Source organism: Sphaeramia orbicularis, chromosome 11 (assembly GCF_902148855.1).
Source record: "Sphaeramia orbicularis chromosome 11, fSphaOr1.1, whole genome shotgun sequence".
Classification (NCBI taxonomy): domain Eukaryota; kingdom Metazoa; phylum Chordata; class Actinopteri; order Kurtiformes; family Apogonidae; genus Sphaeramia; species Sphaeramia orbicularis.
Window position 1 is genome coordinate 25,872,882 of NC_043967.1, and position 136,278 is coordinate 26,009,159.

The 136,278-nt window shown below is 38.4% G+C and overlaps 2 protein-coding genes across 6 annotated transcripts; one reads left to right on the top strand and one right to left on the bottom strand.

Annotated features, from left to right (window-relative positions):
- The first annotated feature begins 327 nt into the window (after positions 1 to 327).
- Positions 328 to 56,529, top strand: trit1 (tRNA isopentenyltransferase 1). Of its 2 annotated transcripts, XM_030148125.1 has the most exons (11): positions 328 to 502; positions 21,801 to 21,941; positions 26,942 to 27,040; positions 27,128 to 27,282; positions 30,254 to 30,396; positions 31,123 to 31,234; positions 40,680 to 40,792; positions 40,944 to 41,021; positions 52,578 to 52,687; positions 53,291 to 53,408; positions 54,487 to 56,529. In XM_030148125.1, exons 1-11 carry the CDS (start codon positions 344 to 346, stop codon positions 54,696 to 54,698), a joined length of 1,440 nt encoding a protein of 479 aa, XP_030003985.1. In that variant the 5' UTR covers positions 328 to 343; the 3' UTR covers positions 54,699 to 56,529. The 2 variants fall into 2 exon arrangements, with proteins under 2 accessions (XP_030003985.1, XP_030003986.1); XM_030148126.1 differs by lacking the exons at positions 53,291 to 53,408; positions 54,487 to 56,529 and adding an exon at positions 52,960 to 53,230.
- Positions 56,530 to 75,313: 18,784 nt separating this feature from the next.
- On the bottom strand, positions 75,314 to 119,930 carry fam49al (family with sequence similarity 49 member A, like). 4 transcript variants are annotated; one of them, XM_030148128.1, is made up of 13 exons: positions 119,582 to 119,930; positions 97,223 to 97,313; positions 91,826 to 91,905; positions 90,069 to 90,148; positions 85,151 to 85,272; positions 83,834 to 83,939; positions 81,188 to 81,324; positions 81,024 to 81,101; positions 80,648 to 80,764; positions 79,480 to 79,559; positions 79,003 to 79,129; positions 77,391 to 77,461; positions 75,314 to 76,828 (listed from the first exon to the last, which is right to left on the bottom strand). In XM_030148128.1, exons 4-13 carry the CDS (start codon positions 90,139 to 90,141, stop codon positions 76,765 to 76,767), a joined length of 975 nt encoding a protein of 324 aa, XP_030003988.1. In that variant the 5' UTR covers positions 90,142 to 90,148; positions 91,826 to 91,905; positions 97,223 to 97,313; positions 119,582 to 119,930; the 3' UTR covers positions 75,314 to 76,764. The 4 variants fall into 4 exon arrangements, with proteins under 4 accessions (XP_030003988.1, XP_030003987.1, XP_030003991.1 ...); XM_030148127.1 differs by lacking the exon at positions 91,826 to 91,905; XM_030148131.1 differs by lacking the exon at positions 90,069 to 90,148.
- Between the last annotated feature and the right edge of the window lie 16,348 nt (positions 119,931 to 136,278).

A 136,278-nucleotide genomic window follows, 5' to 3' on the forward strand; every position in this document is an offset into this window, starting at 1 on the left:
CCTAACAGGCATTATAAATGTTCAGAGCAGCCTGATCCATCCTTGAGTCTGCTGGAGTGTTACTGGCAAATGGTTTTATCATGTGACCTGGATTAACAGTAATTGGTTTGGTGGTAAAGCAGCAGGTTCCGTTCCGAGTCACTGGGATGGTGACGACACTGAAATCGTTACATTTATAAGCTCATGAGATAACAGATCTTTCCAGACAGCGCCACATAATGCTCCGTCAATCAGTGTTGCCACAGTAACAGCTGCGTGTTGCCTGGCAACAGAACCCACCTCTCCTCTCATCGCCCACTGCGCATGCGCTCCTCGTCAGCTGGGCGCCTTTGAGAGTAACATCATGGCGGCGTCCACTCGTAGCGTGCGGTGCGCCTTGCGGAAAGCTATGGTCCCGTCTTTGGTTGTAATTTTGGGAGCTACCGGCACTGGCAAGTCCAAACTGGCGATCGAGATCGGAAAACAGCTTCAGGGAGAAATAATCAGCGCTGATTCTATGCAGGTAGGAAAAATGTCAAGAGGGGAAAACGCAGATGGAGTCCTTGGTATGGCAGCCATAATGCATTTGAAGACGCTCCGATTATATAAAAGAAAGCGAATAAAGCAGCATCAAACATCTGTTATTTTAATTTACATTTGATATCCCAACGCGAGAAAGTAGTCTGTCACACAACTTTTCAGAAAACTAAATGCGGCTGCGCCATAAAGTGTGCGTTAGCAAATCGGAGGTCCGAATGGAAAAATAGAGAAACAGGCGATTGTATAATGAGGCGATCCCTTTACCACCAGCAGTCAGAGGTCCAAATAACCTCTATTTAGCCTCAAAGCATCTTGGATCTCAGTGTTTCCCCAAGAAGTCTGCTAAGCCTGCAGCTGCATTAGCATCAGTGTGTGCGGCCTGTCATGAGTCTGCAGGACTGCAGCCTGGGACACAACACTCAGCATACCCCGAGAACAGGCCACGGATTAAAGCCCCTCAGACTCACTCAGAAATACACACAGCACGATTTGGCTTTCCTAGGATGTCAACTCAACTTTGCTGTGTTTTCTATTTTGTATTGGAAATATGCAGTATTGTATTTTTGAGGAATCTTTAAGAACTTACATAAAAGCTAAAATGGTTTCTTCATCCAACAGCTTCTGTTATTTTACTTTTACCCTCATTGCTAAGATACTCTGACAAAAAAAAGAAGCTAATTTAATTAATTATTTACTCCATAAGCTAAAATGTCAGAAAGAACACCAGATCCATGATCCCAAAATATCAACTCTTATCTCAGATCAACATTTACAAAGTTATCAGAAGTGGGAAATTGCACTTTTCGATGTTGTGCATAAATTTTTTTGCATTGTAAACAACCTAAATAATGACTTATTTTTCAAGTCGCATGTTTCTGATGGCAGAGAGATCAGATCATAAATGACTCTGATCATAAAATGTAAAGGTTGTGCTAAAATTATGCCATTAAACTTCCTGTGTTGCCTCAAACGTCTTTTTATTTCTACTGTGGTACCCATAAAACAAGCTTTATGTTGTGTAAAGTTCAACAGGAGATAGTTAAAGCTTTATATGACAAATAATAAAATCTCAGGGCTGGATGTATATATGTGCGAGTCCACAGTAGTAAAATGACAGGATACAGAGATACAGTGCCACTGCCAAACAGAAACACATTGTGCTATATTGCCATTAGGAAGAGCTTTGATTTTGTGAGTTTTGTGTATTTACACTGAATGAAACAATACTAGCAGAGACTGGAGGTGTGACACAACAGCTTCTGTGTGTAGTATGATGTATAATTAGTGTCAGAAATAACAGTGCACTGGTGTCTCTTTCAAAACAGTAATGATAGGTGATTCAGTCTTCTGCTCAGAGGGTAAAGAACTTCTGCACATTGCTGTCTTCCCAGTTTCCAGGCATTTTTGGCAGTAACATCATGGCTACCATTAGCTGTTAACTGTTACTTCAGTGACAAGGCACCAATAAGATGTCACTACAATGTTGCACCTGTCTTATGGTTCTCCCTTTAAAACTGGCATTGTTTCAGGTCAGTGTCTACCTCCACTGCTGGCTTAGTTCCTTAACTGCACCCATCATTTAAAGTGGAAAGAAGGTGGAACTAGAAAAGCACTCGGGGAGCGCAGACCTCCACCAAGGCAGATCAGTGCCCCCCACCACCACAACCACCAAAATTTAATCATTTGTTTCTTGTGCCAGTATCAACATTTCCTGAAATTTTCATCCAAATCCATCCATAACTTTTTGAGTTATCTTGCATATGGACAGACAGACAAACCAACACCGGCAAAAACATAACCTCCTTGGCGGAGGTCATAAAGGTACTGCATTTCAGCATCAAACAGTCTTTTAGGCTTAAATCTAAAGGTGACTGTGCTTTCTCTATCAGGGCCCCTCGACTTTGGAACAGCCTGCCTGAGGAGATAAGGGTGGCAGAATCAGTGACATCTTTTAAATCACTTCTTAAGACATTTTATAGACTTGCCTTTATGTGATGTTGTCTCTTTTTAATATCTAGATATTTGATTTTACCCTTTTTTTAGGGATACTCATTCATATTAACATCATGTCTTATTCCATTCCTTCATTTTTATATTTTTGACAGAATCATATTATGTCTCCGTAATCTCTGCCCTCTCTACTTCAATATATTTAAATTTATTCAGAGTATCATGTTTTTCTAGTTTGCTGTACTTATCTCTTTTACTTTGTTGTGTTATTTTTCTATGTTTTAGTGTCTTTGCATGCATCTTGTTTTACTTCAATTTCAGCGTAATTCTGTCAAAGTACTTTGTAAAGTCAGTTTTAAAAGGTGTTATATAAATAAAAGTTATTATTATTAATATTATTATGTTATTATTGTAAAAGGACCCATACTGTACAAGGACTCACCAATATTGCTAATGCTACTGCTAACTCACTGAAAACAAAGACCACACTGAAACTTTTATTCAATGCCACCAATTAATTTCAGCTACTTCATACATATGTTGTATTTCATAATGGTAATGTTAACTTTTGATTAACTATAAAAACAGTATTGTGTACATTAGCTGACAGATCATGTAATGAACTACTGGATTCATGCTAACATGAGCCAATGTGGCTAAGTTATGCTAACAGGCTTGGTATTGTAATAAAGTTGCGGCTGTTGAAATTTTTTAGAAAATATCCACAAAGTGGCCTGAATACCTTTCAGTAGGGCTGCAACTAATGATGATTTTATTAATAGATTAATCTGTAGATTATTTTAATAACTAATCAATTCATCAAATAAACACAAAAGAAAAGAAGGGGGGCAGAAGGTATATATGTGGGAGTGCCGCAGCTACCGTAACTGGCGTGAAACCGAAAATGACTCCTGGCTCCTATGCCTCTCTTTTACTCTGGAGCTTACACGAAATTTTCACAAGTTCTAGCCTATATCCACCTAGGGCCCAGTGGAGCCCTGGGTGGCCTGATAAATGGAAATGGATGAAAATGTTATAATTTATGATGATAGTGTCGAACTAGCTAGTGGGCTAAAGTAATCACGACACATAGGCTATCTTAAGCTAGGTTTACATTATATTCCCAGTGGCCACAGCAGCCCTGTTTTTCCAAAACGTACTGCGCTGTAGGATTTTGGCCATTTTTTTCTCCATGTTCAAGTTTTTTTTTTTTTTTTTTTTTTTTACATAAACGGCGCTCTACATTTTGGCCAAATGGGGCTGACTAGCATCTGAAGCCTCAGCCATGCTCCTCTGTGTTTTACTCTGTTTCATGCACAAGACTCAACGAATCGACTGCCGAATTCATTACCAACTCTTTTAAGAATCGATTTGGATCGATTGAATCAATTCGTTGCAGCAGCACTACCTTTCAGTTTATTGTAATCCAAGTGCTCTTAGGCGACATAAGACTACTGCATCTACATCTTTCCTGCATTTTCAGGTTGTAGACAGCTACTTTACTGTGTCCAGGTTTTGGCTAATCACAGTTAGGAAGGTTAATACATGATTGACAGTTGTAATGACCAATTGCTGATCAGATTTTGTCATATGAGATGTGATATTTACTGCTCTAGACAGTGCTGGAACACAGAAGTTTGGAAAAGTGGACTTCTGACATCCATAATGGTGTGGAACAGCATCAGGTTCATCTAAATTGAGTTTTCTGATTTGGACTGAGAGGAGAGAGCTGCAGTGGGATGTTCAAATTCTGGCTTTTCTTAACCCCCAAATTACAGTTGATATGTTTGTAAAAATTATTTTTATTTGATAAACAGTTGTTCAGAGAATCCAACTCCACAGAGGAACAAGCTGTCAATCAGAATCAAAGTCTTCTATTGGCCCTAAATGTTAATCAATGGAGCGATAATTCAGACCAGTTTACTTGAGCGTCTAAATAAAGCAAATGAGGCCAAAATTACCCCAGGGAAAAAAATCTCTGTCTAGACTCTAGAGGGATTTCAAAGTTTTTTTCAAAGTAGGAGTCAGTTGGAAAACAGCATCTAATGGCCGTTAGTGTTATTACACTTTAAGATACTTCAGCGTCTGCTTTAATTCTCCCTTTGGTTTCACCTCTGTATGTGTGAGAAACAACACAGCAACAATTAAAAACTCTCACACTTGCATCTCTCCTCACTCTCAGTCCCACCCTTCCTTTTGGTTCTCAGGCTCCGTTGCCGTAGCAACCAGAGGGCGTGCACACAAAAGAAAAGGTTGGATACCGATTCAAGTCAGGGTCACGTCAGACCATAGCATGGACACACACATTCACCAGCTCCTGTTTATCTCCACCTTGCAGCATCCAAATGTGTCGGTAAAACTCAGTACCTAATCAGCGCTCCTCAATGTTTTTCATCACCTTTCTTCTACTTCAGCACCACCTCTCTGTCCCTCCCTTCCCGCCTTCTCGCTGTTCATTGTCCTTGAGAGTGTGCATCCCTACGGGGAGCGACTCTTCCAGCAGTCACCTGGTACTGGGTAAAATGGGTTACGCTAATAATTTCAGCCCAGAATATCTCAACAGCTAACAGCTCTTGTGGTGAGAAACAGTGGCCTAGTTACACACCCAGCCTATCTCCACAATCTCTGGCCTTGTTGCTACCCTCCTGTCGGCGTGTGTGACGGCGAGAGAAAACGAGAGAGACGGGGGAAACGTGGAGTTAGTGAGAAAGAGACTGCTCATGTGAGAATGAGGCTGTGTATAGGCTAGAGCTGGGCTGTGTTGTCTTTGGGATAGGAAACAGTCTGGTCTTGTTTGGGAGAAAGCAGCATTGTGCTGAGCTGGTGCATAGTCAAAGCCGTGCTACGCCGGCCCAGCAGCTGATAGTGAATGGGCACGCTGTGGCCACTGGGAAGTGTCTATTGTCCAAGGGAGAATTGGTTCCCACACTCCCTAACACTCCTATTGTGTTATCATCACCCCCTCCTCCTGCCTCTGGCCCATGCCCCTAGCCCACAGTTCATTGGACATGCAGGGGGATATTATTCACTCATTAAATGAACATGCTATCCATGGCACACCACACACACACACACACACACACACACACACACACACACACACACACACACACACACACACATACACACACACACAAGAGTTTAGCTGTACTGTCACTGAATGAACCATCGGCAAATAGTGTAACCCAGTAGTTCCCGAAGTGGGGTCCAGGGAGCGGCAGGGGTCCTCTACAGCCTCCCAGAAAGAATGTCACTGTTGTTTCATTCCATAGAGGTTTGGATTGTTACAAACATGTCAGAAAATGGCTGGGATTTTAGATTTTACAACCCTCATCACCTCACCTATAAATAGTCTATCTGTAAGCCTGAAAAGCCTTAAAATAGCTGTTTAAAGTGGCTCCGAATTGGATAACTTCAGAACTGGGTTACTAGTACAGTACATCATATTACATCAGTATAACTGTACTCAGTGCCCTTTCCATTTAATTCCCTGTTTTTTTTTTAATAGATTACCTTCCCACCTTTTTGGGTTATTATGCTGGAGATTAAATGGGTTTTTAATGCAAACGACATGTAACAGGAAGAGGTCTTGATATGCTGAATGTTTTCATTGTAGAATCTGTTCCAAAGAACCCATTTTATGTCCTTTCAATACAATGGTGGTGATAACACTCTGCATGGGAAAAATGAATCAGATGTGTATGATATGGATACTTTGAACAACAAAACACTTTAAAACTCTGCTAAAACTTTAACAACCAAAGTGGACAAGTTGATTGGTTTTATTTATTTATTTATGTCCTGATTATTCAAAGGGACAGTTAGGTCAATCAGAGGGTGTAATTATTGAATTAACATTTGATGAGCTGTAATGGACAGACATTTGTTAATCAGGTTTCACCTCAGGGGAGAGGATGATTTATCAAGGCAAAGCCACCTGACAATGTTTTACAGGGTTGACATGGGTAGTGACAGTAAATGGATCAACTGAGTGCGCTTAAAAGGTGATTCATAAGTGGTGTCCTCACACTGAAACATTAGACAGTATCATCCCTCACACACTGCCTTGGGTATGTTCTGCTATGCAACGTCTCAATGCTTTATTTCAGACTGTTGGTTTAGACATTAGAAAAACATTTGTCATTTGATGTCATTGTCTCTTTTATTTCATTGTATTGTAAAACAAACTTTATACGGTACTAGGGATGTAACGGTATGAAAATTTCATATCACGGTTATTGTGACCAAAATTATCACGGTTATCATTATTATCGCGGCATTGTTGTAATGTGTTCAAAATGTTCAAAAACTACTTATATACACACTGAAATAATGTAACCAAGTTGTATTTTTTTAAAAAACCCAAAAACAAATAAACAACACACACAATGTATTTTCTGTGGCAGAAACATTAAAATATTAACATGTCAACATCAAACATACAAATGTGCATTACAGATAGCACCTTATGGCCATAAGAGATATCTGCACCAGGGGTGGAAATTAATTGGATTTTATCAATATTAATGTTATGGTGGATTCTGTTTACCAGTTCAAGTCCTTATCAAGTCTCCTATCGATTCCTGAGTGTTTTTTTGAGTAGGAAAAAAGGAGTTGGACAGGTCTCTCTGCTGGATGAGGATCTGATGCAGCAGGGGCCGGGGAGGGTTTTACAGTAGTGCGGACCCGGTCCGTGCGCGTGCGCTTGAACGAACCGGGTCCGTGCGCTTGCTCATTGGGATGGACAGGGTCCGCGCACGTAATCGGACGGACCGGGTCCTTGCGGGAGTCCATTATCCTCAAACTCTGGAGCTCTGTCCGTGCAGGTGCCTTCCACCATGTTTTCAGAGGCCAAACATTACTAACTGCATACGCACGCCTGGGGTGCCACTGCTTGACCAGGAAACGAAGAGCATCACTGTGATTTTCAAAGTGCGGTAATCAAACACGGTTATCATAATAATTAGAATTTAAACGGTAATACTAACCGTCGAAAATTTTGCCGCGGTTTACCGGTAATTGTTACATCCCTATATGGTACTATGGTGTGTAGTATGGTACACAGGCCTCACACAAATGTGGTTTGGGCATGAATAGTCTAACCTAGAGCTACACAATATATCATTTGAACATCGTCATCATAATGTACGTGTGCGCAATAGTTACATCACAGGTCCTGCAATGTAGGAGGCAAATTAACTTGACATGTTCTCATCTAATTTCAACCTGGGTACCTGACACACACTGTGTTCAGCGATCCACCAATCACAATCGTTCTTAATCAGTTTGCCAAAGCAGACCACACCCCCTGCACATGGAGTGAGTTGTTGGTAACAACACTGAAAAATGAGCAACAAACAAGAGAAAATCACAGAAAATGAAGACTTGGTGCCAAAAAGAAAAGCAACGTCAGTTATCTGGAATTATTTCAGCTACAAGAAGGACGATATTGAAACATGTGTTCTGTGTTGATAAGTGCCTTGCACCTGTTGCCACAACGAGAGGAAGCACAACTAATTTGTTTGACCATTTACGCCAGCACCACACAGCTATTATATCCTCCTGAGTAGTTTTTCATATCTCAATATATATCGCAGGGTTAAAAAAAATCGCAATGTCAGTTTTTTTCCCAATATCGAGCAGCCCTAGTCTAACTTCAACCAAAAAACTGTACTTTTGCCACAAATTGTGCCAGATTGATCTCTTCTTCACCTCAGTCATAGCATTAAATCAAAACTCGTAGTTGATGTAAGTAATGTGGACTGTCATTTATATCTGATATGATGGAAGTGAGAAGCTAATTTAGTCGAATTTGTGTGATTGTTCAGAGTTTGTTTTTGTTGCAAACAATGTGAAAAAACTGGCAGTAGGGCAGTTGTCATGTACAGTAATTCAAGATGTTGTAAGAAACAAGCTTTTCCTTGTGTAATATGAATCATTTAAGAGCGGCGCGGCGGTGCAGTGGTTAGTCCTGTCATCTTAAAGCAAGAAGGTCTTGATCCCAGCATTGTGGGCTTTTCTGTGTGGAGTTTTCATGTTCTTCTGTGTCTGTGTGGGTTCCCTCTGGGTACTCCGGCTTCCTCCCACTATCCAAAGACATACACTCAGGTGAAGTGAGCACTCTAAGTCACCTATAGGTGTGAAAGTGAATGGTTGTTTGTCTGTATATGTCAGCCCTGTGATGGCAGCATGTCTATGGTGTACTGTTCATGTACTGCCTTTGCCTGATGGTAGCTGGAATAGGCTCCATCACCCATGTGACCCTCTTGAGGATTAAGTGGTTTGGAAAATGAATGATATGCTATGAGATTCAGTTTACTGAGTTGCTCTGTGTAAAAGATCGTTATTATGGTTTTATGCCTCAGTGGGATGTCCTACCACATGCAGAGATGAGTATGTACATTTGCATCTGTCTGATTAGGTTTTTGAATAGTGAGTTAATAATAATAAAAAAAAAGTACGCAAGAATGATTACTGCTCACTAAAATCAAATGTAGACAAAAGGAACTTCATTATTAAAAACGCCTCTCAAATTATAAAGTAAATGTTCAGGTCTGGAAATGCATGAAGGCTGGAATTCCCTTTGCACTTTCCATGTAGGCTATGCATTCTCACATGTTACTCAATAACATATTGCTACCATAAAATAAATTGTTTTACTGCAAGTTGTAAAAAGGGGAGGCTTTAAGTGTGTGTGTGTGTCTGTGGGCTATCATAGAAAACTGCCCTTTGAGGTCCTCGGGGCTAATTTAACAGGTCATGTGCAAGCACGCAGCATTCTCCCCGAGTGTGTGTTTGCCTGTGGGCGTATTGGCAGTATCAGTGACGGGTGACCCTTCGCTTTATGCACACTTTAAAAAAAAAAAAAAAAAAAAGGAGCAGCCGTTTTTCTGTTGAAGACAACATGAGCGGTGAAAATTGCAACAAAGGAGGATGATTTGTCAGGCTTATTCATTTTCCTGTTGAATGTGAGAAATGAGCCTCGGCAGCATGGGGGAGCTGTCATGTGTCATCTTGGCTCTTACAGGCTTGTAAATGTGGAATGAAAAGCGGTCTTTCTTCATAAAAACCTTCAGCATTGGTTTAGCCTCTAAATCATTTGAAAGTGTCCAGTGATTTATGCTTCACTAAAAGGGGCCTTTTCTCTTAGAGCTCCTAAAAACCTAAACACACAACAGCCTTCTGTGAAATTTGGGTTCTAATTTTTTAACAGAGTAAGTGTCAAAATGTATTAAATTAGTTTTAATTCAAAGTCAAAGTACTGTTAAATTTGTAATGTGTGTGATATCTGTAGGGCTGGATAATCTGGTCTTTTAAGATAAAATCATAATCACAAGTTTTCACCTTAGAATTTTCTCTGGTTTCAAGGCTTTTTGTTGCTATCTGAATAGAAACTTGCATAATTTTGGACTGACTTGACAATATTTTCACAAAATCTAAATGAAGTAAACATATGTAGCTGCAGCATTTCCGTCAATTTCCTAGATTATGGTGAACTAATTTGTCACTCTGGAGTTATGAGTTTAATGAATGAATTAATGAATTAAAAATGTTATCACACTGCTATTTCCGTAAAGTGTTTGTGTGAATCAGACTCACAGCTGATGGAGGTACACTGACTCTTTGTCATTCTTCAGCATAGATTCACGCAATATGGCCAAAAAGTTATTTTGTTATTTTCCCCCCAATATTACAGACAATTTACAATTTTAATTGTTTTCTGGCCACATGAACTGAAGATGAAATGGGATTCCAAAATACTTTCTCTTTACTAGACTATATGCTGGAGATGTAACGATTAAGAGATTTTGGTGCTACGATTATTGTCAGAGAAATAATCGCGATCATTTTGCGCAAATTCATTTCACAACAGTACTTATTGGGGCTGTCACTTTATATTCAAACTTATAGCATTTGTTTGAGCATGAGGTGAAAAGTTCTAATTCGAAACTGTAATTACATGTTAGAATGTCAGCTGTAGTCTCTACTGGCGCATCGGACTATTTTATGCGGTTTGCCTTGTGATCAAACAGAGTGTGTTTACTATATCATTTCACAAGTTAACCCTCCTGAAGCTTGTATGACAGTGTGAACTGGAGAAGAACGACCTTACTTTATCAAAGCTATGCAGACAGATTGTTGTGAATGGAATGCACAATGGTAGCCTGTAGCTGCACAGGTAATGGTAGTGAACACAAACTCTATGGAAACGAAAGTTAGCCCGCATCGAAAATATATTTATGGTCAAGACAATTCAGAATTGCGTCCATAAAAGCGGATAGAGACAGACGGTCAGCTTGGTCTTTCTGTGCCATTTTCACTCGTGGAATATTGAATGCAGTGCTTGTGTAACGTTGCTTTCGTCCCGTGCAGGAAGCACATATTGGCGTGTCTTTTGTTCCACTCTTAATCTACTGTACTTGTACTGTATGAGACAGTTTTTGGTAGCCTTGACGATTAATTAACCATGACGTTTAAAATCGCGATTAATCGTAACACCATGACATTGTTACAACCCTACTATATGCCATATATGACTAGAGAAGTGCATTCACAATCATATACGGTATATAGTACAAATATATTATAGTACTCACAGTGCTGCATTACAAGATGTAAACAGATTACATTTTTAATTCATGTTAAGCAAGAAACGTCTCCAGAGGAATAATCTCAATATTCTGTTTTAGGCCTTTTATAACATGATTTTCAGAAAGCAAAACCTTGATTAATTGAATGAATTCAATCTGTTGCCCAGCCGTACTTCAGCAGCAGCAGAAAAACACGCTACCTAAACACTGCAAATAAACTCTGATCACTTTAGTGCTGATGGATGCTAAAGTACTGCTATAAACAGAGTGAAATACACTGACTTGCCTAGTGATCTATGCTAGTGACATTAACGCCTTAATCCATAGGTTAATGCAATGCAAATGTGCAACACTGAAAAATACTGTAGTTACGCTGATAAACGGGGAATTTACTATGAACATTAGCTGAATAGGAAAGTTTTGACGGTGCTGTTTTTAATTGCTTTAATGATATGTGTTGGTGTCTTGTGTGTAGAATTAAGATCGATCATATCTAAGATCATGATATCACCCAGCCCTGAGTATTGGTTACATCGGAGTCACTCTACTGTGATATGCATTTTTACCATTCAAGCCAAATTTCCAGTGAGTCTAAAGGTCAAACTTCATTGTAGGCCTTTGGTTCAGTGGCTGGTAGACGCACAACAACGCAAATACTCACACAAACAGCTTATCTGCGTATTAAACACATCCTACACTGAGAAATGATGCAGCTATGTGTTATAGTACATCCATCTTATCGGTTCTGTCCCTGCTCTCTCTCTCTCTCTCTCTCTGTGTCATTATTTGCGCATGTCTCTCTATCCCTCTCCCACTCCCACTGTCTCTTCTATCTGTCTGCTGTGGCTATGACCTGTCTGGTCTTTGACGTATCTGTTTGTATTGCTACTCAGCCGATGCTGCCTCCCACACCCGATTTATGATGCATCTTTTTAAGTAACCTAAGCCCATGTAGGAGTCAGCCAAAAACAAAAAAAAAACAAACAAAAAAAAAAACAGAGCTGATTATCACCTCTTACTTTGTGCTCTTGTGTGCACATGTTCACACAAACTGCAATCTGCCGAGTGTGGAGATGCGGTCACCGCTACAGTAAAGTGACGAGGAGGAAGGAGGAGAGAGGAGGAGGGATGATGGTGGAGGGGGGCAGTGCCATGAATGATTTATTAGTCTGGCATTACTGGGCCATTCCCCACAGAGAGGAAGAGAGGGAGAGGAGAGGAAGATGGAGGGATAAATTGTTGAAGGATGGTATCCTGAGGGGGAAAGGATGGGGAAAATCGGATAAAAACAGAAAATAAGCACATACTAGGTATTCTGTTGGAGATGTAACAGAGGAAAGGTTTGAGCAAGAAGGATGGAAACCAAGTGAAGCAGCTCACTGATTGGCTGTTGAACGTGTAGAGTGGAGTCCAGAGGTCAGAGTAAGGACGAAATGCACTGTCTGCATCAATTGACCCTGCTCTTCCATTGATTAAGGCTTTTCTTCTCTAAATGAAATGCAGTGTATTATGAAAGAGTTCCTCAGATTTTTCTTTTACTCCTGCAATTTGAGAATAAAAATTATCTTTGAAACGCAAACCACTAATTACATAATATATTTTAGCTGTTTTTTTCTTTAATTAGGTCTTGCAGTCATATTATTAGACACATTTGCAGTGCGCTGTCATCCTTTGGTACCACTTCCAATATTCAAACTGATACTGAATACTGACAATGATACGAGTAATCATGTTTTTCTTTATGGAACTGATTAAAATAATCTGTGTCTGTAATTACACACATCAGTTCTTATTCATTACATGGGACATTTATATCAACATCTAACTCTATAAAAGCTTCTTCTTAACAGTCAGAAATGCAGGTGTGAAACCTCATCCGGACCAAGAAACCTGATTAAAAATTGTCTGTTTGTTTGATCAAACTGTACCATGTTTTGGTTTGTTTCTACACTTTCATTTAGACTTTTGGACCTCACTTTTCAGAGTATGAAGTTTTATGGTCCAACAAAGTAATAAGACTCACAAATATGCACAAACTTCAAATATGCTATTAGAGCAGGGGTCACCAACCCTGGCCCTCAAGAGCTACTATCCTGCATGTTTTGGATGTATCCCTCTTCCAACACACCTGATTCAAATGATAAGCCTGTCATCAAGTTCTGCAGAAGCCTGATAACGACTGTAAGGTGTGCTGGAAGAGGGAAACATCTAAAACATGCAAGTTAGTAGCTCTCGAGGACCAGGGTTGGTGACCCCTGTATTAAGAGGATACATGGATGGAGCAGCAATATCAGCTGAAGATAAACTAGGAAAAACAAAATAATGATCATCATATAAATTTTTTTCATTTAAAACTGAGAAGTTTGCATGTTGAATTGGTAGCACATTAGGGACCAAGCAATAAGAAACTAGTGCAAGAAGACTCATACCACAAAGGTGATAACTTCTTTAGTTTGCTTGCAAAATTGCAGTGAGGCATCTTAAAAAACCAAAACTAATCATACTGCAGTGCATATGAAACTGTGTATAAAGATGAACGCTGTGACAGCTCCCCAAATAACCTCTGAACACCTTGATTTGAAACAGGTCAGCTGGAGAAAGGTTTCCGTCCTTTCAACCTTTATCGGTCATTTCTGAGAAGCGAGACCATGTTCGGGAACTTTTCTTGTTATGTTCAACTTTCACATAGAGGGAGGAAGCCCTCAGTCATCAATCTTTACATACAGTTACATATATTTTAACAACACATGAAGTTTAGTTTAACCTTTCAGGTGGTTTTTGTGTGTTTTGAATTTAATGTAATCTTATAAATAAATGTAATTGTTTAAGGCTGAAGAAAAAGTAATTAACAAATGACACACTTTCACAGTAAAAGCATACAACTGCTTTCACATTCATTCAGTGACGCAGATACAGCAGCTTTGCTTTGCTGTGAATTAATATTAGGAGGAGCTTCACACTCAAAAATTATTTCATATGGATCAGTGAAGGCTGGACAACACAGACTAAAATGATTGTGCCTATACAATAATTATGTCTTTGTACACTAAAATGAGGAAAAATGTGCAACAGGTTTTCATAATATACCAGTAGTGGCAGAGATATGTTTCTTTGAACAGTCTCTCTCTCTCTCTCTCTCTCTCTCTCTCTCTTTTTGCTCTCTTTTCTATTGGCTTTCTCTGAGTCTTCTTTTATGTTTCAATGAGTGTTTGTTCACTCTGAATCTTTCTTTCTTTCCTCACCCTTTCTGTCTTTTTTGCCCTCTTTCTTTCTTTTGCCTGTGCCTCCCCCCCTTATTTATGTGGCAGAGGAACAGCTGTCTCGTGCAGGGCATAAGGTTGGCCAGGCCGGCCGGCTGCAGGCTCCGCGGAGCTCGAACACTGAGCTCATTGTCTCACACACATGCTCGTGCACACACATTCCTCGAACTCGCACGCAAGCCACACGGTCACATCCATTCACATCCATTTTAAAGTGAAACAGGAAGGAGTAGGCAGCTGAACCCACATTAGCATGGTTTCCATTGAAATGTATCATTATGTACTTCAGTACAAGCCATTATACAGTATTCCCACAAATATTTTTTAAACGTTTTTTTTTTTCATTAACAAAGAAACGACACAACTCAAATGTTTGAGGTTATGCTATCACATGTTTTTTCTAATTGACTGAAGCCTGTGCATACAGTTTATACTTATGTATGTAGGTGTCACATTAAAGATTCAATTTGTAATGTGTTCCTGTTTAGCTTTGTGCTAGAGGCTGGTCTTTGTTAACACTAACCCTGTTTCTAAGCTAATGACTGTCTTGGTTGTGTACATCCACGATAACAGCATGTACCTTATTGTCTCAATGTGGAGGACTTGTGGCTTTTTCTGCTCTTCTACAGCACCCACAGTGTACAACACTTGCTAACTTTAGCTAGAAAGGAAGTTGGCTACAGTCAACAAACAACCGACTCTCAGCACAAAACAGACTCAACACAAACTTCAAATGAGCACATGAGCATGAATATTGAACTGTAAATACATTACTACAAAGGATTTTGTTGTTTGGTCTTTATATAGCATGAAATATCACCAACATTAGCTGAAAGCTAAGAGCAACCTCTCAGTACAAATAAGTAATTTTTCATAGTTTTTCCACTTGCAAATAGCCATATCACGTGTCATTCATTCAGCACAGCAGTTGCAGACAGAGGCAGACGCTTCATTTCAGAGAGTTTTCTTATCATATGCCTGACAATTAGTCATTTAAACCCCACTTTTTGCTGCTTCTCATCTTCATTTTATGTCCTCTCAAAGAGACGTGTAAACACGGTTAGCTCTGATGATTTTTATCTTTAATTCCTTTATGACTCGGTGCTCGAACAGCACTGCAATTTGTAGCTCATTTTCACCCGCCTCTACTGGAAGTCTTAATTTCTTTCTCATTTTCTCTCTCATTTGCAGCTTCCCCTCAAAGCATTTTCTCTTTATATCCTCCACTGAAATGGCTCTTTTCATTCTTCTGGTTTACACTCCAGTCTTTTTCTTCCTACTATTACTCTTGGGTCTCATCGTCCACATTAAGCAAAATCAACACAATCTGCATGCTTTTTTTTTTCCACTTCAACTCTCTTACAAGGACAGATATAAATGCACATCTCAGACATGTTATGTAACAATTAGCTGTGTCCTTTGAGTTGCAAGTAGGTATAGGCACCATGAGGGTAAGAGAACTGAAATTCTGCTAATTAAGCGTCTAACTAGATGAATCAGACAATTACGTGACCTTTAAAAATAGCTGCCATTTTTCTCTTTTCCTCAACTTTTTGATTGTTCAAGTATCATTGTGGCTCTGAAGAGTTACAAAAGCTGTTGGGAAGCACTTCAGAAATGTAGTTATTAACACAGCGTAATATATGAAAATACTCCTGGTAAGAACAAGATTTCAGTCATGTCTGAGTGCTTTGAGGATCTGTGTATATTTGGGTTTAGAAGTGAAGATTTCACCACAACTGGGCAAACTGGACATTTTTTCCTTCTTCATGGTGTGTGTGTTCAGCACACTTTGAGCAAAAGCTACATAATCCGAGAGGAACGTGGCCCAAAATGAGAGACCCGTGACCCATTCATCTTATATTTTCTTTCTCTGTCACACATTAACACATGTCTTATCTCTCAGTGCCTATTTATCTGGGTTTCTCTCACCATCTCTCTGCCATCCTTCTGCTACCTGTCATCTTGTCATCTCTATTCATATGAAAGTGTACATGTGAGAGGGAGAGATGGCAGAGAAACAAAGGAGGGGCAGTGGGGGATAATGTGCGCAAATTTGTCAAGGACCATCCTGTTCTCTGTCATGAGTACACGCCACTCTTATGTCGTCTCTTGTCTGTGTCCCCTCCCGCCTCCTTGTCGACGGTCTTTCCAAAACCCTCTTCAAACCAACGCTGTTCATCATTTGCTCTCCACCATCTCCTTCATCAATCCTTCCATCCATCCTCTCTTCCATCCATCGCTCCCTCAGCTGACAGTGGTGTCGTGCAGAGAAACGGTGAATAATTTATCAGGCTGGGTTGCTCTGCCCTGCCCTGTTCCCCACTTTTGGCTCACCACGGTGCTGAAGAACATTTGGTGTACACGCAACCCACACACTGTCACCAAGGATATGATCAATGACCTTTATACCTCTATTGACAACCCAAAGTGTTTATGTTAATGTAATAATGTTGTTTCTTGGCAATTGAAAGTTGCTTGAGGAGAGTGACATGCACCTAGTAGTCCAGGCAGCTAGGAGCCAAACTGGCAAATCGGGAGCCCATGCTGTTGGACTGCTTTAAACTATTCATTATTCAGAACACTTAACACAGGAACATTTCACAATTCTAAGTCCACACTCTATGGATGATGCTAACTCAGAGTTTAACATCATCCCGGTTCCTGATCAATGGGAAGAAAATTGATAAAAAAAATAACCTCCATGGCGACATTTCTACATTTTCTTCAGTATGATTATGTTCACAAATTAAAACTACTTCTAGTGATTTGGAGGTGCGAATGCCATTGCCAAAATTAAAACTTTAGCATTAGACTTTCAACAACAGTCACATTATTTAAGGGTAACCACCATGCACTTCCATTTTGTGAATAGGTTTCCATATTGGATATTATTATAGAATGATTCCACTGAGGGGTGTGCTTTGGGTCAGTACAGTACCATATGGTTTTGGAATGGTAAGACTTGGCCAAACGTATCCTCACGTTGTTGGTGGGGTTTAGGCCAAATGCGTACCATGATGTCATACTGGTGCAACAATGTACCAAGAAATGGTATGGTACAGGTTAGTTGTTTGGACCCCTTTTATTAAGAAAACATACACAATAGCATACCATACTACAACAACCTGAACAGTACCACTCAGAGGATATATGCTGTTAGATAGGTTTTTGCTTTATTCAGTGTTGTGGTGTTTAATGTCCCCAACAAGTGATGATTATGGTGAGAATCAGTAATACTAAAGTTGCAGTGCTTGGTATTTTTTAAGCATCACTGGACAAAAATTCCATGATTACCTTGAGACTTAAGCTCTGCATCTAGCCATTGTATTTGTTTCAGGCTTAAGAAAATCTGGACCAGGGGTATCCAATCCTGGTCCTCGAGGGCTGGTATCTTGCATGTTTTAGATATTTCCTTCTTCCAGCACACCTGACGGTCGTTATCAGGCTTCTGCAGAGCTTGATGATAGGCTTATCATTTGAATCAGGTGTGTTGGAAGAAGGATACATCAAAAACATGCAGGATACTGGTCCTCTAGGACCAGGATTGGACACCTCTGATCTAGACCATTATGCAGAGTTTGACTCATCACAGGTGCTTTCAGACAGGTATGAGGGTTGAATACGTGATTGACATCCGTAATCACCAATCACTGATCAGATTCCGTCAGATGGGACATAGACACTACTTAGTCTCGGAAAAGTGACTTCATCTTTCCATATTAGAATTAAATGACATCAGACTTGTGTATCTTTATATTTTGTCTTTTGATTTGGACTGAGAGGAGAGAGCTGCAGAGGGAAGCTGCAAATTAGGTCAACTTTTTTTCCCCAACTTCATCTCTTACCATTTTAATCCTTTTTAAACATCAAAATACAACTATGAGGCCATTACTTTAGTTTATTTTAGCTACTTGAAAGGATGAAAAAGCTCAAAATGTATCTTTCTAATCTTGCATTAGCATTATATATCTTTGTAGTTTTAGGCATACAAAAGTGGAAGTATACACGTGATTTGTGAGTTTTTATTTGATGCTAAACTAGCTTTTATCTTGGCTCTAATGTCACATTTTAGGGGCAGATGTGTAGCGTAGATGAGTTTAATAGGCTTGTCAGACATGGCTCTTACTAATAGAAGAAGCCAAACTCCTCCGTATTTCTCAAAGCTTTCAGTTCAAAAGAAAACAAAGTTAAGTTAGCCTAAATTTCCACAATGCAGGGTTTGTTTTGAAACTCTTGTGGAGGGAAAAATCAGCTCATGAGTTAAAAGTGACTTCATCTATTCTTTTCTTTCATGCTGTAAAAATAATACTTGTGTGTCCATTTGGGAGTGTGCTTCAATAGCCCAAAAGCCGCCTGACTGCGTATGATTAAAGGCTGGTAGTTTCCTAGTCTGAATTATTGAACAATAGACTACTTCACCAGTGCTCTTTTTTTCTATTCAAATCAAGGCTGAATCCATCTTGAAGGTTCGGCCTATACTGGTGAATGTGTTTGGGACATTTTTGACTCAAAGGGCTTCATAAAGTTTTCCTGGCAAACGCTGGGTGATTGACTCTGTTGTAACACGCACGAACTGAATGGTTGATAGTAGACTACACACAGATGCTGTACGGAGACGGAGCCATAGAGGTGCATTAAAGTTTTTAATACTTTGGCGTATCAGATGAAATGTATGACATGACTGAATGGTATGTACAAACTGCTGTCCACCTTGATACAAATTCAGGTTCTCACTAGCTCGAAGCACCTGCAGCTCAACATGTCTTCATTCACCGGGGCTGCTTTTTAGTTTCTGAAAATCAAAACTGATCATCAACACAAACACAAAAAAAATGTCAAACACAATTTGAGTTGTATAAAATTGGTTTTCATGAACTAGGTCAAGGCCATTGGGTTTTATTAACAACACAAAATCACAACCATCTATGAGTAATGCATGAGGAACTAGAAGCACTCGGAGAGCGCAGACCTCCGCCAAGGCTGATCAGTGCCCCCCCCCCCCCCCCGTGGGCCCCCCCCCCCCCGATCACCACCAAAATTTAATCATTTCTTCCTTATCCCATTTCCAACAAACCCTGACAATTTCATCAAAATCTGTCCATAACTTTTTGAGTTATGTTGCACACTAACGGACAGACAAACAGACAGACAGACAGACAAACAAACCCTGGCAAAAACATAACCTCCTTGGCGGAGGTAACAAATGAACTGAAATCGTAACAGAGTGAGTAAACCTTCATATTGTATGTGAAGCCACAAAAGACTTAATGCAGCATATTGTACACACTAAGTAGTAATCTTAATTGGAGGTGCAACAACCGAGCGATTAGTTTCTTAGAACAATAAAGAACATGGCTGATGTTGAACAACAAAATTTGGCCAATGTTCTGCAGTTTTTTTGCCTTTCATGTAAATAATGGTAGTTTGTCTGTATATATCAGCTTTGTGATGGACTTGCTACATTTCCAGAGTGCAGAGTGTACCCCACCTGGTAGCCACCATGGGCTCCGACAGCCCCGTTACCCCCTCGAGGACTAAGCACTTCAGAAAATGAACTGGTGAAAAACATTCTCTGAAGCTGTCTTAATCAGTAAAAAAAATAACCTATGATTAAGAATATAATGTCAATGACCGTTATTTGCGGCCCTGCTCCATTTGGTGATAAAGTAATTTTGATTATTGTTGAAAATAGTGTGACTGCAGTTTCGTTTTTAGTCTCATAGAAATTTAAACTATTAACAAAGCAGTTTAATACAAACTGAAAATGTAGCATGTTTTACATCATGCCCCTCACTAATCAGTGTAGTAAATCCAAACTATCATCAATAAACAAAGGACTTTTAAAATGTGTTTTTCTTATCTCATTCTAAATCTTTAACTTTTAAGTTTGCAGTTGTGTTATTTCTCAAGGTGATATTGTATGGTTCAGCTTAGATTAATTGTGCACCCCTGCTTTGTTCCTAACTTGTGTGGCTTGGACATGGACTTTTTGTTTACAGCAGATTTGCAGGACAGAGCCACGATTCTGTTTGTTTTTAGAGTGATTTGTTTTGGATGGTTCAGACTTCAAGACCATACGCAGAAAGTTACAGCAGACCCTCATGAGTCATTTAACAAATGATGGTAAAGAGTCACTTTTTAGTTTAACAAAATTTATATCTTTTATTCAATTTTTTTCCACCAAGTTGACAGGATGCTAACATCAGATACACAGATGTCCACAAATCAATCCATTGGTGCATTTCCATGAACACTATTTAATGTTATTCATTGAAGAATATTGAAACAGCAAAGTAAAAAAATAAATAAATAAATAAAATGCCAGTAGTGTTTTATTTTCTTGTGGTGGTTTTAGGCTTTTTACACAAAGGAGTAAATGGTTATCAGTGAAGTGGAAACACCATCATTTGAATAATTTTTGACCAAACATTAAACTCATGATCAATCAGCGGACAGATCAGTAGTTTGCGTCTTTCCAAATAAAGTGTGAAAATCTGTCTGGTACAACAGGTAGTGTGAGCTGATGAGGAGGCCAGATTATTACTCCATCTTACCTGTGAAAAGACGTCACAATCATTTTAAGAAAATGATTATAGACCGTTCTACTTCCTCTCTGTTGATTACTGCTGTGTGTAATGTAGCCTACAGCATCCCCTGCAGAAGACCCAAGGCACCCCGGTTTATATACTCCACACCAGTTTATTGGAATGCATATAATTCACATTTCTACTCTTGCAACTCAAAGGTTTGCCTCAAATTCACTGGACGTTTAATGGAAACAGCTACTAACAAGTGCAACATGAAACCAAAACTATCTGGATCAAATGTATATAACAAAAACCTGAATCTTAGCTTTGACTTTAAGGTGTAAAAATGCCCAAAATCTTATTTGTAAAATTAGGAGTGTTCTCTTGCCACTAAAACTGCACACATGCCCACATGTTGAGCTGTCAGGATCCAGAACAAGCAGCGGTGCAGGTTTATTCAATGTTCAACAACCTCTAAAAAGAGATGGCCCAGCGCACCCACTTTGAAAATCATGACACATTATGACACATGGCTGTCACATTCCATGAGGGAGCCCCACTCGCTGGGTGATGTAAAATGGACAGAGGAGGTGTGTAAAGCCCTCTTCATGTGGACACCACTCAGGAACCATCTTTTTTTTTTTCTTCCAGTCTTGCTTCCAGCTGCACAATATGGCTTTGACTTTGATAAACAAGCTTATGCTGGCATAGATTTCACTCTCCTGCCCTATTTCTTATATGGGAACTTTATCAGTGTTGCCTAGGTGTTAAAGAACCTTCAATTCTCCAGTGTATTGTTATTCATTTGCAGGACAATACTGTTTTGTGTTCTTGTATAATTGAAGTATGTGTTGTATGTATTCACTCACTCTGATTTTCTGATTTACTTTTCATATGATCATTTTCCTTTTGCTATTCTCTGCTGATTGCTTCATCGGTTTCCCCCTCAGGTGTACCACGGTCTAGACGTCATCACCAATAAAGTGACAGCTGAGGAGCGCGCCCAGTGCAGACATCACATGATCAGCTTCGTGGACCCTTTAGTTAGTGGCTACACCGTCGTGGACTTCAGGAACAAAGCCCTGCCTCTGATATCCTTTTCCCTGAAACACCTCCTTTCACTCTTCACCACATGTCACATCTTCTCCCTGGGTCGTTTAGTAGTAACTACATGAAAAGAATTCAGCAGTGATTAATTAGTCTGGAGGTGTGTAGGTATATATATATATATATATATATATATATATATATATATATATATATATATATATATATATATATATATATATATATATATATATATATGTGTGTGTGTGTGTGCGTGCGTGTGTGTGTGTCTGCTGTGTCCTTATTTGGTCAGCATGTCTCTGGCTGCAGATGTTGCAGTAAGAGAGAGATCACTAGAGATGATATTTATAAAGTAGTCTGTGTCTGTGGCGCTCACACACACACACACACACACACACACACATCCACAGCCTGTAGCAGTCACACCCTCCCGCAGACACCGGCCGTCACACAGATGTGGGGAGAGGAGGCGATAACTAGAGATGGTATTAATAGATCAGGAAGGCATACACACACACACACACACATACACACATTTTTTCTCTTTCACACACACCCACCAGTGCGGCGAGGGGATGCGGTACAGCTCCAAGAATAGGCTCAGTGCAGCGCGAGCCTGCTGGTGGGAAGAGGGAAGAAATGGAAAGAGATGAATACAGATTAGTGGGGATGGAAGCAGTGTGGAGGACTTCAAAATGTAAATCAAGAAAGAGACGTCGGAGGGGAAAGAGGAGGGGTGGCGTCACGGTTGAGGGAAACTGACAGGCTTGAGAAGCTGAAAGACGCAAATGACGGACCTAATGACACATCATCAGCAGCTATCAATTCTTCACTCAACACGACATTTCCATAAACTCTCTCCCCTCTAGTTCTCCTCCTCTGTCTTCCATCTCTCCTTTTATTTTCCCTTCACTTTTTTTTCCCATGCAGCTTTTGCAGCAATCATCCTCACTCTTTCCAATCTAATGCACCTTCCCTCTGCAAACACGACGATGCAGCCCTCACTGGTTTGTTGCGTTCATGTGTGTGTGAAAATGAGGGAGGGGGCGAGCGACGACGGCTCATCGGCCTTTATCTTGTTTGAGTGGTTATTTAATTATCCCTGAGTAGAGAAGGTGGGAGAGTACAGGGAGGGAGGAGGAAGGAGAAAGGAAAGGTGCAAGATAGGAGAAGATGCGACAGAAAAAGAAAGGTGTGGCAACTACATAGGTTGATATTTTTACATGGAATTATGGAGGTGAGCCATATTGAGTGGCTCATGTAAACTCTGGCTACTGTAAAAACTGTTTTTATTAGTGCAAATTTTCCAGTTATGTTTCTCAATTAGTTAATAAATCTGCACACTGTGAAAGATGCCAGTCTGATTTTCCCTGGGTAAAGCTGGCGTATTCAGAATGATTAAGGGGCAAGGACCTCAGCTCCAAAATTAACCCAGTGAGAAAGAATTCTAAAGTTGTAATACTACTGATGACTGGCGGGTTTGGCCCCAAAAAGCTCCGACTCCCATAGACTCACATTGAAATTCTCTTTAAAAATACAAAGTCATTATTTTTTTAGGAGTCATTCCAGTCTCATGACTTTCCTTTAGAACCTCTAGTAAGTGCTCTGGTCCATTTTTAAGTTTTTCCTTCAATCTTATCTTAGGTCGGATAGAAGCTTTGATATCCGCCATGTCAGATTTTGATTGACAGGTCTATTTGACAACTTGCTCATTTATTAGTAAGCAGGTGTTAAGCATTAGCATCACAGACAGCCTTTAGCCCATGTGCTTTTACAGCTCTGTCCCTTTTGTCCAAATATGGTAACTTCTGTCTCCAAAAAACCTACATGGCAACAGTCAAAATCACAAAGTAATGCCTTCAAAATGGCAGTTTTGGCAACATGGCTCCACTAATTATATACAGTGTGTGGTCATAATACAATAACGATGGTGCCATGATAATCATATCTGTAATATTTGATGCACTCCAAGAGAGATATCATAATATCTGTGTCACATAAGAAAACAATGTGTGCACACTTGAAAACCCTCAACGTTCAGTCCACACCAGAGTTTTTGCACATACAGACAGACAGGCATGATCTGATGAAGTGCCCCCCCCCAGCTCATGGACCTCAATCTGGTGGATCTCAGTACATAATTGAACAAGTAATGTCACAGACTTGTAGCCTATGTGGAGGACGGGTTGGTAAAGCTGTGAGAAAGTGAAAGTGAGCTCCATTGACTTGCTGTTCCCCGAAAACAATTTGCAACAGGGGGGAGATCGTTGTGACGGACACCCCCCCGCTCACGAACGTCAATCTGTCCTCAATCCGGACCTCAATACATAATTCTACAAGCAAAGTGATGGACCTGTATGTGGAGGACTTGTCGATAAAGGTGTGAGACAGTGAAAGTGAGCTCCCCTCACCTTGTTATTGTTGTTGACTATCTGCTGCCCATCACGGTTGAGAACCACTGGTGTATGACAAAGGTTTTGCACATACATGGACAGACAGATGGCCGGACGGCCAACTGATGACAACACCCTTCAGTTAGTGTGGCTGAGGGTAAAAACTACCATTAAAGAGGTCAAAGTAGAAATATATTTGTTCACTGTTGTGTTAGTGTCACAGAATTTGATAAAAGAGTTGAAAAATGCTTCAAAGTGGACAGTCTAATGCTAGGCTAGGTTTTTGTTTTAAAAGGCATACCTTTTGCTACATTTACACTACTCAGTTTTTGGAAATAGGTCTCACTTTATAATCTCTAGAGTTGCATTTTAGTCTGGGCGGACAGAAACTGTGGGAAATGGATGGTACAGACTCCAATGTTTGCTTCTTGGTTAGGGCCCATTAGTCACCACATATCCTCATATCATATGACCCTGTCCAGACGCGTAATTCAACACTGATCCCAATTTACACCTGTTTTTGTAGTCTACGTTGCTGTGCAGTCAAATTTTGCATGATATCAGGCTACACACATATGCCCTGTAGGTAATGGTCATGTGATATGCTTCAGGTGGGTTAGAATGGATGGAGGTAATGCTGAAACTTACTCAGTAGTTAGTACTCATCTGAAAGGTGATCTTGATCTTCTTTAAAACGTTAATGATAGTTTTGGTATGCATGTGGATGTGGCTTTGTCTCATTGCCTCTTTAACTCATATACACTGACTGCATGTCCATGCCTAATTGGGCCATCATTCCAAGAAATGGTGGCTCTAGTTAATCAGGGGAGTCCTTTCATAGCGCCTGCCCATAAAAATATTGATATTTGGTGCCAGTGCATTACACTCTATATAGTATATTGTAGTACACAATATGTTCCTGTGTTCTGGTTTTGTCCCACCCATATTCAGATTGGACCAAAACTTAAATAAAAGACATCTCTGGTATCAGTGCTTAAAATTTGTACAGTTCGTCATTTGTGTTGAAAGGTAATGCATTACATTAAAAGTGTTGCAGTGGGAAATTTATCTTCTGTTCATTTTGTTCTATTAATCATGGTTCCAGCTTTACTTTGCCTAATATAGCAGTTAAATGTTTACATTCAAAGTACTATTAGACTAGAAACACAATCTGAGAGAGCATGCCTCTGTCAATGCCTTACAGTCCTATAATTCATTCAAAGGCCCTATTTTTCAGTGTTTTAGGGGGGACTTCACCTTGGCACATGTTCCTTTCTTCAACCAAATTTCATGAAAATTGGTGCAGTATATTTTTGTGTAACTGTGCAGACAGACAGACAAACTGTAATGATAACATAAGCCCTTAGTGGACGAATAAGTGACTATGAAGATAATTTTGTGTCTTCATTATGCAAGCAAAGGGAATAAAAAGCAAACAAAAAATCAAAATTACAAAACAAAAATGAAGGTTTTAGAATTTTTAAGCTTAACAAAATCAATTGTGTTCTCGTTTTCTTTCATTTCAAATCTGAAACTTCTGCTTCCAGGCCAAAAGTTTTTGTCATTTTAAAAGTTTTTTTTTTTTTTTTGCAAGTCCGTAGGTTTTGCATCTCTAAATCTTTTGCAAATCAAAAGGTTTTGCTTGCAAGTTCAAGTGGTACTTACTTCCAGGGTCAAAATCGTTCGTGAGTAGAAAAGTTCTGCATGTCAAAATCTTTTGTGAAGCAAAAACTTTTGCTTGTAAATTCAATTGGACATGATGGATGGGATCTACATGGGCAGAAGGGGTGGATTTCTATTGGTATCTTGCTTTGGTTTAACAGTGTGCCTGGTGCCTGGTCCTCCGGCCTACTTGAACACAGTGGGAACTGGGGCGGCTTCTCACGGCATGATCTTGCAAAGCAAAACTTTTTGATTAGCAAAAGATTTAGAGGTGCCAAACCTTTGGACTTGCAAACAAAACCTTTAAAATGACAAACCATTTTGGCCTGCAAGCAGAACTTATAGATTTGAACTGAAGGAAAATGAGAACACAATTGATTTTGTTAAGCTTAAAAATTTTGAAACCATTTTTGTTTACAAATCTTGATTTTTTTTTTTTGTCTTTTATTCCCTTTGCTTGCTTAATAAAGACACAAAATTATATTTGTAAGTGATCACAATGTAGTAGCTGATTCATTCACTCAGTCTTACTGCAGAGTAAAGGCTGAAAATACTAAGAAATCTGCTGAGGGCCAGTAGTGAGCTCAGCAGTGCTGTTGAAGTCCTCTTTATAATCTTACATTCAATAATTGACCTTAAGTGCGACTGTTCCTGTTTATCTGCTAAGGCTTGTACTTTTACGAGCAACATGCTGTGTTAATGCATTGAGTCATATGAACACAGCTTTAGTCTGATTCCTGACATTAGCCTGGGTTTGAAGTACTACACACTACTTTGCAGCATTTTTCATGAAACGTGTACATTTTCCTTTTTTTACTCTAAATGTTGTATCAGTCAACTTCTTTTTAAGATGTGTAGGCCATATAATACACTCTGCAAGTTATTTCACCATTCACTCCATCACAATGGGATTGTTCATATTTATATGAAGTGTGTGGATGTGTTTCTTCCTTAACCCAGACTCCAACATAGAGGACATGCACAGTAGGAACACACTACCGATCGTTGTAGGAGGAACAAACTACTACATAGAGTCACTGCTGTGGAAAGTCCTGCTGAGCTCAGGGGTGAGTAAGGATTTGGATTTTAAAAGGAGCATTTGGAAGCAGTGTTGTTCTTGCCCAGATTTTACAATGATACGTCACAAACTGCAGGAGAACGAGGACTCCGGTGATGGCGGAGATGCAAATCCCAACAGGAAGCTGGAGCTAGAGAAACTGGGAGGAGCTGAGCTACATAAACGACTGATGGAGGTAGACCCCAAAATGGCCGCCATGTTGCACCCCAATGACAAACGCAAGATTGCCAGGTGATCCAGCCGTAATATTTTTGTTAGTTGCAGCGGATTTGCACTATACCTATTTTTGATACTTAACACTAAAATAAGTACTTTAAGCTGTAAACAGAATCATATGATCCAATTGTGGGTAAATGCATCAATTCTGGTGATAATGCACCAGAAATTGTGGCAAAAATATTCTAAATGTTGCCTACATTCAAATTAATATTGACTTTCAGAGCCTAATTTGGCTATGCACAGGTGTTTGGTAATTCTTTATCATACAGATGTCCCTGAACTACTCCTGTCACACATCCACACTTGGACGTTGAGACCCCTGTCACCTCTGTCTCAGCCCTTTTCTAACTTTGAAGTAGTTTTTAGTAATTTTGTCATAATTTTCTCAGGGGTGAAGTTTGACTCAGAATGGGGTAAAGTTACATTTTAAAGTAACACCTTATTAACTTGTTGTGAAGTGAAGTTCTAGAAAATTCTATCTTAAACACACTAACAAATTTTGTAGTTTTCTATGGATGAGTGTTACTAAAATTAGCCATAAAGAAACATAAGCCTACTGCTTTTTCACTTGTTCCTTGTAAGATAAACCAGCTGGTTAGATATCCCCATAGAACAAACTAAAACAACTGCTAGTAGAATTGGTTTGTAACATATTTTTACCCCCACCCCCTGAAGGGGAGGAAAGGGGTGTTGTTGTTGGTTCGGTTTGTTTGTTTGTTTCTTTGATTGTTAACACTCTAGCAGCAAAACTACTGGTTAAATTCATACCATATTGAGTTTATAGATTGCCAGTGACCCAGAATAGATGTGGTTACATTTTGGGAAAAGTAGGTCAAAGTTCTCATTTTTCATGAATTTTAAAAATATTTTTTTGTCTCCCACTTACTTATACTGGGTGAAATTTTAAATGTCTATAAAAACATTAATTTTGTTTCAATTTACTTCAAACTTGGCACATATAGAGGCAGTTGATATGCTGATGTCACCACATGCATAGACATGATGACATCAGCTGGATCGATGCCAAAATAAGCTACAATACATGTGAGGGGCAGGGTTTGTTGTGCCTGGCACCACTTATTATTCAATAAATTAAAGCTAAAATATAAAATTGTAAGCTTACTAACAGAAATAATTCAGGCACCACTGTGGAAGTATAATCTTTTGTAAATAAAATATTTATAGTTAACTACACATTTACAATCTGTTTTGCAGTAATGTCATTTATACACAGAGTTTTTGGGTACATCTACTCAAACTAATTTGAGCATCACATTATTTTACGATTTTCTCAGATTTTTTATGTCCTTGACGGCATCACACTTAGTCTTACACTGATGGTTTAGAGCTCATAGCCAACAACTACCATCCTCCATCCATTTTATTACCGACTCTCACACACATTCAGCTGATGGGGACCAGTCTTTTGTGTGAGCAGGTTAGGTTACCCTGTTCCTCTAGATGACAAGAGACAGCTGGAATGGTCTTTTCTTTATTACTGCACAGTGTAGCCAGGCACGACTAAGAAGACGATCTGGATTTGAAAATCAGTCTTCTAAAAGTTAGTGAAAGTTTTAGGCAAATTTCAATGCAGATCTTTTACTGCTGGGGAAAAAAGTGATATTTCATACATCAGTTGCTTGTATTTATATGTATCAGAACTTGTTATTTTCACCATCTCTGCTAACACTTATCAATGCTGGTGTGGTTTTTATCTTATCAACCTTAAACCCACTGTATCGTAGCATTTCCAGGTTAAAATGTCTAAAAACACTTGGCCTGTGTTGTTAATTATCTTGATATATGCAAAAATTTTAAAATTAGTGATTGTATTATTAAAAAAGAGTATAAATAATGTTACATGCAGGTCTTTCACAAGCGTTCGATGAGTTAATGTAATATATACCACAGAACATGAGATAAATAAATAAAATAGCAATCTGTTTTATGGAGTATCCATTTGATGAAACACTGTATTTCCTCAGATATAAACCAGGAGTCATTTAAAAGCCAAGTCTCTAATGCTGGGGAAGAGGTTGTCACATACTAATAAAAACTGGTCTTCAATTACAGGTTGGATTAAAAAAGAAAAAAAAAAAAATCATATAAAAGTCTGTCCTCAAATAATGTTCTACCCAGTAAAGAACAATGTCACTGTTTTAACACTCTCTTGGTTTAGGTCTCTAATGTTATTATCTGATTTTCACCACTGCAGGTGTATGTCTCACTTTTTCAGTAATACTGTTATTTGTAGAAACTTAGAGATGAAGAGAATATGGGCAAGGAACATTTATGTAATAAAATCTGTCAAGATTTATATCCACTAAAATACTAGAGGATTTTTTTTTTTCAATTTTGAAACGAGAAAGAAGAAAAATGAATTGCAATACTGTGAAATCACAAACAGGAACAGACTGAAACAAGGTTTTGTACTGAACAGGACCATTTCTACGTATTAAACAGAGGAAATCAGACATAAAAGCCAGACTATTAGAAGCCTCAGTTAAATAAAGGCTTGGTTTGTCCTGCAGCTGAGGAAAATAAAAGCCATGAGCATCTATTTAAGAGAGTGGTGTCCTCTAAGTGGTTTTGTTGAGTCAAACAGTGCATATGTTTAGTGCTTTTATTGTGAAAGGTAGTAATGGACCTGGTGGATTTGCATTATACAGCAATGGACATTGTCTGCTGTTGTTTTGATTGAAATACACCTAGTGACAGATACATAATACTGTGAATTTACTGGCCATGGCATTGTGAATATTTTCAAACTGTTAAATATTTGAGTAAGGTCTTATGTTTTATTTTGTGTGAACTTGAAATGTAAATTTGACCACCAAGACCTGTTATTTCCTAATAAACAGTAGATAACAAGTGTTTATCAAACTGAGTATTTCCTAGAAGTATTTGTTTGCTTGAGTCCAACCAAATAAATGCACAAAGCCTGTAACCAGAGCTTCTGTCCTCTTATGATTTTTATCTTCAGGAGTCTGCAGATCCATGAGGAGACGGGTGTCCCCCATAGTGTCTGGCTGGAAGAGCAGAGGGGTCAGGAGGGGGGTGATGGGCTGGGGGGGCCTCTGAGGTACCCAGACCCTTGTATCTTCTGGCTGCATGCTGACATGGACGGTACGGAGGTGACAATCTATGGAATATTTCAATAGCAACACATTCCTGAGAACAGTAGGAGCTTTAAAGGAGTGATATTTTGCTTTTTTTAATGGAATTATGCATTTTAAAACATTTCCCTGTGGCCTACATAAACTGTAAATGCTACACTTGGGTCTGAATTATTCATTAATTCAACTCCATAGGTCCATCTTCAACCCTATTTCTGAGTAATGACACTAGAAAGGTCGTTTTGAGCGCTGGCCCTTTAAATGCACATGACCCCGCCCCCTCCAGGTTGTTGGCTGTGCCGTTCTGTCCCGTTCAACCAACAACTGAACATTTTAGGTAATCAGCTCAAAGTTTGGACATATTTTCAATATGGACTACAACTGCTGCTGTTGACAAACAATTATGGCGTACTTGGAGAAATGCTCATCGGAAGTCTTGACTTTATATGTGAAAATGTCGTGATGTAACTAGTTATAGAAGCAACAAATTAAGCAGGAATTGAAACAGGTTGTAGAAATCCACTCGATTTTTGCCAAAATGAATATAAAGATAGCTTTGCAGCACCTAGAGTGTTCAAATTCAAACTTTTTGAACTTTTAGGGTCCAAATACATAAATAAATGTACCAAAGACTAATAAAATTGAGTTTAGCAAAATATGACCCCTTTTACCCACTGTACTCACCTTTGAGTAGTGTCATTTTCCTTCCTCATCATCTGCTCTATTTGACCTCCAGCTTTAGACAAGCGGTTGGACGCCCGTGTAGATGACATGCTGTCTGCAGGACTGATAGAGGAGCTGAAAGACTTCCACGTCCGCTACAATCAGAAGAAAGTACAGGATGACAGGTAGAAAACAGCAGCTATTAACTGTTTTCACTGATTTTATTTGGACCGTTCATGTTCAACATACAGCAAATGTAACTGAGATGTTAGTAACAAGTTTACCAATAGTTTTGTTATTTAATAGTTCAATAGGACATTTGAATAGGAGTACATTTATATTGTACTGGGACCAGTGCAATGTAAATATCAGGCTACTTACCCAAGAATGATGAACCTCAATTTTTGACCAGATATACTGTACCTTGCATTTAAAACACCTATAACTAGTCAAACCAAAATTAACTTTTGCATCCACGTCATAAAAGAGATGTGGGTCCAATGTTAGTTTTCATATAACATTTGATTGTCATCAAGTTACCAACCCCCCCAAAAAACTGTGCAATCTTCAAAACTTCAACAAAAAAGGCTAATGGTTGTGGGTTCTATCAGAGACTTATTAATCTAATTAACTAGCAAATAGTTGAGTTAAATAAATAAATAAATTTGGCAAGTTTGTGTGTAGGACACTAGCAAACATAGTTATCTAGCTAGAAAAAAGTAGGTTAACAAGTTGAATCTTATTATATTATGAGGGGAAAAAAATTATGTGCATTTTGGACAAGCTGTTTTAATATTTTTCTGCTCTTGTTGTACCTTCATAAAACCTTGTGCCATTGTAAAACTGTGGCATTGCTGCAGTGTGACTGGTCGGTTGCACCAATGTCCTGGAGGAACATAAAGATCATCCTCATCATGATCAAATCCAGCTTTATTTATAAAGCAGAAAAACAAGACATTTGAACTGTGTGCTATACACAGACATGAGGGCAAATAAAACACATGTAAGAGTTACTGACACATAAAACCAAATGTAAAAACTAAAGTAAGTCAGTAAAAACAATAAAAGCATTAAAAACCAATGTCTCAAACCAAGTTAAAAGCCAAAGAGAATACATATGTTTTAAGAGAAGATTTTAGAACAGGAGGTGAGTCGACCTGCCTGACATACAAAGATAACTCATTCCACAGTTTTGTGGCAGTGACTGAAAACACACCGTCACCTCTAAGGTTCCTCTTTGTCTTGGGGACGAACAATGATGGATCTGATGTCCTGAGAGAGTGTGAGGGTTCGGGTTGGCATAAGGCTGGAGCAGGTTGGACAGATACTGTTGGGTGAGACCATGAAGACATTTAAAAACAAACAGGAGGTTTTTAAAATCGATGCGAAAATGAACTGGGAGCCAATGAAGTGACTCTAGAATCAGAAAACTGAGCAGCTGCATTCTGAACCAACTGTAGTCAGGTAAGCGATGTCTGGCGAACCCCAGCATAAAGGGCATTACAGTAACCTAGACCGGTCACAACAAAAGCACTGATTAAAATCTCAGTGATGCGGAGAAACAAATAGGTTAGCTTTGGTCAGTGGTCTCAAATGAAAAAATCTGGATTTGACCACTGAGCCAATCTGAGCATCAGGTTTAAAATCACAGTCCAGTTTTAGAACCAGATTTGTTTGTACATGTTCTAGTATTTACTGAACTCTGGAAGCATCCCTAGGTTTAAACATAACCTCAGGTTTTTTTATCATTAAAGTGCCAAAAGTGCAATTACATTGGGATGTTGTTGCAGGAATTATGAACACTGAATGGGGATTTCGATTCGATTCGATTCGATAGAAGTTTATTGATTCTTTGGGCAGAACCCTCAGGAAATGAAGGTTCCAATAGCAGCACAACACCGAATATACTGTACACGCAAGAAATACCACAAGAAAATCGCAAAACAGTAACTATATATATAACTGTGTGTGTTTGTGTATGTGTGTATAGTTTAATAACCACAGAATAAAAGTACTCGTAGAAACAAGTGTCAAACTAATAAAGAATAATAAGTATCTTATTATGTTATAATATTTGGCATTTTGCATTTATAGCTGCATCACCAACCTGAGAAAATATAGTTGGTGTAATTTCTTTTTTTCTTTTTTTTTTTACTTGTAAACTCTTTAGAATCTAAAGAAATAGAAAATTGTTTTTTATTTGAGCCAAATCCTGCGCTTATCCATGTCCTGTTGTCATTGCTATTGAGAGTATGTCAGTATTTAAACATTGTGTTAGAGATTCCATTCCCATCCGCCTATCTAATTTAAGGATCCAGACATGCAGTCTGCATTCAGAGTCGACTCCTCTCTTTCTCTATTTAACCAGAACATTAACTGTCGTACTGAAGCCCAGTCAAGTATTTATTTCTCCTTTCTGCTCTGCCAGGTCAGTCTGTACTCTGTCATTTCTCAAAGGCTTCAAGATGGATTTAGACAAAACCCACAGTGTTGTGACTTCAGCTCATCTGGGACATATACATCTTAAGGATGTTCAGTAATTAAGAGTGATGGCAGAGATAGAGCCCATCCATATGACATTAGCACTACCAGGGGAACCCACTGATTGGTGCTTATTACATCTGGGCCCCAAGAAATGTACCCTCTACTGAATATACATTGTTGTCTGGTACACACTACTCTGTTCAATTATTCAAGATAAGGCTGTAAAGATATGTTTAATATGATCTAGATTAATTTGTTGTTTCCGTTTTCCAGTTTTCATCTTATGCTTGACATTTTCTTAACAGTTATCACATGGCTTTAAGTACAGTGAAGTCGATCCACTAGTGTCCCTGTTATAAAGCTGAGAAATCAGGCCAAAAAAAAATCAATTGATGATCTTTAAAGGTAGAATTATGATACCTGAGCTGAATCACAATTTTTCTAACCTCTTTGTAAGTTAGTTACAGACAAATAATAACATTTTTTCCTCATGTTTTTCTAGTTTAGGCTGTAGTATGATGGCTTTTTGTTATTTGTCTTAAAAACCTTTTGCCTCTTTTGGGTTGACATTATTGAAATATTTGTACAATAGCCAGATAATGCCAGAAACAATTCTACTTCCTGATGAAGTCAACAATAGTCCCCATTTTCCTAACCGTGCATACATCTCTGACAGCAGCAGTGTTTCTCTTTAATTACCTAGACTGTGGCGGCCTAATTTGTTCTGCTGGAGTTTTATAATGAACCAAAAATGTTTCTACACTCACTGTAATTATTTGCTGTCTGGAGTGATCGTTTCATCAGTTGTTATTTCTTCATCAGCTGCAACACAATACATTGCACAAACTCAGCAGGCTAACGTGAACTAACGTGCGGAGGATGTGAATCACTGTAATGTCTGCCATTAAATTAAAGAGGACTGTCTTCAATGTAAGATTATGAGATCACCTGGTCTTATAACTGGGTTTTCCTCAGCTTTCTGCAGGGCTTAGGTGGTTTGATGTCTTTTCATGGTGCTGTTGACTAAAAAACTTGCATAATTTTTCACCAGTATTATCACAATATTTAAATAATAGCTGGGTAATCTTTGCTGAATTAACTTTTCATTACTTTATTCCTCAGCAGTTGCACAAGGTCTTACAGTAAATGTAGACAGACTAAAGAATCTGACTTAAATAGACTCATCTGCAGTTTTAATGTTACAAACTGTTGCTTCAGTACTAATTACATTGATTCACTGCCCATTTGGAATGAATTTTTGTACAAGAGGATAGTTAATATAGTGAGTAATGTGATCTTTATGATTTCCTCTGCAGGCCAGAGTGTATGGATTGTAATTATCAGATCACCCCTTTCTGTTAAATAATCCAAAGGACAATGTGTTAATGTAGTTAAACACTGAGTTATATGTTGGATGACATGAAGGATACTATCCAGAGGACATCCACTGTGGATTAATCTGCAACATTTCAGTATCTGGAGAAAGATTTGTGAAAAGTCCTCATGGAAAAGCACACATTATTTTTTTTTACTCTTTTTTTTTTTTTCCTTTTTTTTCAGGGGGAAAAAAAACGCACACATTAGCCGTACACTAATGTTGCATTGGTAACTGCAAGTCCAGAGGGATGGGCATTTTAAATACATTTTGAAGTTGAACATTCAGGGAAATTAACTCATTAAGACCCAAACGTCCACTTGTGACCAAAATCATCTACTGATCTAAACTGTTTAATACCTGTTGATCCACTAATCCTATCAATACATGTAAATAATTGGTGTAAAATACAGTTTGTCATCTTTTCATGGTCATCAGATATGACCCATTTGGACGTTCAGAGGCTCCGTAGTTACCGTGGAAACACCGTCATCTTCTACAACATTGATTCACCAGTAAAACACATGGAGTTGGATCAATGACAGTGGATGGATACACTTGTTTTATGTTCAGTTAATGATATATTTGGCTGAAAAGTCGGTTTTTCCTCTGTTTTTGATATAATAACCCTCAACTTTAATTTGAGCTTTTATGAACATGTATATGATCATTAACCCATAAAGACTCAGTGCTACTTTTATGGCAGTTCCCAAATTAATTTGCCTCTATATTTAACCTTTCTTAAGTGATTTATCACCATTTATTATAATATTATCCTTTTTAGTTTGTTTTTTTGTGTAAATCAGAGTAAATTCAAAGGTTTGATATCAATAAGAGAAAAATGAAGAAATAGTGACTTTTTTTTTTTTGCAAACTCTATCATTAACTGAACCTAAACCAAGTGTCTCCACCCACTGTCGTTGATCCAACTCCATTGGTTTTACTGGTGAATCAATGTTGTAGAAGATGACAGTTTCCATGTTCACTCCAGAGCCTCTGAACGTCCAAATGGGTCATATCTGATGACCATGGAAAGATGACAAACTGCATTTTACATCAGTTATTTACATGTATTTATAGGACTAGTGGATCAACAGATATTAAACAGTTTATATCAGTAGTTGATTTTGGTCACCGGTGGCTATTTGGGTCTTTATGGGTTAAATAAATGTAGAAAAATACTTGATTTTCACTTAAAAATGCAGAGGAAGATATTATAATAAATGGTGGTAAAACACTTAAGGAAGGATAAATAGATGGGAAAATTTGCTTTTGCAATTGCCGCAAAAATAGCAAAGGGTCTTTATGGGTTAAAGTCAATCAGTTGATTATTCATCATAACACATGTCCTACACTGAAACTAAAAAAAAAAATGACAATAAAAATACCGACCCACCAAGAGTGGGTAGAACATTATATACAGGGGTTGGACAAAATAATGGAAACACCTTAAAAAATCAACAAAATATAATTTAATATGGTGTAGATCCGCCTTTTGCGGCAATTACAGCCTCAATTCTCCGAGGTATTGATTCATACAACTTGTGAATTGTTTTCAAAGGAATTTTAAGCCATTCTTCAGTTAGAATACCCTCCAACTCTTTTAGAGACGATGGCGGTGGAAATCGACGTCTTACTTGAATCTCTAAAACTGACCATAAATGCTCAATAATGTTGAGGTCTGGGGACTGTGCCGGCCATACGAGATGCTCAACTTCATTAGAATGTTCCTCATGCCATTCTTTAACAATTCTAGCTGTATGGATTGGGGCATTATCATCTTGAGGTGAAGGTGTTTCCATTATTTTGTCCAACCTCTGTATGTTGCATCCAGACAGTAACAGTGCCTTAAACATTAGTTACACATCTCTATGAAGTAAAACATAAACCTCCTCCTACCCCCAACCCAACTAAAATGAGTTAACTCTTGAAAACGTATTCAGCTACACTTATTGTGACTAATTAACTCATTGTTCATCTAAATCCCTACTCTATAAAAGAAGCAGACATTTTCTCACTGACTTATTCACTTCACTCAAATGCACATATGCTGCATGCAACTTTTATGTTATTACATCCACATTTAAAGTTGCTCAATCACACAGTTTTATTGCTGAGCTACTCAGTAATGTCACAACTGTTTATTTTGACAGAAACTTCATTTGTGCTGCACCATTCGAGCTGTGTGTAAACGCAGCCCCAGAGCACATTTTGGAGGTTAAAGAATCCCAGTGATTGTCCTGCTATTACCACTCAGGGTCAAGATCATTTGAGCTTTATTTTTACTTTTTATGTGCTTATGTAGTTTAAGAATAAGCTCCAGCTAGCAGAAAATGTAGAGAAAATAATTTCTTTTCATCAGGACGTTCTGTATATAGATATAACAGCTGCTTATGGTGTGAAATGGGGGATGAATTGCATCAGATTGTTATATTTGGCGTCATTTATTCCAGTTTTTATTAAATTGACCTAAAACTAATAACTTCCTGCTCAGTTTTTCAGCCTTAGTTGAACTTTTCTATCCGATTTCAACACTTAGAATTACAGGACATCATTAGTAGCCCTGGTTTTAGGAATTTTGTACGTGACAGGAAATAAGAATACATGTGTGGCCAATACAAATAGCTGAAACAGATATGTGTATATGTCCTGCTGTGTGGGTGTCTGTTGGCAGCAGATATTGATATTGTATGCGTGTGATGGGTGTGGCTGATGCATCGGTGGACCAGTGCCCAGGAAACTGCCAATTCCCTTCTTTCATTCCTCCTTTCTTTCATCACCCCATCACCCCATCCCACCTCATCAGCTGCAGCCCCTCCTCTTCCTCCTCTTCTTCTTTTACATCCTCTCTCTCTCTCTCTCTCTCCCTCTCTCTCTCTCTCTCTCTCGCTCTCTCTCTCTCTCTCTCTCTCTCTCTCTCTTCCTGTCTCCCTCCATCGCGGCCACTATTGCCCTCTAAGCAATCTGATCACCCAAGCACTTTCCTCCCTCCCCCATCCCCCCTGTCTCTCTCCGTCATCCTTCTCTCCTTCACCCTCGTGTCTCCATCGCCGGCTGCTGTGGCTAGACATCAAGGTCAAACCTCTCCCTCTCTCTCTTCCTCCTCTGTCTTTCCTTTTCTCCCTCCATTGACTCTACATTTCCTGTGATCTTGTTGCTATTCTCAAATTTCTGTCTCTGCCCATCCAGTCAAATTAATTTCTGTTACTTCCTAGTGTTGTTTCAGTTACAAGTGTACACGTTATGGAGTGAAAATAGTCACTTTCCTCACGTTTGCGTATGTAAAAAGAGAACAGAAGAGGCAGGAGATAAAGAAAAGCTCACAGAGGCAGGAGATAAACAGAAGGTGAAATGAAAGTCTCTAATTGAAAGTTGGTTCAAAGAAGTGATTTTCAGTGTTTAAGCACATTACTGACGGTGTGCAAAATGGGCTCATTACCTCCCAAAGTTTTTTTTTTTTTTGTTTTTTTTTTAATATGTTTTCATCTACCTGTGACCATAGACTGTAGTGTAAAGAAGTGGATGTAGCTGGCTACCGCTTCATCAATCTGTAGCCTCTAAAATTCCCTGTTGACATTTTGGACCCAGAAGTGACCATAAGCTAATGCTAACTGACTGAAAACACTTTCCTAACTAACCTCCAAGTTATTTCAGTGCTTGATAAATGTTAAGAAGACAGAAAGAGTGAGAGAAAATATGAGAGAAACTGTGGAGAAACCCACATGACACAGAATTTAATGGGAATTTAATGGATTTTTCTTCCTAAATGAGATGTGAAGAAAATAGATGGTTAGTTTTGGTAGAAAATTATTTTTTACAGTCAGAGCATGAAAAATATTTTTGAAATTTAGAGGTAGAACATTTAAAATCATAGTCATTGATTTAAAAAAAAAAAAAAAAAAAAAAAAAAAGAAAAGAAAAGTCAGTGTTGAAAGAAATTAAGCAAACACCATCTCTGAGGCGTTTAGGAAGCAATGATAATGATTTAAAAAAAAAAAAAAAAACTAACCAATGCACTGATATTATATCACAATATAAAACTATGTTATGATATTGTCATTATTGTTTTGTAGCCTAGACTAGAAAAGAAACACCTCGATTCAACATGTCCCAATACTTTTGTCCATATAGTGTATCACAGGGTTGAAGGGAGGGGTTATTCGTAGAGAGAATGAGAGGTTTGTTAAATGAGTCAATTTTAGCCAGCGACTTGTACTCTAAGACAGTAACTGCAGTGGAAAAAAAATCAGAGTAAAAAATGTTCATCATTATGTAATAGTTAACCATAAATATATACAGCAAGAACTCATTTTCAGATAACACCAGAAAGTAATGAAGCCTTTTAACACATCTGATAGCGCAGTGAAAGTGCAGTTAATTGAACGTCCTGTTTTAATGTATTGAGTGTGTTTTTACTGTAAAAACACTTTAAATTCCCGTCTCTACTGTGCTGTCTTAGTCATCCATCACTTTGTATTTTTCAAGTCGAGTGGTAAAAACACATATAAATGGTTTAATCTTTTAGGGTTATTACAACTCGGGTTTTGTCATAAAATGATTTGTGAACATGTACAGTACTGTGCAAAAGTCTTAGGTCACCTTTAGCTTTGTTGTTTTGCCAGGTTTGAAATGAACATATATTTATTTGTCTCATTTGTCTTCATGTACAACAAGAAAATATAGGAAATGTGTGCACACCCTTAAAAGACACACAAACTAAATAGGTTCTAAAGGTTAAAGTCACTATTTAGCGTGACCTCTGTCCCCATGACAATAAGCACAAACATATGTCATGTGTTGAATAAAACCTGGCGTAAAACGTCAGAAAATGTATGCAATAAATCTCATATTGTCTGAACAAAAGAGTCAAAGACATGTTAGGTGCAAAGGGAGGTCACACTAAATACTCTCACACTAAATCTCTTTAGTTTATAGAAGCTGCTTTTTTCCCTGAATCTTTTCTTTTTTCCTGCTGTACATACTTGTCATATATCCAGATTGGATCTTAATCCAGAGATTGAGAAATGCATATGTGTGGTCATGTGTTCAAAGCTAATATTGACCTCTGACTTTTGCACAGTACTGCAAATGCTAATCCACTGAAAAATATCGTTAGCCTCGTAGCATAATTCTCTAAGTCATATTTTTTTCAGATCATAGCCTATGATGCAACATGAATCAGCAGTGTTAGGAGAGTAAAGTTGTGCAGATGTCACAATTTGACCAAAAATATGACTGAGGCAATTATGCTATGGAGTTAATGATAAAAATGTTATAGCAATGAAAGTAACAGCACCGTATAAAATGAGAACATGGTTTCCAGCACTCAGGAAATATGTTAACACATTTATAATTTGATTAGATCTGTGCTGTTTTTGCATTCGTTCCAAACTCTGATTCAGGCTCAGGTCATTGAACTTAACACACACACACAGATTGTTGAGCTGTTATAACAATCTTAAAGGTTATGGTGGTAATGCTTTGGAGTCACATAGTCTGATAACTGAAATGTTCTTTTCTTGTCTTTTGCTCTGGTCTCGGCCACTGTGTCCCTCTGCCAATGCCACTCAGTATTTTTTAACGTCATTCTGTCACCGTGTCCCCCAAAGGGCCTCGCATCTGCTCAGACTGATATTCTTTGTTCAGAGGAAGGAGAGATAAAGGACAAGAAAGTGAAATGAGTCACCACTGCATGACAGGGGCAAGGTGGAGACGCAAACTTTTCTCACCATAAAGTTTAATTTCCTCTCTCCTCTTCTCTCCTTTCTCAGTCAGGACTATCAACATGGGATTTTCCAGTCGATTGGTTTCAAGGAGTTTCATGACTACCTGACTGCTCCTGAAGGCAGCACCCAGCAGGAAAAAGACACACTACGCAACAAAGGTCAGAAGAACAAAAAAAAAGAGGCTTAATCAAAGTAACGGAGATGGATAAAGATTCAGTGGGCAGTGGTTGATAAACAAAAAAGAGATTCTGTTTCAAGATTTTTCTCTTATCTCACCATCTATAAGCATCTCTTTTTAACCTCTTGTAGGTATTGAAGCTTTGAAGATTGCGACAAGGCGCTACGCCCGCAAACAGAATAAATGGGTCCGGAACCGCTTTCTTCGACGTGAGTACCCCTTACTTACCTCCTTCAAGGTGGGGGGTGTGTGGGTGTGTGTCCCCTCCACAGTCCACTTTCTTAGCCATCAGCACTCTGTTGAACTAGATGAGATTCATGCACTTCATTAGACGCACAATAAGCCTCTCAGCTACTGTATTGTGTTGTTTATCCAGATGAGAGAGGGTGTTTGTGTGTGTATTCAGAGCTCCTATCAAGTGACACAATATTTTCAATGCATTCTTAATGAAAAAAAAAACTGCTTTTTTTGTGCTACAATGGAAATATTTATCTATTTTTATCTGTATGTGTCTTTTTTACTTCAATATTCACAGTAATATTATAGCTTCAAGTTTACATTTCCTACTAAAACAGTATTTTTATAGAAGGATCAGCACATTAACATCACCAGATTAATCACTGATGGAAGGGATAAGTTTAAACCTATCTCTAGTTCACACCTGGAGCTAAGCCCTTGTATATTTCTTTTCCAGTACTAAGTCACTTGTGGCACCTGATGCATAGAAATAAACTGCAGTGGTTGGTTACCTGCCAGAGTCGCTGGCACTGCAGAATGGATAAATTTAGCCTGCACAGCCAGAATCAACCGGTGTGCAGAAGGAGCTGATTTCCTACCCTGGTCACAACCCCTGGCAGTCAGATGTGTGTTAAAACATACATAATGGCCGAGTGTGTGTGGGACTTGGCCTTTGTGTCCCACCAGCAGCATGACCTGCAGTAACCCAGCCTCCTAATCCTGTTAGGCCCAAGTGGCTTAGGCCATGCCAGGCCTAAACCTTAATACCCCCGTTTCTGACCTCCCGCCTACTCACTGCACACACCATATGGTCATATTCACATGCATGTGCATATCTGTGTTACTATGAAGTAATCTCTGTGAAGCCATCCATTCTTTTGTTCATGCGTGTGTTACTGGTGTAGACGTTCAGATCTAAGAGCCTGATGGTACAGTCACTATGACACATGACACTCTGAACCAAAGTTTGTGGTACATTCTTCACATTTAATCCGATTGTCTTGGGTTTCTTTTTGCAGTTTCAGAACACAAAAAAGAACTTGCATCACGTCTTCCTAAACTTTACAGTCATCAGTTTGTAGACAGGAAGTTTGTTGTCAATTTGTGGGGTTGCATTTTCCACTAGATTTCAGAAAAATGAATGGATAGATTAAATTCATGCACAGATTACAAATATCGCCAAGCTTTGCTACCTACAGAACTATCTTCAAGCGCAACATGTGTAGTGTGATCATATTAATGCTGACATATGGGAGAGGACAAGAGGAGACACTTGGTAGAAATATGGTCCGAACATAAAAATCTTGGAACTTTTAGTGTGTTTTCGGAGCAGATGGGAGTTAGGACATGGGAGGACGGAGGAACAATGCCAGCTGAAGATGAAGAAACTCCAGCAGGAGTATATAAAAGGTTTACAATGCCGGCCGTTGATTCTTTTTTTTTTCTGATTAAAATAGAAATCCTTACTCTCCAAATTGACTACATGCCAGCATCAGACAGGATATGCATAGTTATTTAGTGCTTGCGAAAGTGCAATGTGAAACCAAAATTAAATGGATAAAATGTAACAAAAACATGAAACTTGGTTCAGACTTTCAGGTGTGTCGTGTTAGTGTCGTGTAGCCACACATATCCCTGCACTTTGTTAGATCTGTGCCAGTGCTGGAGGTAGGTCTGGCACCAGTCATTATTGTTACAGAATGGGGAAAAAGAATCTGTGGGATGTTTGGATAGGTTAAGTTCAGGACGCAGCAACAGTACCTCTGCAAAATAGTTTCATGGAAGAAGTTGTTTTGGTAGAATATGAAAGAAAATGCTGCATTAAATTGCATATCTTTATCCAAAGTTGCTTTTGTCAGTGTGGTGGCATTCTTTCACGTAATAAGGGATGCATTGAAATCTACATCATGCAAAAAGCAGGGTTCGCACAGGTGCTTGAAATCCTTGTAAATGCTTGAATTGCAATGTTGTGTTTTCAAGGCCTGGAAAGTGCTTGGATTTTGGTTTAACTGATTGATTGATTGATTGATTGATTGATTTATATTTAATATTAACTCTGCCAGATTAGATGTTAAGCTAAAGCTACTGGTGTGGGGCGAGAGGTGATACATTTAGAAAAATGAAACTTTATGTCAAAAAAGACAATTAGCAGGCACTCTTAGGTCAACTCCTTGTACATTTATATCTTAATCTTTGGTTCGGTGTGAGTGTCCCAGAAGAATACCAAGTGGGTTCCCCTTTTTTTGGATAAAAGTTTGTGTTCTCCTTTAATTTGTAAACTTTTTGCTATTATGAAACATAACTTTAGATGTTTATAGCATAATGCAATGTACATCATTGTGGTAAAAGGTGAAAAAAATAATCCTGAATATATGCATTCCTGTAGATATGTATTTTACCCCAGTGATAAGGTGGAAAATTTGAAAATGACTGTTAAAAGTGCTTGAATTTGACCTTGAAAAATGTGTACGAACCCTGAAAAAGCACAAGGAACCAGAATGATAATGGAAGTAGTTGGTGTGTTGCAGGATTGTTCCAGCAGAGTACTAAAAGTCTCAAACTTCAACAAGTCTAAACAACTATAGAAGTGATGATAAATATTCTGTATTTGAGATGACACTGGAGTTCTGTGAACGTTTCGGGGAACACATCAAGCCTTGCTGAGATCGCAGGTTGTCAGGATGGTTAAGAGCACATGAACCGCATGAACCACGTCCTGTAGTATTTGCGTGTGCATGCGTATTCATAGTACTATATCCTCTCACCTTTCTGTCCTTCACCCATTCTGTGCTTCTGCTCCTTCTCCTGCTCTGACTGCTGACCTCTTTTTTTTTTTTTTTCTTGTCTCTCTGAACCTCACACACACGCACAGATTCTGTCAGCCTCAGCTGAGCAGGCTAATCTCTTGAAGCATTACAGAGCTGCCGGGAATTTGCCCCGACCACACAAACTCAGGCAATGGGGTCAGTGGGGGCTACACAGAGCAGACCGAGCATACAGAGACTAATGGGTCAAAGGGAAAAATAAATTGAATATGACGCAGAGTCTGGGCCAGACACAGACACAGATGGGTTAAAGCAGCTGGAAAATGATCTGACTGTAAGTGTAAATATATAGAAAAAAACTTAAAGGCAGATATTTAACCAGTTTTGCAGTTTGGGCTTTTATGTAAGTAGCACCGTCTATGCAGAGAAGTAGATGTTTCGCAGCATGAGCGGGTCTTTACTCACTCAACGATGAGGGGATTTAAAGCCCAGGTCAACCAGTTCACATTAAATCAAGCTTAATTTATCTTTCCTCTAAGTCTGTCTGTAAGCGGATGTGTGTGTATATATGTGTGGTTATCAGGGAATGTTTAATTAGTGGATTTAATTACCCATAAAGAAAAATGGTAATTTGAGGTTATATTAATTTTAATAAGTGTCAGCTTTTGTGCAGAGAGGCACAGTGCCAAAAGTGTTTTTTTTTTCTTCTAAATCCCCAGAGGAAACCAACACACACTCTCTCTACCTGTAACCAGGATACGCAGGTGTAGTTTGACTCGGGCCTCATGAGTGTTAAGTAACAGGGGTGTAAGTATCTTCTGGTCCCAAAAGTGAGTGAGCGAGCAAGTGAAGGATGCAATAAGAGAGAGACAGAGAGGGAGAGACACATGGGCGGCTGGGCTGATGGAGAGTGGGGGTAATCCGATCCAGCTGAGGCAACAGGTGTGGGGCGAGTTTACACCCTTGTCTTCGGGCAAGTGCGAAGCTTTCAGATGCGCGCACACATAAATGCAAGTTCCTGCTGCAGCATTAGGGACAAAAAAAGGCGGCCGTCGCCACAGAGGCTTCTCTCTATCACCTTCACTAGATGGAGAGGAACAAGAGAAAGCTGGAGAGGAGGAGAATGATACGCACGTTAATAAGAAGAGGAAAGCTGTTCACCTTTTCTTGTTTTTTATGCTCATTTGCAGCATGTGGATGAATGAGTTTTAAAACTTGAATTACAATGTGTGTTTTTTATACAAGGCAGAGGTGGTGAAAACGCTTAAAAAGGGAAAAAAATGCACTTTGATGCTTTAATGCAGGATTGTGCAAAACAGCCTTAAATGGTGCATGATTATCATAGTTAATAACAAGTGGAGTTGTTTTTCTGATGACCAGCTCCCTATAAAAAAAGTTTTAGGGCTGTTACAGCTGGTGCAACTCTTAAAAAGTTAGTACTCTGTCAACCCCATCCAAACTTTGGATTAAGCTCAAAGGTCTCTGTGTGAACTTGTGTACATTTGATGCAACTACAGAACTTATAAAATACAGTTAAACCTAATTAAGTGATAAAACTGTCGTAGCATAGAAAGTCAGTTTATACCTCATATTTATACCTCATGTGCAGCATATACTTGATGAGTAAACTTTATTTTCTTGAGATCTAGCCACAGATAAATAACAGCAATGAGGTGGGGCAGAAAACAGTGGAAGAGGAACTATAGGAAAGAGGAAGGAGGCTGTTGAATGAATGGAGGCAGCTGTCGTGGTTCAGCGTGGACGACAGCCAAAGAAGCACAGCTGGGCCGGGGCCTCCTCACTGAGGCTTTTAGTAGAGTTTTTATAGCAAAGCACACACAGCCACACATCCTCACTCAGCAAACACAAGGATAACACAGCAAATGACTCCTGGCCCGTTTGTTGCAACAGGTGGACTACTGTTTCAACACACACTGAACACTGGCAAGCAGCTGCTTGGCGACAGGAGATGTTCTTTTCTTGTTGGCAAAGTGATCTCCCCCATGTGTCTGAAAGCCAATGCTCACTGCATGTGTGTGTGTGTCGACCACCCTGCGCTTTGTCCCCTCAGCGTTTCTTATCAACTCTCATTCATGCAGAGTGGATTAGCAGAGTTAAATTTCACCAGACCCCAAACATAAATGGTGATATGGTGGGATGGGGGTGGGGGTTTCCATCCAGCATCTGGCAACTCACCGTGGCTTCCTTTTATTTACCACCACTGTACTCTACCCAGCAGGAGGGAGATGGCTGCAGAAGGCAATTGAGGGATGGAGGTGTTGTTGAAAGAGATAAAAGAACAAAGTAAGAAGAGATACAGGTCACAAGAGGGCCCAGGAGGGTGGCTGGTGAGCTGAAGTATTTAATAAAACACCTAAAGACCCAACTTTGCATCTGGTAGGGCCCGGCATTACCACCTGCCTGCTATTGTGTCATAAACACAAAAGACTTCCCCTCTGTGACATAGAGGAACACCACACTGTAACCACACCAGTGAAACCTGAGGCTTTGATTAACGGTCACTAGTGCTGTAAAAAAAAAAAAAAAAAAAGACAGTGACTTCCTCTATGACTACATGGCGTATAAACCCACATTCAGGACAGTGCATTGGATTTAGCTGTGGATGAAGTAAAAGCACATGGTGAAGCCAAATGATGCAGATGCAGGAGATGACTATGAAAGGTTCTATTTGGAACATTTGGTGGCATCTAACAGCAAGGTTACAGATGCTGAATCCCCTCCCTACAGTAGTGTCTAAAATGTGGATGGACAGGGCTTGGTTTGTCCATTTTACTGAAGACAGTATTTTCTCTTGGTTCACATAAAAATATAAGGGTGCAGTGATGACAGGGTGCACCTTAACCCTCTGACTTAACAGCCGCCAACCACAAGCATCTACTGATCTCAAGGGTTTAATAACTTTTAAATCACTAATTCTATCATTACATGTCAATTATTCAGGTAAAATACAGTTTATCATCTTTTCATCTTCATCACATATGATATATTTGGACGTTCAGAGGCTCTGTAGTGAATGTGGACACACCATTATCTTCTACAGCATTGTTTCACCAGTAAAACCCATATAATCTGACAAAAAGAAAATCAATGTAGATGCTTGGGTTTTTTGTCCAGTTAATGATATATTTAGCTGAAAAAGTCACTTGAGTTTTCTCTGCTTTAATATAATAACCTTTGAATTTACTGTTTTTATGAATGTCTACATGATGAGTCAAGTAAATACAGGAAATATCTGATTTTCACTGAAATACAGAAGATAAAATCACAATAAGAGGTGATAAATCACCGAAGAATGGTTAAGTGTAGAGAGGAATTCATTTGGAAAGTCAACACAAAAATACTTCTAGGTATTTAAGAGTTAATGTTTGATGTCACCTGTCATAAGATGGAAAGGAAATTCTGTTCTGGGTTACTATAGAAACATGAACAACATGTAGATCTCAGTAACTAATTTTGTTACGGAAATGCAGCCATTCTGATTTTTGTTTGATTACACTAGTACAATTACTTTAAATATTATGTTCCATTTCTGCTATTAATTCAACTGCTCCTTTTTTATATATAAATTAAAACCTCTATTTAAATATAAAAGTTTATGTCACCAAGGGCCATATTAATTCAGGCCTTTGAACCATTTTCCTTCAGGATTCTTACATGTTGGTGCCATCAAACAAACGAGCCCAAATTTCCATTTGTTTTTAGTGGAATCACTGTAATCATGAATGGCGCTTCAACAGAATGATGGTAACTAGGGGCAAATGATGAATCTGATTTTCATCATTATTGAAATATCTGTTTGTGCATGGTAAAACACTTCACGAGTTGCATTGAGCAAGAAAAACATGAAGTAATAAAAACTGGATACAGGCTAACCAGAGTTTGAGGTCTTTGTGAACAGTACCTGTTAAAGCAGAAAGACATAGGAAGTGTGTAGCTAGTATGCACACTTAACACTTAATGGCGTATCTTAGACTTTCCTCATATTTTGCAGCCCTAATGGTAATGCAGGACCACAACACCATAATGATTGTCTGTTATAAATCAATTCAAGTGGTCTGAGAGGAAAAGATGCTCAATCTGCAACTGCATGTAGTCACGACTGTGTTTTCAAGCTGTATGAAATAAATCCCATGATGGAAGGATTTGGCTGCTCAGTAGGTGTTTTCAGACAGATGTGACTCTGCCGCTCTGTGGTTCTCCATAAAAGCTTGGAAAAACAGATGCACTTTTCCACAGTGCTCTGAAACAATGTCAGGTCATATTTTATTTAGTCTTTTGATTTGGAGACTAAAGAGATACAACAGTATGTGTATATTAACCCATGAAGACCCAGTGCTACTTTTGTGGCAGTTCCCAAATAAATTAACCCTGATTAAGTGATTTATCAACATTTATTCTAATATGCTTGTATTTTGTATTCTAAAGTGAAAATCAGGTATTTTCCTCTATTTATTTTACTAATCATTTGCTCTAATCATCATGCTGAGATTACATTTTAGCATTATTATACCAAAAACAGAAAACTTGAGAAAAAGTTACTTTTTCAGTAAAATATATCATTAACTAAACATAAAACAAGTATCGCCATCCACTGCCATTGATCCAACTCCATGGGTTTTACTGGTGAATCAATGTTGCAGAAGATGACGGTGTTTTCACGTTCACTACAGAGCCTCTGAACGTCCAAATGGGTTATATCTGATGACCATGAAAAGATGATGAACTGTATTTTACACTAGTTATTTACATGTACTGATAGGACTAGTGGATCAACGGTGATTTAACTTTTTATATCCATAAATGATTGTGGTTACCAGTGGATGTTTGGGTCTTTATGGATAAAAATCCTGGCATTTTTATTTAACTTTAATACCTTTAATTTTTTTCCTGTATGTGGCAAATGCTTTTTCACTCTTTCTAGATTTTGTGAAATGATAAAAATGCCTCCAACTATTGGATTTCATCTGTTGGTGACAGAACTTTTTTTCCCATCGGCCTTTCAGAATTTTCTCCATGTTGCTGTCTTCTCCACCATCTCTTTCCAAGCTGTAGAATATCACACACACTGATGTCGCTGACAGTTCACACTTGAAGCCAAGGGCACATCTACTCTGGCCTCACGTTGGTGTACAAGTGTGCAGTTTTCAGTGAATTTGCACTGTTGGTCTATACAAACATTGCACTGAGTCTTCCTCTGTCCAATGAAGTACAGATGAACAGTTATACAGTTACTGCTTTGTACTGGTGTTTAATAATGGAGTCCCAGATGGCCTTCAGCAGACTTGGTGAGTCCAGACTATGGGGTGTCTGCCATCATAGTTCAGTCTGTGTGTAGAACGGATTAAGCCATAATTGAGTTTGCAAACTGTGCTTTACAGGTTAATGGAATTCATTTATGTGAATGTGAGTGGAGCAGCTTAGATATTATGGAAAGCTGTTTCTGGGGAAAAAAAGTGTCTTTCTATAGGTGAGCATAGAGATGGTTGACGAATTATAGATGAGGACGTATTATAAATGTGCAGCGACAACCCCACCTTGAAACTGAAATCAGGAAGTATCTTACAGTGTAATACCACCGATGACTGCAAGGTGCTGGCAACAACAAACCCTGATTCCAGGTTTTCCACAAGCCATTCTGGTTTCATACACTTTATTTGGACCCTCTAATGAAGGAACTGGTGGGCGTTTTGTAAACTATTGCTCTATTAATGAGATTTTAGGGATAATGTGAGGATTTCATGTGTGCTGTGGTTGACGGCTCACTCATCTGGAGAGTTGAACTACCAGAGCATCTGGTTATTGAATAAAAAATACAGAGCTGTATTGTAGCTGTAGGTAATAATTTTCATTAACAACCCCGTCAAAGGATGTTGTCATGCAGTTGTGTTTAACTGCAATAACTCACTGTTTAGCATGAGACAGCTAGCTACTGTATCTAATGTTAGCATAACTTTAGTCTGATGCCTATACTAGTGATGACTATATATTACACAAAGTTGACATTAGTATGACACTGTTATCAAATATACCTGTGTATATTTAGTAAGTAGCTGAAATTACTTGTTGGCATTTAAAGAGGTTACATGTTGTAGTGATTTTACAAACTATGAAAAGTTGTGTATGAGAACATGCCAAGAGTTACCAAAATGACCAACAAATGAATGGTATCTCTCCACAGATTGTGTCACTCACTGAATAAAGTGTGACGTTCATTGTTTACACACAACTGTATTATGGTAACATCAAGTTTTTTGTCTTATTTTTGTCAAAATAATAGTGTCTTATCTACATGTGTTGTATCAGCTGATAGTTTACATTATAGCGCTGTTAGCTTAGCTCTTGTTTTAGACAGAAAACGGACACATTATAATCACAAATCATCGTTTTCTGTATGGTTTGTGTTATCAATAACTGCACTAATGATGTGTTTGGAATCATCCAAACAGGGTCAGAACTGTCACAGTTTATTGTGAACTGTGGATCAATAACTGGCATCAAGCATAACAATATAATTTAGTAGCTTCATAATCAACCTCACCCCTGTTGAAGAAACACTACGATTTCAGCATCAAACTTCATTCTATTCATTTAAAGTTGTGTCCAGTGGAGAAAACCACAGTGCTTCTAACTTTTATTGGTTTTGTCAGTTTCTTCAACTCTTAAAAAGGTAAAATTGTTTCTTTGTGGTTCACATCCCATCTTGTCACTGACACTTTGGTTAAGACTCGTTACTTTTGAATGCCCAGGAGGATCCGCTGAGTGACTCACTACTCCCTAGTGGTCAAATAAATGTCCTTGCACGTTAGTGTGAAAGACTTAAGTGCATATTTTTGCAACAAAATACTTTGTCGTGACATCAGAACTCTTCATCCTCAACACTCTAATGATCCTTTAAGGTAATTTTATAAAATATTTTAAAATAGAGATACTACATATAGCTCCTTTTAACATAACTTTTAGTTAGCAGTGTGGTTGGTTTCTTAAGGCAGTTAGTATTGGCTTTAACTCAAAGCCTGTCATGCTTCAATCTTTTGTCCAAATATAGTCACTTCAAAAAAACAAGCAGGCAACAGAGAGAAACTTTAAAGACTTCGAAAGTGTGGCAACACTATGGGTGCTTCTATGAAACTAGGTTCATTTTGGTACCTGGCATTTTGCCAGCTTTTTAGACCCAATAATAAAAGAGAAATGTAGACATATTTCCCCCCAGGATGTACCTAATGATGACCTCAGATAAATGCAAAAAAATTATACTCCTGCTCTGAGCCATCCCAAAATTAATGAATTTTTTATAAAATATTGGGGCCAAACGGAGGACCAAAATTGGGACAGGAAAAGCTACCTAGGTGTCAATGCACTTGATCTCGAAAGCATGGCTTACCGCTATAAATAAAGACACTGTGTTAAATTTGACAATCCTAGTGGTTTTTCTAATCTAGACAGGCAGGTTTTTCATGAATCTCAGTCTCATTCCGGGTTTTGTGTGTAACCCATTGTGTCCACTCACGTTACATGCAGAACCTGTCTATTTAAACACAAATAACTTGCGAGTGATTTTGCAACAGCAGTCATTTTTGTGAAACACTCTGCCTTGCATATTTACTTTGATTTTTAAAATGTAGGTGTGAGAGAATAAAGAGATATTCAAAAAAATAGTAGTGTGTAATTTTCATGTCCTTTTTACCGTGTTACATGCAGATTTTTGTATAAAAATAATAGAAAAATATAGAAAAATAAACCCAAAGTGCTTCCAAACTTGCTTCATATCATTAGTCTACATCTTGTTTGTATTTTTAGCCCCTCTGTCCTGTTTTTAGGGACCAGTTTCATAGAAACACCCATGTATAATATGTAGATATCAGCATCAAAGGAGAGAATATCTTTTGGAGGGACTGTTTTAATCTGTCTAGTAGCGTTCACAGACTTGATATAATGTTGAAGCACTGAAGTGGTTTTGGGAGCACATGATGGAACTGTCTAAACTTGATGGTAGTTTTTCCTTTAATTTGTCAGACAACTGTACAGTACACTCTGAATCGTGTGTTCAGCTTTACCATACAACAAGGCCCTGACAAGTGAGTCTTATCTAACGCATCTTTCTTTCCTGTGCCTCTGCTTGTCTTCAGTCAATGCAGGGCAGTGGCTCTTGATGCAGACAAGCAGTCAGTTGGACAGATGGACAGACGGACGGATGGACGGACAAATAGACAGACGGACGGACAGATAGACAGACAGACCGGACAGAGACTGGGGCTGCTGTTCATTGCTGAAGCCTGGCCTGCAGACTGCTGACTGATGCAAAATAGAAACACGGGGGTGGAAAAGGGAGAGGGAGAGAGCCAGAGCATGAGTGAAAGGTGAAGCAAGACTGATGGCAATGGAAAGAGAGAGAGAGAGAGATGGTGCACGAGAGAGAAGGGTGGGAGGATGGAGGGAGACATTATCGAGCCAGTGTGAGTCAGCAGGTTGATAGAGCTTGTGGGTGCGGCTGTGCTCTCCAGTACATCACTACTCCTGTAAATTTCCCAGTTTGTGCCCAGTTTATTCTGTGCAACAATGCTGCTGGAGGACCTGTTAGTTTCATAACCAGTAACCAGTGACTTGTACATCCGATGAGAGACTTGATGTTTGCAAATTTGAGAGACTTGCTTGTTGTCTAAAGGAACCCCTGAACTGATGAACACACACTCCAGATTAAAGTATGTGGTTCTGAATGAAAATATGTGATTTGTGTCGGTGTAGGACCAGGTGACGGTGTGCCGCCCGTGTATGGCCTGGATGTGACGGATGTGTCGAGGTGGGAGGAGACGGTGCTGACCCCTGCACTGCAGATACTGGCCAGTCTCAGCAAGGTGGGGCCCTTCTGTCAGCTGTTTTTTTTTTTTTTTCCTGGCACTGTTTCTGGTTTGCTCTTTTCAGCCTTTTTTCAGCGTTTAGTTTGTTGGTTTCTCTACTATTACTTTCTTTTGCTTATATTTTTCTTCATTGTATTTGTCAAATATTTAATCATCTGTAGATTTATTTTGTAGTTTTGATATTTGCAATTGCATTTTTATTTAGTCTTACTTTATTTCCACTTATTGATTCTTTTTTTCTGTTTCTTTTTCACTCTTTCATCCTGCAGTTCTTAAGCTGTTTTCTCCTCTTCATCCTTCTTTTCTTTAACACACACATTCATTTGTTCTCCTTTCCTCTTAATAAGTGCAATATACATGTGTTATTTCCAAATATTATTAGATAATTATTCAGTTCCGATATGTGTGAATGGACTGTTGTTTACCTTAATATAAGGACATGCAAATGCTTGTTATTGCTGCGATCTTTTGTTTTATTTTTCTTCCACTGTTTTCTTGTTCCACCCATGTTCTGACCTTACACCCCTTTCATTTACATAAGGAAATACAGATGTTCATGAAATTTCTTTCAAGATTAATAGTAAGAGTTCAACTTTTTAGGGGGAGGAGTCAATTATTGCACCTATCAGAGTACAGGGGGCGGAGCAGAGAAACAAGCGAACCAACCACACCTGTGATCTGTGTGACAAAGTGATTATCGGTGACCTGGAGTGGACAGGTAAGGCCGTCAGCATGTGTATGATCATCAAAATCACTGTTTTTTTTGTTTGTTTTTGGTTTTTTTTAGTTAAACTCTATAGTAAAATCTTTTTTTTTTTTTTTTTTGCTGAAGCTTTATTTTCTGTCATATTATCATCTGTCTGTTGACCATGTTTACATTTCACAGCATGAGTTGAATATAAGCAAATGAGTCTTATGATGCTTTTTTGTTTTGCAACTCATAGATTGTGTATAGGAAATATCCACTTCACAGACAGCCCTAACTGATATTGATGTCCATAAACGTATCTTACACAGACATGTATGAAATTCGTGGCTGATTCCAACCCAAACTTTCTAATCATCTACAGCCGGCATAATGTCATATATTTTATGCCTATGATTATGCACTGTCGCTGTAAATAGATTAGATGTATACAGTTTATATTCTATTATAGTTTATTCTTTATACCTCTTATTTATTCTTCTTCTATTTTTACCTCTTTTTTTTAATAACCAGGCTCTTTTTTTCTAAATCAGTCCAGCTGCTTTTTGACACCTGGTTGAACTCCAAAAAGCATTTACACGGTGAAAACTCGGTATAAACCCAGTAAAAAATGAAGAAAAATCACCACAACACTGCAAACAACAGTAAAAACAAAAAACAACAAGGAAAACAGTGTTTAAAAAAAAAAAAGGGGAAAAAAAAGCCCAAACCATCTATTTTTATAGTGACGCGGTCTCACTCACTTCTCCGTGTTTTGCCCCCCATTCCACTGGCAGTGGGGGGGGGGGGTCCACTGAGCATGCTCGGATGTCTATGGAAAGACCAACATCTATTCTATCAGCACGATTTAAAATTTTTCTTATTGAGCAAATGGTTGAATTTGTATGAATATTTAAAATAAATCATACAATCAGAACGAGCACCACAGACACGTCAGGGGTTAAAGGGTTAAATGTTACCAATATGAGCTTATGCTATACAAAAAAGTCAAAAGTTAAAAATAGATCATGCCTTTGATATAATTTTGTTTGGTGGGGTTTTTTTTGTGAAATGTGTTGCTTCATGTCAGATGTCTCTTCTTTGCCTGCAGCTCACCTGAAGTCCAAGAAGCACCACTACCATGTGAGAAAGAAGATGAAGTCTGACCAAAGCAGTGATGAGTCTCCTGCTTCTACATGTGAGTTGGTGAGGTGCCTCTCAGAGGAGCCCTGTGCTCCGGTTGCCCCGGGCTGCAGTCAACCCTCTCAGGACTCTTCCCACAACACCAGGACAATACACAAAGAAGTACCTGCAGCACTTTAGAGACACTGGATTACGAACATCATCTTTCAACTTTCCACTGACTCTCTGCTCTATATCCTTAAAAATCCTGAATCAGTTTTACGGCTTCGAATCGTCCCATTGGGAGTTCTTACTCTGGCACCTTTCCATTGAGCCATATGGAATTACAGTACATTTTCCCAACTCTTCAGATACTTAATTTCCAAAAAGCACTAACATTTGTAAAGCATGAAAGCCCCATCAGGCCTTCAGGGGAATAAAAGCCACCGGTCCTTGTTGAATTTAGATAACAATACAGACGCTGCAAAATATTGATATGCCTTTTTCACACAAAGCTGTTCATGGGTTCGGGTTATGGATCCGTGAAATAGCATTTTTTCTGCTCGAGATAAGACATTGATGGCCTGGATTGTTGAAGACTTGCAGTCAAAAGATTTTAAAGATTTTTTTTTATTACCTGGAAACAGCAAGACAGGCAATATTATTTTTCTATTCTTGTAGAATGTGCCTTAAAAAGTCGCAGTCTTTCATTTTATTGACAAGAAACTGGTGTAGTATGTCAGCATTTGGATTTCTTTGTCTTTCTTTTTACTTGAAGGTGTAGCTAATATGTAAGATGTTTATGTTGGAGTCATTTTTGTGCTTGAAGCTGGTTGTTTGTTGATGTTAATCAGTGCATTAAGTTAATGAGTGTACATTGATGACAACGGTCTTAGTGGTTTCTATGTAGTCGATTTAGGCTGTTTTTTCCAGTTCTTATGTTCACTCTTCAGTTGCCATACTTCACCAAAATAAAAGCCAGCATCTCTGACTGGAAGTTTGTACTTTTAAACATCACGAAAGACTTGGATCTCACTAAACTAATATATGAAATGTAATTAAATTAGGTTGTACAGAGAGCGTTGCATCACTTGTTGCAGTTAGCATTACTGGAGGGTGTGTTTAAGTCTGGTAAAGTATGTAGTATTTCAGAGATGTGCAAACTTGGCTCCTCACAACTAGATGAACAAGAAAATGGGAGTGATGATTGACAGAGCATGAGACGGTATTAGGAGATGGTACCAATTCCGTGACATATTGTAAAAACAAATAAACCTACCCATGCCTTTGTAAAACACTTTGGGACCACTATAATGCCAAACACAGTTGAAAAACATGACCAGAGTCACTTAGATTTGATTGTTTTTTACCTGCAAACACTTTGCAATGTTTGTGACATTGTGGAACTGGCTGAAGATACAAACACAGAAAGGTCCACACCCCCACAATGAAACCAACCAATGAAAAAATAAAAATTACTGTCAGAGGGGAGGGTCTCTGCAGGTAAATACACCACCTGCAGAGACCCTGCACCATCGGCATACATCACATAGAGGGTCAGAATTGATGAATGATAATGGTTGTTATTGGATAAGCTTATATTTTGTTAAGGAAAATGTTACATACTTTGCCTTTAACCTGCAATAGTTTGTGTGATGTGTTTTCTTGCCACTGTTTAACTCTTGCTACTGTTTGCTTAGAAATGAAGTTACCCAATGCCAGTGTCAACAACTGACTTATTCTTAGAACAAAACTGACTCCAACATAAACTTTATGTAGGCACATGAGCTCATGTGAACCTTAGATATTGAAGATTTAAGCACCATGCACTTCTAAAGTCAACCAGCTGATTACAAAGATATTGAATAAACCACAAAGACTTTTTTTTTCTTTCTTTGAAATAAATAAAATCTCAATTCTTAAACTTGGATTTCAGAGCAATACTTTTGCTTGTTAACATCATGTCGTTGGTACGTTTATTCATTATATTTACATGCATTTTACCTGCACATAGTAGAGCTGGGTGATATGGGCAAAAAAAATGACATTTTGATTTAGTATTTTAATGAATTGTTATCTTGGCTACATTAACTGAAAAAAGCTTGATTGAAAAATACCATATGACTGGACAAACTCATTCACAATTAATAGCTTGTAAGCTGTTTACACAGTGTTTGTATGTGGATTTTTTGAGCATTTTTGAGATTTTTTTTTTGAGTTTTCAGAAAGTAAAACCTCAATAAGTTTAGTTTTATTTATATATTGTCCACCACTGGCAATTACTCTGAATATGACAGTATTCTGAAATTTAATTTTTGTAAATACAGCTTGTTTAAAATACATTTATCTTTATAAAGTTTATCAGTCTTTCCTCATTACATTTTAACAGGAGTGGTGTGACAGACTGTCTTTAACATGCGGATCAAATTTTGGAAGTCAACGGTCAATGATCAATATGGTTAAGATAAGGTAAAAAGTTGAATGGAAATATTATCTTTTTCAGAATAAGGGGAAATGTGAATGTTTTGTGTGTAAATCTCTTCTTTGTCCTTTGTTTGATAAACCCTTGTGGATGATTTGCTTCACTGAGTGAACGTTAGCTGAACACCTTTCTTCTCTTGTATAAACCAGCAGGTCAGTCTGTAAGGTGAGAGTGTGTTTTCACAGCAGTGATTGCAGCTCTTTGTTTATGTATGTGCCGTCCCCCTTTCAAACCAGGGTGTGCCTGGTCTGCTGTAAAACCACTTACACAATACCTTGGCATCACTCCAGAGGCCTGTTTGACGCTCCTTTCCCTCTCCTCACCTGCCACTTTTTCTTCTCACCTCCCCACCTTCCTGAAGAATCGGCCTATTGTTCCGCATTCCTGCCTAAAACTCCATCATCTTGGTCTTTAAATTTTCAGCTCAAGCACTGGGACGTTTTCTGTCAGCGTAAGTCGAGTTCACAGGCTCCCAGTGCTTGACCTCGTCCACATGACTAAAAATGTTTCCAGCCATATAATAGCTGGAAGTGTGTGTGTGTGTATGTGTGTCCCACATTCTCTTATTGTAAACTGGGTCAGGCTTCAAGCTTACAGGGGGCTTACCATACAGTATGGGAGTCACGCTGATAGCAAAGGTCACTGTGCAACTGGTGTCTGGCTTCTCTAACTTTGTTTTTCTTTCCTACTGTTGTACATTTTTAATCACCACTTTTCCCCTTCTGATGTTTTTTCTCCTCAGTCTCTGTGATTACAGTAAAAACTTGTATCATCCGCCACAGCTTTAAATACCTCACATTTTCCTACGTAACTTGTGTGGTATGTGCCTATTTTGAGTGCCTGGGCTCGTCCAGCTTGGCACCTCCAGGCACTGCTGAATCATTGCACATTTAAAGAAGAAAGCTTGCGCAATTCAATGACATCAGGCTCCAGCCCCTTGAACTACTCACACACTCGTTCGCAGAAGTGGAGAACTAGGCCAGCATCCACAGTCACAAGGCTAATTAGTGATTTACACACTGCGATGCGGCGGATCATCTACGGGACACATGCACTCACACATTCATTAGCTGCAACCGAAGCAGCTTCACGAGCACAAATGAGAGCGAAAAAGTCAAGTGCACTTTGGTTTGATGGCCGCGGCTGTTCGAGCGTCTGTGTTTGTATGTATAGTTGCATCTGTCGGCGAACTATGCATTAGCTCACACAAGCTTCAGAGCTCCATTTCTGTCTCTCCCACTCTCCGTCTCCCTGTCCAGTCCTACCCTATAGCAGCCTATGTTCACAGAGCACACATTGTCCTAAACATGAGGCCCGCCGTGGGGAAGCTGCAGGCGGACTTATGTAATGCATGCTGCAGCTTATAGATGTATGACCTGTTTGTCATGGCTTTCTGGCCTCTGGTACTGATTTTATTACATGTACCGCAATGCAGGATACATATTGATCACAGTATTAAAATACATCACTTTACATTTGCCTGTGGGTTATCTGTTTCATATTTATTTCTAGAAATCTACAAAGACCCACCACTGACTTTGATGTTTCATTTTCTCTATTTTAAAGGTGCAGTGTGTGTATAACTGGGATGGAACTGGAATATAACAGTCATCATTATAAGGCAGAAAACTAGAATGGTTGTATGTTTGTTACCTTTGAACAAGGATTCCAAACTTTGTCAAATCAAGAACAAAAATAGAATTCCACTGCCCATCCCCCCACCCCACCCCCAACAATATTTTGACTCTTCCATCATGAAAACATGGTTGAGTAATTGCACTGGTGACAATCAGACTCAGTTCCAAATTCACACTGGCTTACTTTTGCACTGTCAAAACAATCTTTTTAAGTGTTTTGTTGCAGGGACAAAATGACTTGATGGCTACGATATTAGAATAAGCATAGTAGCATTGTTAAATATTTTATCTTATTGCAACTTGGCGACCCATTTCATAAAAGGCCCTAATGTTAAATATGGAAACGGCGGTTTTAAATCTCTATCCGACTCATCCTCCAAGCAAAGCAAAACCCTCCCAAAAAGATCTGTTAAAGACTGAGGCTAATATTTGCTTAAATGTAATATACTGGATATGACGACAGATGTAGTTTTCAAGAATACTAACTGTGCCAAAAATCTGTCATCACAGGAAACTGAAGAAAAAATTATGTTATCTTCCAACTTAATTCACATCGAAGAATCGGCAACGAAAGTTGGCTACGTGCCGTCCCACGACTTCACTAAACAGAGCAAACCCATCTGTCTATTATGTGTCTACTATATATACTGTATGTAATGTCATCTGTGACTTGTGAGACAGTTGGATAGAGATTAGTTTAAAAATTGATACTGCTAAGTGGATTGTTTTATGTGAGAGACATTTATACTGAAACATCAACCTAATATATGTAACATTTCTGCATGAAATCATTATACCCAATATTTTGTTGGTTCAGCCTGTTTCATGAGGTCACCTCTCAGTCACATCATATCCCTTAATATTTAACATCACCTGCAGATATTTAACATAGGTAAACATTTGCATTAGCTCATTAATAAAGAAGTTTTCTGCCCGAGTCATATCAGGACTCCTTAAATAAACACGCCCCATAATAAGTACTTCACGTCATCTAAACTGTCTTTCATTACACGGTGGGTGTACATGACACTTAAATAATGAAATTTTTGCATTAGTCTGACTGAAAACAGACATTAAAAGTGCATTTAAACATGTTAGCGTGACTGAAATTGAAGTTCTAATAGTCGGACTATCACACCCAGATAATACTTTCATTTTCTGAACCCGCTTTATCCTCACTAGGGTCATGGGGGTCACTGGAGCCTATCCCAGCTACTTTATGGGCAAAGGCAGGGTACACCCTGGACATATCACCAGTTTATCGCAGGGCTGACATATAGAGACAAACAATCACTCTCACATTCACACCTATGAGCAATTTAGATTAACCCATTAACCTATCAGTGCATGTCTTTGGATGGTGGGAGGAAGCCGAAGTACCTGGAGAGAACAGAAAACATGCAAATTCCACACAGAAAGGTCCCACCCCCATCAACTGGTGTTGGAATCAAACCCAGGACCTTCTTGCTGAGAGGCATGAGTGCTATCCACTGCACCACCGTGCCACCCGCCCATTGGCTATGATCTGAAAAACATATGACACAGGCAATTATGCTATGAGGCTAACGATATTTTCAGTGGATTAGCATTTACAGTACTGTGCAAAAGTCAGAGGCCAACACTAGCTTTGAACACATGACCACAAATATGCATTTCTCAATCTCTGGATTAAGATCCAATCTGGATATATGACAAGTATGTACAGCAGGAAAAAGAAGAGATTCAGGGAAACAAAACAGTTTCTATAAACTAAAGAGATTTAGTGTGAGAGTATTTAGTTTGACCTCCCTTTGCTCTTAAATATTACAATTGAGGTAGTATGTACCAAAACCTGACCCAGAAGTTGAACATCATGCAACTCATCTGCACAAAAAGTAAAGTGGACAGAAAGTACAATATGTACAGATTTGTATCATTGTCCATTATGGTGCCACTTTACATCTGCGTCGATGAGGTGATAACTCACTATTGACTCTTGTTGTGGTCTGTGATGACGTAGGATAAGAAGCTGAAGGAGTGTATGTCACCACCTATCATAGTGGAGGCAACATGATTATAATACATCGACTACACTCCTGTGCATCTACTGGGACAAAGACAACAGTCCAATTAAACAGCCTGTATATATTTTGTATATACATGTAATCGTATTGATTGTTTTGACTGGAAGACCCCTAGTGGCAGAAGTGACATCCTGTATGTTTACACTTCATCACTGTATGTGTCTGCGTATTTATTACTAGAAATCAACAGAAGACCCATCAACAACATGTTACATAAATACATTTCTCAGCTTAAATCAATATCCATTAAATTTGATTAGATTTTTGGTGGTTAGCAACACAAACAAGACATTTAAAAATGCAATTTTAGTGCCTGTAAATGATGCATTTTTAACACTGAGTAAGAGGTGAAACTGTTATGGACAGATTAATTCTACAGAAAATGGTTTGTTTGTTACATACATTAAAGCATTGTCAGGTTCTTTGGGAGAAATGATGGAAATGAAGTGTACTGTATGTTTTTACACACATTTTGTGTGGATGTGGCAGAGATGAGCATGTTGTTGAACTTCCCTCCTTAGACCTCTGCTGTAGTAGTGTGTCATCCAGTGACTGTGCGTCTAGGTAATTTGAAGTCCGCTTAATCCTAATCTCTAATCCCATTTGACTAAACATTCTCTGCCATCTGGCCCTGGCGGGACGAAAAAAACACAGGCAGACAGGCGACCGATCAGACGGAGCTGCAGTCAAAGACAATGTTTTATTTACAAGGAAAATCTGCCTAATGTGCTACATGTTGGTAGATAATACTGAAGGCCAAACCTCTAGACACCACACAGTTTTATAATCTCAGAAATATGTGGATTGTGAAGGACTTTGAGTTGAGAATATCTTTTCTGATTTGTCAGTGAGCGCTCTGAAAACCGTAAAAAAAATGTCTCAAGGTCAACTCTCAGGCTTCCATCTGTTGTGTGTGAATTGTCACCCTGTATAACCTATTCTTCATCGGTAGATTTCAGCCCTTTGACATGATTTTCTCTGTTTCACACACACACAGACTGATGTGTGTGTGTGTGCGTCTCCCTGCATACCTCTGTCATTGTTCACGGTCAGTGTTTATCCCGAAGAGGACAATTCAAGACCCGCTGTTGCATAATCAAGTGAGAAACACAACACTGTCAGGTGTGAGTCAATCAGATAAGAGAGCATTGTGTGCGTGCTCATGTGAGAACTGAGAAGCTGACTTTTTTTTTTTTTTTTTGGATGTTTCATATCTGTATAGGAAGAAACCCACACCACAACCTCTGTGTATAGTGTGCGTGTGTTGTCTACAGTATTTGCATCAGAGGAGGCAAAATACACACTTTATTCACCAAATAGAAATACAGATACTGGCCACTGATTCAACGTCTTCGCTACGGTACAGACTCTAAAATGTACTCTAAGTAGGAAGTAAAAGGCAGCCCTTTTTGTGTTGTGTCTTTTACATTGTCCTTTTGTTTAGTATCAAAACAAAAATAAAAAAAAAATATTGATTATGACGTCAGATCAGAACGTGACGTGATACGTCATTTTCATCTAGTTCACAGGTGTCAAACTCCGGTCCTCGAGGGCCGGTATCCTGCATGTTTTAGATGTTTCCCTCTTCCAGCACACCTGACGGTCGTTATCAGGCTTCTGCAGAGTTGGATGATAGGCTTATCATTTGAATCGGCTGTGTTGGAAGAGGGAAACATCTAAAACATGCAGGATACCGGCCCTTGAGGATCTGAGTTTGACACCCCTGATCTAGTTTTAACTGTTAGTTTTCATCTCTGTCTTTTAGGTTGTTTTTTGTCTTTTTATGATCATTTTCATTATTGTATCTTTAAAACAAGAAATGAAAATTCACACACCACTGAAGCTCCCAAACAAAAATATATAAAAATATTTTTCTCAGAATATGAATAAGACAAGTTTGGTCCAGTATTCCACATATCTGTTCTGGTGAATTGTTTTCATGGAAGCAATAGGGGCATGCACATTCTTTCTCTTGCTCTGCTTTTGTTATCATCCGGCACCCGCATGTTTTGATGCCTTGTTTTATTGTCAACAGTTTTCCAGAATTTTTTGTTTTTTTCAGTTTTTGTCATGTGTTTCGTGTGTATTTTGCCATTACGTCTCATCCATGTAGACTTAAATCAGTTTTAATTTTAGGAAGATGAGATATGATGCAAAATAGAAATCACAAATGAAAAGAACAAGGAGACATTTGTGTTCAAAACATAGAGACTAAAAGTAAAGTTATTGAAAAAAATGCATAACTACAGATACCTGAATCCTCCACTTCAGGACAGTAGCAGATTATTTGTACTTGTATTACCTCTCATGTGGTGCATGTGTGTGTTTTGTGGTGTGTTTGTCTCCACATGCATTCCCTCAGTCAGAGCTGCACAATGAGGGATGAGTGCATCCCAGCCTAATCCAGCCTAAAGATGGTGTTTTATAACGTCCCACTGTCATACGATGTATGCATCCAGAGCCAAGCCCATCATTTATTGATGTCTGCGTCTATAGGGACGAGCGAGGTTCAGTGAGTTCATGGAGCGCTCTCTCTCTCTCTCTCCCTCTGTCTCTCTTTGTCCCACACTACTGTCTGGCCCCTGAAGTGGTTGTATACATGTATGTACCAAAAAGCAAAATGAAGAGATGTGATAAGAAGTGAAATGCCTGTGAGGAAAAGTGTCATATAGGTGCAGTGTGTGCACGGTTCCTTATACTCTCTGGCTTTCTGTCTCACTCTGCTGTATATTTCCTGCTCGGTTATGTAATGCGGGGGCTGCTCAGTTCTGTATTTTTTTTCCTTCTTCATATTCTACCCTCCCCAATCCAGAGCCATGACATTCCTTCCTGTTTTTCCAACAACCCAGTGAACTCTTTTTTTCCCAGGGTAACACTCACCCGCATGTACACACACATATTGTCATGGAAGTAATGTGCCTATTTTAGGAAGACAAGCTGCGTTCCCTGGATGCATTGTGTCTGGTGGCTTAAATAAAATGGCATTGTTTTATTTCTCGCACACTTCCCTGATAGCGTTTCTTTTATTCTTACACATGCTCCCTTTTCCTTCATTTCATTTTTTCCATCCTGCCATCCATCTCTGTTCTCATTTATCTGTCTGTCCACTCGGTTTCACCTTTGGTCTGGGCAGGAAATGGGTGTGCCACATCATAAAGCACTAACAAAGCAAAGCAGCTAGTGTGTGTGTGTGTTCATTTATAGTGCATGTGTATGCCCAGCTAGCATTCGACTCTGCGGTGTACTGTATGTGAGACAAAGAGGGTGTGTGTGTGTGTGTGTGTGTGTGTGTGTGTGTGTGTCTGGGTTTCTCCATTGTCACTGACTTCAGCGCTGGAGCCTGGCTTTTTCCCGCCAGTGCAGTGTTTTGTGGGAGGGGTTTTGGCTGGGCTCAGCAGCAACAAAGAGACACAGCTTCCCGCCCGATATGCAAATGAGCCCGGAGTAGGCGTGGCAGGGAACCTCCCCTTCTGCAGCAATTAACGGTTTCACTGCCAGAGAAGAAGCGTCAGCGGACAAAGCGTCTGTTTCAGCTTGTTCTGTTGAGGATCATCTGAGGAAGTAATGAAACATTGATACTTGAGTGTTGCTTAAATTAAGTTACCTCCATACATTATATTACATTTTGTTCGTTGATTTGCTGTGTTTCATTTTGTTTAACCCTTTCATGCATGAATTATGAGAACATTAATCAAGATTTTTTTTCTTTTTTCCTCTTTGGGCATTAAAAAAACAATGCGATTATTATTATTTTTTTTTTCATGAACTTATTTTTCATGGAGTTGCAAAAATGTCCACCAAGCTGGACACCATGTGTTTAATTTTTGAAGGAAAGAAACATGTATTTACTGATATACTGTGTGAAAACTATGAAATAAAGACATTAAATGCTGCTAATTTGATGTTTTCTCACATTTTAACATACACTACAAACAAAGTTATGGATATTTTTAATTTTTGGGCTATTTTTTTCAGTTGGGATTCTTGCACAATGCTTTTTACTTTTTTGTGTGTGAATTGAAACACTTTTTTTTTTTTAATGACCAGACATAGTTTTATTTACAAATGGCAAAAAGGACAAAAAAAAGACAAAAGAAAAAGAAATATCCTTAACTTTTTGTTTGTAGTATACTCTAATACTAGTCATTACTCACTTCATGGACATAATATGCCAAAAAAAATATATATATATTTTGTTGTTAATCACGGTCTAATAGCAATAACAAGGGATTGATTTACTCTTGAACATGTTAGATCAGGTTAATCAAGAACAGCAAAGTCACAGTAATGTTTTCAATTGCAGTGTTTGGGATGATTCATAAGCATCCAATGTGTTAGCTGATATGAAACTTAAACAACAAAATCCATGAACATGTAAGAGAACAGCTGTAGAATAGCTGTCCACTGTAGTGACCACTATGCATGAAAGGGTTAAATACATCTTAGAAACATGCAACATCCATCTAAAATAATGAAGTCCACATGTTGATGCACACCATTTTTAAAGGTACGGTAGTGAGAAGTGGGATGTAAAGGAGAATCTGTTAATTCATTTTTCTATGAAATATTAAAACATGCTCTAATAGATGTCACAACTTCTGCAACCTTAGAATTCTGCCTTAATTTTCTGGTCTGCAAACTATCCATTTGCCAAAAATGTATGCTTGTCTTTTTTTTTTTCTTTTTTTTTAAATATATAACTGCTTCAAGTTGTTGATCTATTTCACCTCTCTCATCAATTTGGTGTGATGTTTTTTCCATTGTTAAATTATTGGTTTAACTACTTGTTGCAGTACTTTGCAACTGCATTCATATTTGGGTCCGATCAAGCAAAAGTGAACATCAACCTGAAAAAGTAAATTTGCACACATCATTTATCAAGTAGGGTCATTTTTTTATGGTAAAGATCTCTAATTTATGGAACTGTTATCCTTTTTAAAATACCACTTACACTGTACAGGAGAAGTTCCGAACCTTTTGCTAGACTGCATTAAATGAACAAAAAAAGACATGCAAAGACTGTCTATGACTTTGAGAAATTAAAATTCTGAATAATGAAATTTGTGAATTCATACACTGGTCACATTTAAAAAGACTATCTGTGAACTGTTACTGAGAAATTACTCTATATTTGCAATTTACCTATATCAGTATGGACCACCCCAGGTTGTAAATAACACTGTTTGGATTAAATACATGAAATACAGCATTGTGATTATATCTGGCTTGTTGTTTAAAAAAATAAGTCAACATTTTGAGTGATGCATACAATGGTAAAGAGTCATCCACATGTTACTACATTCTCATGTCAATAAAAAAAGGGACTTTTCAATATTTTACTCCAAAATTTGTTTTCAGCATAGTTGAACATGTCTTAAAGGTTTTGTTCTACTTGATATCAATTTCTGTCAGGAACCGCATGTTTTGAAGGTTTGCGTAAAGCTTAAAATATTGATGTCTGTTTCAAGTCCACGTGTTACCGAGCAGAAATTTGACAGTTTTCACCTAAAAATGTTATCCCCCCAAATGTTGTTATACGTAATGTTAAAGTGGTTATAAATACCTACTAATATATATATATAATACATGCATATACTGTAAGTTACTCTGCTTGCATGACAGAGACTGTTGAACACGAAATGAGTCCACGCGTTACCGCTTGATTTACATTTACATAGTGATAAAAGTAGCTTTTCTGTGTGTAGCCATCAAAACACTGAAAATAATTTAAGATGCAGGAATTTTTACTGTCATCTGGGCAAAAACTGCATAATTGTCTTTCATTATATTGTAAAGTGGTCGGAGGAAAAAACGAGACTTCTGCATCTAATTTCTGTCTTAGTTTTCAGGCTGAGGAAAAATTGTACTCAAGGATACACTGATTCTGTGTAGTCACCTTTTCAGACAGGTAGGGGTTAAATATGACTGACAGTTGTAATTACTGGTCACTGATCAGACTCTGGATGTGACACTACTGCTCTACTCTGAGCCTCAGCACAGAAACTTGGAAAAGTCCCTTCACTCTTCCATAACAGTATGAAATTATATCAGCTCATTTATCTTTGGATGTAGTCTTTTGATTTGGACAAAAGGTGAAGGATGGTGTGTGTTTTCATAGTCTAGTATTTTTTCCCCATCCTGGTTTTCCCTGCAGCAGTTTTAAAGGCAAAACTTTTTTTTTCACTATTTAACCATTGATTTTCTGCTGTAATTAAACTCCAGCACCCTCAGGACATTATCAGCCAAGCCGAATCACCTATTGGATCACGATTTTTAGACACTGGTACGGTATGAACAACAGATTCTGCTCTGACAGGAAAAACTCCAGTCGACACATGTTCGCACTGTTCCTTCTGTCTAAAAAGATGCAACTTGCAGAAGTTGGACAACTACCCAATAGGACTTTTTAAAAAAGTTATTATTATAAGGCATGTAAATGAAGAAATACTTTTATCTTGTCGGCAAATTTATCTGCACCTGTTCGTCTGTAATTTTTTTATGTTTTAACCATTAAAAGTGACATCTTTTAGTGAATTGAGTCCTTTTCTTGTTAATAAAGTAGCTTCAACTAAAAAGTTATTTAATTTGGTTGGATTTTCTTTTTACTCCAGTTCAGCTTCTTGTAGTTGTTGAGAGTTTGCGAAAGTTTTTGTCACCTTGTCATTTTTTCCAGTATGAAAGCTTGTGTGACCTTGGTGCACAGTTCCATTTTATTGGAACGTTCTGGAGCTTGTTTTAATGATAACACTCCTTTATGCAAAAAAGAAAAGAGGGACTTTGCAAAGTAAATTAAGATGTGGCTGCTCACTTGAACGTGAGCTTCATTGTTCAAGTTTTACAATCTGCTGCTTTGGTTAAGTCAGAGTTCCCGTATCCTTTAACACGTTATGAAAGATATTTGCATGTATACGTGTCTCCACCTTTGTGTAACAGCACACGATTCGCTCATGTTTTAATTGTGTTATGCAACCCAACCTGACATTAGATGCCATGTAGCTCAGTAGCAGCTGTTGTACAGTTACATGTGTTCACACACACACACACACACACACACACACACACACACACACACACACACACACACACACACCTTCTGGTTCACACAAAGAGCCTTTTGATATGAAGAAGTTATGTGCTTCAACACACTAAGAGGTGTATGGAGAGAGGGCTCGACGTAGTCTCACTCAGCTCATACACTGTTAAATATCCTCAGTGTTTCCCTCGGTGTTTCCCTCTCTCCAAGATGTAATCACTTATATGTGCTGCACTGTCATGACCGTTTCTCAACTTAATGCAGAAGGAAGTGTTATGCAGTACCCAGAAGACTGCAGACATATAACATATGTGATATTTGATCCAAGGCCCAGGAGTTATGTAATGTGCTCTATTTACTCTTAAACAACCATAGTATGTAATTTGATTGACAGCGGGCTTAGTGTGTGAATCCCTTCACAGTACAAGCTGCATTTAAAGCTTAACCTGAGTGCAGCTCATTGTGAATAAATGACAGTGCTATCAGTACAGGTAATAGGTAGCCTATTGTTGTGTTGTTTGTTACATTGTTTTTTCTCCTGGTTTAAGTTGAAGGTTCAGTATGTAAGTTTTTTTTTTCGTGCTTGTTTGTTTGAGAACTTTAAAAAATGTTAAAAAGTGCAAAGCAACTCACAAGTTAGTTGTGCAAGTCTGATGTGTCCACGTTAAAGGTTCAATATGTAACTTTGGTGCATGCTTGTATGCTGAAAAACTGAAAAAATGCTGTGAAGTGCAAAGCAGGTCATGAGTTAGGAGTACATATACATGAATGCATAAGTCTAATATGAGTTCACTTTAAAGGTTCAATATCTAAGATTCGTGCATGCTCTTGTGTTTACTTGAAGTTTGAGTCATTTGTTGACATTAGCCTGAGTTTTTATTTCTAAGCTAACAGTAACATGTGTTGCAAGCTGTTGCCTCTGAACAGACGCAGAAGAAAGACACAGAGCTTAAGAATATTCACATAAAAACAACTCAAACCCTTACATATAAATCAGTTTCCAGCCTGTTATCATGGATGTAGGCAGCTGCCACAGTGGTGATCTTAGAAACAAAGCTAATGAATGTCAATAAACAAGCAGCTCCCAGCGCAACACAAGCACATGCAAATGCATTAGGACACAATTTATTTATGGAATAGTTTCTTTCTTATTCATATTGTGGTGACTAGTTTGTGTGATCTTAAGTACTTATTAAATCCTAATATGTCGCTAAAGCGGTTTTCCCAAACTTAGAGTCAGGACCTAAAATGGGACCTGTTTTTATTGGGTCTGGGAATAATATGCAAAACAATATGACAGTTATTTGTTATAAATAACATTGATGATAAGTGTTAGTCTTTCTCTACCTTTGACTTCTATGATTCCCTCACTATGATGCTGAAATGAAACTGCAAGGATGGGTTTATAAACGTCTGCTTCAACAAATACAGAGGAGATGCTGAATGTGTTGAAGGAGAAAAAAAGTCTAAAACTGAAAAACTGGACAACTTTGGAAATAAAAAGCACTTTCCTTGAACAAAATCACAGATTTGACAGCAAAAAAAGTTAATTATTTGTGTATGTTAGTGTTTACTCATGTATTTTAACTTTGTTTCACAGTCACACATTCGCTCTTCAACTAATTTCTTAGATGAATTTCACAACAAAGAGTAGTAAAAATGTAGATGTTAAAGTCATCGTGTATTTTTGTAAGTTTGACGATAAATTTTTCTGTTGTCAGTCACTGATAAAGTTTGGAAACCACTGCACTAAAATATGGAAATGGTCAAGTTTTAGAGCACAGTCGCAAAATGTTTTAAGTTACTAAAGATATTGTCTTTTTTTAGGATAAGAGAACAGTGGTCCTCTGTAGTTTTAACAGTAGTAGACACAGACTTGTCTTCATGCTCACAGGTATGTTTCATGATGCCGTTGTCCAGCTCACAGGCTGTGGAACAGCAGTTGGTAACCAGCAGTAACAGCGCTGTAACTGATTTACATTGTGGCTGCTGAGGACAAAGCCCGCTGATACAGCATGAAGTCTATCTGAACACGGAGGAGTGGTGTTCATATAAAAGGTGTGTGAGTGGGACACAAAGAGGGAAAAAGACACTTCACGTGTGTGTGTGTGTGTGTGTGTGTGTGTGTGTGTGTGTGTGTGTGTGTGTGTGTGTGTGTGTGGGCTGAGTCAAAGTTTAGTGAAAGGCGGGAGGGGAAGTAAACGGAGGGAAACCGCTGTTAAATGTATCACATACAGTTTCCCTGATAAAGTGTTCCCTCCTTGGGGGCAGTTAACGGTTAATAGAAGATCCGTTTGAGCCAAACCCTGGGGAGAGCAGCGAGAGGGGAATTTGCAAAAAATTTCCAGGGAAACTTAGATAATCTGACCTGCCTTTGACTGTTAACGGAAATCTTAAACTATGACTTTGCATATTTTCTCTTCATCATTTGATTGTAAAATGTATTACAATTTAACCTTTTATTGAAGGTCCAGTATGTTGAAGACCAAGGGAAAGGTGTATGATAATATGTGTTGAAAGTCACTTAAAATCCTTATCATTTTATGTAGCGACTATTTGTCATCAAAATTAAATCAACTTAAAGGTGACTGAACTTAAGACTTTAACATAACTCAAATAACCACTAGGTGCACCATGGGTTTGTGGTTTACGCAGTCAAAAATACAATGTCCATTCCATAGATGTATTTTCAAGTGGTTTATTTTCAGGATTTTGCAGGCAAACAACAACCAAGGCCTTCTGTGCTGTCTCTCCTGTTCATCCTGTCTGACTGACTGGTTATCTGGTTGTCTGGTAAAACACCATAGGCCCACCCAGGTGCATGCTGGTCTAACTTGGTGCTCCCTATATATATATACCCAGGTGCCCACAGTCTAAACCAATAAGAAAACACAAAACAAAAAGGTGCTAAATACCAAAGAATGAAAGCAATAACCATGAAAATCCAAAAAATATATTCTAAATATTAAACAAACAAAAAGTAAACAAAAAATAAACAATTAGCAAAAAATACTAAATTAGTAAACAAAAAAAGTAAATTAACTTTAAACAAAAAACTAAACAGACAAATAGCTCCTACACTTTATAAGACTAGCTTTTCCAAAGGATGCGACTCATCTTACAGTCTTCAGAAATGGCATATCAACTTATCAGCATGAACGCATAAGGCCACATTTTTAGGTACACCTTCCTATATTGGTGTACCTAATGAAGTGGCCAGTGAGTATATGCGGCTGCTGTAGCCCACCTGCTCGACATGTTACGCATTAAGAGATGCTCCTCTGCATACCTAAGCTCTGACTAGTGATTATTTTGAGATACTGTTGCCTTTCTATCACATAGATCAGCAGTTTCTGAAATAGTCAGACCAGCCCTCCAGGCCCCATCAGTAATGCCATGTACATTGTCACTTCAATCACCTTTCTTAATCATTGTGATCGTTCATCTTGAGTATGCCTACATGCCTGAATGCACTAAACAATGACTTACTGTGCTTTAATTGGCTTTTAAGATGTTTGCGTTAATGAACAGTTGAACACGTTCCTAATAAATGGCCAGTGAATAAAATGTAAAATATTAATTTCCATAGGAATTTTTGAGTCTGATTATTTACAATTTTTGAACATCTCCTGTGATATTTAGACTTTTCTGTAGATTCTTACTGTGTTTTTTATGTTTTTGTTGAGTAGGTATGTGTGAAGGACAATGAAACTGTACTGACACTTGAGTTTTAATATCTTGTCATGTTTTTCCTGCTCTTTCAGACAAAATAAAAGAACAGAAATCAGTAAACACAAGCAGTATTTTATAGTAAAAGTATTTTAAATAAAATCTGCAGTCTGAAATATGTGCCTTTCAGTTTTTGTTTCTCACCATGTGGCATAACAATGTAGCCGTGTATTACTTTTCTGTTATTCAGTACTTCATATTGTCTGTTGTAACCCAGTTGATGTTTGTCAGAGTTACTGCAGCTTAGAGCTTGAATGCATGCCATCAGGGAAGTAAAGTGGGACATTGGTTCCTTATTTATTATTTGACAGTTATGGCACAAAGCCAAAGCCAGACCCATGGATCCAGGTCTGTATCACAAACACAATTCCCCTCCTCTTTCAAACCATTGTGTATTTGCCTACTATCTTCTTTAAATTTTCTATCCAAATCACCGTTAATCCAGGAACATGTGCCAGTGTGTAAAATTACTTCCTTTTCTGTATATAAGCTGTGGTTGCATTTTGCCCTCTAACATTATACAGTATCTGCCTGCTGCTCTCTTTTCCATATATAACTCCTAACAGGCTCTCCTGTGTCCCCCTGCCCTACTTTACACTTTCCACCACTTAACACACTGTACACTGCAGATAGATGGACCCTACAACTGACTGGACCGGTTTACTGGAGCTCCATTTATCCATTATAAAACAAACTAACAAACAAAAAAAAAAAAAAACAGGGTCATCTCCTCACAAAACTAGCAGTAAAGCAGCACGTCATGTTGAAGCGTTAAATATTTGAGTTTGGTTAAATTGTGAACGTTAATGCAAGCATCATGAAGGACAAAACACATCACAGATAAACTATCTGATATTTGTCAGACCTGTGAGTCAGTACTTACTGAATAGTAAAGTTATGTAGAGCAAAAGGACTCCTCAGGGGGTCATTCTCTTAATTGGTTGTGTTTACAGTATTTTGAAAAGTGGTATTGTGCTGCCCTCTGGTGGTGAAATAGGGACGTGATCAGTACAAATCCTGGAAATGTAAAGCACTGTAATGTCAAACTTCAAGTTAGACTAATTTCCAAAAAGGATGGCCTAAATGATTGTGTCACATTATGAGAATATAGGTGATGGTGGTGACAACTCCAGTTTAATGCCAAATAAACTCAACATCATGTATAAACCAAGGAAAAGAGAGGCTGGGCCATGACAGACCCCATGGAGACTGATTTGTGGAAACATATAAAATATAATTATGTATTTTTCAATGGTCTTTCTCTATAATCTCCACAATGATAGATGAAGGGAACCTAACAATGAAGTCTGTGGCCTTATGAATGCTTTAAACCAAAACACAAACTGTATCATATAAGGTACAGAGATTTATATTTGGTAAGCAAGAAACACCTAATACCTAGTGGATAAACCGTACAAATTATGCATTTTTACAAATTCAGGCTCCAATGACAGTGGAAAATGTGTCCGTTTATTTTATTTTTTTATAGGGTAACCCATAAAGACCCAAACAGCCACTGGCAAGCGAAATCATCTACTGATCTAAAATGTTTAATAACTTCTTAACCACTATTAACACATTGAAACAATTGCAAAGAATTGTAAAATGCAGTTTGTCATCTTTTCATGGTTGTCAGATATGACCCATTTGGACGTTTAGAGGCTCCATAGTGAATGTGGAAACACCGTCATCTTCTACAACAATGATTCACTAATAAAACTCATGGGGGTTTCTAAATGACAGTGATTGGAGATTACTGTTTTTATATTAAGTAATTGACATCTTCATTGAAAAAGTCACTTTCTATTCAGTTTTCTCTGTTTTTGATATAATATTCCTCAACCTTAAACTGAGCTTTTATGAACATCTACATGATCAGTGAATTAAATACAGAAAAATACCTGATTTTCACTGAAAAAATGCAAAAAAAAAAAAAAACCCAAAACATAATATCACAATAAATGGTGAAAAATCACTTAAGAAAGGTTAAATATAGAGAAAAATTAAACTGGGAACTGCTGCAAAGGTAACAGTGGGTCTTTATGAGTTAAATAACTCACTATATAGTTATTATTTAATGCAGAGGAGCTCTCTGCTATGTCCATTAAGCTCTAATTGAGACTGAATACAAAGCATAGACAACATTATACAGGTCTTGGCTCATGGATAGTGATGCACTTACTTGTAGCCAGCATGTTCTGCACTTTCATTTGGACAAACAACAACTCCTGTATTGTTGTCTGTTGTTTTAATAACTGCTATGTAAAGTCTGTTATGTTTTTCTGATGGCATATTAAGCCAGTGGACAAGTGAACAGAAGGTTTTACTGTCATCCTGTATTAGAATTACACAAACAGGTGGACTGACATACAGCATGGGTCAGCTGAGACTGAGAATACATAGAAGTTAGATGAGAAGTTCAACTATGATAAGATATGAGTGAGTTTAATACAACATGTTAAAAGTACTGGGTAAATGCTGAGGGTAACAGTAAAAGAGCAGAAGCCTAATGCATGAAGGGACAAAAGAATAATGATAAACTGATTTATATTTGAAATATTGCAATAATATATACTTTTATATAATTATTAGTGTTCAAAACACATAATTTATCATCAAAAAGAGAAGAATTTAGTGTGTTTTGAGTTTATCTGACTATGCTCTAGGGGATAATAAAGATTGTTGAACCACTTATGTACAGTTTATAGATAAATAAACGGATATGCTCTCCTACCATTTTAATGTGAAGATTACTTATATATTTATGTATGTACCATACATACATATATAAAAATATAAATAGTATTCTGATATTTTAAATAGACCAAGCTGAAATTAGTAACCCACATGGCCTTGTATTTTTATTTATTTATTTATTTTTTGGCCAGATGCATAAAAATACTATATGTAAAGTCATTTTCCTACTTAATAATATTGTTCTCTTGAGCTTATGATTGTAAAGCAGCAACAAGACAAAAACAATATGTAACAGGATGAAAACGACAAAAAAAAAAGGCAGAAAAGTCATGTTTGTACCTGCACATGATGGGGATGCTGCACATGTAGAATTTTACTTGCAAGGTGTGATTGACATGTTTCTTTCTTCTTGCAAACATTCCAGCACAATGCATTTATCCAATTTGTTTTAGACGTAAAAAAACAGCAAAATAATGACAGTTAATGGCATGATTTTGTAAAACTGGGTCCTGAAGAGACACAATATTTATCTTAACAGTTTGGGAACCACTAACTCTGAACATTTTACTTGGTATGGAGTTTGATTTTAGACACATTGACATCTAAAAGTTGGATAATTGTCACTTTCACTTTGTTTTTGACTCAGTCTTTTTAATAATTGGTGACCGACACCTTAATACTTGTCACCCCTCTTCCATTTGTGTCAGGAATCAGGCCTGAAGGCAGAATGGTTGAATGTAATAAATGACAAGTTTATTGTTGCACAAAATGTACAAAATAACAAGCAAATGGACAGACCCCTGTACCACCCCCCCACCCCACCCCACCCAGCGTCCCTCCCCTCCCTCTGGTTCATTCGCCATAATGAAGCTGAATTTCTGAAACCTATGACTACGGCAAGTCCGATGGTCCAAGCCAAACGCATGGTAAATCTGAGAGACAACACATACCCAATTTCAGCATCACTGAACAATTAAAAATGAATAAAAACACCTTATTTACACATTTCTGTCAGAACTTTTACAACATGCCATCTATATATTTATACAGAATATGCTTGAGCACATACCCCTGTATAGAAAATATATTATAAGATCAAATTAAATTAGACTAAGGGCTATAGACATCCAAAGTACAGCACTTCTTTTTAATCTCCTTGGAACCTTTTTTTTTTTATTATCACTTTTATTTCCCACTTATTTGATGGTGTAGCTCTTTATCAACCTTTTACTAAAAGAACAAACTCTAGTTGCTTGCAGATGTCAATGTTTGCCATGTTTTTTCCTTTGAGGACCCAAGCCGACCATGGTGATGCCTGTTCATAAAAGCCTCCCATATTTACACACATCTCTCCCTTTAATTTTTATTTACTTTCTGACCCCGTGTGTGTCATTTATTGTCTTGTTTTGGCCATTTCCAACCCTGATATGGACGTAAAACGATGACTACAATCCCTTGAAACGCCCCCTCTCTGCTTATTGACGTAATAAGAGTGTAAACCAATCAGCTTTGGCACTGGGTGAAGACGTAAGCGTGCTGTGGTTTCTCAGAATTCTTCTTCTAGATCTTCTAAGTCGTCTGTTTGTGTACTAACATGAAATTTCTGTTTGGGATGTAACATACTAGCATAAAAATAGTTGTTCATCCCATTCTACATCCGGCGCATGATGCCTAACAAGCTAATACTGTGATCTCTAAACCACATTAGCACCATGGAAAGATAAATAGAGTGAATGACATTGTTCAAGTAAAGCCAGAGAGCACTACATGGATAGGTTTGTTTTTTTGTGTCAGGAAATTGCCACACATCATGTTTGGCTGCATGAAGTGTGAAGGTGAACAGGGAAAAAATGGAGGCATTTTAGGGACTAAAAAAAAAAAAATGACTTGGGCTATCTTATATGCTTGTGTCCTCGCTGCCTATCCTCCAGCTGCACCGGTGTGGAAAAGAAATAAAACAGGTGGAAGCAAATCTCCGGAGTGTGTCCATCACATTGCTTCACAATTCACCTGCGAGTAGAGATCAGTCGGTGCAGCTGAAGGAAGCGCTACATCTGCAACCTCAAGAGTTAATAAAAATAAAACAAAAACAAAAAAAAAACCCTTTGGTTAAACTAAGTGTGTGTTTGTGTGTGAGAATGTCAGGGCATCAGTTTGGGATCAGATTTTGGAAAGGAGATGGCGATGTTCTCAAAGTGTGTGCAAAAATACTTGTCAGACTACTACTGGAATATCAACCCTTTTATTTTTTTTTAACACTTGTTCGCCTCCGTTCTGACCTTAAATTTTGCAATATAGCTTCCTCTTAGTCTTTAATCCTACCTATTTTCATCTGATGTTTGTTTTTCACTTGTTTTAATATATATCTATATTTTCTTTTCTGACTTTTTTTCTCTTTTCTTACTTTACAAAATGAGAGACAGAATGATGGACAGCTGACAATATATATAATTATTTTCCTCTTCTTAGTATCATCAGGTTTTTTTTCTTAACCTGGGGATGATTTTGTTTCTTTGTTCGTTGTAAACAAACAGGTTTATCAGCCACTGGTGTTTGTTTCCTCCTCCTTCTTTTCGTGTCCTCCTCCTTCAAGTGCGCTCCTCCTCTCCTTCTTCGCCTCTCGTTTTCATTGCAGGAGGGCCCTGATTTGTTTCGAGGTGCTGTCATCGTTTAGATGCCGTGTCGTATACCTACAGAAAAGGGATTAGAGGAAGAATATATTTATTTATTTGCACATCATAAAACAGCAAGAGAAAAATTGAAAAAACAACATTTAAACAAGTAACATCATTGTGCAGGAGAGGATAGAAGCCAAAAAAGGCTTATGTGAATACCTCCCCAGAAATAAACAATACACAGGAAAAAAAAAAAAGAGAAAAAATAACTAAAAATACGATATAACTGAAATAATAAACTAAAGTAAATATAATAAAAATGCAAATCAAATTACAAATTATCAAATACAAATCAGATGATATACAGTCTTACATTTTTTCATGAATTAGAGTCTTTTTCAGATGCTTTTTAAATAATGATAAAGAAGATGTTGATTGAAGTTCAGGTCATAGATTATTCCAAAGATGTGGTCCACGATATTTTAGAGAATACTGATTGACAGAAGTTCAGCAGTACGGAATATAAAATTTGCTTGAATATCATGTAGGATAACTGTGAATAACCGTATTAGGCGGCTTTGACATGTTCTTACACTTCCTGATTCTGTTCCGTTTCACACACTGTGTTCATACCCACCTCAGTGCGTTGAGAAGCCCCTCCACGCTGTTGGATGGCTGCTCTTTCAGCACCTTGATGCAGCCCTTCATCTGCCGGACACAAAGACAACACAGGGTTTTAGTGAAAGGTCAGCAGCCTCAGATCTGCCTCGCCTCCCGCTGGGGCTGCCGCTGCAGCCAAACCCTGACACGACAGCACACTAAAATTATGTAGAATAATAGGAAACCACATCTACTAAACTGATGACCAAGTCGACCATGGTTGGACGATTAAACAACACAACATGCAAGTTTATTTTGTTTACACTGTCAGCTACAATAATTTCTTCACTGTGCCGTTTTTATCATTATCATTTTATCAACTTAAAAAAAAAGCAAAATTCTACCTCTAGATTTCTGAAATGTTTTTTGCTGGGAAAGTGGAAAGTGATTTCACTGTTTTACAATGTTATAGATAGATAGACAGACAGACAGACAGACAGACAGACAGACAGATAGATAGATAGATTTAGAAAAATAGTGCTGATTCGCTGATGTTTTCAATATATCTGATAAAGTGTCATTACACATATATTGGAGAATAGAATAGAATAGAATAGAATAGAATAGAATAGAATAGAATAGAATAGGTCTTTATTGTCACTGTTACGGGAACAATGAAAATCAGTTTAGTATAAAAAGACTGTATAAAAATATCATACAAAATTATACTGAAAAATATTGACAATATACAAAACTACAAAGAAATACCAAAATATACAAAAAGCCAACTCTATACTTCAGATTGAAGATAGATTATGTACATTTATACAATAGATTTATAAATCTTCTACAAGGAAGAACCTGAAAAGTGAATGTATCGTAATGTAAAGACAGAAATATGTTTTCGCAAGAATGCTATCCATCCCTCCTGTTAACCTCACACACATGTAGAATCAATGCCATGGATGGAAACCAGCTACCTGAGTAGTAATCTGAATGTGTCTGTAAAATCTTTATTGTTGTACAGTGGACAGTTGTCCAAAACTGAAACAGAAAATGTTACACCGAGCAGATGCTCTTTGATTATTAGTATAACATGGGAGCAGAACGAGACAGGATTCAATGCAGATTATAGACTCTCCTCTATGAACAGAACAAGAGGGTTTATGAACAAAGTAAAGTGCAATAATAACAAAAGTATGAGCCTGTAAAAAGGCTATTACCAAAAAATGGTGCAGATTAGAACCACCTACAACTAATGACTGGCTACAGATTGTGAATGGAATATTTGAGATGGAGATTCTGACCCATAGATCAAGGACTCAAGAAGAACAGTGTCATGATAAATGGGAGAAATGGACAATTTTCATTTCAGCGTCACATTACTAAAACCAATCATTAGTTGCAAAGGTTTTTATGGTCAATGTATCCCAAATGTCCCTTATGTTTGTATTGTACAGAATTCAAACAATAAAATTAAAGTTAAAAAAAATAAATAAATAATAATAATAACAAAAGTATGGCAGAAACTTGTCAATATGGAAACTAATCAAAATACAGTTACAGAATCCTTTAAAATAGACTTCCATAAACATTCCCAGCTGAATCTGAGGACACATTCCTGGTATTGAAATACTTGTGGTACTCACATCAATTTTGGAGGTCTTAGCAAAAGCCCCGACAGGGTGAACGTGGTCATAGAGGATGATGACGCCCACCATCACCCTCATGCAGAACAGCATGGTGTCTGTGTTGGTGAACCGACAGCGGTACTCCCTGGAAAGAGGCGAAGTGACAAAGACCAAATGTGAGCTTGTGAAGCCACACAGAACTAGCAAATTACAGCTGCGTTTTGAATGAGAAAGCATCGGAAAGTTTGTGATGATGTCTTTGTTCACGTAAAATCTAGTAAAATAGATGAAATGTGCTAAAGTTGGTGTGAAGGACAGGGGACATCTCTTCATTTACTTTGTGAATAAGTCTTAGTCAGTCTATTAAATTACTGTAAAATATGAGAAGGCCTCTTTTGTGTTCACATTGAAAGGATGTTTAATTAAAAATTAGGCTGCTGACCTTTGAAGAGGGAGACAAGGAAAGAGAAATGAATGAGAAGGGATGATACTCACGGAGTCTCCAGCATGACACGACACACACAGGCCATGGTGCTCAGACAGTCTGTGGTGTCCTCTATGGGCAAGGTCTTATTCTGACAAACAAAAAAACACATACAGACTGAATGTCTACAATAACAAAGCATTACAGTGTTGAACACCATTAACAGCATCCGGTTATTTGAAAGTAGTCAAGCTCTATTGTAAAAAACTCAATAGGCTTTTTCCACAAGATGGAGACAAAATGCATCCGCGGAGGTCACAGCAAGACGGTAAAGCAACTTGGCAGCAATGAATAGTGTGTCCTCTATAGTTTGTATGAGTTTCAAGGATTTATCAGAGCAGCTCCATGACAAAGCACAGAAAAAGACACACAAAGTGAGGTTTTGACAGCAACAATAAGGAGATGGAGAAAGTTCCTGTCTGTAGGTAATAAAGCCCTTATAAGAAGCTTATTAAGTGTTCATAATAACTTCCTAAACATGTTTATTCTTCAATTATAACATTAATAAGCACTGTTGAAAACACTGACCAAATAATTGTGAGTTTTCCATAGTATTCTTAAAGTTTACTAAGCTCTCTTTTTGTGATATCAAGATTAAACCAGACTTTTTATTTTCCATTTACCAGCAGTTAACTCTGTACTTGCTAACCTTAACTATGCTTTTTGTAGCTAGTGGATCTAAATTGAGAATAAAGCCTAAATAGGTTAATACATCTTGATCGCTGTTGCCCATAAAGTTGGAATAATTTAGTTTTCGGACATATTCCTCTTTTTATTCCTATTTATACACATCAGTAGTCATCTTTGATTAGATTCAGTGATTATATACCAAGTCCCAGTTGCACTTTATTTATCAAGAATGAATCACATTCACACACAATTATTTCATGAGAGGAAGGAATATTATTTTATAATCCAATTTTATGGGTGACTGAAAAACAATTTTTTGTGCAGCTATCAGCTCTAGGCTAAAGTGAATAAATTCTTTACTGTGACATTTATGAATTCAAACATCTTATAAAAACTTATAAGATTATTGGGCTTTAATACCTAGATACTAATAATTATTACAAGCACTTTAATCCATTCATTCCCCATGTTTGCGCATCCTAAACAATGCATTCTGACTTTAATGTGCATGACAATAGTTACAAATAACTGAGTAGATTCTACACAAACCTCTGAGACAAACTTGGTGGTAGCGTTACTCAGAGTCTTCAACATGGGTGTTGCTTCGGCGTAGAACAGAGACATCCGATTGGCCATCTCATTGTTCACCTCATTCTCTGCTTCCAGCTGAGTGCAAACACAAACCGGATATTACATCTTTAAAAAGCATTCATCACCAGCAGTATGAAAATAATGTCATCCTGCTGGTAAAATGAGATAATGGAGCCAATTTGGGGTCTAATTTGTGTAACTTGCCGGGCAAATTAAATATTGATTGTGCTTGTCTTTATGTTGTTAGGACGAAGGCAACACCTCATTAATGATTAAGGAGAGAAAGTGAAGCCATGTTCTATTGGTAAAAGACTTCACGTTGTCAAGGCTTTACCTGCTGGTTGTTCAGCCTGTTTCTACTTATGGTCCTCCTGTAGTAGCTGAAGTCATTCTGAATGGCTGGATTTGTCATCTGTGTGGTAAGAGAAAAGGTGATTCTTAAACAAGGACGTTCTTGGACAATGATTTTAAAATGTGGAACTGGAACAAATGTGTGACCTTTAGTTCGTCGAAGCTGAGAGTAAAGTGAAGGATCTCAGCAAACTGTTTGGCCAGGGCCTGCTCTCTCTCCAGGTGCTGCATGGGAGCGTACGGCGGGCTCGTCAGCGCCTCCAGCAGGCTGCGCAGGGCATTCTCTGCAAACGTACATATCACAAGATATTAGGAGTCACATATCAGATTGTACAGGCTTGTATCTCCCTCCCTCTACTTTCCCTCATCTCTTCAGCAGCAGTATTTCACTATTATTGTTAAAGGTCTTCAGTTTTGTCGTGTCAATAGGATTTGATACTTGGTGATTTCATGGCCCAACACGTTAAAAATACACTTAAGTCATGAACCTCTGAGTCTCACTTTAAAGATTCAGACAGGACTCTTCTGCTTTGCTGAAACAGAATATTTATACACATGCATCAAAGGTTTAACCAATCAAACCCTGCCTTTAAATAAGTACACATTTCTGCAACACAATATTAGACACTTAAATGATCACATATCTTTAAATACTTGGGGAAAATACATCTATGTAAAATACAGAGATGTTAAGGACCTGCCAGGGCAAAAAAAAGCTGAACATTTTTATACTAAGCCCTTCTATTTTTGCACTCATTGAAATGTGAGAACATTTTAAAAAGGTATATAATGTCCTAGATGAAGAAGGAGAAAGCAGTGCTTTTTTTTTGTCCATGAACAGTCCGTATCATTTCATTGCCATTTTGGTTGCAGAGCGTCATTCTGATGTAGTGGTGAGGCATTTTTCTCTGATTGTCTGTCCTTTTTGGCTTGTATGTAGAAATATGACACAATGAGCAAAGTTTGTGTTGAAATCTGTGTTGTGGTTGGAGCTGGTTGTTTTTGACATTAGCAATTCAGGCAAATGGAGCCTACTATTGTAACTGTTGCAGCTTAAGGGAGCCCAAGTATTCATGGAAAACCTCCTTTATGTAGAAGTCAGTGGATTGTGGCAGCTTCCAGAACAACATAACTCCAACAAATACACCGTTTAAACATTCAAGCACATGCAAATCTCCATATTTAAATGTGAACTCTGAAGCTGATCTAATCTAATTTTTCTTATTTTGTGTAGTATTTTTAACATTGAGTGCTGGGAATTCATTCTTTTTTAGCAGTTGAACCACAAATACATTATTTCCCACAATTATGTCTCTACAAGTGTCATACCACAGAGATCATTCAGCCTGGGCGTCCTTTGTGACTGTTATATCAGTGACCATACATATCCCCTGTGTCACATCTGCTATTGAACCTCGGCCTTTTCACTGCCTCGTTGCCTATAACAAATCAGAAACCCAGACCTCAGAGGCTGTAGTAATGCTTCAGAAGCAAAGTCTCCTGAGGCCCCATCCCTTCCTCCAGATTAAAAATGCATAAGGGTCTTCTATAAATAAAGTGTTTCATCTAAAGGGCCTGGGCAGAAACCCCAATCTCCCTCCTGCTGTTTGCACAGGGTGATACAGCGCATGGTCCCTGAGCTGAGTGCTTCCTCCTGAGGGTATACACCGACAGCTTCTGCAGAAAAACACTGCAACTGTTTATTGACTCTATGAGTCCTCTTCAGCATTCCCCACTCATGATCAAAAACACATCAATCAAAAAGGTGGTAAATGGCTGTTTCTTTGCTCATACTCAATGGGAATTTGAGTGCTTCCTCATTAAGAGACTGTTGGACTATGTCTGCAAGAAATCTGTTGTACCTTATGGTACATTAGTGCTGATACATTCTCATTAATTATTACTTAGTCCTCATTCTATGGTAAGCTGAGAACATGATGTTCATCAGATCGAAGTATTATTGGAAGGCAGAGCAGAGGCGGCAGCTGAACTCTCCTCATACTTCTCTCTCTCTCCCTGTCTCTCTCTGTGCTGGACGATCATGTACCACTGTTTCCGTAGCAACGGCTGCCTGGCTGCTAGGTCAGGATGCTGCAGAGATGGCTAGGAGGACATCATTGTGTGTGTGCGATTTGTTAAGGAATGGTACCACAGTGAAACTGTATGTAAAATCACAGTGGTGGTAGTACATAGCAGTGTTGGTTAGATTTGACGGTACATGATGAGCACCTCAGAACAAAACATGTCTTTTTTTATCAGGTTGAGATAAAAATGCCGCTTATTTGATTTGAATGAAACAAGTACAATATGTTCTGTACGTTGTGGGATGAAGCATCTTTTGCTCAGACCACAAAGTATTGACAATAGTTGCACATCACATACAATATGTTTCACATGCCTGACGCACGGCCTCTGCCTCCAGCAGCTATTGTTAACATGCAGCAGGCTCAGTGTGCAAATGCCAAAACAGTCACAGGAAATGTATTTTTACCGTATGCTAAGCGTTTATGCAGGGCAGATTAGAGTGTACTATCTCCTGCTTTCAACTGCAGGTGAAATATATCCTGTAATTTTTCTCCATTTTCTGAATGTGACTGATGCACCTCTTAAAGGTCTCTGTTGATGGATGACTGCCTGGATGACAGAAAATACCCTTTCTAGATGTACCTTTAGGATGCTCCTGCACACAGATATAATATTAACTCTTATTGGTACTCCAAATGGCTGCCTGCTGGAGAGTGTATTACATCACCTCAACTCCCTGTATAGACTGTATGTAGCAGCAGTGCTCACCCAGTCGCAGGGAGAACTCATAGAAGCGCTTCAGCTTGGCCACCAGGGGGCAGACTGCGTTCCAGGCCTTCTCCTGAAGAGCGAGGTCGCCAGGGTTCTGGATGGCCTGCAGCAACATGCAAAGATGCAGATGTTATTTCATAAACATCATTAAAAAAAACAAATTTCTTCTTTGCTCTCCTCCTGAAGGCAGTGTTTCACCTTAACCAAGCAGTTTCAGTCACCTTAGATCCTATTTCTATGCAAACAAGGACTAATGCATCTCAGAACTTATAACTTTTAAGAACTTCAGACATCTACTGACTCCATCTCTAATGTTTTATCTGTTATTTGGTCATAGATATGATATCAAACGCAGTCTATGACATCATTAAAAAAAAAAAAAAAAAAACATTTGAAGCAATATCTGCATTACCTCTGTTGTCCTGATTCCAGTTTTAGATTTGTGTAATGCTATGTAAGTTAAGGTTTGTGCATACTTATGTGCTAGCTTGTCCTGGGAACAGTTGCTGGTTGACATTAGCCAACCCCATTTTTAATCTATCAGTAGTTTTTGTTGCAGTGTAGAGGAGCAAAGGAGGGGCATCTCTGAAAAAACAACCCACTAGAAGTTTCACAACATTGAAATTAGTGTAAACATGAGGGTCCAACAAGCTAATGTCAACAAATGACCAGTAACTAAACTCCAACATGAGCTTCACATAAGAACACACAAACTATGCCCACATTTTAGATACTGAACCTTTACATGATGGACTTATTTTTCAACTATACGTAGACTCATTTCTGAATGTCACTGACTGCAGGTGTATGTAAATTTAAATGTACAATATTTAAGTAGATGAGCCTAAGTGTTCTCACTAAGAAATGCTACCAAGTCCTCAAGGCTAGGATTCAAGGAGAGGAAACAGTTCAGCATTATATGTTAGCAAGTACAGCACTAACAGCTGAGCAATCAGCAGCGATCGTTCATACTGCAGAGGAAACTACTATGCAGTAGTATGTGACTGAAGAAATGCTAATAATGACACTGAAGCATGCCAGTTTTCTAATTCATCTATTTAAGGCTTCAAGTAGAACAATATCAACAAAAACAAGATACTGAATGAAATATTTTCTTTGAAAAACTATGCTTTGGCACATTTTTGGCTCTTCCTGTTCATAGGGCATAGTGCCAAGGACAGTATGTGTCATCATTTCACCCAGGGAGGCCAACTGAATCACAACAGTGATAGTTTTCTTCTCAACACTGCAGCTCAGCAGTTTATTGATGTTCAGTTGCACTTATTGGCTGCTTCGTGTTCACATCTTGCTCACTTCTCGTATCTCCTGGCCTGCGCCATTATAAGACTGCAGCTCCGCTAGTATCCCATGAGCCTCCTCCAGCACAGCGCTGACCTGGTTCCACACGGCTGTTTCTGCCTCCGTGGGCTGAGCATCTGGGAGAGGAAAGGCAGAGAGAAAGAGAAAGAAGAAGAAGAAGAAGGAGAAGAAGAAGAAGACAGAGTGGGAAGTGAAAGTGTGATGTAAGGTGCGGGAAGGGATGAAAACGTCAAGGGGCGGTGGCAGAAAAAGGGAAGGAAAAGCAGAAAAGGTGATGGAAAAAGGGGAATGAATACAACAGAGAAAGAGGAAAAAGTAGAGAAGATTTGAGGACAGAGAAAGGTTAGTCAGGCACAGGACATGGATGATGAAATGACTCTAAAAGGCCAGATAAAAACCTGAGTACAGCCAGTCTAACCAATTAGTCTCTACAGGGCTACAAGTGACAATTAATGCCTTTCATTTAGTTAGTGGACGTTTCCACTGTGGTCATTCGGTTGTACTCGTCTACAGTCAAAATCTGGCCAGTAAATTAATAATTAGATTTATCCATCAGAGAACTGCATCAAGAGATCTACGAGTCACACTCCGTCACACACTGAGGTTTGATTAGAATTTTCCTCGCCAGTAGGAACCAGAAGATGACGAGTCACTTTTACTTCAGGGAGTCATTTGGACGGGGACGTTATAAGTGATTAAGTGATTCAACATTTCCAAGTTTAACATTTTGATGGTTTTCAAGCGCTGTAAAAATGCCTCGACTGCGGCATTTGGACAATGTGTCTGACTCCTGAACTATAATCATCTCGGCTGTTCATTCAGATGAGATTTATATAAGCGTGGATAGGTGTAACTGTCCCATCATATTGGCATCCATCTTTTCTCTCACTTTTTCATTACTGTCCGGTCCGCACTATTAATGAGGTCTATAAGTTGAACTGAGACTAATGGAAGCCTAGTTAGAACATCCTCTGGGCATGCTCAGTCTATTTCTTTCCCCTTTTACTGTAACACACACTCCGAGCAGCTCACATACTGTAAACTCAGTGTTTTGCTGCAGGGCTCCTCCCAGTCACAGTTCTGCTTTATTTGTCCATGTGGCGTGCTGCGTACACACACAGGAGAGATTAAGTGTTTGAGGGACACAATTTAAGACGTGTCCTCTTGAGTAATCATTGTGCTTGGTTTTCTTTTCTTTGTGTATCTATGAGCTCCCTGTGTTGACGCGTGACTCAGGTATAAAGTAGGAGTTTGCCCAGACATCTCACTATGTGCAGTAGCACAAGTGATTATTTTTGTACCCTGAGGTCTAGCCTCCCTGCTGTGACACAGTAATCAGGGAATATTTACTATCCAATGAGCACAATGAGTGGCTTAACAAGCACGGCAGCATTTAGAGACAACTTTGTACCATTGTGCTCTTACAATCTCCTGATTAGATAATAACTAAATTAGCCTGACACATGCTTGTAACATTGATGCAATTTTTTAATAGTTTAGCATTTTCTTGCTGACACAGACACAAGCAGTATAAGTTTTATGGACTGTTATAGGGTCAAAACACAGTAATGTCCCATTGGAGAGCGAACTTTAATTGATTGCCATTCCAACATTTATTTCAATATAAAGTAGCTCCTTGTTTTAGATAATCCCTTATGGTCCAACTAAAGCAAAAATGAATTTAAAAGTAAAAAGGTGGCTCATTTAGCAACACTAATCTGTCAAATTGTCTCTAAAATGTCCTGTCAGAGAGATTTCAAATACCATGTTTTGACCCTATATGAAAAACTGATAATTATCTTAACCTGACATAAAGACTGACACTGGGGGAAGGTAGTTTATTTGGTAGTTGAAATAATCCTGCCATAGTATGGCATAGTCTCCACCCTTTCTGCTATTTGCATATTTTCACAGTTTTCTTAACTACACGACTGAAGCAAAACCTCGCTAGCAGCTCTCACTAAAAATGGCAAGGATTTAGGCTGTGCATTTGGGTAGGCCAGGTTGTTTCTTTTGCAGGAATCTACCATTTCATTAGTCATTTCAGTACCAGGGATGGCTTCCATACCTACCAAAATAAGCCTCGCTATCTCTTTTTGCAAAGGCACTATCGCAGCATCCTTGGCTTTACATTAAAAAACAAGCAATTCCTTCAGTGCTGGTTTAAGTACATTTGTGTTGTGAACTAACAGTAGCTAGTGTTGCAGACGTTGGTAAACCCTGTGCCAGTGCTGTTGGTCTGGCACCTGCAACTGTTGCTGTGGAATTGGGGTAAATGTTATCTGGGTGCTTTGGCTTGTTTTTGGGTAGCACTGAATGCAGGATGCTGTGACAGTGCATTTACAAATTAGAGTAAGGAGAGAAGTTTTGGTGGAGCATATGAAGAGGCACATCATGGTATTCAAATGGCTAATCCCTACATAAGAAAACAGCACGTGAAAATACCTGGCTTTGTCAAAAGTTGTCATTTTCAGGGTGTAGTTGCAGCTCGGAGGTGGTTGTTCTTTTATGTAGTGAGGCAAACTTTCAAAGCAATAATGCACAGATGGCATAAGGAAGGAGAATGACAATCCTGCCACTGCATGATGGAAGTATTTACTCTTATTTCCTCAGAGTACATCCAGTGATCCAGACTACAGAGGAGCAGAAGAGAAGCACTAAAAAACTTGGGAGCAAACAGGATTTTGGTATAAAAAGTGTTACCCTACATAGGAATTAGTGTGCAGGCTGTTATCATGGATAACCAAGACAGGCTACCATTGAAAAGGAGTTCACCAACACCAAACAAAACAGACTCCAACACATACTCTTTTATTACTGAGCTTCAGTGTCTGCTACTGTACCAGTGAGGACTACTGAAGCTACCTGTTTTCAGTCTTTATGCTATGTTAAGTTCATCAGTCTATACACTCACCCATAAAATTAGAATAATTTTCTTTTCAGACACATTCTTCTCTTTATAAACAACAATAATCACCTTGGATGGTGTGCAATGATTACACACTACATTAGGTTAGCAAAACAAACCCTAGCAAAAAAAAAAAAAAAAAAAAAAAAAAAAAAAAAAATATGTATATATATATATATATATATATATATATATATATATATATATATATATATATATATATATATTTATATATATAAAAAAATGGAAATGCAGGGGCACAAAAAGCCTTTATCATTAATGTTTTAACTTAATAGTGTTAATAGTGTTGTTTAAAGTTGGAATAATTTTGTTTTCAGACACATTCATCTTTTTATTCCTATTTATACACATCAGTAATCACCTTTGACCAGGTACAATGATTACATACTGAGGCCAGTTGCACTTCATCTATCAAGACTGAATCACATTGTCACAATAATTTCATGAGAAGAGGAAAAAAAAATTTTATTCCAACTTTATGGCCAACAGTATATAAAGTCATACTTGTACTTTGCTTCAGTTTTTCTATTTTATGCCAACTACACTACTATACTGTCAGCTACTTTTTACTCCACTACATTTGTCTGGCAGCATTAGTCAGCCCTTAAATTTAAAAAAAAAATATTTCAAGGAATGTGAGGTTCTTAACTTTAGAATAAGCTAAAAATGTTGACCCGCTAATATTTAACTCAGGTCATCGCATTTTTATTTATAAAATGGAAACTTGAGATGACAAATAATTTACATTTTGGTTACTGGGTGTCATCTTCGCTCCCTCTGTGATTAGCAGAAATAGCCTCGTGGCATCTTGAGTTTATACCAAACTTTGAGCTGTGTGACAGAGGTGACTGTATCTCTGGGAAGGGAAGGAGAGCTCACAGATGGCACAGGGTGGGTGAGGGGGACACATGTCTAAAGCTGCTATGCCCTAGTCTGACTCATTCCTCTTCCTTTGAAGTAAAGTGAATCAGAGGCATAATAAATGAAGGGGAAATTCAAGCAATTTGACAGCTGACGTCTCTTGCCAGCAGTGAGCTCTCCCACTCTCACTATTACAGTCAGTAAAGGAGGAGGAAGCCAGCTGTTAAAGGGGGAGAAGAGGCTGAGGAAAGGCAGAAAATGCTGGGATACACTGCAAAGTATATATTAATGATTAACTTAGTCTCATAATCACAGTCAAAATCTTCAGTGCGTTTATCCAATGCTGCTAAAATATCTCCTAAAGTCGTAAAATCTACAGCAGTATCACATGCAAATGTCTACCTTTTTTTTTACTGCAGAAGATTTTATAGTGATTATGAAACTGAGCTGCTTTAACGACAGGCATTTTCACCATGCAAAGTTGAAATTGCACTGAGAAAATGCGAAAAAAGGGAGGTTTTAGAGTTGGTTTGGTGTCTCTTTTACAGTCTCTCTCTCAGTTTTTTTGATTCACTCGCTTGCAGTCGCACAAACACACCCACATCTATACACACACACACACACACACACAAATACTGCAGGTCAAACATACAATAGGTCACACAATACAGGATGAGGAGATGAGGAGGTGGAGGGATGAAGATAGACAGTTTTAAGCCATCGTCATCCCCAAGCAACAGAAAACCCACACAGGACCGGCATTCTCCTTTTTTTCTCCACTGTTTGTGTAGCTTAGGAGCCGAGATCAAAGCATCATTGTTGTCATTTTTCTACAGCGTCATCTTGCCATTGTGCGTCTGTCTGAATTTAATAAGACGTGTCGCGTGTGAATAAGACCCTTTAGAAAGAAGCCAAATGACTTTCAAATGCCAGTCCCCGGGGTAGGACTCAGAAGATAAAGTAGAGAATAAGGAGGAGACGAGCTGTGGAGGGAAAAAAAGGTTAAATAAGGACAAAAAGATGACACAATGGTCAGCTAAGATCAATGAAATGAGGAAAAAAAAAGCAAAGGCAACACAGAGAAAGGGATAACTCAAAAAAATAAGAAGCGGATGGTCTCACGTTCAAAGTCAAGGAAAACTATTGGGCCATGCTCAAGTTCGGCGCAAGCCAGCACTTTCAGGAGGTTTCCCATGAGCCCCCTGGAACAGAGAGAGGGGAGAAGTCTGTGGGTGATGAGGGGATGGGTGTCGGGGTTGTGCACGTTTGTGTATATGTGTGAGCTGTATGTGCATGTGTGGCGTGTGAGAGTTGATGGCGTCAAGGCAGGGGACTGGACGTGAGGGGTGTTGTCAGATGGTATGGTGGAAGTATGTCGTGGGTGAAGCATGGTAACATGAACACAGAGCCACTTTAATCCCACTCTTATAGTTTTAGGTCAAACATAGCATCCTGACGGTCAAAGGTCAAAATAAAGCAAAGATTGGGATTGGAAGGGTCGCCCAAACATGACTGAATTAGGAATTTATCCTACATTTTTCTCATATCTCTATTTATAACACTTTGGGGATTATGTTTTATTACAATATTAGCTATTTAAAAACATTCTGTCAAGTTTTGAGTGACTACAAGGAAGGTAGAACTTACATGTGTTGAATTTTTCTACATTAGAGCTGTGTGATATGACCAAAAAAAAAAAAATTATAAATGACTTTATATTTTCAACTCTTGTTTATTCTTACTGTCCCATGAGCTCTCTGATGTATTAACTTTATCTGAGTCTATTTGACTGAATGTAAATACGGACTGGGAGGCTACAAATGAATTAGAACTGAACATATCATGACACAGCAGTTTCTTGTTAAATCATTTATTAGAAAATATGAAATGACCACATGGAATCCCTAGTTTCTTATTACTTATTACACATGGAAGGTATTTACATGTACTCTATTGAGCATATCTTCAGTTTATGGGCCTTAAATGTGAATATGATCAAATTTTACTACTACTGTACCGTTTACTGTTGAATAAACTGCACTGTATATATCTTGAATTAAAGTGGCAACCAAAAACGGAAACAGGCCTAAATACTGGCATATAATATAAACGTAGCATTTCAAAGTTTAAATTGTGGCAGCAAAAGAACACTCAGATTATGAATACACTGTTGCCCATAAAGTTAGAATAAAACATTTTACCTCCTTTTATTAAATGAATGTGATTTATTTGTATAGGTAAAGTGTAACTGGGACTCAGTATGTAATCATAGCACTTGTTCAAAGGTAATAAATGTGTAAAAATACGAATGTGTCTGAAAACAAAATTATTCCAACTATATGGGCTACAGTGTATTCAAAATATACTGAAACACTAATTGCATCTGTGCTGTGTAGACGAATGCAAAACATTGTCAAAAAGACAGTAAATTTTGCAGTAAAAACTATGATTTATGGCAAAATGATGTGAAGAAATCAGACAAATTTCTACAATTATTCAGTATATAGATACATATTCATATCACACAGCCTTATTCCTGTTTCAGATGTTACATAAATAAACATTCTACTGAAAATGCAACTGGTTTGGATTCATATTGATGTTTTTTCCTCACTGTAATTTCCTAAAATAAATACACCCCAGCACCATGTTTATACCCTGACAGGCTGAAATGTCACTAAGAGTGGGACTACAGCGTGTCTGATAATGACAAACCACACCCAGAGCGACGCTCCATCACACCATCAACAACTCACCAGCTCGCATCCAAATATACTGCACCTCCCCCTGACCTCCCACTCAAACACCTCTGCTCCACACACACGTACACTCACATTTCAAGCACACAGACACGTGCACATACCCCAGCGCTCACTTACTTTCAAAGTCCAGGAAAAAATGTGGACAGTTCTCTAAATCCTTGCCAAGGACCTTAATGAGGTTCCCCATGGCTGGCGACCTGGACGGGAGGAAACAACAAAATGCATACAGTACACAGGACCTGGCAACCCGACTTAGAATACACAACATGCACATGGAGAGCACAGCAGGTTGGGAGCGTTTTATTTGTCTTACCCATCTGCACTTCTCTAATTATGCCCATTCCCTTTCCTCCTCCTTCCTTCTGTCTAAGCAATATGTCCATAGCAAAGTCAGACATTCCAGTCATAAATGCAGCTGATCACAGTTTGCATCCAATACACAGTCTATGCTGTATTTGATTAGCAGAGCCCCTAAATCCAGTAGTGAATCATTTAGCTCACTCACTGGGAGTCACTCAAGCGGAGCAGTGGTTTTAATCCATTTACATTGCTATAGTAACCTAATAAAAGTGTGCTATTTACGGGCTACTCTCCCTTAATTCTTTTCATGTACAGGAGTCTATAGATACTTTATGACAAGCTCTTTATAGTTCACATCCAAAGGGCAGACACCAGAGCAACTGGAGGTCAAACGTGTGGACCAACAGGTTAAGAAGCTCCTATCGTCATGTGCGATGTTGGAGCACGACAACACCACATACAGGTCAAACAGACAACGTGTGTGCTGTTTGAGAATGTGTAGGAATAGAACGCTTCTCCACCTAAGCTACAGGTGACTCTAGCTGTAGATTTACGTTCTATCTATTCCAAGAATCAAACATTTTCCCCTACGTTTGAGCATCTCATCCACTCGTAATTGGCATTTTAGGTCACAAAGATGTAGATAAGATAGAAATGTGTATTCATGTAGATGGGAAAGCAGAAAGATTAGAAAATGATGCTATCACATCTGAATGTAATGCCTACTGTTGATTTATGTAATGAGCGTACAGTAGAAGCATCAGATATAGCTCATACAGGTTGAATGAGTCAGTGTTTAACCAGTAGATCTGGGTCAACATGGGTACATTCAGGAAATGGACATATGTACGAGAGCTGTGGTGAAAAAAAGGCAAAAAAAAAAAAACCTGAGCGAGTGACTTTTTAACTTAAAGGAGTGATTTTTTTTTTTTTTTCTTTTAATGGAATTATGCATTTTAAAACATTTCCCTGTGGTCTACATAAACTGTAAATGCTATGCTTGAGTCTGAATTCTTCATTAATTAATCTCTACAGGTCCATCTTCTACCCTATTTCTGAGTAATGACACCAGAAAGGTCGTTTTGAGTGCCGGCCCTTTAAATGCAAATGAGACACTTCATGCCCCACCCCCTCCAGGTTGTTGACTGTGCTGCTCTGTCCTGTTCAACCAACAACTGAACATTTAAGGTAATCAGCTCAAAGTTTGGACATATTTTCAGTATGGACAAACAATTATGGCGTACTCTGAGAAATGTTCGTCGGAAGTCTTGCCCTTACATGCGCAAATATTGTGACGTAACTAGTTATAGACATAACAAATTAAGCATGAATGGAAACATGCTGTGGAAATCCACTCGATTTTTGCTGGAATGAATATAAAGATGGCTTTACTGCACCTGGAGGGTTCAAATTCAAACTTTTTGAACTATTAGGGTCCAAATACACAAATCAATGTATCAAAGACTAATAAAAGTGGGTTTAGAAAAATACGACCCCTTTAATTTATCATTGATGTCCAACTTTATGGCAGACAACTGTTTAAAGTCTGCAAAGTAATTCTTTATCTGAGCAAATATCAAGATTTATAGTCATTTGAGCATCATTATGGGTAAAGATATTTTCTAAAACAATAGTCGAGTGGACAGTTCTTTTTCATAAATAGAATAAGGAGAATACTTGATAAGAAAATTTAGAAAAATAACGGACAAAGTATTTACATGATTTTAAGCAGGTGATTGTTTTAATGGCTGTCATAGTGATGGGAAATTTTTTGCGTTAGCTTGACCTCATATGGTAGCTGTTTGGTTTTATGTTGACACTCGTACGTGAGGTAAAGTAAGAGTTCTTGAAATTTTAATCCATTTGGTTAGAGGGCAAAAATGTCTATAATGGCCATAGATCCATGTATTTTCAGTATCTTTACAATTAAGAACTGTCAAGCGACTAGCAAGGAATCACAGTAGGTCAAAGTGGAGAGTCTAGTTGACAATGCTTTTATTTTCCTACGTTATGTTTACTGATTTATTAATGTTGTAGAAGCATAAAAATTAATCTTCTGAAATAATTTTGTCACCTACTGCACAGCCAAATCCTATTCTTCTCTTGTACATTTAAACTGCATTTTTATCATCTGTGCTAAAGCTCAGCGCTGCTATTTTGGTTACTGTTAAAGTCCCACTCACATATGAGGTAGTATCTGGGCCAGTCTTTATGTAGATATTATTAATGGTGTTTTAGAGCTTGTTTCCTGGAAAACAATGTGAAACCACTAATGAAATCTGCACTCAGAGGTATATACTACTGTATATTATAAATGAACACTATGGTCGCTGCAAAGGTCCTATGAGTCCGTTGTTATGGCCATTGCTGCAGAGGTGGAGTTGACCAATCAGAGCAATTTGGGCTTTTAGATTTCTGTTTTCACTGAAATATGTCCACATGCAATAGCAAAATAGCACGTTGCAGTAATGAATATTAATTTTCATTCGCTACAGTTGTTCCTAAAGTGCTGCAAGCACTTCCCAATGATGTGATAAGTTTATTTCATGGTTAAGATCCTTTATATTAAGAGGGAGGGGCTGAAGGGCCTCATGTGAACTTGAGGGTGAATTGCATTAAAAAAAAGCTAACAATAATTATAAATAGAGGCACAAACCGATAGTCTAAAATGGTTGTCAGCTGTTCATGTATCATAGAAGACTCTTGGTACAAAAAGGCAGGCAGCTGCAAAGTTTCACTTCCTTTCGTACCGTCTGCGATCTATGTTAGCACACAGCACAGCAGAGGCCTATCAGTTTTCCCTGCAAGAGTGATTTATGGGCAGCATTAGCATGTTTACGAGATGCCACCATCCTGCACAAAAAAAAAAAAAAAAAAAAAAAAAAAAAAAGAATGCATGGTCTTTTCACTGTTACTCAGCAAGAACGGGTGTTGCAATGCAGCACTGAGGTCCAGACACGGAGGAAGGAGGAAGAAGGGATAGCCTTACACTGCCCAGCTGCTGAGACAGCTTGCTGACTTTCTCTAAAGTAGCAATTTCACATTCAGATGAGATCTGTATTTACTGTACTGCATGTCTGCCTCCTATCTACAAAATCTGTTGAGCAAAAAATCTGAAAAAACATCTGTATGCTGAGTCACTGCTGTAACCTATGAGCTTCAGCACACTCTCCTCCTGACTTTTAGACCACCTGCTCCAATAATTCTATGAATATATGAATAACAGATTGGTATCTTTAGCCTGACAAGGTGATTGCAAAGGCGAAGTCAAGCTGAGATTCAGATCACAGACTTATTGAAAGCAACAAAAGCTTTCTGACATTTCAATAGGTGAGTGTGTGTGTGTTAAAGGTAGCCACATTCGGGACACACACACACACACACACACACACACACACACGTATTAACACACATAGACGAAGCCTGGAGCAGCATGTGGTCCGTCCTGAGAACAGCGCTCGGCTGATGGTTGCCAGGATACTGTTGGCCTGGTGATATCGTCTGCTCGTCTCAGCAGAAGATGTGGAAAAAAGCATCCAGCTCGTTCACACATTGGGTCAGTCGCTTACAACGCTGATCTCACTCAGTCTTTACTATTTGTGAGACTTGAATCAATCATTATCTGATTATTTCAGCTGCTGACCGAGCCTGAAAACCAAAACATCAGGCGTCAAAACCAGCAGCCTCTCACACCGCTCCTCTTACCCTGGTTTCCTATGAATGCTTCAGGTCCTCCTTTATCTTCTGCTCTGTGTTTTTCTCTTCCCTCCTGCTCTTCTCCTGTCTCAGTCCGTTCTGCTTTGTGAAATCGTTGCTGTGAGTTAATCCCTGGTTAGCTCAGACTCGGCTGATAACAGCAGTCCCACGGTGGCACCGGTTGCCACTGTCTGCTTCTCTTAGAAACTGCTGTAAACTTGTCTTGCTCTTTCTCCCTCTGTCTCTTTGTGTGCATCTCTGGCCACTTCACACTTCTCTTTTTCAACAGTCTATTTAAAGACCTGTGGTTTTCGCTGTGCAGTTTTTGTGCTTAATTTGTGTACAGCTCTTTTTTGTTTGTTTGTCATTTGGGCACTTCTGGTGTGAACTGTATAAGGTACATTCATATTATTAACATGTTATTTTCCTCTGGTTGTGTTCTCTGCTCAGTTCATGTACAAACTAAAAACTAAACCTCTCCTTTCTCCATTTTCGTCTCTGACGTCAGAATGGGTTCCTCAAAAATATCCCCTCCAGCTTTCCTCTCTGCATCACTTCTCCATTTCACCACTCAGCAGCACTCTCCTGACTCCTCTGGCCTTGTCATGTCACAACATATTTCTGTCATGGTGCCATTCAGTCTCACTGGTGGCCCTTAGGTGCAAAACCTCTAAGTGCCAGTATGGAAATCACGATTGGACTGTGGAAACACAAGTTTCCTTCTAAATGTTTTGATTGGCATCCATGTCATACGTTACATTAAAATCACTGGATGCATGACGGGCAATGTTCGAAGACTAAGCTGTAGCATTTTGTGAATTAGGAAGTGTGATCGGTCGCCACTGGTTGCAGTTTCTTTTTTCATGCAATCACACACAGTGTTTGCAGTCTGTCAGTGTGAAAGTGGAGCAAAGTGCCTCTCTTATGCAACTGGCACACAGATCTCATCTGTAGTCTAGCAGGAGAAACTAAACCGAGGGGTCCTTGAGTCCCAAAAAAACATGCTGCCGGGCTCCCACATGGTGTCTGAAAAGCAAACCTGGTCCAGACTGGAAGCCAAGCTGCAAAGCAAAGCCTCCCGGCTTCCTTTCAGCTCATACTGAAAGATTCCTCCTGTTACTGCCCAGGAGCTTCATCAGTGTGGATTTAGTCCACCACAGAAGCACTATTGGTCCTCTTTTCTAACTCTAACCTCTATTAACTGACAGATAATACCATCTGAACTACTTTTCTCTACCCACAATGATCTCTTTTCTGTCATACTCTGGCTCACTGGGTATTCAGTGGGCTGTGAATCGAACCCATTGAGCAGCTGTACTGTATACAGCGGATGCTGCTACTCCACTCCTTCAGCTCTGCCCATCACCGTTTCCCTTCCTGTTCCATAAATTGTCCATCAGTCTCCAACGCACCCATATGGTGTTCCTGACTGTGTCCTTATTCCTCAGCTGTTGTTCCATTTTTTTTTTTTTTCAGTGTTTTCGGCTATATTTTCCACTCCTCATTTTCTATTCCTACCTTCGCTTGTGTTTATCCCTCTGGAACACTTCACTGCATCAACCAGGGCTTGTCAGCTCCACACAGTGGTTACAGCATCAGCACCCACCACCTGACATGGACACACAGACAGATGGACAGACAGAAAACGAGGTTAATGTCACTTCAACAGCATACAGAGTACAGTGTTTGGAAAAGCAAAAATGTTGAGATGCTGATTCTAGATACAGGAAATAAATATGGCACAGGAGCAAAGAAAGACATAGTTGAACAAAGTCAACAATGCAAAGACCTTGACTACAGGTGTCTCATCTAAAAATGATCTTCGTCTTTAGTTCATTTGTCAAACTACAACCTGGCAGATGTTCTAACAATACAAATGAAATCCTGATTCCTTTGCATTAAATCCAGTGCAAGGGATTACACTGAATATTTTTTGTGTAACACTAATTCAATATGTAGACACTTTAAGCACTAATCCTCAAACCCTCAGTAAGTCTATTTCCACTGCCTCCAAGAAAGACACTTATTATAGATGCTTTAGATTCATTGGTATAGGATGATAAGTTGTACCACTACAAGTGAAAAATGTCACATATACATGTAAGATTTGGCTGAATTTAGGCACAAATACATCTTGGTTGGGGTAAGAATAAGATTGTGGAATAAGTAAACATATTTTGACTAAATATGAGATGACTCTAATCCCAGTCATGTCTCTAATGGGATTGTCCTCTTGCCTCTCTGCTATACTGGGACAATGATTGGCCTATTCATAAGCCCGACCCTTTTTTTGCAGATATCTCATTGGTGAACTAATATGTACATACATAGGATTGGTTGTTTCCTTGCCCACTTTTTACCTTTTTGGATTTTTTTCATGCTTCTTATCTTATACACAATGTACTGATGATGCATCTTCTGATGACCCTGATGAAGGCAACAAGCTGAAATACACTGGTGTAGCTTTAATGAAGTTGTTTTATATGATAAGTGCTGCTGGAGTTCTTTGCCATTTTTTCCTTCTCCATGCACCTTGGAAGGACATGAAATTGTTCCATTCCACTTAGGCCTACAGTATTTCACTTTTGATGACAATGTAGTGGCTAGCTTGTAGCTAATTAGCTTAACCCTGTAAAGTCTGAACCCTGACATCATTGATGAAAATTCCAGTTCTTTGAAACTGGAGCCTTTATTGGTCCTGAACAACCAAAACATTTTTTTTTTCAAATATCGATTTCCATGTATGAGTTTAAATTTTGTATCATATTTGATACATGAGGTCTCAATCCTCAAATATTATTATTTTTGAACAAACAAAAACATTATATAACACAAGCATGTCAAACAAATTGGTAATTCCTTTTCAAAATTGTCAAAGTTCTGCCTCCTTCCTCATTAATGATTATCTTGTAGTGTCACTGGAAAGACCTCTGGGGAACGAATTCCTCCCCCCTGTTGGATTATCCATGTAATGCATGTATCTAATTGTATACATACGGTTTTTCAAGAAAAAAAATCACACTGACCATATAGAAGGCTTCAAAACTCATGTTTCAGATATGATACGTTTGGCGTTATAGGGTTAAGTTCTGATTACATGTATCACTGTGAGCCAAAGGTTTCAGATCTCTGATGTCACCAAATGTTCTACTAGTATTTATGACAATTAATCTTATGGAACAACAAAGCAGATGTCTTTTCTGTGATTGGACAGATTAGTGGCATGTTTGGTGAGTTTGGTTATTTTGAAAGAAAAGTGATATAAAATGTATGCATGTTTGGTCCATGGTTTGGCTACATGACAGACAGCAGAGGTGCCATAAATGAGTCTTATTTGTCACAACACATCAAAGTGTCACGTCTCACATTTTATTACCTCCGCCAAGGAGGTTATGTTTTTGCCAGGGTTTGTTTGTTTGTTTGTCTGTTTGTTTGTTTGTCTGTCCATTAGTGTGCAACATAACTCAAAAAGTTATGGACAGATTTGGATGAAATTTTCAGGGTTTGTTGGAAATGGGATAAGGAAGAAATGATTAAATTTTGGTGGTGATCGGGGGTGGGGGGCCCACGGGGGGGGCCACTGATCGTTAGTGTGCAACATAACTCAAAAAGTTATGGACAGATTTGGATGAAATTTTCTGGGTTTGTTGGAAATGGGATAAGGAAGAAATGATTACATTTTGGTGGTGATCGGGGGTGGGGGGGCCCACAGGGGGGGCCACTGATCAGCCTTGGCGGAGGTCTGCACTCTCCGAGTGCTTCTAGTTAATGTTAGATTTTATCATGTGCTGTGGTTAGTTAGTTAATCTATGGATAAGATGTTAAAAATCATTCCAGAGCTTGTCTGAATTGGTTTCATGACAATTTATTTGTTTATTCATGGAACTGAGCCACGTCTCCCATAGAACTCCATTCAAACCAATTGGACTCTGGTGTCCCGTCAAAGACCCCCAACATCATGGTGTGTTTACACCTATATATTGGAATGTTGTGTTTCTAGTCCGAATATCCTTGGAATAAAACTGCTACAGGATGAGGGTTTGGATCATGATGACAATAACAAAGAAATGGATGTGGCTTTAAAAACATTTCCTTTTGGTTAGAAATGGGACACAATCACTAGTCATATGTGTTTCATTTCAAAAAATTGTTATTAGACCATATCCACCCTGACCATACAGAGATTTTACATGCGCTTATCTGATAACCAGGCACTATGTATGAAAACTTTGATCATTAAAAATTTACTAATTAACCAGTATTGTTTTTTTTCTGGTGAGTTTCAGTTGAATTGTTGAATCTAGATGGTATTTCCTCCTCTTTTTCACTTGATGATAATGGACTAAGCTTATTAAGCTTATCTTTTTCAATGAGAATTTTTCCAGAAAAGTGTTACTGGTGTAAGTATTAACACTGCCACCGCTGGCCTTGCATCATCTCATCACGAGAAAGTGCAGACAGGAGAGAGGCGGGGGACCTTTGAAGAATAGTTGCCAGGGAAACTCAGCCTCTTATTCTCATGGCAACACAGCCTGGTAATGTGCAGTGTTATCAATCAGGTGGGGAGGATGGATGGATTGACTCTACTCTTTCTAATCTCTTTAGTGTGTGGAAAGGAAAAGTATTGCCTTTCCATTGTGGAGGCTGTAAACACCGTCCACTTCTGGATTTACATGAGGAAGCCTTTACTGATTCCACTCATTGATCTCACCTCTTTGCGAAAGGGCAAAGGTCAGCCTCTGCACCGGACGAAGATGAGGTCAAGAGGTGAAAACTTGAACTAAACCAGATTTTTGAGGTGAAGTATGCCTATTGAGTAAATGTCTTTGCTCACTTAGCTTTAAACCTGATTAAACTAGCATTAGCATTGGAATTAATACTTTTTAATCTTCACTATGCATCCCGAAAGTCATGTACATTTGAAAGCCTCAAACCACAGAGAGGAGGTTGTTTGAGGTGCAGCGTATCATTAATTAAACAGCAGCACTTTGCAACGGTTGTCATAACTATTAATGGTTTTGTCAGATCAGAGTGAGAGCGCACATCCAATTTTATTCAACCTTCTGAGCCCTGACTCCACACTCTGATGGATTACTGTTTTCACTTCTGCTAATTAGCTGAGTGCACTATTTTGCCTTTTGAGCAGTATGACACCTGTTTGCTTCCCACAACATAGAAATAAGATGCACTGTATTCTCACTGAAGATGTTTTTAGTTCATCTCAGTCATTTTCAGCCCATTGAGTTTTTGACTTTAAAGGTTCAATTTGTAAGATTCACATGTTACAGTGTTTAGTTGTTATGGAAGCTAATGAGCAAAAGAGAAGAACTGAATTACTCTGATGCTCAAGAATAATGACCACAGTCCTCTACATATAAATAAGTGTACAGGGTGTTATCATAGATGTAGGCACCTGAGAAATTAGCTTAACAAAACACTCCCAAAATCCAGAAACTCACATGTTTAATGGAAAAGCTAGAGCACAAAAATTGTTTTAATTTAATAGTGTTGTTTTAAGTTGGAAATATTTTGTTTTCAGACACATTCCTCTTTTTAGACCTATTTATACACATCAGTAAACAAAAAATATTTTATTCCAACTTTATGGGCAGCAGTTTATAGTCGTAGTTGTACTTTCCTTCAGTTTTTCCATTTTATGCTAACTACACCACTATATTGTGTGCCACTTTTTAATAATAATAATAATAATAATAATAATAATAACAATAATAATGCATTTTATTTGTATAGTGCTTTTCATGGAACTCAAGGACACTTTACACACAGCAGATAAAAACAAAAACCAAACACATTAAAAAACAGATAAAAAAAAGCAGGTGCAAACTCCACTACTCCACTACTTTTTTTTGCAGCTGTTGTCAGCCCTTAAATATTTTTCCATTATTCTTCATGCATCAGTGCATCCAATCATGGTCTATAGGGTGTTTAACTTGTATGTATCTAATGAATCAGCATGTTCTCCAAACCTGTTGTGACGAGAACCTTGTGAGGGGAAACATGACATAACTACATGTGTTTCATCTAAAATCTACTGTTACTGCCTGAGGTCACAGTTTGATGAAAATTAAGTGTGTTAGGGGTGTTAGAGACTATCCAACAGATGAAAGCAGGATACACCTTGGATAGATATGTTTGTGTGGTCAAAAAACATCCTCCAACCCTTAAATTACCTAGTTTGTTTGCATATAAACAATAGGACGTGCGTGTGTCTCTCAAAAACAGTAGAAGACTTTGACAGGCATTATTAGACAAGTGAAGACTATTTTAAGACCTTCTTAGATTGGGAGCTCTAATAATAACCCTTGTATATAGAAACAGGGCAAAACAAAACAGACATCCCTCAATGTCCCCAGAAAACTCCTATGTCTGATTTAGTCTCGTTAGACCATTGCTTAAACATTTTTCCTCAGAATTTTTGAATTCCTTAAAATCTTTGTAGATATTGATGTGTCTCCATAAACCCAGAAATCTGCAAGTTGTTCTTTAAAAATGTCCAGGATTTGCTGGTAAATCCATCTTCTCAAAGCTGAAAACACTACTATTACTTTGAGCATATTAAAAGTCGACTTTGTAGAGATACAGCAACGCTACAGTCAAGATGATCTTATAAAAGGTGAGGCACGTCTGTAAATTAAACTACACAACAGTTCAAAAAGAAATTCAAAGGAGCTCAACGTTAATGTATGCAACAGTAAAATGTAATATGCACATTAATGCAGAAGTAAAATGGATCAAAAAATGTATGTAATAGAAAAACATTGAGAGGTTCCATTGTATTGAGAAATGACAACTTTGACTTTGAGACTTTTACTTTTGAGTGTAGAACTTAGTAGAATACAGTACACTAGTAATACTTCTTCCACTACTCAGCCTGCTTATGTAGGCAACACATCCTTCTTTACCATATACTATATGCAATGTTAATGTATGAAATACTTCATTACATTATTATAAAGTCTAAACTTATCAATCAGTGCCCATGAAGACTTTGACATTAGCTCTGCAACTTAGCAAGCTTCGTCATAAATCAGTGTCATGCTAATCAAATATCAGACTACTTTGCGGTCTCCAGAGAGCAGACACTGTAAGAGAAGTCTAGCCAGCTGGTGGGTTTGTCTTTTCATGTAGTTGCCTTTTTAGAGATGATTTGTGTTTCACTCAGAGCTGGCGAGAGAGTCCCGAGGGAGGAAGAAGAAGAGACGAGATCACAAAGTCACAGTGAGAGAACATCTGTCCATTTTGTAGAGGTTCTCCACTTGTGTTAGCTCCCTAAGTATTAAAAAAAAAACCTTGATATTATTCTTACTCAGTCCTTTATCTGTGTTCAGTCCTTTTTATACAGCTGTTGAATTGCTCATTTTCTCCCTGCACATACTCCTGACCTTTTCCTTTGTTTGTATGTCTTTTACATCCTCCCTCTGTCCCTTTCTTTGTTGTTGTTTTTTTTTTTTTTTTTTTTTTTGCTTATTCTCCTTAAAGATGGAGGAGAGCAGAGGAGATGTGCATTGACAAAGAGCCAGTTACAGCAGTAAATGGGAGGTGGCAGTGTCAGACCCAGCTAGCGCATTGCTAAAGATTGACCGCCGATGGAATGCTACAGCCAATTTGCCTGAGGCCCACGTACACACACATTTATGGATGCTGCCGTCCCTTACTGAGGTGAGGAGGGAAAGGACAATGAAGGAGAGAGCGACTGAGCGTGGGAGTGACTAGCAGACAGCCAAAGAAAAAGGGTACGAGATGGAAATGGATGGAGGAGGTTAAGATTCCCCCAACATCACCCCTCCCCCTTTTCCCTTACACACACACACATATGCATACTATACACACACATACACACATAGGCATCGTCTGAGTCCAGAGCAGCGCATGGTGCCTCATGAAAGAGCGATTGCAAATGAGCATTGTAATTCTGTGCTGCGAGGCTGACAAAGAAAAGGGGTGGATGGAGTGAGCTGCACAGAAAAAAAAAAACGACAGAGAGATGGTATGGCATGGTTAAACTCTACTTATATCATTTCCTTTGTGCTTCAGTGTGATCATTTTTCAACTATAATAAAGAACCAGGGCACCAAGGGAGGGATTTAATGGCTTATTTTCTGAGACTTGGATAAAAAATTAGCACTGACGACTCTGTTTTGTGTGGATTTACGCTGCAGCTTTATACAGAGTATGCATTGAGCACTTAATTTTTAGGCTTCATTGTCACATTCAGTGTTTTAGAATTCTAATGTCAGACACACTAGGTTGTTTGTTTCCAGCTGTGTTATTTGTATTTTCAATTTGCATATAAAAAGATCCAAGTGGAAATGCTGAAAATAATAACAAATGTATTTTTTTTTTACGCTGGAGAGAGATGGAAAAAATTCTGTATTGATAAAAGTAAATGCAAATCAGTGCAACGGAAACAGGTTCAGTAGGTAATTATGTGTGAATGCATGTGTGAAAATAGAAATGTTAGAAATGTAATATGTCATATCTGTTTAAAAAATATCATATAAGGTGGGAACCGTAACAAAATGCCACTGTGTATGAAGACCTAAAGAAACAATGGTTGGACAAAGGGTTTGATAAATTGTGGAAGTGAATTTGTGAAACCAAAATGAACTTTTTTTTGTGCATTTTCATTTTGCATTTAAAAGCAGCAGAAAATTTTAAAAAACGAAATACAACTAAACATTTTTTAGACTTGGAAGTACCTGGTGCATTAGTATAAGGTAAATATGACTCAGAAAATTATATATGTGGACCAGTTAAGGAGACTGCGGTGATCCTAAATTTAATGTACGAAAAAAGAAAATAAATGGCACGTCTGGTGGGAAATGATATGGTATGATGTATGAAGAGATGTAGAAATAAATGGTGGACAAAGAGTTTGACAAACTGCGCAAAGTAAAAAAGAGTTTGAATCCAGGTTACATGATCCACAGCAGGAGTTTGGTTAAAGTTGGTGAAACCTAATGAATGTGGCACAGACACACTAGCTGATTTCAGTTGCTTTTCTCAGACATTTTCAATTTGCATATAAAGAAAAAAAGTGGAAACATGGAAAATACAACAGAATATTTTTTAAAGAAGAGGTTGATGCTTCAATTAAAAGGTAAAAGTAAATCACTGCAGTGAATAATCATTTGTGCACAGACCAATAAAGAAGCTGAGATTGATTAATTTAATGCAAGAAACAAAAATAAATATCGTATTAGAAAGAAAATGTTAATGAAACGGTGCCATGAATGAAGAGCTGCATTGACTAATGTTTGACAAAGCCTTAAACAGTCCATCCATGAGTTTAATACATGATTACATGATGGTTCCATGAACCAGACCAATGCTTCCTTTGGAAGAAAAAGGATTTTGTGGAGAAAATCCTTTTATATGTATCAGCTCCAGCTCAAATGCATGTGTAACTGGCAAGCAAACATAAATGAATTCACATTTTCTTTTGAAGATTTTCTGAAAATCTTGTTAAAATTTGTGTTACTTTTACAAATCACTCATTACAGATGCACTTTCCTGCTACAGTCACGTTAATAAAGGCCTTATGTTTATGTTGACAGTTCTATTTGAAATCCATAGTTGATCTCGTGGGTGTTTTGAACCTTGGAAAAAGCGAAGCTGGAAAAGCATTAGCCTTGGATTTTCAGTTGAAAGAGCAGTTTTCTCTCTGTGCTCTGGTGGTTTGAGGATAGAGAGATGTACAATAAACTCTTTTCATTTTTTATTTGTGATGTGAGACGCCAATTAGCAGCTACGAAAAGAACAGTAACCTTTTGATTTTCTATATGCTTATGCTTGAGGCTTAAAATATGTATCTGTGCATGTTTTTGTAACATGCACTGCTCCCCCTTCCCATGTCCTTCCCTGACCCTTAGCAAAGAGTTTGTACAGACAGTTGTTCTTTGTCCCTGATGGACTGCTGACACACTTTCGAGTATATAGGTTAAGGTCAATGTGAGTTTTATTGTGAAGAAAATAAAAATGGGCAAACAAACTGACTTGGATCTGCAGTGACTGGGTGGAATTGTATTCAAATTCCTGCATGTACAACATATTTGCATAAGAATATTCGCTTGACACTGAACTGAATAAATCTGATTTGCATTAAGCAGCTTTAATTGAAGTAAACAATTGTACAAGTGAAAAAACAGAGCAACAAAGAACGCTGTAAAACAATAATGAAGGCAGGTTGAACTTCACTCCCTGGCGTCTCATTGTCTTGATTCTCGTCTCTCCTTCAACTCTCCTTCACTGTTTCAGTCTATTTGTTGTTCCTCTTTCTGTTTGTCTCTCTGTCCAGCTCCCTACCTATTTTAGTGCTTATAACTAGACTCCATCTGCAGAATCATCCCACCATCTGCATTACATTTTTTTTTAATAAACATCACAAATGTTAGAATTTCCAAGTGGAGTTGATTGGAGTTCATTTCACACAGATAAGTGGTGGTGACTTCTAGGTTATATGAATGTTGAGGTAGTTATTAAGTACCGTACACTTTTTGGTAATATTTACACCACAACCACAATCTTTTTACAACCCTAATCAAAGAACTTTAATTGCCTAAACCTGAATAATGACAGGAGTCGAAATGTAAACTCCAGTATCTAGTGTTAATGTTCAGGATCTTGCGTTTTTATCTTCTATCCCACAAAATAGTTAATCATTCAATGAAAAACTTAATTTTTGTGCAAAATCTATCAAAAATGTAATGCAGGTAATAATACATTTGACACAATGTGACTGGATTTGTATCTTTTGCGATATCTGAATGTTAGGAAGACTCGGTTTAAGGCCAGGAATATTCATCACTATGGATCACTGAAAATCTTTTTTTTTTTTTCTATTTAATTTTATTACTATTATTATTATTATTATTATTATTATTATTATTATTATTATTATTATTATTATTATTTTATCGGATCACTGAAAATCTAAATCTGTAATAGTTAACCTTTAACTTCAAATTAAATCCTAACCATTTTTCTATTTACCTATAAATGAATCCATTGTTTGTAAATGGTATAAAGAATACAGATGTCATCTTCCCAAGACACAAACATCTAAATGTCACTAGAATAATTGTTCTAAAGCAATTGTAACACTATACTAAAGCCTGTGATTAAATCTATGAAACAAAACAAAACTATGAGTTATTACATAAATCTGCTGTTTTTCACTGTGAAATATTATAAGTCTACCTTTCCCAGCCTCAGAATCAGAGTCCTAAATACAGATACAGATTAACTTTATTCAGTAAATGTGAATTTGGAAAATATGACATGTGAAATCAGGTTTCAGAGGTGTCTTTATTGGGTCACCAATCGTCAGAGTGAAATATATAACAATAAAATGATATTTGAGTTCCTTTTCCTAATTAAAATAGCAGAAAGAGTTTTCTGAAAGAGTACACTCACGGAAAAATTATTAGACGATCAAAGTCATCAAAAACAATGGTTATGCAATCAAGCACCAACTCCTGTGTGTATCATGTGACTAAAACAGATGGAAAAGAAAACATGGAATGCCTAAAAGCACTGTTTTTGTCAGCACAATGCCATAGATATTGATGTAAGAACTGAAGTGATTTTGGTTATTATCAAGAAAACATGGAAAATGGATAGATATCAGCTCTGAAATTAAACTCTTTTGAGCTATTTTTGTTTTTATCATTATATTTGTCCAAACAAATGTGTCTTTAGTTGTACCAGACATTAAAATGAACAAGAAATTGAAGAAAACAAGGGTGGTCTAATAATTTTTCTGCAACTGTATAGAAGTGTTGAGAAAGGCAGAAATCTAACAAGACAAATATGACATAACAGACACAACATGAAAAAATAATCTACAAAGAAGTCAATGATGCAAGAACAAAATGGTGCAAATGATCTAAAGACATAGAAGACATATACACTACAAACAAAAAGTTAAGGACATTTAATTTTTTTTGTCTTTTTTTTTGTCATTTTTGCCATTTGTAAATAAAATTAAGTCTGGTCATTTAAAAAAAATGTGTTTCAATTCAGTTCACACAAAAAAGTAAAAAAGCACTGTGCAAGAATCCCAACTGAAAAAAATATCTCAAAAATGTAAAATATCCTTAAGTTTTTGTTTGTAGTGTACAGTTAGACAAAAAACAGACTTTCATACATGTTACTTTGGGTCGGATGGAGATATAAAAGTGATTTTTTGGGTTTCAAGATGAAAAAATTGGGGAACCATTGCTTTAAGTAACTGCTCCACTAGCCTCTATGTAGGAAACAATCATAACACTAACACATTAACCTAAGTGAGTGGAAAAAGTTAAAAGGCTACAGTACATAACAGTTTTGAACAGTTCACAGCTAGTTTATTATTGGAACTGGGCCATGGTTTGTGTATATTTCTGTAGGCCCTTTGGTTGCAACACATGAGAATGAATGAATGAATGAATGACCTCTGACCCCTGGGTGACCTAGAATCTATCTTGAGCCCCAAACATGGAAGTCATCCACCCTCTGTAGACCTGAAAGAGCTGGAGTGTCCTTGACGGAGGCAATGCTCCATCACAGTGTGCTGCAGTGAGTCTCACATGGCAGAGAATGCAGTGTTACACTATTCCTGGTCCCAATGGGAGGGGCAGGATAGCAGCAGCGCTCAAATATAGGAAATTGGCTGCAATGTAAGCTATGGGCTCTAGCTGACACAGAGAAAAAAATAATTGATGGAACAGGATGAGAATAAAAAAAATAATAAATTAAAAAAAAAACGTTGATATGGGCTATGATAGTGGATCCCTGGTGAGAGTGTGAGATTTTCTTTTTGTGGGTTTCTTTCTGTTTGCACTTTTGCTTTTGTGTTACATGCCCATTTTTGTCTTTGTTGTTTCATACAAAAGGAATGATATATACAGTTGAACCAATTAGTGAACATATTGTGTGTGTTTATGGGCAAAAAAAAAGGGAAAGTGTGTGTCGCTTCACAAGCCTGATCAAACACTGAGCAAAAGCACGGTTGCCAGCATCTGAGTTTGCTAATAAGAGATTTACACACATGACCACAAGTACATGCACACTAAAATGCAGCAGTGAGACTAAAATAAGAGCTGAAAGCATAGAGGGTAGATTTAGCAGAAACAAATATACTCCTCATCTGAATGCAGTCTGTTATCCATCCATTTCAAGTATGTGCCGAGTAGAATGTTGCCATTGTATGTTTGTGAAAGCACAGATTAGGGCTGGGCCTGGACGTTACAATAGTCATTCTGCAGGTAGACATCCAGTTTTCAGTGTTAATGTACGAATATTTGCTTTTTTTCAGTTACACAGAGTGAGTAATAAGGTCATGGTGGAGAACCTAACACTGGACACTACACTCTTTCTTATGCTTATTTTTAAGTTTTACCAGAAGTGGTGCATCCAGTTTCACCCAACCTATGTTTGTTAAGAATGGAAGGTCATTTTCATCTCAGCTGCTCCTTCCACTCATGGTGTCAAGGCTTTACTGCTCTGCATTGTGGGTTGTTAGCATCACTGTGGCTAGGCTAGCAGGTTTCGTAGTTTTATGGGCCTGATTTACTAAAGGTTACGGGTGCAAACTTGACTGCATGCAAAAACACACCGAGGGTTGCACCGCTCAAATGGGCAAAATAGCACTTGCAACCCATTTAGCGTGTTTGCCTTGATGAATTTGCAAAATGGGCTTTTCTGCCAGAATGTGCAAAATTATTGGGAGGAGTAAATGCAAATATTTATTTTGCGTGCAAAATGTGATTTACCAGGCCTGAAACTGATTGCGGTGGCTGATTTTGCGTCTATATTTAGCATGTTTGAAAGGCAGGTTTAAACCGGCACAGCTTTGCACAAAACTGGCTGCAGTTGCTGTTATCCACCCCTCAGTGTGGAAAAAGAGCAACTTCATATTCATGAGTGCTGCAGTGAATTCTTGAATTCTTATTTCCGTTTTCAAAAGACAGACTCTTGTTGCAAAGGCTACTTTTCCTCTTGATCTGATGATTGTCATTAAAAATATGCACCAACATTAGGCTACAGTGTGACAAAATTATTTGCACCTGATAGTCATTCAATTCAACAACCCTTACAGCCTCCCCACCTCTAAAATGAATCCGGCGCCGCTGCCCAGCAATGCCATTATAGAACTTCTAGATGAGCTAGGGGATGATTTGGGGACAGTCACAAGGAGTCATGCAATTACTTCTATGACAAAGCTTCTCCCAGTGTTACATTTCCGTGCATCTGGATCATTCCAGTGCACTGTTGCCGTTAGTGCTGGCGTATCCCACAACAGTTTTTCCAGCGTACTATCTCCTAACAACAACCAGTAGTGCACACAAAATCCTCATTTAAATAAGGCGGTCTCCAAGACTTTGCACCTGTTGTCATTTGCGCAGACAATCTTAGTTGATCACCTGTGACTACTGGCAAATCAATACCACGTGCATTTTTAGTGTGAGCAAGCAAATTTGCACCTGTTATTTGTGATCTTAGGAAATCAGGCCCTTTGTCTGTTTTTAGTGATTCTTAAGAGTCTGTCAGGACTAAAAGTGTCCAGTTGCTGCACTTTAACCTGCAGAGCTTTATGTAAAGGGTTTTGCAGCCATTATAAAGTCATGATGTCAGAGTTAAACACGTTCAGATTGCATTTGAGTGTGGTCCACAGTAGATGTAATGGAAACATCCCAGTTTTTCTATGAGCAACTTTATAGATAATAGTGACTGTTAAGATCAGTTTACCACATTATGTTGTTTCTTGCCCTTTTTGATCACTCTGTTTACAACCATTTGTTGTTTACTTTATCATCTATCCCTCCCTGTTCTTAAAAATCGCTTAGTTCTCATTTCTATCCTGGCTTTCTACAGGTGACCCTTGGACATGTCTCCAGTTCATCACAGGGCTGACATATACACACAACCAACCATTTACTCTTATATTCACATTCACACATTAAGATTGACCGATTCACTTATTGAGATGCATGTCTTTGGATGATGGGAGTAAGAGAGAACCCACAAACAGGGAGAACACGCTAACTCCACACAGAAAGGCCCACGTCAGTCGGCACTGGAATCAAACCCAGGGCACTACATCATATCATATGTTAGCCATATAGGCTATAAATGTACATGGGATTATCAAAACCAAATATTCACACTTGATTAGCTACTGTAAATGCTGTGGCTGAATGTAGCTGTACACACTGCTTTAATACAGATTGTGAGCGGCAACCACATGCATCTAGTCTGAAGGAAATACAGAGGAAGAATAAGAAGAAAAAGATGAAAAAAAACTGAAATCCTAAAATGGAATTCAGGTAATCCCTACCACAAATATAGGGTTATTCAAAAAGAATGAACCGATTTCATGATGTATTGCTTCAGTTCTCAAGCATCATCATGGAATGAGTCAGTGACCATTTGAAAGAGGAGTTTTCTAAATTTGAGCTTTTTTAAATGAAAAATTGCTCCAGTGATGGGCTGGTCAGAAGGGGGCCCAAGACCTTTCTCTTTGTGCTTGGCCTATGAGATCCCCAGACCTCACCGTGTGTGATTTTTTCTTGTGGGAACACGTAAAAGATCGCGTTTATGTTCCACCGCTACCCACTAACCTCGATGACCTTAAACATCGAATAAAAACAGCGATGATCTCAGTGGATCGTGATGTGCTGATACGCATCAGGGAAGAATTCTCTTATCGTATTGATGTTGTCTGTGCTGCAGGTGGTGGCCACATTGAACACTTGTAAAACAGGAAATAAAAGTTGATTGTGAGTAGAGTACTTGTGACTTGGCTGGAGTTTTCTATTGGTTTTCCTTATTAAAACACTGCATAATGAAATCTGTTCATTCTTTTTGAAAATCCCTGTATATACTGACGATTGAAAATACAAAAATGTCCTATTACAGCCAGTGTTTGGTTTGTCCAGTCTAAATTTAGAGGATGATACTCAAATATTGTAAGTGAAAGCATTGCATTTTAACTCTGGATGCCTCATACAATGTGGAGGAACTCTGCAACAAGAGGAGCTCCATGAAGTAGACCTGCTCCTTTTACAGATATAATAACTCTAAGGTAATAAAAATACAATTATTCTCATTTTCATGTGATTATACTATAATCAGAACATAAGTCTATACATTTCTGTAGTTAGATCCTCAGGACCCAAACCTAACCCTAAAAAAATAATTTATTAGTTAATATTAGAATCTGATTTCTGGGAGACACAGTTCAAAAGCACCATTAAGGGATACATTACTACAGAGGTGATATTCATGTCAAAAAAATGTGAGAAAAGACAAAGTTTGACTTCAGAAACATTGAGATTATTCATAAATGTGACATTATATTCTAGTGACTGGGGTGATTGTGTTTTGTCTCCTTTGTGTCGAGAGCTTCATTTACAAAACGCTTCGTTATATCATCCAGTAATACTTATTAAGAGAGCTGGATTTAGATCCCACTGCTAAGTAGATAATATTCCCTGTCACTTATTCCACTCTAATTGCAACACTCTCTCACTTTCCCTCCTGCTCCACTCTCTTTCCTTCGGGCTGAATTGGCTTCACCTTCTCCCTGAATTGGGGATATTGATCTCAAATATGATTGTAGGACTGGCATTTGGGCTTTTCATCAATATTAATGACAAAAGATTGACCTGATTGACAGACAACAGGCCTTGAGATTGTGGGAAGTCCACAGAAAACAGACCTGAGGTAATCAAATTATATCTAGAAACTCAACCCCTCTTCTTTAACTGTCAGAGGGAGTTAGAGAAGCCGAGTCGTGTCTGGTTCAAAGTCGACTTGAAGTAGAAACAAGAGAAGAATCACTGTGGCCTGTTTCCATGTCTGACTGGATGTAAGTTTGCACATTTCAAAGAGTTCCAGCGTGAGACCCATAACAAGGACGATAACAGAGTGTAATAGGATGTTTCAGTAGTTTCCAGAAGTGTCATTCAGCACTGTGAGTTTAAGAGAAAAGATCGAAGAGTTATCTGATCTCAGCTTCCTTGTCACAGAGAATTACAGAGAATTACTTGGATATTTTTACTTTCTGATTCATTTTTCAGTACTTAAGTAAAGATTTTTCAAAGTAAATCAAAAACAGCAAATTAGTCAATAATGGCAAATCCTAAATCTTATTGAACGTCAGACCAGTGACATCTAATGTGTATGAAATGGTTTGGTATCTACTGCTGGTGTACTATATGATGAGATTAAAAGTAGGAAGCCTTGTATTAAAAATGGGGAAACTTGCAATATGCGAAAGATTACAAATTTAGAGAAGAAGTGGATGGCGCCGTCATGACATTACACATTAGTTTCTGAACAACTGTTACGAAATTAGATATTTAGACTCTATGGAGTTAGAAGTGTGATATATTTGGAGCTGGACATCCATGAAAAGTGATGGTCAAACTAACGCTGGCAACACAGTTATTTGGTAACCTTAGTGAAACATGTGCACAACAAATTCTAATAGATTTCATACATTATCTTATGTACTGTAGTAGAGCAGTATACTAAATATAGGGTGCAAATACAATGATTCAGACCATAATGACTGAATAAAAGTACAAGTAAAGGATTTTTTTTTTTTTTTTTTCAACTACGGTTATCAGTGGCTTTACACTTCATCTTTCAAGTCACACTGTGTCCCACAATGCAGTGCAGTCATTCTGTTCTTTTGTTTAATGGTGAGTAACAATGAGTGCATTAATGCCACATACATTAAATATGAACATAGGGTTAACACACCATGTTAATTCATGTACAACATACTTTGCTATACACAAATATTGGAAGTAGTATGTGTAAAGTCAACAGACAGTAAATATTGTCCAGTATTTGATTCTGATCACAGACGTTGCTTCTTCTATGCAAGAGTTTGTAAGATATCGAGAAAAATGACATTTTTGTGCCCAAATTCAGGTATCTGTTGCTACTCTGACAACTGTGTTCCACCCAGCTCTTAACCTCACAGATAAAACCTTCTATATCTGATATCCTGGCCCTCCCTTACCATCCTGTCACTTCGCACCGTGCCTCTTTAATGGGATCATCTCTGCTCTAAGGGAATAATCCCAAATGCCTGACCCTACCGGATTAGAAACTACAAGATTACCAGGTAGAGAAGGATCACATCTCAAATCCTAAATTATTTCAGACTGGGCTCCATTAGTAGACTACAACTGAAACCCAACCTCTGTTCTTCAGTGAAAACAAAAGGAACACACTGCAAACATGGAGTGACAGATGTTTGAGTGACAGATGTTGTTACTGGACAGATGGTTTGGCCAGTCAACAAGATTAGGAGTGTTTAGATTAAGTGCTGATTCTCTGCTTTTTTGAAAGAATCAGATGGGCCACATGGACAAACATATGGACGACGTTGTAGTTTAATCACAGGATTGAGTGCAACATGTTAGCCTGTCCACTTGTTTGTGGATTGAGAATACATCGAAGAACTGTCTGTCATGAGGTTTAGAGCAGTAATAATCCACTGGAATTGTAAGTGTTTTCGAGAACAATTTGGTGAGTAGAACACGATGTTTAATACAATGGATAGTGTAAAAGTAGTGGACATTGCTGAGTTCATTAACATGTGGATATCTGCTTGAAGCTTGCATTTTACCATCACCGTCTTGGCTTTTTGGACACAGAACAGGTAAACCCTGAAGGTGATGAGTAACACTACTGAAAACAAAACTACACAGTTGCTAGTGAAGCACAGCTAAGAAATATAAATCTTAATGTTAAACACAACCAAGTAATTTCAGCCACTTGATGAATACACACAGCACATAGAGTTGTGTCTGATAACAGTAATGTCCACTTTACATAATTTATTAACCCAGACACTGGCAGGCCAACTGAAAGACCACATGCATGCTAACATGAACTAATGTAACCATGTCAACAAACTGGGTAATGTAATTGAATAACAATAAAAGTCATGAAAGATGCATGAAATGATCAAACATGGAGAACAACAATTTCAAAGGACCACAAGTACACTCATCAGGGGATCCAAATAAAGCAAAGTATGCCATTCTTCCACTGCTAGACTCAGCTTGGTTTGACCAGTAGCACAGTCATAGCAAGACACTGGTTCAGTTGAAGCAACTGTACAAGCAACACAACTATAGAAACTGGTAAAATTTAAAATTCATAAGATGTAATTTCCAAAATGAAACCTTATATCGGGGCAGCATGGTGATGCAGCGGTTAGCACTATCACCTCACAGCAAGAAGGTCCTGGGTTGGATTCCAGTGAAAGGCAGTGTGGGCCTTTCTGTGTCAAGTTTGCATGTTCTCCCCATGTCTGCATGGGTTCTCTCTGGGTACTCTGGTTTCCTCTCACCATCCAAAGACATGCACTTTAATAGGTTAATTGATGTATGCTGCCTTCGCCCATAGGCAGCCAGGATAGGCTTCACACATGGACGTCACATGGACTCAGCTGTTCAGAAAATGGATGGATGGATTTATCTGTGGGTAGTTTTCAAGAGTCGACTTGAAAATTTGGTCAAAAGTTTTTGTTGCATAATGATGTACATACTTACACAGCTGTGATTTCATGGTTCATGTTCAGCTCATTTGGAACCTCACTGAAGTTTGAGTTGAGTGAGGCAAAATAATGGACATTAGAATGACTACCTTTGTTAGAAATGTAAAAACCCCATAATTGAGAGGAGTTATCTGTAATGATAGTTGCCATTTATGATGTTGCACTTCCACACCAGCTTCAGTTTCAAGCTGCTGCTATTGTTCCTTGTTTTCTACACAATAAAATTATAAAAGGAAAACACTGTAGAAGATGTTATAAAATTAATCATAAAGTTATGTGCACCCTTTGGGGAATAATGCAGGTTGTCATAGTTGTATGCATGGACTGGACCTGTTTTTGCTCAATGTCATATGGTGTCATATTTTGCTAAACCCAATTTTAATAGTCTTTGGTTAATTTATTTGTGTATTTGGACCCTAATAGTTCATAAAGTTTGAATTTGAACCCTTCAGGTGCTGCAAAGCTATCTTTATATTCATTCCGTCAAATATTGAGTGGTTTTCTACAACCCGTTTTAATTCCTTTTTAAATTGTTCCGTTTTATAACTAGTTACATCACTACATTTGCACATATGAGGTCAAGACTTATGACGAACATTTCTCCGAGTACGACATAAAGGTTTGTCAGCAGCAGCGGTTGTAGTAAAAACTGAAAATATGTCCAAACTTCGAGCCGATTACCTCAAATGTTCAGTTGTTGGTTGAACGGACAGAGCAGCACAGCCAACAATCTGGAGGGGATGGGGTGTGAAGTGGCTCATTTGCATTTAAAGGGCCAGCGCTCAAAATGACTTTTCTGGTGTCATTACTCAAAAATAGGGTTGAAGATGGACCTGTGGAGTTGAATTAATGAAGAATTCAGACCCAAGTATAGCATTTACAGTTTATGTAGACCACAGGGAAATGTTTAAAAATGCATAATTCCATTTTAAAAAGCAAAATTTCACTCCTGTAGTAACATCTGCAGTTTATAAAAACTTTTTCGGGCATGAACTGTGACACAGTACACTTCTGTACATTCTGTACATTTCCTTGTCAGCCTGCTTCATTCATATACCGTCAGTTGAGGTTTCGCTATGACCTCAGTACTGTCTAGTTCAGTGAAGTCTGGTGCAGATCATTACACACCATTACACCTGATGGGTTGTGTTGACAGTGCTAAGAAGGTGACAAATTGTGATGCAGTAACGAGAGAATCACAAATACACCCACCCTCTGCATGTGTCTGTCTCTGCTTTCCTAACCTTACATGCCCTCATCTTCTATTCCCAGTCCCTCAACATGTAATAACCGACATACTGAAACCCTAAGGTTAGTGTGAACTCAGGCATCATGGGAAATGTGGTGTGAAGTCAGGGTAATTGCAGTGAAAACAGCTCTCTTTGGGTTAAGATACTGTTAAGGATAAGAGAGAGAAATGGATGAGATGATGTAGAGAAACATAAAGATATCTTCCACTTTGATACCCCTACCCCCCATTCCTGTCTTCCACCTTGTCAAGTCTGATTATTCTGACACATGCTACGACAGCCTAATAAGATACCGCACCTCATATGGACAGCAGAAATGGGACATTGTGAGACACCGAGCACTAATCCTCTTCGAGACAGCAGGACAGAATGAATGAGTGGTTCTGGAAGACACCGCCACAGGCTGTCAACACCATTTCACTGTGACCATTTTGACTGGATGAAGGCAGAAGGAAGTGACAGGAGAAACCAAGAGGATGCAGACTGAGACCGGTACGAAGGTTTGGAAGGGAAGAAAATACTGAGACTAGGAAAGAATTCATTAGAGATAATGACGGCGTGAGAGCCATGAATAGAGAAAGACTGGATGAGGAGAAGGAAGGAAAAAGAGAGTGATGGGGGTGTGAGACAAAAGAGTGACAGCGAAGGAGTGAGCAGAGAGGAGGAAATACAGACCGGCATGTTTCTATGGGCGCTCAGGAAAGATTTGGGATGAGGGAATCTTGCATCATCGCAGCAGGCCAATGAAAAGCCTCGGTTAAAATGTTCAAAGGGAGTGTCCTAGCAACAGCGGAGTAAATACCATAGCAGCCACCCGTTCCATTTGAGACTGAAAAAAAAAACCTTTTCCACACATGCATACACTCTGATTAACACACAGCTCACTTGTGCACAGATAGGAGCACTGTTTAAACACTCCTTGCTGTTTTGGTCTTAAATGGGTTATGATTTCCATATTTTGATTCACGGCTGTTAGGTGTGCAGCTGCATAGAAACAACATGAATAACCTACATATCACTCACTGTATGTAAGCATGTTTGACATGACAGTAATGAAACATGACAACCAGCAAAGATAGACTTTTCATAGACCTATGGGTTGATGCATATGTATATGTAAATGTGCAGATTGCAATGTACATACATTCAATAGGCAAATGGAAATATATTAAAGTAAAACAAAAAAAAACCTCATGTACATATGCAACATTAAAAATTACTGACATATGTGTGACCCATAGAAATATGGTAATATCTGGTAAATCTAGTAAAATATAATTTAATCTGATAATGAATGTTAATATACGTACAGTACATTAATCACTGTAGCACATACTGTATATGTGGTCATGTTAAACTTAAGCACAGATGATATATGCATGTGATAATATAGGTACTAATATATAACATAGGTTGCTTCAGAGGTTTATTTTATAAACATGTGTCTGTCATAGGGGTGATATCATAGGCTGCCTTATGGTGACATACATCTCTCTTGTTATGTCATACATTACTTTTCCATGTCATGGGATGTGTATATACCTTTGCTGTGTACATATATTATACATACATGTTGTTTTTACAGGCACTTGGATGAACTGTACGACTACAGAGGTGATAAACAGACACAAGATGATTTATATTTGAACTTACATACTGAAATGGCATGGCAGTTTGCTTCCAAACCAATGTGTGTGCATTTGTGTGCATGTGTGGTTAAGGTGCACCTTGAAAGTCAAAGGCTATAAGCCATCACTTGATCTACTCATATGGCTTATAACCACTGTCAGTAGATTACAACAGGGGCCAGACACAGAGCTGATCTTTCACATCCCTCTCTCTCTCACACCTGCTAATACCCACAGAGTACTTCATCACTGCTTTCTGTTTCTACCTTGCAGTTTTTTCACCTCTTTAGCCACAGTATCACTCTGTCGTTCTCTCTCCTCTGTGCACACACAAAGACCTGCAGAGTCACATGGGTAGCAGTGGCTTTACCCTTTCTGCTCTCTTTTTTTTTTTTTTTATCTGGCAACCTCACGCTCACTTTCTTTTTTCCACCATCTTTATGAACATTTAGAGAAATTCTCCAGAAATGCTCTTGAAAAGCCTTAACCCTCATTCATTCATCCCTCCATTCAGTTTTTTCTCTCCCTCTGCTTCCCTCCTCCCTGTTTTTTCCACTCTAGACGCATGCACCCACCCCTTCTGATCAGCAGTGCAATCTGGGGCTATTGTTTTTAGTCCACACTCGCACCTCAAAAACCTCCCGCTCTGGATAAAAATCAGCATGCTTTGTGCTGACACCAACAGATTCAGATATAATGCATGTGATAATGGACCTGAAAAAGGCGAGGAGACATGCTTGACATGCAATTTCCCCACATTGTTCACAGAACACTCCAGTGCATCAGTGTGAATGTATGATGCATGTACTGTGATGGTTCTAGGTCACATATGTCTCGTGACCAAACCATCATCCATTACAGGAACCATACACACATGAGCTTTCTATATGGATTGATTCCTGCTAATGCATGCTGCAGGAATATGTGTATGTGTATGTGTGTGTGTGTGTGTGTGTGTGTGTGTGTGTGTGTGTGTGTGTGTGTGTGTGTAGATATGGCTGTGACTGTGGTAGTGACCGGCTGAACACTGCAGTGAAAGAGGACGAGCCCCAGTTGAGCAGACCCATGGGGCTCGGTGGGGCCGTGGGGGAAATCAACACACACGCTTCCCTTCCGACCCGCAGGCTCCTGACCCACACTAGTACCATTTCCGCCTTACCCAGTCCACCAACCCACAAGCACTAGTACCACCCCTCTGCCTGATACACAGCCCTTGAAAAGTGGTCCAGCACCAGCCAGTGTCTAGATCCAAATCTCCATCACATCCATCCTCCTCAGCTTCCTTCTCCACCACAGCCACCTCACAGCACAGTTGGTGCAGGGTGGGACTAAGTGACCCAGTCCTACTAGACACATGTAGGCTATCTTATAGGATGAAATGAGGAAAAAAGAAAAGAGTGCTGGCTCAGCTTACCGGCTGGGCATGCAGGAGGGGAGGATGCTGCCTCTGACTCTTCTCTTCTTTCCTTCTCTCTGGACTGAGGTGAAGCGGAGATGGATGCAGGGGAACAAAAGAGGAAGACAAAAGGGCAAAAAGAGATAAAATGCAGACACCGGGGGCTGGTGGTGACTGAGAGGATGAGGGGAGGATAATGTAGAGTGAAAGAAAGAGGAAGGAAAAAGGCTTAAAAAAAATTCCCGGTGTTGTTTGTCTCTCTCTCTTCCTCAACGAGGATCCTTTATCCTTGTGAGCCAGAGGGCTGTGGATTCACCTAAACACTGAGCACACGCACTGCCTCACACCACACAGCCCTCCCTCTTCCTCTCTCTCTCTCTTTCTGCACTAAAGACAGCAGCTGTTGGTCTATGAGAAATAGAACACTATGTCCCCCCTCCCACTCCCCTTCTCCTCCTACCTCTCTCACTCACAAAGACCCCCACCACCACCACACACACACACACACACACATACACACATATATACACTCAGCATGTCCTCATAACACCCCCCTCCCCCTTTGACTAACATCTCCCACAAGCCTGCTGGCAATAAGAGGAGGGGGCACACTGCTCTGTTTGTGTGTGTGCTGCTGTTTGTGGTGCAGAGTTGTATTGTGTTTGACATTGTTTCGGCAGCAGAGTGACTTGTTTCTGTCCACACAGTGTGAAAGTGAATCATGGTGAGTAAGGATGTGCATCGGGGTATTTTTGCAAATCATGTGGGTGACTGTGAGCATCATTTGCTTCAGAGCTGCTACAGAGGGGAAGGAAATTCATATTATATGTGGTTATGGGCAGCGTGAAGGTGTTTATATTTACTGTCAGAGCAAACAGCGCAAACAAAGTACGTACTGACATTTGTGAAACACTGCACATAATGAATATTTTTACACTTGAACAATTTAACCTGTTAAAATCCATCAGTTTAGTGGACACCCACAAGCTAAAAATCCACAGGATCTCTTAAAGTTTGCCCCACAGACTTTCATAGTTGTAACACTGAACACGTCCTCCTTAATATTGCTCAAATAACACTTTTCACACTGAAGCGGTTCACTGGGTTGGAGACGGACCCTTCAATGCAATTTTAAACCAGTTTTTATATTTCAACAGTCAGGAAAAGTGGTTCCAGAATGGCACCAATACTTCTCCAGTCTATAGCTAAAGCAGGATTACCACGATCAAAAAAGATAAACAAAAATGTGTGACTGCAATTAAAGGAAAAAGAAAACATAGCTAGCATGCAGACAAATCCTAAGCTTCAGTATGGGCATGAAATTGGTCATGTCATATGCTTTTAGTACTTAGTTTTATTTTCTGTTTTATGTAGTTTTAGGGTGGATGAATGGCTGAAATTTCTGTCCTCTGTAACCTTCTGCGGCTGCTGTCTTGGTCAGGACACTTGCAAAAGACATTTTTAATGTCAACAAGTCTTTTTTCCTTGTTAAATTTAGGGTTGAAACCAGTGGCGATTTCTCATAGACTGCAAGGGAAGCTCGGCTTCCCCTAAAATTACGAAAATTAAATGGTCAAATATGTACGGTTGTGTTGACATTTCATTGACTACAAATGTGTTAGAACACGTTCATCTCAAGGACAAGTTTGTTCAGAATCAGCTTTATCACAAACCAATGGACTCGATGTTGTTCACTTCTCATACATTCCCGTTGCACTGTTTTCTCATACGATCTCTGCTCAGTGCATTTGCCCGTAGACGCCCAGCGTCAATGGACTTCTATGGGACTGAGTGGAACAGTTTTTTTCATTGCCTCAAAACTGGATGGTAATTGGATAAATGCCACAATGTTGTCCCGCCCCCGGACGCCGGGCATCTCTGGGGGTGAATGGAGCTGTGGGCAGAGATCAGCCGGGCTGGACGCCAGGATTTCACATGCTGATTGGAGGATCAGTCAAAAGGCTGAATCCCATTTGATTGACAGCTAGTTTGAGATCTACTCCTTCACTGACAGAGTTCAGTTTAATACCGTTGCGCATTCTGCTGTGAAATCAAGAGAGAAACCACTACGAAATTACTTGTTCCTTTCTTGCACTGTAAATAAAACACACTCATTGTACTTCCTTGTTTCAATTTAACATAATTTCAACGTTTTCTTGTTTACTTGGTACGATACAACCATTTTCTTAAAAAGGAACGGAGGACCGAATTTATGTTTAAATAACTTGACTTTTTTGTTGTTTTTTTTTTTTTTTTTATGTAAGCCGACAATGAGCTTCCCCTGTCTGAAAGACGAGCAGCCGCCACTGGTTAAAACTGAAGCAAAAGGATGAAACATATTGTCATGTTGCACTATAACTAATTCTCATCAAGCTATCTTGAGCAGTGACTGCTCAGTCATAATGATAGTACACACTGCATAGAAATAGTGGACAAACCCTCCATGACATCACCCATTTTTGGGGAACAGCGAGTGATAAAACCAGAACTTACTGAAAACAGAACCACATCCACTTGTTATTAATAGTCTAATAATAAATACCATCAAGTAATTGGAGCTACTTATGAAATGTTAACATGTACAGTCGTGGTTAAAAACAGTAATGTCAAAACACACTAATAATGACTACCTGTGCTAATTAGCAGGCTAGCTGACAGCCCATTATATAACTCAATATGAATTATTGCTAACATCAGTCAATGCAGCTGAGACATGCTGGTTATTTTAACTAAGCATAGGTAAACTTCACAACAGTATTCTCTGATGGTCTGGTTAGTGTAACTCCTTCAACACAACTACAGCAAGTCTGCCTGTTAACAAATTGTGTTCAACAAATGAGAGCTCCTAATGTTGAACATTAAAGCCTAAATAGGACAGAGAATACAGATAGCATTCACCTGTCAATCACAGTGGCTTTAATGATGTATAACATTTTGCTTTGGATAATCTAAATGTTGAATTATGTCAATATTCGTCCCCCTTACAGTTATCACAGAGAAATGAACAAGACATCAAAAACCATTTTTGTGCCAGGCTTCTGATCATATTCATTTCAGTTCTAAAGTTGACAATTGTAACATGGGTGTTGGGCGATCACCTCCATTTTGGAGCCACCCATCACTGGATGTTCAAATTACTGCAGATTTTGACACTGCATTGGTCTCACTTTTTGCTTGGTTGGTTGTTTGACAGTTGGCAAGTCATGCTAAGGGTCCACACCATAGGTCTGAAGAGTAAATGACGACTCACCTTGAAAAAACTGTGACCCTACATTGTCAAAATAATGGAACACAGACCTACCATGTGTTGTGTTGATGTGGCCATGTGATAGTTCCCCATAATGAATGAAGAGTAACATGGTCTCACAAAGTCAGCAGGTTTAGCATGCTTGAGTTGAACTGGTACTCCAGACCAGAACCAGTACCAAGTTTTTGATGGTGGAAATGGATAAAAAATTACTTACTGGGGATACATGTTTCAGTCATGTTTGCATTAGCATGCTTTCACAAACAAGAACATACTTCCTTATTAATTAGACGTTGTGTTATCATTTTGACTTAACAGTTCTTTATGTTACAACTATACCAATGGTGATATTATACATAGACTAATAATGACAGTGTATGTCCTAGTCCTCTCCTTCTCTGTCTTTCAGTAAGAATTTAGGATGGTGAAAACTCCCATTGGGGACTCTTACTTCAGGGTCATAGACTGGACACAAGGCCACGATTAAATGAGCCATGCCTAAATCGCCATTCTGTGTGTGTGTGGAAGGGAACAGAATGTCTATTGTTTGGTGGTCTTATACCCAGGGCAGTGTGTGCCCTGCTGTGTGGCAGCCCACCCAGTGGGGACTGGACCAGAGTAATGGAGCTGGAGACCAAATGTGGCCATACTGTACTGTATTCTACCACAGCTCACATTAGAGCCAAGTTTAGGGCAGACTCAGGTTAGGAAGACATGTACCCTTTTATAATCCAGCTACGTGACTGTACTTGATGTCACAGAGAGAAGTTCAGTTGATGAACTCTGGCTACTGTTTCCCTGTTATTAATATTTAAACAGATTTCTTGGTTGAAGTAGCAGACAATGACACTTTCCCCATGAATGTGACTAGTTGAATGATGCAGCTGGCTCCAAAGTGGTTTCTGCTTTTACTTAAATTGCTGCTAAAATAAAGAAGGAAGTTTGAGGGTACCAAGTGTTCTGGTGAATTAATTTCTGACATGTTTTTCTGGCTCTTATCAGACATGGAGGAGTTTTGTCATCAATAGTGTTCTGATGTAGTAAAAAAAAAAAAAAAAGCAAAGAGGAGAATGTAAACAGGGCTAAGTCGTACAAAATTATGCATGGTGGAAAAATTCATTCATGATATACTTTTAGTTGTTTGATGTTAACAGACCATTTGAATAACAATACGCTGAGAGTTAATTGTGCGGAATTTAGCCGACAATGCTACAAACTATCAACCACAACAGGTTTAAGTAGCGAAAACAGCAATGTAATGTCTGCTATGGATCTGAATAACATTATTTATTGGCCCCATATTAGAGGAAATTCTACCCAGTGGTCAATGTTTTGCTCATTTTAGTATTTATGCCCAGATTCATGAAATCCAAATTTAACTAAGTTTAAAAGTAATCCCACTGACAAAATGTCTTTAAAATAACAAAATAACTGGTTGTTTTAGCCTCTACCTATTTCTAATCAATCATCTATCACTTAGAAGAGATTCTGTTCGGAAATGTTTTGTATCTGTTTGGTCTATGGATATTTTCTTATTGAAATCATTAGTTACTTATTACTTACAGTAGCTTTAGTTTTCTTCAGTAAAAAAAACACTAAGCATCACATTTGTCACTAAACAAAAAAGGCTCAAATGCAGCATTGAAACACGACTTGGATTTCCTGTTTTTGTGGTTATGTCTGAGAAGTAGGTCTTCTGACTGTTACTTTCACATCACCAAATCCTGTTGTGCATTACTGAACACTCAGATGAGCTGCCGTCATCAGACTATAGGATCACAACCTCCTGGTGACACAAAACACTTTGAAAACTCTGGATATGAACCTGCTGATTGAAATGCATGCTAGATAGACAGTAATAAAGACTAAATCCGAATTATGGCAAAGTTCCATAGAGATTATACCATCATTACACTGAGACGATAAAACATGATGCTGCGGAAATCAGTGCCCTGCTGAGAAACTCAATCATAGAGCTGTTGTTGTGTGATGATGATGTGGATTTTCATGTTTAATTTAAGTTGGGACAGGAATTCCCTCCATATGGATCTCTGATGGGGTTATGAAACAGAGAACCAACGTCATAGAGTATTTCACACACAAAGTCAGTGGATGTGGGAAGTTATTATAACACTGGTAAGGGACTCATTATAGTGATGTTGTACAACTCATACTGTTACTGTCAATGTGGGCACCAACCGTGGGATGAATCTAGCACCTCATTCAATCCAGACATCTTAATCTAATTAGGATTTATTTTGTTCATGTTGAAAAATAAAGTCCTCACAGTTAATGTGCGACTGGACTGAGCTTCCTGGGTTTTGTTGAACCAGTTAGTGCATGAAAATAGGTTTATGACCTGATTGGCTCAGTTTTGCCTCTCAGATAAATGTCACTGTTCTGATTTCTGACAGAGTGACATCATTCATTAACTCAGAGAGAGCATCCGACTTTGGAAAGCTTTCAAACAACAAACTACCCCAGTTTCACACTTCAAGCAAGCATCACCACCCATAATGAGTCAAATATGCACGAGAGCAGATGTTCTCTTAGAAACCACAGAGAGGGGGGAGGCTGACTTTTGCTTGTTGTCTGTGAATAAACATCATCTGTGACGTAAGGCCTTGTATTGAACCCTACTGACCAACTGAACCCGCTCATCTCACCACACCATGAAATTCAGCTCATAGCTAAGGGCTTGGCTCGCTCCTCTGTTTTCCTGTGTTTGCATGTACCCGTGTGCATGTGTGTCTGGTTAAAGAGCAGATACCACAGACACCAGCTGAGACACATGATCATCACCTGATGTGGGTGATGCTCTGAAAGATGTCTGCAGTAAAGGAGACGAAAATGAATAAACACGTATCCAAGGATACTGAGGGAGGATGGTGAGTAAGTCATTTGCATAAGCTTCTGGGGAAAGTTTGCCTCCAGAGGAACTGACTTCGTATAGTTACACAGTGGATAAATATAAAGTAATGATCACTTTGCAATTCATTAACTTGGTCTATTTCACTGAGGTTTCAAGCTGTGCATCAGATAATAGGGATAATCCCCAATGTTCTTTCTTTATTTGATCAAATTGGGCTTCAAGTATTAATAATTTTTCTCTTTTTGGTGATAAGCTGAATAAAACAGCACTCAGGCCGTTTCAAACCACCTCTTCAAGCACCAGAACTATGAGCGTGAGCCATATGGAGATCTTTTTTTACTGAAATATTAATACCTGAGCGTTATTGCCGTACAGTGTAAGGTGGAGCACTTTGGATTATTTATATACTGTCTATTATTTTTTTAGGTCAATTGTCCTATCTTGCTTGGCCTTGCATGAATGAGTGAGCCTGCTTGTGGTTTCTGAGATGAATTTAGTCTCTATTAGGCTGTGCTTTATGAATTATGAGGAGAAGTAAAGTGCACTAGTAGCATGAACCATGGAAACACAACAGCAGCTAAGGTGAGGAAGTCATATTGGGCACATTAAAGGAGTGATGTTTTGCTTTTTTAATTGGAATTATGCATTTTAAAACATTTCCCTGTGGTCTTCATAAACTGTAAATGCTATGCTTGGGTCTGAATTCTTCATTAATTCAACTCCACAGGTCCACCTTCAACCCTATTTCTCAGTAATGACACCAGAAAGGTCGTTTTGAGCGCTGGCCCTTTAAATGCAAATGAGCCACTTCACACCCCATCCCCTCCAGGTTGTTGACTGTGCTGCTCTGTCCTGTTCAACCAACAACTGTACATTTTTGGTAATTGGCTTGAAGTTTAGACATATTTTCAGAATGGACTAAAACTGCTGCTGTTGTTTGTCTGAAATCTTGACCTCATATGTGTAAATGTCATGACGCATCTACTTATAAAACGTAACAAATTAAGCAGGAATTAAAACAGGTTGTAGAAATCCACTCGATTTTTGCCAAAATGAATATAAAGATAGCTTTGCAGCACCTGGAGGGTTCAAATTCAGACTTTTTGAACTATTTGGGTCCAAATACACAAATAAATGTACCAAAAACTAATAAAAGTGGGTTTAGCAAAATATGACCCCTTTGAAGAATTTTACACCAAATAGGAAAAATGGCTTTATTGAAACATAATTCCAAAAGGAATTCATGCTTTGGACTCAGAGGTGATATTGTAGCTTTCGGGGTCAGTATCCTGCTGGGGTGGAATTTGACATCCACATAGGAGCTGTTCATACCAAGGGAAATGCAGCCACATTCTTCACATGCCATATAATAAATCATAAAATTGAACTCAGCAGAAAATGGACAGTACAGGTTGACAGAGACTGGTCTGGTGTCTTGATTATCTGTCTTCATGGTCATCATGTAATATTATCCTTGAGACCTAATCACAATCTTTTCATAATCCAACACGTCCTCATACCCAAATGATTTCCATTCACTCTCAAAATGGTGTGTTTACACAAAATTTGCAGATACATAATACAAAAAAGATACAAACCATTTTTCCAGCCTGTTTTTCAACTTGTCATGCACCTTACAGTTCTATTTCAGCACATTACAGTTATTATCCAGAGCCTACCCAGATCTTTTTATACTTCTAATGTATAGTGTACAGTGTATAGTGTTTGCTCCTATGTATTATTTCTCTTTACTCATGTTTGCTGTGGTTTTATATTGTTATTGAATGTGTGTCATGCTGCTGCTACACTGTAATTTCTCTGGATAAATAAAGTACATCTATCTATCTATCTATCTATCTATCTATCTATCTATCTATCTATCTATCTATCTATCTATCTATCTATCTATCTATCTATCTATCTATCTATCTATCTATCTATCTATCTATACTGTTGATAACATTAAAAAAGGCTGTGGATGTAATAAAGTGGTTTGATTCAGACACAAAAGCAATGTAGGGATTCGATGAACTGTCAGGGAAAAGACTAAAATAAAAAAAGTTACATACATTTACCTAATTGTTTTCATGTCTAAATTTTACAATCCACAACTATAGCACTGTCACAGCGGGGATGCAGCAATTATTTTTATATCATGTGGCATTATTTATGGAACTTTATGTCATTAATCCTCCAGCCCGTATCTGCCATTCAGAGTATTTTCTAATGCTGGTTGGTCATTAACACATCGTCCACAGTCAGTCTATTCTATTATTGTGTTTGTTGACATGTTTTGTGCTATGCAAAGATAATGATCCATCCATCCATTTTCTCTAGCAATTTATCTTTTGCAGAGTTGACATATACGTGCATATACAGTAGATGCATGTCTTTGCAATGTGGGAGTAAACCCACACAGACACAAGGAAACAAAACAAACCCTGCAGACTTGTTGCAAGAACAAAAGGTTATGTATGAGATATGCTAATATAAGCCATTTTTGGAGTCATGTGGTTAGCATCACTGGTGGATATAAAGAGTTCTGGACTTTTCTAGTGATAGTAGGCTTTTAGCAGTGGCGGCTGCTCGTCTTTCAGAGAGAGGAAGCTCATTGTCAGCTTACATAAAAAAAAAAAAGTCAAGTTAATTAAACATAAATTCGGCCCTCCGTTCCTTTTTAAGAAAATGGTCAGTGACCTTATCGTACCAACTAAACAAGAAAACGTTGAAATTATGTTAAATTGAAACAAGGAAGTACAATGAGTGTGTTTTATTTACAGTGCAAGAAATGAACAAGTAATTTTGGAGTGGTTTCTATCTTGATTTCACAGCAGAATTAGCGATGATATTAAACTGAACTCTGTCAGTGAAGGAGTAGATCTCAAAATAGCTGTCAGTCAAACAGGATTCAGCCTTTCGACTGATCCTCCAATCAGCACGTGGAAGCCTGGCGTCCAGCCCAGCAGAGGTCCGCCCACAGCTCCATTCACCCCCAGAGACGCCGAGCATCCAGGGACAACATCATGGCATTTATCCAATTACCGTCCAGTTTTGAGGCAATGAAAAAAACTGTTCCACTCAGTCCCATTGAAGTGCATGGATGCCGGGCTTCTACGGGCAAATGCATTGACCATAGATCGTATGAGAAAACAGTGCAACGGGAATGTATGAGAAGTGAACAACATCGAATCTGTTGATTTGTGATAAAGCTGATTCTGAACGAACTCGTCTGTGAGATGAACGTGTTCTAACACATTTGTAGTCAATGAATTGTCAACACAACCGTACATATTTGACCATTTAATTTTTGTAATTTTAGGGGAAGCTGAGCTTCCCTTGCAGTCTATGAGAAATCGCCTCTGGCTTTTAGGTTTAGGTAATAGTGATGGTTTGGTTTGAATATTTTCAATTTGGTCTTTTTTTTTTATTACATCTTGCAGACTTTTTCTGAATTAACGTGTTGCCATTGCCTGCAGAAATGTACACTAGCAACACTGTAGTATAGGGATGTGCAAAAATATAGAAAATTACTGTGTGTTAAAGCTGTCCTTTAATATATGACCAAGTTTAACCAGTCTAAGGGTGTTTATTATCATCTCCTCTCATTAAAAGAAAGAGCTAAAGCCAGCACAAGTCACGTTGCAATACAGACGTCCACACTGAAGCCCACACTCTCCCATCATGACTCTCACTGGCTAAATGTTAGACATCAATGAATATGTGGGCAGCTGGTGAGCTGGCATCATGAAGACACTAGAATGGAGGAAATGAGAGCTGTGTTAATGTATGTAATCAGTGTAAACCAACTTGGAAGGTAAATATCACTGGGACGTCAGTGGTGAACCTGCCATAGAAGCATCCCCATCAATCATATTCACCTGCTTCTCCTCACCATCATGTCTCCAGTCTTCTCCCCCCTCCTCCTCCTCCTCCTCCTCCTCCTATTCCTCTACCTCCTCCTCCTCCTCCCTTGTGCCTATTTCTGTCATCTTATTTGGAGTCATTGACAGAAGTGTGGTCGCTCAACACCGCCCCCCCCCCCTTTCTCCCATCCACTCACTCCATCCTCCTCCCATCTCAGCCTGCCGTTACATTCGCTGTGGTCTCCCTGCCCCTGTAACACCCCCGCCAAGCTCATGCGGTTAGTACAGTCTGCCTGTGCTCTCTCCTTATAAGGGCAAAATACATTGACAGAGGCAAAGAGAGGGGGCTGTACCAGCACAGGGAGGCAGGTAGGGAACAGTGACTTTAACAGGAGGAGAGAAAAATGATGTAGAGGCACAGATTAGCAAAATACAGAGGGGATGTAGGTGGCCAGAGGAGAAGGGGTGATGGAGATTTGGTGATACGCAGCAGGGTTTGGCTAAAGCTTTAAGGCATTTGACAGGATTTTCTTTTACTGAGAAAGCCGGTATTTCATATTATGTGGCCATTTGTGCCAAACAATTTCCAGTCTCATGAATCTGGTAGTTGTGTTTCTAATCATTTTTCACTCCAATTAATTTTCCTGTCACAATAGAAAAGCCCATGACAATAGGGCAGATCCATACAAACCCAACTTAATTTGATTAGAAACACCTTCATCTGGCTCTCAGTTGTGAGGTATTTGTAAATAATCACACATTCACAGATCTGTAATAACAGGTCTGCCTCCTTCTAAGATTGCCAGAATGAAAATATGATGAAAATATTTCAAAAGATAATATTACCTTTAAATACTAATTCCTTTCCACTACATCACATGCAATGTGGGTTTCAAAAATCTCATTCTGCTCAAACTGCAAATTAAGGCTAAATTGGATAATGAAGTTTTGGTAAAGATGCCTTCCAATAATTTATAAGTTATCAAGTTAATTTTTTCACTTAATGTAAATAAACCATACCACACAGACAGAAAATAATGCTTTAATGTCGATCATAAAACTTCAGAATTGGTTTATAATCATGCTGGTGTACCTCAAGGCTAAATCTTGGGACCACTGTTATTTAGTTTGTAAGCTAATTACCAGATTTTTTCCTTCAACTGTAGCACATTTGATGTCTTCAAATGATACAGTCATATGTGTACATGTTAAAAACAAGAAGTAATAACAGAACAACTGTCAAGTATAGTTTACCAAGCTCATATTTGCACTTTAATGTTTGTAACGTTTCTAGCATTTTGCTTTTTTCAAAGCCTACAATTAGAGGTGTTATGATTGACGATATGACTGAGAGAAGGCTATTAGTGGTGAGTAAGTACAACCTACAACCAAATTGCAAGTTTAAAAGGTTGTGATTGGTGATTGAGTGGTACATCTTGGACTCCTTCTAGTCAACAAATTCAAAATATTAAATAAAATTATTGTACAAGAAGTGTGACTTGTAAATAATGGATAAATACAATGTCTGTAAATCTGTGAACCTAGGTGTAAAAGAATATCTAATGTCTTATCATAAATCTTGCATCTGCATTTCTAAATTTCATGTTTAGTAAAGTGGAAATGTCTGTAGCGCCAGACAGTTTATATTCTAAAAATGGGCTTTCCATTTTCAGAATTTCACAAAAAAGTACTTCCCTAAAAGACATGTCAGCAAATCATAGCATTTTAAAGAGAGTATATATTTCTATCAGCTTATTCTTGGAACAAGTGGCCAGGAATGATGTCATCATCAATACCAATCATTTCACCATCATTCTTTAATAAAGTATATTATTATTTTTTCCCATATCACTTCAAATTAATCAATAATATGAAGTAACCAAAATTTTTATAGGATATAGCCTATTTACCATCATTTTCAAATAAATTAGAGCAGGCTTCTGTTGCATTTAGATGTTTTAATCACAACAGGCAAAGTAATGATGACTTCAAACAAGATGTACTGAAAATACAAGTGAATATTGTCGAAATAAATGGAAAACAGGGTTTGATGAATAACCAATTTCCAATGAAGAATATCAACCTGGCATATTTATGATGGATAAAGACATATCATAAATATGGTCGACTTGAAAAAACTGTAAAAATTAACATTCAAAATTAAAGTCATTCTCATCAGACTTTTTTTTTTTATCAAAACTGGGGGAAAAACCCAGAACATAGAGAGATTTTGTAACTGTGTTATTAGTGTCAAGTTGTGTTTCTGTCAATATGTGAGTGGAACAGAAGTGTGTGGGAGGGATTTGACTTCCTCTTTGTGGAACAGGGGAACAGAAAAAATTTAGTTTTGCAGCTTTCAAGTCATTTTTGTGTGTGCATATTGAAGTATAAATTTTCTAATGCATTAGTGAGCAAATATTATTGGACAACATTAGGTTTGTCGGTTTAGTAAAGTTATAATGACCACACATATGCATTTGTCGGTATCTATATTAAGATACAGTCTGGATATACAGTATGTGACATATGTACAGCTGTAAAAACAAAAATTTCAGTTTTTATGAACCAAAGTGGTCATATTTAGTGTGACCTCCCTTTGCACTTAACGTGTCTTTAATGCTTTTGTTCAGACAATATGAGATTTATTGCATTAATTTTCTGACATTTTATACCAGGTTTCATTCAGCACATGTTAGATGTTTCTAACTGTTTGTGCTTCTTCTTGTGATTGGTTCAGGGGTCACATGTATAGTGACTTTAACCTTTAGAGCCCATTTAGTTCAGTTTGTTGTGTGTCTTTTAAGGCTGTGCACATATTTCCTGTATTTTCTTGTTGTATCTCAAGAAAAGAAAATGCAAAATAAATATGCGTAATCAGTTGAATCCTGCAAAAACAACAAATCTAGAGATATTGTAGACTTTTGCACAGTATTTTATGCCTATGAATCTGCTTCCAGTCACATTTTGGAGTTGCTGCATCGGGGAATGAATGTAATACTCTTTTAAAGGTAAGAGTAGTTGGTTTACAGTTAGGGGTTAGGTTAGGGTTGACCATCTTGCGGTTACTGTAAATGCTCCATGAAAGGACGTCAATAAAATGTCCTCTAATGTCTGTAGGGGACCCTCTCCTTTGAATGGACTTTATAAAGGCTGTTTGTGATGTGGTTTTAGGGTTAGAATTAGATTAGCATTACAGCCAGGCATTGTGTTATAAAGGGTTAACAGGAGGTCTCCTCTCAATGCTATCTGGTGCAAACATGTTTGTATGTTTGCTGGTCCTGTTGGTTCAGCTGGAGCCCTTCTCAGAGTCACACCTCCTGAGTAGTAGGAGGCCGGTGAGGTCTGGGAAGGCGCTAATTGGGCCTGGAGCTTCTGAATGGAGCTGAGTGCCATGAATGGAGGTGAGAGAGGCCTCATGTGATCGCATGTGTGTTTGTTCAGCATGTGTGCAGTACATCAATGTCAGCATCACCACAGAGAGCAGGAACACACCCCCTTTTTGTGTACCGGTATCTGTCTCTGTTAAGGTAAATAAATCTCTCATTTTGTCCCTGATGGAGAAATGACTCCCCTTTGGGAACGACGCAGGAAGAAAGATGCAAATCCGTTTAGTCACAGGTCCCTGAGTGGAGTAAGAGGCAGACGCAAAGGGGGAAGAGAAGGGATTTAAACCAACATCACACCCAGCTGCTAAGTGTGTCAGCATCTACAAAAGACGGCAGGCGGGGAATAGTTTAATAGTGAAGCGTTGTGTGTGTTTGTTTCGGCATATTATCTGTATGAAACATCTGCTGTGGTTAATCTCTACAAACCTGTAGGCAGTACTTCATTTATTCTGAGTAATTTCCCCATGGGGGCAAAACTCAAACCCACCTAACAGCCTACACAACTGAGAAGATCTTAGAGGAAGAATAAAATAGATCAGATGAATAAATAGAATCTTGATTTCGGAGGGAGTTTGGAGATAAGCCTTTGCTCACCATGCCTCGTCAGGGAGCTAAACTATCTGCTCCTATCGAATATCTCTCCATCGTGTCGATTCCCTTTGAAGGAATTAAGGAATTAAAACTATCAAGAGAGAGATGGTCTTGATAGCTGTCCCTGGTGTGCTGGTTATGTAAAGGCGGTGATATGACTGAACAGGGCAGGCAGAGCTGATGAGATGAGAAAGTTAGAGGATATGCAAGAGTGTGAGAAGATGGAGAATTACTAAGCAGACAAAAGTAAAGATATGTGTTCATGTAAATGTCACGAGGAACCTAATACAAACCTTTCAGAATAATATTTTTGTGGATAAGACCAAATAATAATTTTTTACTGCATCTCAACTTTTATACTAATGTAGTTACACTTAATATTTTGACCTTGTGGTAAATTCACACAACACAGACAGTTATTGGAATATGCAGTACTCTGTTAGAACCCAGAATTCTCCCCCTCAGTTGTTTCTATTTTGGCCACCAAACTCGTGAAAATAAAGGCCATGGAAGTTATAGCAGCACTATCTTTAGTTCTGTAGCTACTAAACAACATTAACACTACATGATGCATCATTTGTACAGATGGAAGTGTAACATTCACCTCATATGAAACAGGACACTTTGAGTTTAAGCCAAGCAAATAAATAAGCTGACTTTTTAGCAGATAAGAATCATGTTCAGTATTAGTGATAATGCTTTTCGTGGTTGCAGTTTGTCATCCAAAATATAATAAATGAAGAAAAAGAGGAAGTTTTCGGTCACAGTTCCACATGAGCATATTACAGTTGACTTTAATTCAAGACACTATAGCCTTGTGGAATGTGCAATATCATTAATCATTATGCAATATCATTAGCACTGTGCAATGCAACCAGTTATTCCTGTGCAATCAGCTTATTACTTGATACTTGACACAACTCGGCATCTGTATGACCATAGAATTTTTCTATTTGTTGTATGTTTTTTAATCTTGTTTTTACTGTAATGCACTCATCAGTAGTTGCTTTTATAATTTTGCTGTACATCTCTATTTTGTTATACATTTCCATCATTTCTTTAGGCTACACTTCAAAATGCAATTAAAATATGTTGGTGGAAACATGGCTCGTGTCTACTTATGCAGACACACAAATTAACATTTTATGGCAAAATTGCAATAGTATGAAATACCCCACAGTTTTCAGATTGCATATCTACCAAACCTAAATAGTTGGAAACCACTAGTCGTGATGTTTGTTGTTGGTTTTTGTTACTTTATCTCCATGAGTGACAGAAATGTGATGGTGATCCATGCTGATTTTCACATTGACTTTCATGAGGTGCCACTTCTGCAAAATGGATGACACTGAGGAGTGGGGGCAAAGTGGCCACACTGTTACTGGGCAAAGGAGCTGGGTTAACCCTCTATTTGTACATGAATCTGCATCTGTGCCAAAAGGGGAATCTGCAGGGGTGGGGGTAGGGTCCCCCAGCCTGGCAATAGTTCCTTTTTCCCTTCCCCCATGTTTGATACCCACACAGGAAGTGAGAAGGGGAAGAAAAGAGGGAAAAGGATGGAGGGATGCTATTGTGTCTTCTCCTTGGCACAGGGATCCATTTAAACGCTATCGGCTGAAAACAGATCCTGGATTACCACAGCTTCTGGGATGAGTGTACATATTCCTTATATAGTCCATAAGAAGTCCGGTGACTTTACACACTGTACATCCCACTGCGTCTCCATGTGTGTCTAGACTGGAGCTTCCCAGTAACCCCTAGTTGTCCAGACCTCTCTTCTCCCCCCCTGAGGCTGAGCTGATTAACAGTAATAGGAAACAACAATGCATGATAATGTGAATTATAATGGACCAGTGGAGGCGGTCTTTGGTCTTATGCTCCATATGAAGCCAATGGCACAATAATAGTGTACATGAGCCCTGCAGGGACAGCCCAGACAAAAACAAAAGCATGACAGACTGTAGGTTAATGTAAGTGGAAAGGACATAGGAGGCCTGGAGGGGCTGAATGTAGGTCCTCAGTATGATTCACACAAACAAGAAGATGGGAATTAGTCTATTTTAAACAGATTTGTAACTGCCAGTGTACACATAATTACATTTCAGTATGATGAAGTCATCATTTCGCTCCACTTTTTAGATTGTTATGTCTCAAAAATGAGTGACACTCAAGTTAAAACAGTATTTTTTTCTTTCTTTCTGGTTCCTGAAAAGTTTTAGAGATTATGTGGTTTTTACCCAAGAGCAGCCAAGTGTGGTTAGAATGTTTTCACTTTGCAGCAGCCGAGACAGTTATTGGCCTTCTAACTCTACTCACTGTCTGCATTTTCCCCTTCACTTCTTCCACAGCTGTTGTTCAGCAACCCCTTTCTTCCCCACCAACGCTCAGCCGGCCCAGCATTACTGAAGGTGGTACAAAGGACAGCAGAGAGTTTAGAGATGGGTGGAAGTACAGTATGGACTGCAGTGGTAGAATGTATCCAACATTTACTGAAGCACTGTACTTAATGGTTCTACATTAACCCATAAAGACCCGAACATCCACCGGAGACCAAATTATCTACTGATCTACACTGTTTAAGAACTGTTCGTCCATTAATCCTATCAATCCATGTAAATAATTGGTGTAAAATGCAGTTTGTCATCTTTTTATGGTTATCAGATAATAACCCATTTGGACGTTCAGAGGCTCCGTAGTGAACGTGGAAACACCGTCATCTTCTACAACATTGATTCACCAGTAAAACCCATGGAGTT

Excerpts from the sequence above, each read along its gene's own strand:
- trit1 (XM_030148125.1), top strand. The coding sequence starts at position 344 with ATGGCGGCGTCCACTCGTAGCGTGCGGTGCGCCTTGCGGAAAGCTATG. Across the intron at positions 30,397-31,122 it reads GCTGCATGCTGACATGGACG|CTTTAGACAAGCGGTTGGAC; the intron begins GTACGGAGGTGA and ends TTTGACCTCCAG. Across the intron at positions 41,022-52,577 it reads CCGGAACCGCTTTCTTCGAC|GACCAGGTGACGGTGTGCCG; the intron begins GTGAGTACCCCT and ends GTGTCGGTGTAG.
- fam49al (XM_030148127.1), bottom strand. The coding sequence starts at position 90,141 with ATGGGAAACCTCCTGAAAGTGCTGGCTTGCGCCGAACTTGAGCATGGC. Across the intron at positions 85,273-90,068 it reads AGTTTTCCTTGACTTTGAAC|ATGCTCAGCCCACGGAGGCA; the intron begins GTGAGACCATCC and ends TTCCTCTCCCAG. Across the intron at positions 81,102-81,187 it reads TCAGCTTCGACGAACTAAAG|ATGACAAATCCAGCCATTCA; the intron begins GTCACACATTTG and ends CTTACCACACAG.